The sequence below is a fragment of the Delphinus delphis genome, chromosome 5 (genome assembly GCF_949987515.2).
Source record: "Delphinus delphis chromosome 5, mDelDel1.2, whole genome shotgun sequence".
NCBI lineage: Eukaryota > Metazoa > Chordata > Mammalia > Artiodactyla > Delphinidae > Delphinus > Delphinus delphis.
This window is the reverse complement of record NC_082687.1, coordinates 67,682,044-67,798,459: the sequence shown is the minus strand read 5'-3', so window position 1 is coordinate 67,798,459 and position 116,416 is coordinate 67,682,044. Positions and strand designations below refer to the sequence as shown.

Here is a 116,416-nt window from a genome sequence, read left to right as displayed (position 1 = left end):
TCAGGGAACATACCTCTGCACACAGAGGGGTCCCACAGAGAGAATTCTTCCCTAGAACCAAGCAGGTAGGTGATGGGGAGAATTCAGCCCAAAAGCATTATCTCTGCGAGGAATAGTGGCTTGAATGTTGTTCAGGGGGCCACACATTACATCTTCGAGCTAGAAGGGCCCTGAATGTTGTTTGATCTCTTGGGGCAGAGACAAAAATTCTAAGAGAATTTCCAAAGGTTTTATGTCACAATCTAAGGAGGTTCCTGGGATCTATTTAATAAAAACGTGTTGAGCACATCACCATCTGCAAAACACGATGTCATACTGTGGTGGTTTTAAATATGTCCACAAGTGATTTGGCACTTCCTTCAAAAGGTGGGGCCTGGGGCTTCCCTGGTGGCGCAGTGGTTGAGAGTCTGCCTGCCGATGCAGGGGACGCAGGTTCGTGCCCTGGTCCGGGAAGATCCCACATGCCACAGAGTGGCTGGGCCCGTGAACCATGGCCGCTGAGCCTGCGCGTCCGGAGCCTGTGCTCCGCAACGGGAGAGGCCACAACAGTGAGAGGCCCGCGTACCACAAAAAAAAAAAAAGAGGTGGGGCCTGACTGGTCTCTTTCTGAGTGTGGGCTAGACTTAGTGACTCACTTTTGATGAAGAGAATAATGTGAAAGAGAGGGCATGTGACTTCTAAGCTTGGGTTTTGAAAGATTGTGGCTTCTTCTGCCTCAGTCTCATCCTCTTGGATCTGAGAGAAGCCAGGTGCCACATCATGAGCCGCCCTGTGGAAAGGTGGGGAGGGACTGAGGCCTCTTGCCAACAGCCATGGGAGTGAGCTTCCTTAGATGCGGAACCTCCAGCCTCAGCCAAGCTTCAGATTGTACTTCAGCCCTAGCTCACATCTTGACTGCCACTCATGAGAGACCCAAGTCCAACCACCTGGCTTAGCTGCTCCTAAATCCTTAACAGATAATAACTGTTGTTTTAAGCCATCTGTGTTCAAATCTTCCTCAACTTATGATGGAGTTATGTCCTGAAAAACCCATGTAAATTGAAAATATTGTAAGTTGAAAATGCGTTTAATACATCTAACCTACCAAACATCATAGCTTAGCCTAGCCTACCTTAAAGGTTCTCAGAACACTTACATTAGCTACAGTTGTGCAAAATCATCTAACACAAAGCCTATTTTATAAAGAGTGCTGAAAATCTCATGTAATTTACGGAATACTGTACTGAAAGTGAAAAACAGAATGGTCATCTGGGTACAGAGTGGTTGTAAGTGTGGGTTACCCTGTGATCGTGTGGTTGACTGGGAGCTGTGGCTTACTGCCCTGCCCAGCATCACAAGAGAGTATTTGTACAGCATATCACTAGCCTGGGAAAAGATCAAAACCCAAAATTCCAAGTGTGGTTTCTACTGAATGCATATTGCTTTTGAATCATTGTAAAGTCAAAAAATCCTAAGTGGAGACATGGTAAGTCAGGGACCATCTGTATTTGGGTAATTTGCTCTGCATCAGTAGATAAGTAACACAGCCCTTGAAACTATTCACATTTAGGGAACTCTGGGAACCTGGCAACAACAAACATATTTACTTAGCATCTATTATATCCATAGTACGGCACTGGGCACATGATGGTGATAGGAGGTATCACTTAAGTGAAAAAGACACTGCCCTTTTCTCTGGTTCCTCATCACCAAGTTTGGGAAACAAAAAGATACAGAGACATCTTGAATGGTAACTATTGACTGTTGACTCTCTATTGAGCCAAGTGCTTTACCAACATTATCTCCTAACAACAATACTGCAAGGTCATGTAATCCAGATGACAGCTGGGGTCACTTTACCTTTTAGCTCTGGATAAGATGGACAGAACCCTCATACCACTCCCTCCAGAAGACAGTGTCCTCTCCCAAACTTCTGTCAGTTGTGGGAAGTTAAGGGGCAAGTGACATTTTTGTGATCACCCCTCACACAGATCTCCTACTGTCATAGTTCAGTTCATAGATGGTCTTGCGCTTGCATTTCTAACACTTTGATGATGCTGCAGTACAAGGAGAGGATGCACTTAATGCACCGAGCGGTGCCTGGCCCTCAGCAGGTGCTCAGAATTTCCCAGAGTTCTGGGGAGGCACATACACAGAGGCAAGGGCCGCTTCTGACTGTGCCAAGCCAACGGAGGACTCTGTTCTTTCCTTGAGTTCCTCAAAACAAACCAAGTAAAGCAAAACTACTCTCACCATGTGTTTTAGTGGTAGCATAAGATTTGGAAAGACAGAAGGGTTTAAGTTATAAAAACTCAAAACCTCTTCAAGTAGAATTAGATATTCCCTTGTTTTACAAATCTTTTGTCTCTTCCACATCATGAAGTTTAGGAATCTCCCTCTCATCTTCTCTGGTTTCCCACAGCTCCCCCAAATTTCTGTTCATTTCTAATGAAAAGTAGACACTAGCTCTTTTTCTCAGTCTCTCGCTTGTTCATCAAGCGCTCAGGACCTTACTTTCCATCTCACATGGCTTATCTGAGGTGGAGATTTCGATACACCTCTCTCAGTAAATGACAGAGCAAGCAGAAAGTTTAATGAGTGTCCCAAGTAACTTCAAATTACTCATTCAAGTGTACATGGGACATTTACCAAAACTGACCATATGCTGGAGCAAAAAGCAAGATTTAACAAACGTCAGTTATTGAATTAATACAGAGTATATTCTCTAGTGACAATGAAACTAAGCTTAAATAACAAAAAGATAATGAGAAATCCCTAAATATTGGAATTGGATAATAAATTTCTAAGTAGTCCATGAGTCAAAGAAGAGATCAACATAAAAATTAGAAAATATTTTGAACTAAATATTAATGAAAATATGACATCAAGAGAAATAGAACCAATAGGAGATATGTATCTATATATGGATATATATGCACACACATATATGGATATATATACATCTATATATCTATCGGCTGTATATATAGAACCAATAGGAGATGGATATATATGTACATATATATCTCTGTATCCATATATATCCACATGTATGTATGTGTGTATATATATATATATATATATATACACACATACATACATGTGGATATATATGGATACAGAGGATATATATGGATACAGGCTTTATATGATATCAAAACTGAAAAGAATGTTAAATGGAAAATCATAGGCCAATCTTGATCATGTACATAGATAGAAAATTCCTAAGCAAAATATTGGTAAATCAAATCCAGCATTGTATAGAAAGATAATATATTACGACAAGTTAGGTTTATTCCAGGAATTCAAGGTTAGTTTAACATGTGAAAATAAACCAATATAATTCAGAATATAAAACCAGAAGTACCACAACAATGTATAAATGTAAGACATATACAAAAAAGCATTTGATAAAACTTAAATACCCATTTATTATTTAAAAAAAATAACCTCTTAGCGAAGTAGAAGAAAAGTTTCTTGATCCAATGAAGTGTATGTACAAAATCTTACAGTGACCAGAACAACAGTGAATTATTGAATGCTGTCTTCTTGAGATGGGGCATGAGGCATGAATGCCTGCTATGATCACTGTTTTTGATACCAGAGGTCCTAGCCAGTGCAATAAGGCTAGAAAGACAAATAAAGGGTATAAGAATTTAAAAAGAAAAATAAAATTGTCATTATTTCAGACTACATGATTGTTTTTGTGAGAAAAACCCATCAGAATCTACAGGTAAACTTTTAGAATTACTGGAAGCATAGATCAAGTGGAAAACACACACATTAGGATGAACTGGAAAAAACTAGCATTGAGAAGAACTGCAAGCCTGCTTCAGATCATCTAAGTCCTGTTTCTTCAAGTGTGGCCCATGGACCATCGGCACTGGATTAGTCCGGCTTCCCCAGAGAAACAGAACCAGTAGGATATATGTATATAGGAAGAGATGTATTATATGAAATTGGCTCATGCAATTATGGAGGCTGAGAAGTCCTGCAATCTGCTGTCTGTAAGCTTGAGACCCAGCAAAGTTGGTGGTGTAATTCAGTCCAAGTCCCAAGGCCTGAACCAGGGAAACCAATGTTGTAGATTCCAGACTGGGTCTGAAGGCGCTAGAACCAGGAGTGCTGAGTGCAGGAAAAGGTCAATGTCCCAGCTCAAGCAATCAGGCAGGAAAAAAACGGTGAATTCCTCCTTCCTCCACATTTTGTTCTATTTAGGCCCTCAACGGATTGTATGATGACCACCCATACTGGGGAGGGCCATCTACTTTACTGAGTCCACGGATTCAAATGCTAATCTCATCCAGAAAACCCACATAGGCACATCCAGAAATTATGTAATCTGGGTACCTTGTGGCCAGTCAACACTTAAAATTAACCATCACGCTGACATCACCTGGGTTTTCTTTTTCTTTTTTTTTATTTAAAAAAATTTTTTTTTGTGGTATGAAGGCCTCTCACTGCCGTGGCCCCTCCTGCCGTGGAACACAGGCTCCAGACGTGCAGGCCCAGCGGCCATGGCTCACGGGCCCAGCCGCTCCGCGGCATGCGGGATCCTCCCGGATCGGGGCACGAACCCGCGTCCCCTGCATCAGCAGGTGGACTCCCAACCACTGTGCCACCAGGGAAGCCCTGGGTTTTCTTTTTAAATTGTGGAGTCTCAAGGCTTGCCCAAATTCTACTAAATCAGAATCTTCACTTTAACAAGATCCACAGGTGGTATGTGTGGACATTAAAGTTTGAGAAGCCCTGATTTTAGTTGTCCCTAAAATCTCAAGCCCTGAACTGAAATGAAGGTGATTCTGGATGGCTCGTGTCCCTAGACACCTGGCAAAATAAGTAAATAACATAAAATAAAATACAATTAACAATCCTCTTATGAGGAAGATAACAGATCTCAAATCATTTTTGTAAATAATTCTTTCATATACAATGTCCAGTCCACAATCAAAGATGACAGAGCACACAAGGAGATAAGACACCCATAAACCACAATCAACAGAAACAACAGACAAGGGAAACAGACTTACTGAGGCTTTAGGTATGGGAGTTATCAGATATAGACTATAAAACAGCTATGCTTGCTGTGTTCAAGGGCCTAAAAGCCAAACTGGAACGTTCCAGCAGGAAAATTACACTTTTGTAAAACTATACAAAGTGACACAGCAGATTTGAAAAAAAAAAAGAAAAATTCTAGAACTCTCAAAAATACTATAATTGAAATTAAGAATTCAGTGAACTGCTTTAACATCAGAATAGACAAATAACTGACGAACTGGAGGATAGGTCAGAAGACACTCTGGTCCACAGGTGGAACAGGGCTAGGGAATAGGTCCCAAGGAATAGGGGTAAGGGGAAAATTCAAATGCATCTGTTTAATATTTGCAAAGACACTATCCTTGTTCTCCATATAAATAAACACATATTTAATAATCCCTTTATACCTTCATACAGTAGTGTGCTTTGTTCAAGTCAAAGTATACACCTTTCACTAGTTTTAACAGAAAGTTCACAGAGCCCTGGTATTATGTAATCCCCTTTAACTGGATGATGATTATTCCAATTCAAGTCCAGGAACTCAGAGCACCTCTAACCAGCCCAGCCTTGCAGATGCTTGCTGTTGCCGAATCCTGGAGTAAAATAAAGGCCCTGATGTTTTGGGTGGGGTGAGGGTGTGGCTGACCACAGTTTCTCTGATTGCTGGGCCCTTCTGAGAAGACTTGCCTTGGAGTAGGAGGCTGATATCAGCCTGCTGTAAATTGCTAGGAGGGAAGGTTGCCATCCTGGGAATCAACGAGACTGCTTTGGAGACTGATAATGTGGCTGCACTTGAAATGATTGGTAAACTGGTATAATCTGTCAACCCAGCAAAATACAGTATGTTCTTAGCTCTCCTTTTAAGGTTTCTGAGGAAATCTATAGACCTAATTCCTCTCCAATTCCAGCTTACTTTGTAGAGAAGTAATGTATGCAGATTCCTTATGTTTGCACTGCTGCCTAGCAGAGTAAAACACTATATAAAAGTTTCTTTTTTTTTTAATTTGTTTTTTTGCAATAACAGAAACTCTCAAAGAGTATCTTTTTAAACATTTTCTAACATTTCTGGCAGTTTTCCACTTAGATTTTTTTTTTCTTTTAAAAACTGAGCTAGCAAGCAAGATATCAAATATGCTTTTCTTTCCCCCCAGATTCCTTTTAAATTTAAGATGAGAATACACTTATTTCTTGAATACACCCTTAGTGGGACAGGTATTATGGATTGAATGTTTTTGTCTCCCCCAAATTCATATGTTGAAATCCTAACCCCTGATGTAATGGTATTAGGAGGTGGAGTCTTTAAGAGGTAATTAGGTCCTGCAGGTGGAGCCCCCATGAATGGGATTAGTGCCCGTATAAGAAGAGACAAAAGAGCTTTCTCTCTCTCTGGCATCCACCATGTGAGGATACAAGGAGAAAAAGGCCATCTGCAAATCAGGAAGAGGGCTTTCACCAGACACTGGATCTGCTGGCACCTTCATCTTGTACTTCCCAGTCTCCAGAACTGTGAGAAACGTTTGTTGTTTAAGCCACCCAGTCCATAGTAATTTGTTATAGCATCATGAACTGACCAAGAGAACAGATCTGATCATCCACTGAGTCTCAACCTGGGGTGGGGGTGGTCTGTAGATTGAAGAAGGCAGAGTCCCATGGGGGAAATGGAAACATCCAAATCTCTCCCCCTACTTTATAGTGGACATATTCTTTTTTTTTTTTTTGAGTTTTATTTTATTTATTTATTTATTTTTACATCTTTATTGGAGTATAATTGCTTTACAATGGTGTGTTAGTTTCTGCTTTATAACAAAGTGAATCAGTTATACATATACATATGTACCCATATCTCTTCCCTCTTGCGTCTCCCCCTCCATCCCACCCCTCCAGGCGGTCACAAAGCACTGAGCTGATCTCCCTGTGCTATGCAGCTGCTTCCCACTAGCTATCTACCTTATGTTTGGTAGTGTATATTTGTCCATGCCTCTCTCTCGCTTTGTCACAGCTTACTGTTCCCCCTCCCCATATCCTCAAGTCCATTCTCTAGTAGGTCTGTGTCTTTATTCCTGTCTTACCCCTAGGTTCTTCATGACATTTTTTTTCCTTAAATTCCATATATATGTGTTAGCATACGGTATTTGTCTTTCTGTTTCTGACTTACTTCACTCTGTATGACAGACTCTAGGTCTATCCACCTCATTACAAATAGCTCAATTTCGTTTCTTTTTATGGCTGAGTAATATTCCATTGTATATATGTGCCACATCTTCTTTATCCATTCATTTGATGATGGACACTTAGGTTGTTTCCATCTCCAGGCTATTGTAAATAGAGCTGCAATGAACATTTTGGTGCATGACTCTTTTTGAATTATGGTTTTCTTAGGGTATATGCCCAGTAGTGGGATTGCTGGGTTATATGGTAGTTCTATTTGTAGTTTTTTAAGGAACCTCCATACTGTTCTCCACAGTGGCTGTATCAATTTACATTCCCACCAACAGTGCAAGAGGGTTCCCTTTTCTTATAGTGGACATATTCTTAACAGCCAATGTCTCCTCCATTCTGGAGACCAGGCTCTCCTTTCTTCCCTGCTTGCTCTCCAACCAATTTTCTACTTAGTGGAATCTGACAATTCAGAGATGTGTCCTCTTGATTTCCATTCATTTCTCATTTGTTGTTTGAATACTAGTACACTTTAAAAATGATTATATGGATTCTGGGGACAATGGAAGAGACAAGAAAAAAGGAGAGTGCTGATCTGCTGTATTGTGGAGTGGTGAATTTATCTTATTTTATACAGTTGGGTTAGTAGTTATTTTTCTTTTTTTTTTTTTTGGTCAGTAGTTATTTTGATTTCAGTGTATTTGGGAAGCATCTGATTATTTTAGCCATAGCTTCTTATGAGCTAATAATACAATCTCTCTCCCACTTTCTCTCTTAGTTAGATCACTTTAATCCGTACCAAGAAGCTCTGAGTTAATGCCATGAGCTGCCTTCATTACGTGAGCAGCTAGTAGGAGCAGAAACATAGTCAAGTAATTTCAGAGTAAAGACATTAAAGAAGACTCTAGAATGGGAACCACCTAGTCAAGCATTGATTGATAATGCAAATAACCAGACACCCTTAATAAACTATAGCTTTTCTCTGCACTCAATGTGTAGGCATAAGAGGCAATTCCTCAGAGAATATGCCCCTTTCAGAATCCTGAAATTCATAATCACAGGGCTGGAAGGGAATCTAGAGATCATGTAAATTAGCTCTCTTGTTCTGCAGATGACAAAATGAATTCAGAAGCTAGGTGCCTACACAAGGACGTAGCTGAATAACAGAAAAGCTGAAACAAGAACACAGTTTTCTTGACTCCCTGGTCCAGAATTCTACATTCCCTACAGTATTGCCTCATAAAATTTGGCAGGGTGGGTGGGTGGGAAACATTTCCAGGGTATATCATGAGGATCTGATGCAGTCATGCTTCTACACCATAAAAACTGATGCTCCAAATTGAGTTATGTCTGTCTGTCTTACACACGTCTCTAATCACAGATGGTGCCCCAGCCCTGGACTCACTCACCACCCTATAGGGGCAGACGCTGAACCTCTACTTCTGCGTCTCCTTCCTTTCCCGCTTCCCCACGGCACCAGTAGAGGGCCCTTATCTCCGGTGGAGGAGATTGCTTTCCGAACCACCTTTTTGACCTCATTTCTTCCCTTTACTTTGTTCACCCTGCTGTCAGCAGCTCCGTGGAAACTCTGCTTCCTCCCATTTTGTGAGATGCTTGGACCAAAGGGACCCCAAGCCCACTCGCTGGCTAACTTTGTCACTGATGCTTTGCCTGGCTGACTGGTTGGCTGTTAGAGTTCTTCCCTTCCTCTCCTCTCCCTCCCTCTCCTACTCCTCCAAGGTCATTCCCTTCATAAGGAGGCAGGCCCTTTGTCTTCGCTGGAGGCTGGAAGATAGAGACTCAAGATCCTTCTTGTCATCAAGGACATTCAGCTCCCTCTGCTCACGGCTGGGCTCCTTCTTTGAGGCAAATGTCCACCTCTGCCCGGCTTCAGGTCCAGTGACTTATCTGCCCCGCTTCAGATCCAGTGACTTATCTGCCCCGCTTCAGATCCAATGACTTATTTGCCCCGCTTCAGATCCAATGACTTATTTGCCCCGCTTCAGATCCAGTGACTTATCTGCCCCGCTTCAGATCCAGTGACTTATTTGAAGAATTAGGTCAATGCTCTCCGAATGTTTTGATGTACGCAGCCCTAACAGTAAAAAAATAAATAAATAAAAAAAAATGAGCATGCACTGTCAACATAGTTACTTATAACTGACATACATGTACTACTATTAACCCATATGTTAAATGTAAGTAAAGCTTAATTTATCTCCAATATCTTGGGGGTAAGAAGAAATATAAATTGTCACAAATTCTCTTTGTACATCCTCCTCCCTGCCCCCGCACACCCCAGAACTGCCGAATTGGGCAGTAGATGCTCTGGGAGCCACACATGGAATAAGTCTGGGTTCAGTAACAGTAATAATGATTGCTGCCACGTTTTGAGCCCTAACTGTGTATCAGGCATGATACCATGTCTTTACATAAAATGTTCCACTGAAGTTTTGTAGGAGCTCCATGTGGTAGGCACTCTTGATTCTTATTTTATTGTTGAAGAACTGAGGCTCAGAGATGCTAAGCTTTGCCCACAGTTGCCACTAGCAAGAAGCAGGGCAGAATCAAAGCCAGGTCTCTTCTGACTTGAAGCACGTCTTAGTCACTGTGCTGTGCTGCTTCGGGGATGACAGCAAGCAATTGAGGACTAAGCACTGTGCTGAGACCTGGACACACACAGAGAACAGGGACGCAGCCTCTGCCCTTGTAAGACTGCCATCCTACTGGGCTCTGATGTCCTGGGGAGCTCCCTAGATCTGACTGAAAAGGGTTTGATCAGGTTGAGTATATCTTCTGAGGCTTTAAAAAAAAAAGTTCACAGCATGGAATTGTTGTAGGAATTGTTTTAAACCTTAAAATGTATAATTATGCAGTATTGTAACACATTTGGAATTCTGTTAGCTCTGAGTCTTGGAATCTTATCATTTATAGCATTATTTCAATGGGAAAATGCATTCTAAGTTTCAAACACTCAACTTATAAACTAACTTTTTAATAAATTAACTTTTCACAATTTCTTCAAGAGTTTGGATTTCCCGAACAACATACTTAAACAAAGTTATTATAGCATTTTAGAAAGATCAACAAGAAGCACTGATGAAATTTTCAGGTAATTAGAGTACCATGTTCTTTGAATATTCTGGTTAACTGAGATTACTGCTTCAAAATACTCTCAGGTGAATAGAGTCATAGGAAAAGAAATCATTTCCCCAAATTCCTTAATGAAATAAATAACTTCAAACCTGATGACATACTCTTTCCCAGCTGGAGATAACATTAATATCCCTTACTCACAAAGCCCTGGAGCCCATCACAGTAAAGAACTAGAAGTTAAATGTATTTCTGTTCATTTCTATCACAGATTCCTGATGGCAAGTGACTTTGCATCCCTAAACAGTAATGGCAAATGTCACAAAAATTAATCATTGTAAACGCCTGTGTTCAGAGACTATCTGTTCTTTAATATTGACAAAACATGTTGCTTTGTAGTCTGCAAGTCCTTTTGCATTTACAATTTCTTTTTGATCATCATAGTCATCTTTTTTAGCTGATGTCCTGATTATCTATTATTGTATAATAAACATGTCTCATGATTTTGTGGTGTTGACCTAAAACAAATAGACTGCCAGATATTTCTCCAGCAAAGATGGGTTTATTCTGGATTAGCAGAGGATTGCAGTTTGGTGTCTGTGACCACGACAAGCCACGTGCAAGTCCCAATAAGGCACGGGAAGGAGACCACTTGTATAGCAGAGAAAAGGAACTTGGGAGGGCTACAGTAAACAAAGAGTCCAAGGCTGAGTCCTTGCCAGGAAAGAAGAGGAGTCCTTCTTCTTCCTGTTGGGCTCTGCTATCATCACGGGGTGTGACAGTTCTCCCTTCTGGTCTCCTGACTTTATTTAATTGAGGTTTGTTTATTAATTTTTTACAGTGGGCTAGAAATTTGGGCAGCACTCGGCGGGGCAATCCTTCTGTTCCATGTGGCATTGCCTGGGTCACTTGCTGGCATGTGGATGGTGGCTGGGTGGACCAGAGGGTCCTAGCTGGCTTTACCCATGTGACTGTGTCTTGATAAGGAAGGCTGGAGAGGAGGACTCATCTGAGTCCCTTAGCTGTCTTCTCTATGCTGTTGGGTAGCTAGACTTTGTATATGGTGGCTCAGGGCTCCCAAGTGAGTATTCCAGGAGTTAGAATTCCAGGAGTTAGAATATGGAAACTTCCAGAAGACTAAGACATAGGCTCAGATGGAACAGTCAGAATATGGAAGCTTCCAGAAGACTAAGACATAGGCTTAGATGGAACAGTCACTTCTGCCATATCCTATCCATCAAAGTAGTTGCTCAATTCAAGGACAGGGGACCAGGTCCCCACCTCTCAATAGGACAGGTATCGAAACGTATGTGACCATCTTTAGTCTGCCACAGCTAGATTTCAGGAGGTGTTCTTTGCATTTTCTAGATGAGGAAACTAATACTCAGGCTAATTGAGTTGACTTGCCCAGAAGGGCATAAGGTGGGAAAGGTGGGACACTGCCCAGAACTGCTGATTCCGAGGCCAGTATACCTATATTGCTGGAGACCTTGCTGGGCTCAAATAAATATCTTCTGAAGAACATAATATGCAACAGTGCTTCTTCTCATCCTCCTCCCCTCCCCTCCCCTCCCCTCCCCTCCCCTCCCCTCCCCCTCCCCTCCCCTCCCCTCCTCCTCCCCTCCCCTCCCCTCCCTCCCTCCCCCTCCCTCCCCCTCCCCTCCCCTCCTCCTCCCCTCCCCTCCCCTCCCTCCCTCCCCCTCCCTCCCCCTCCCCTCCCCTCCCCTCCCCCTCCCCTCCCCTCCCCCTCCCCCTCCCCTCCCCTCCCCCTCCCCCTCCCCTCCCCTCCCCCTCCCCCTCCCCTCCCCCCTCCCCTCCCCTCCCCTCTCCTCCTGTCCCCCTCCCCCTCCCCCTCCCCTCCCCTCTCCCCCTCCCCCTCCCCTCCCCTCTCCCCCTCCCCCTCCCCTCCCCTCTCCCCCTCCCCCTCCCCTCCCCTCTCCCCCCCTCCCTCTTCTTCTGGCTTCTTAGCTTTTAAAATTTATTGTGGGAATTCAGGGCATTTGAGGGCTCAGACAAGCCCTTAAGTGTCTGTGTTTCTGATGGTACCTGTGCCCAGTGGCTCTTTTTTCCCATTTGACCTGTTTTCTTCCCGAGGCAGGAATGAGGCAAAGGCCAAGAGGGAAAAGGTGGAAGTTTTTCTGTAAGAAATGGGGGTCGGGATAATTCTATTTTGTAGCGCCAGATGCTGCCCTTAGCATTGGCTGCTGGTTCCATTACCTTGAGTTCTCAGCAAGCAAGGGGCTTCACTCATGCAAGAAGCACCATTTATCTGAGATTAATGTGGGTGGGAAATTAGGAAACAAATAGCTGGGGGACAAGGAAATAAGTATGAGCTATTTCATTGACCATTAAGAATCAGTCCCCTGGGGCTTCCCTGGTGGTGCAGTGGTTGAGAGTCCGCCTGCCAATGCAGGGGACACGGGTTCGTGCCCCGGTTCGGGAAGATCCCACATGCCGCAGAGCGGCTGGGCCCGTGGGCCATGGCCGCTGAGCCTGCGCGTCCGGAGCCTGTGCTCCGCAATGGGAGAGGCCACAACAGTGAGAGGCCCGCGTACCGCAAAAAAAAAAAAATGAGTCCTCTGGAATCTGGCTTTAAATCGAGACATTGCTTAACAAAAGCCAGAGCATGCTTCACAGCAGTTTTCCTGTACAGTATAAATGGCTTTTTTGAAAAGCACCGCCCAGTACATGACATTTGCTCTATTGCTCAGATTTGGTCACAGGAAATCCTGGGGTTCTCTCTGGTAGAAAGCACTTTGTCTTTACTAATAAGCTATGCTTTCACTTTGCTTTATCTTAAAATGTCAAAAGATGCTTCTTTTCCTCTCTCAGTGAAGCAAGGGCTATACTAACCCTCTCCTTTTTTATTATAGCAGAGCCTATTGTTATATTATCCAATATTATTTTATATTATTAATTATGTAATATTTTATTGATAATTATAGCCTATTGCTATGGCTACTATAGCCTACTGCTATAGGATCCTTTAGATTTAAATTTGTGCACCAAGTCTTTGCAAATACCTCCTCTTTCCTCTTCCAAAGTGCTGGAATTCGTTTTATTTACTGAAAAGAAACCTGCCCTATTTTTTACCAGACAGCAAAAGCACTAAAGAAATCTACAAAAGCACTTTGGAAATCTACATCAGATGTAAGCAGGGAAAAATTCCCTTCCAAGTACACCTGAATGTAACCCTGCTGAACAGCGTATTGCATACCCGTAGCCCAGGACTTCAAAGTAACAGCAAAATTAAAGTTCAATCAAAGCATCCTTCACTCAGAACATTTTTGCTTTGTGGATATCAAGTACCACATGTACTTGCAGTGGCTAGAATTTCCATAAAAGGAACAACAGGAGAGCTAGATTGCATTACCTAAAAGCAATGGTGGCTGTTATCACAAAGGAAAAAAAAATTAAAGCAGAGGAAAGATGATAGGAGTAGAGTTAGCTGAAAATGAAAGGCAGAGTGCTTGAGCACTACCTGGGAATATTAGTGGGACCATGAGCTGTGCCCATCTGATGTGTGCCTTTATTATATCCTTTATCCACAATGTCTGAGGCTTGGGAAATTTCTGTGATTTATGAAGTACCACCAAGCTTGCCTCTCTGGCAAGGAAAGCCACTGTGGCTCAGATGAGTGCCGTGGTTTGCAAAATGGGATCTTTCGCTCCTGGGGTGCAGGAAAAATATTAATTAGAATTACTATTTTATTCCATAGTATTCTAGTGTTTTAAACCTTGATTTGGAGGATATGTTTATAGCAATGCTATTGAAAGTGAGGTCCAGCACAGGCAGCATCGCTGTCACCTGGAAGCCTGTCAGAAATACAAATCCTTGGGTCCCATCTCAAACCTACTGAATCTCTGCTGCTCTGGGGTTGGGACCCCGTGGGCTGTGCTTGAAAAAGCTCTCTAGGTGGTTCTGATAACCAGGAGACTTTGAAGAGCAAACTGGTTTTTAGTGTATATGTTTATAAATAAATACACATGGGAGATGCACTCAGGCATTTTTACTGATGGGATGCTCAAATAAAAATGCTGGAAGATGATGCAGTGATGGAAACCTGCTGACTCAAGAACATACTCTTCCCTTTTTTTTCTATTTTGCTAATTAACCCTGGGATCGGGGGGAGGTATCATTTAGCCTCTTATTGTACTTTCTAGGTGAATTTAAACAGGTTACTTAATCACTCTGGAAAATGAGATGTTTTATCTCACAGGACTGTTGAAGAGGGTTAAGTAAGCTCGTGTATACCAGAAGCATGTAGTGAACCTTGAGCACAAAATAGATGCTTGGTTCCTCTTTTCCCATATAGCTGTGGATGCCACAGCATCAGCAGTGTAAGTCTTCTTCCTGCTCTGGTAGATCTATTAGTCCCCAAACACATCAGCATATGTATGGAAGCTAAAAAAAAAATCTCTTACGGTCTACAGACTATAAGCTTGTATATTACACTTTGTGACACCGTGCCAATACAGACAGATGGAGAGGGCAGTAAATGAGTTTATTCAACAGAGTTACCCTTTCCGAGAGCTGTATGTAATTTTCCATTGACATTCCAAGCTGCAAAGAATAGCAGTGTCAGTGATGCTACAGACCGTAGCAGTTCAACATCGTGCTGTTGTGAGGAACAGCTAGTAAAACCCATTACTGATTATCCTCTAGAGCGAGTAGCCTCTGACTCAAGCTGTGCATGCTTCAGCCTGGCAGCCAGACACACCTGGGTTAGTTTGTGGGAGATGATGAAAAGTATTAGCCAAAGGTTTTCTCTGCAAGACCCGGGAAATGTGCCGAACCTTTTGTGTTCGTAAGAATCACCTGGAGAGCTTGTGCAATTGGCCCATTTCTGGGCCTCATCCCCAGAGATTTTTATTCTATCGGTTTGAGGCAGGCCTAAGAATCTGTATTGTTAACAAGCTTCCCACGTGATTCTATTGCAAGGGGTCCACGCACAGTAGATTTTATATGCCCTGAATCGCAGAGGTTTTAGAGCTGATTAGCACTTCAGAGCTCATTTGGTGTAATATGTCTTAACCTTTTTCCCTTCATGAAAGCCAAGATGATTGCCATTAAGATAAATGCATGACACTTGCTCATTAATATAGTCACATTTGACAAAACCACAAAGGTTGGGAAAGACTAAAACATGCCACAACTATTAGCAGCCGTAATTCACAGCAGACCGAGGCATTGATAAGACTGTGTTTTACTCAATTCCCTACTGTGGAATTTAACAGTACCTCTCAAGAAAACTTATCAAAATATGAGGGAGAGAGAAAAAGTGTTAATACAGAGATGATCTTGAATCTACTCCCGTTTTAGAAATAAGTCATTAGTAATTTTGAGTACTTTATCAGTGACAGATTTCCTGGTGATACAGATCACAGTTGAGACACGCCCTTGTGGCAGGGTCTGCTAGTTGTCTCCTGATACTTCTTTTCCTCTGTGCTCTGTAAGAACCTCCACATTTTAGCCGGGCACATGGACATTGAGGAAAAAAATGGCTACATTTCCCAACCTCTCTTGCAGCTATGAATAATCATGGGCCTAAGTTTCTGGCAATAGGATATAAGAGGAATTAGTGTGTGAGACTTCCAGGCAGTGTCCTTAAAGGGAGGGCATGCCTCTTCTCCTTTCTGTGGCTGGAATGGGAGGTGAAAGTTAAAGCAGCCGTCTTGGACGGTGATGACGAAAGTATGTGTTGAAGGTGGCAGAGGAAAGAACCAACTAGAGGGGAAGAAATAATCAAAGAAATAATAGAAAGAAAAATGTCCAAGGCTGAGAAAAGGTGGAATCTTCTGCCTGAACATATCCTCCAAATCCTGAACAGGATGAAGGAGGCGAAATCAATATCAAGAGACACACGGGCACCATTTCAGAAACCACAGCCCTTGTGGCCACAGGATCCAGAGAGGTTTCAAATGGCTTAAGACCGTGGGATTGTGAGTTGTTGCTTCAGCACCTTGAATCTTGAAATAACTGCCCCTATACTGTTGCCAAGGTATAGAGCAGCCCTCAGTGGGCCCCAGGAGAAGTCCCTGTCAGCACCAGGCTCTGGCTACAGCCCCACCCACCAAGGTGGTGACCCCCAACATGCCCCAGGAGAAGCCTTGTCCTGTGCCCACTTGAGGTCCAGCCCTCTCATCAAAGCCACTGGCACATTCAATCTGCAAAGGGACGTTCCTACACAAGGACATGCCTTTAAGACTGGGAGAGGTAACTGTTTTGCTTAATTCATAGAGACAAACACAGAAAGTCAAACCAAATGAGAAGACAGAGGAATACGTTCCAAATGAAAGAACAAGATGAAACCACAGGAAAAAACCCTAATGAAATGGAAAATGAGTAATTTACCTGATAAAGAGTTCAAAGCAACAGTCATAAAAATGCTCAACAAACTCCAGAGACGAATAGAGGAACACAGTGATAACGTCAACAAAGAATTACAAAATAGAAAAAAGAACCAATCAGAGCTGAAGAATACAATAACCGAAATGAAAAACGCACTAGAGGGAATCAACAGCAGACTAGGTGATATAGAAGAATGCATAACACAGAATAGTGGAAATCACCCAATCAGAAGAGAAAAAAGAATTTAAAAAAACAAGGATAGTTTAAGGGACCTCTAGGACAACATCAAGCACACTAACATTCACATTATAGGGGTCCCAGAAGGAGAAGAAAAAAAGAGGGTGGCAGAAAATGTATCTGATTAAATAATGGCTAAAAAATTCCCAAACCTGTGGAAAGAAGCAGATATTCAGGTCCAGAAAGCACAGAGAGTCCCAAACAAATTGAGGACAAAGAGGTCCACATCAGGACATATCATAATTAAAATGGCACAAGTTAAAGAGAAAATTTTAAGAAAGCAAGAGAAAAGCAAAGAGTCACATACAAGGGAACTCCCATAAGATTTTTTCAGCAGAAACTTTTGTAGGCCAGAAGGGAGTAGCATGATATATTTAAAGTACTGAAAGGAAAAAATCTACAACCAAGGATACTCTACCCAACAAGGTTATCATTCAGAACTGAAGGAGAGATAAAGAGTTTCCTAGGCCAGCAAACAAGAAAACAGTCCATCACTGCTAAACTGACCTTATAAGAAATGTTAAAGGGCCATCTTTAAGTGAAAAAGGAAAGGCCATAACAAGAAATAAGAAAATATATGAAGGAAAAAAAAAAATCTCACTGGTAAAGGCAAGTTTATAGTACAGGCAGTGGATCAACAACTTAAAAAGCTACTATCAAGGTTAAAAGTTGTAAAATCAACTATAGTTACGATAAATAGTTAAGAGAGACACAAAAAGATGTAAAATATGACATCAAAAATGTAAAATGGGGTGGGGGGAGATGAAAAATATAGAGCTTTTAGAATGTCTTAAACAACTATCATCTTAAAACAAATTTATCTATCTACCTACCTATCCATCTATCTATCTCATGGTAACAATAAACCAAAAACCTACAATAGATACACAAAAAGCAAAAGAGGAACCTAAACATAACACTAAAGAAAATCATCAAACTACAAGGGAAGAGACCAAAAGAAGAAAAGAACAGAAAAGAACCACAAAAACAAACAGAAAGCAAGTAACAAAATGGCATTAAGTATGTACCTATCAGTAATCACTTTAAATGAAAATGTACTGAACGCCCCAATCAAAAGACAGAGTGGCTGAATGGATTAAAAAAACAAGACTCATCTATACATGGCCTACAAGAGACTCACTTCAGAGTGAAAGACACAGAGAGATTGAAAGTGAAGGGATGGAAAGATATTCCACGCAAACAGAAACTAAAAGAAAGCCGAGCTAGCAATACTCACATCAGATAAAATTGATTTTAAAACAAAGTCTATAACAAAAGACAAAGAAGGGCACTGCAATAATGATAAAGGGGTCAATCCAAGAAGAGGGCGTAACACTCATAAACATATACACACCTAACACAGAAGCACCTAAATATCTAAAGAAAATATTAACAGGCATGAAGGGAGAAACTGACAGTAATACAATAATAGTAGGGGACTTTAATACCCCACTTACATCAATGGATAGATCATCCAGACAGAAAATCAATAAAGAAACACTGGCCTTAAATGACACATTAGATCAGATGGACTTAATACCTACAGAACTTTCCATCCCCAAAGAGTAGAATACACATTCTTTACAAATGCACATGAAATATTCTCCAGGATAGATCACATGCTAGGCCACAAAACAAACCTCAATAAATTAAAAAAAAAGAAAAAGAGGAAAATGTCAGAAACATTATACACTTAGATTCTAGGAATAGCGTCACATACAACAGAATGCAAAATAACAGTAAGGTAGGTAAACAGTCATTCATAGAGCAAAATAACTTTTATATCTGTACCTGCTGTTGAAGTCCCACAGAAAGTGCACCAGGGAAACTTGCTGCTTATACAAGCTGAGTCTACTGCAATTGCAGAGCAAGGAAAACAACCTTTTCTGGAGTCTTGGTAGGGTGTCCAAAGGGGGAAGTTAGGGAAGGGTACTTGTAGAGTTTGGAGGGCTGGAATTAGTCATAGGGTGGTTTAGGTCAGGGATTGACAAAATTTGTAAATCTGGAAAGTTGCTAGAACTGTCCGTGGTCTGTGGAACACATAAGTCCATGTGGAGTTATTGTTACTGTGGTCTTATATTGGGATATATGGGTCCGAATAAGCAGGTGTTAAAATAATTTGAAGTTAGATAGTTTATGTTACACACGATATTCTGGCATAGTTAATCTATTTTGCAAATCACAACGCAGGTTGTTTTTTGTTTTTTTGCAAACTGTGGTTTCCATTTCTTTTCTCACTGTAGTATCTCGCATAGTGCCCTCGTGGGCACTCAGTAAATGTTTGTTTGAATGAATTAGTAAATTAATTATTAAAGGTAAATCGAGAACAAAACTAATGGTCCAAGTATCTACACACAAAAGCATCTGGCAGTGGTGCTTAATAAAAATGCAGATTCCTGGGGTCACCCCCCAGATAGTGTGATTAAGTAGGTCTGGATTTGGGGCTAGGTGATTCTGATGCAAATGGTCCACAGATTTCACTTTTGGGAAACACTAACATAGTGGCATGGTGATAAATAAAGTGAGCTTGAGATGTTAACATGTGGAAGGAAATAAGACCGTATAGGTATCTTTGAGACTTGGTTAAACAGGATTGATAATTGAACTAAAGAAATCAAGAGTTATGTCCCCTTCAAAATAAGCCAGCTGATAGAAAAGGAAGCACAATGAACTGTATAAGTACATACCTACCTAAAAATCTATGCATTTTTTTAATGAATAACAATCCTTTGATTTATTTACTACACATTTTTGTTACCAAGAGCTAACCTCTTTCAACTCCTTTTTATTTTTTCTATTTTCTTTTTTAACATCTTTATTGGAGTCTAATTGCTTTACAAAGGTGTGTTAGTTTCTGCTTTATAACAAAGTGAATCAGCTATGCATATACGTATATCGCCATGTCTCTTCCCTCTTGCGTCTCCCTCCTTCCCACCAAAATCTATGGATTTTTATGTGATACACAATGGTGAACACTTGGTTGAGAATTAAAGAAAACAGAAATAGAAGCGATATTGTCATGGTAGAGCATGTCAGATTACAGTGTCTTGACAAAGCTGTGTTACTAGGTTATTTCTTATTGATAATAAAATGCCTAAATTAGAATGCTTTATTATGCTTTTCATTGAGGTGAAATTAACATAACATTAAATTAAACATTTTAGAGTGAACGATTCAGCAGCATTCAGTTCATTCACAGTGTTGTGCAACCACCGCCTCTCTCTAGTTCTGAAACATTTTCATCACCCAACAGTAAAACCATGTATCCGTTAAGCAGTTATTCCCCAATCCCTCCACCCACCCCCGCCCCACCCCTCTCCAGCTCCTGGCAAATGCAGATCTACTCTGTCTCTATAGATTTACCTGTTCTGGGTGTTTTGCATAAATGGAATCATGCAATATGTGGCCTTTTTGTGTCTGGCTTTTTTCACTTAGCATAACGTGTCCAAGATTCATCCATGTGGTAGCAGGTATCAGTACTTCATTCCTTTTAATGGCTAAGAATATTCCACTGTATGCATATACCCCGGTTTGTTTATTCATTCATCTGTCCATGGACATCTGGGTTGTTGTTTCCACCTTTTTGCTACCGTGAATAGTGCTGCTGTTTGTGTACAAGTATACCTGCTTATTTTAGGTATATGCGTAGGAGTGGAATTGTTGGTTCACGTGATAATTCTATGTTTAGACTTTTGAGGAACTGCCAAACTATTTCCTGCCATGGCTGAACCATTTTACACCTCCACCAGAAAAAGGTGAGGGTTCCAATTTCCCCACATCATCACCCACAGTTTTTATTTATTTATTTTTTGCTACAGCCATCCTAGTGGATATAAAGTGATATATCATGGTGGCTTTGATTTGCATTTCCCTAATGACGAATGATGTGGAGCATCTCTTCATGCACTTGTTGGTCATTTGTATATCTTATTTGGAAAAACATCTATTCAAATTCTTTGCCCATTTTAAAATTTGGTTGATTGCTTTTTTGTTGTTGAGTTATAAGAGTTTTTAAAAATATACTCTGGATACCAAGCTCTTATCAGATGTGTGATTCAAAAATCTCTCTCCATTCTGTAGGCTGTATTGTTTTTTAAAAAGATTAGTTGAATTGACTAACAGTTATCTTTATACTAACATAAGTTTCACTCCCTTGTGTTCTGATGTGCTTTCTTGAGTGGAAGACCTAGTTAGGACCATGTGAATACATATAAATCTGTGGTATATATTGCCTCGCTCCTAATCTTAATAAGTTTGTGGGAACAAGTTGCTCATGGGAACATATTTTTCAGGAATATCATGGCAAAAAAAAAAAAAAGATTGAAAATTGCTTTTTTAGACCAAGGGTCCAGATTCGAGAATAGGATGATGTATTCCTGATTCCTGCATACCAAAAACTGGTTCAGAGGTGTGAAACAAAAGCACGAGGGACACCAACTAACGTGACATATATGAAGTCTCCTCAGCCACACCAACCTTGCCGTTCCTCAACCCTTGGATCTTGAGACAGAGTGACGAAAAAGCAAGATAATTCCATGATTCTTATTCCCAACGTTGGCTCATTCAGCAACCTCCATAGAACAGAGTGCAGCTCAAGCCATTAGAATTTGACTTATTAAAAGGGGACATGAGTCTCACAAAGCCTCAAATACCAGCTTTTTATTTAAAAAAAAAAACATAACTAATAGCAGCAGCAGCATGAGATGTAGCATGAAGCTGAAATTGTTCAGATCCTGGAGTTAGAAGGGAAGGATATGCACCAAGGAGTGATTGCCCTTAATTTAGGAATAACACAAAGACCAAGTGGGAAAGCAGACTGTTCCCGGCTGATAAAACCATGGAGGATTTCAAGTTTCCCGACACCTCTAGACAGGGCCCTAGCAAATATTAAGCACAGAGTGAAAACCATCTTTAACATTCGGCTATAGACTTTTAGATCTGGACTGTGCTTCATCTTAAAGGTGGCCCACTGGCATGTAGCACGCAGAGACAGAATAAAAGCCGTTGATTCTTCCTTGTGAAATCAATCCCGCTGGCTACCTACAGCCAAATTCTAGACAAATCAGAGCCATCTAGTAACATAAGTATAAACTGGAGACTGTGTATGCTCAGGGCCAGCAGAAACCATGGAGGAACTTGGTGGGTGATGCGAAAAGTACAGAAATCTACTCTGCCCTCTAATACTTCGCCGCTTCTTCCAGTCCCAGTGGACACAACAATCACCAGCAGATGAAATGTTTACTGAGGTTTTGTTACATGCTGGAGACAGCGCTAGATCATCAAAGACAAAGCTCCTGTTCTGAAGGTAAGGCGGCCATACAGAGCAGAGGTTTCTCACACAGGAGGGTGGGGCCTGGCAGAGTGGGGAGGCCCACTGGACTTGGGAGGAAAGAGAGCTGGATCAGCTTAGCTCTGAGCCAGGACTCTCCTGGTTGCAAGTGATAGAAACCTGATTTGAATTACAAAGAGGGAATGTATTGTCATGAAACCAATCCCCTGGAAGGGAGGGGATCTGCCAGGCTTCAGAAGCAATTGGGACTAGATAGCCATCAAGACAAGGTCACTGCACTGGCTATGTCTGGAGAGCTCTTCCCTCCCACTTAGTTTATCAGCTACTCATTATTCTTGTGTCCAGTCACTTCCTCAGGAAAACGTCCCCTCCCCTGACTCAGCTCCCTGACTGAATCTCACCCAGAGACCTGGCTGGTCTCTTCAAGCCTTTGGGGCAAATTAGAAAAAGGTGACCCTTTTGCATGGACAGCATCAGGGTGTGAAGAATAGGGTCCCCCTTCCTCTGGGCACATACAGCTTCACACCAGGCCTCATGGCTTGGTGAGAAGACTCTAGATGGGATTTCAGCCCACTTGTCCCCTTGGCTGTGCTGCTTTGCGCAGTGTACGCACTGGCTTATCAGCTGTGGACCCTGCAGTTCCCAGCTAGCCTGAATGGCTCTTGGAGACCCTAGTCTTTCTGTTGAGCCTCTCCTCAGAGCCTGTGCCCGTCTCAGTGAGGGACCACACAGTGGCAGGCGAGAGACTGAATTTGCATTGTCGAAGAGAGAAGTTGGAAAACCAAAGAAATAAAGTGATGTGGTGCTCACAAAAAAACCCTGTAGTCTATTGTATATTCTCAGAAGACTACCTTTTCTCACTACTTGTCAAAATAGGAGTTTTACTTTGCTTGCATGTTTATTTAAGGAATGTCTCCCCTGCAAACTTGTAAGCCCCACAAGGACAGCAGTTGTGCCTGTTTTTGCCCAACATGTTATTCCTAGGGCCCAGAAGTGTCTTGCACATGGAAAGCCCTTACTAAGTAGTGTGTTTCGTGAATAAATGAATGAGCAAACAAATGAGTGTGTGTTTATTCCTCTGAGACTGGCTTTTTTAATGAGGGGGGAGCCATGGCTGAGGGCAGCTTATAAACCCACAGACAGAGAAGGCTGCTTCTTCTTAATTCTGATTTTTAAAATTCCAGGGAAGGATGCTAAGTGGCCCATTTGAGATCATATGTCCACTGGGAGTGGTAGGCACCCTGACTGGCAATTCCTATCAAAGCTCTTTTTGGTGAATGGTAGGGTGAGCAGTACCCCCAAAGAAGAGGAGACTCTTCCTGGCGAAAGAGGGGAAGGCTGGGCAGAAACAACTCTGATGGCCCCCATACTGCCATTGGCTTGCCGTGGGCTGGTCACTTCTGTCTTTGTTTCCTCACCTGTGAAACGAGGGAATGAGCTGGGCTCATCTCTGAGATCATCTAGCCCAATGTTCTCTTCCTTTTGTTCTGCTTCTGGTTTTGGTTCTGTTTCCTCCTGCCAGATTCTGTTCTAGTGCTGCGTGTGTCAAGTGGAAAAAAACATGACTGTGGGCAGCCTCGGTCAAGGAAGGCTTAATGGAGGTGAGCTTTACGCTGAGTGGGAAGGGCAGGGGAGTTGTATATGGAGAGACAGGGAGGAGGGGAGGTTTTTCAGGGTGAGAGGCTGGCTGGGAGAAGCCTGTTAGGGACTGGTGTTGAGCCATTTGTTTGCTAGAAGTCTTTTTTTTTTTTAAGAGTAAATATCTTTGTAAGGGGTACCATGTTATCTCAACTATATTTTCTCCTGAATTAGCTTATCCAAGAACAGCAAGCCGGTCATCCCCAAGGATCTGAGGGAATGAGACATTGAACAGGTAAGTTTTTTTTTTTTTTGCAGTACGCGGGCCTCTCCCTGTTGTGGCCTCCTGCTATTGTGGCCTCTCGTGTTGCGGAGCACAGGCCCCGGACGCGCAGGCTCAGCGGCCATGGCCCACGGGCCCACGGGCCCAGCCGCTCCGCGGCATGTGGGATCTTCCCAGACCGGGGCACGAACCCGTGTCCCCTGCATCAGCAGGCGGACTCTCAATCACTGCGCCACCAGGGAAGCCCCGAACAGGTAAGTTTTGATCATCAAAATAGGTCCTGAGTACAAGCATTTCTCATGTGTATGAATTAGGCTGATCACTGTGGGGTCGATGTATACAGTTGACCCTTGAACAACATGGTTTGAACTACACGGGTCCATTTTTATGTGGTTTTCAATAGATATACAAAAATATACGTGTAGAATATTGTGTGCAAGACTTGTATTGAAGTGGACAGCCTATCCTTACACAGGCACGAGGTGAGTGATAGTATAAAATTCATAATGTGTGGGGCTTCCCTGGTGGCGCAGTGGCTGAGAGTCCGCCTGCCGATGCAGGGGACACGGGTTCGTGCCCCGGTCCGGGAGGATCCCACATGCCGCGGAGCGGCTGGGCCCGTGAGCCATGGCCGCTGAGCCTGCGCGTCCGGAGCCTGTGCTCCGCAATGGGAGAGGCCACAACAGTGAGAGGCCCACATACCGCACAAAAAAAAAAAAAAAAAAATTCATAATGTGTTAGTTTTCTTACTGTTTTATAACTCTGCTCTCAAAGAATTACATTACTGTACAGTATGCTTCTCTCTCTCATAATTGGAGACACTAGGTATCAGCCTATCATCACAGGTAAGTGGTTTTTAAAAAACATGTAACAATGTTTCCAGCACTGTGTTATGAATATGACACCATATGCCATAAAAATTTTACAATGATTCATTCATTAGTGCATAGGCTAGGCTACTGGGAAGCCATCGTATCAATTACACTAGGCTACCATAAAGCAATCATAATGCTGCTTCTTCATTATCAATGCATGAATCATTATACCTGTAAATATATACAAACTTCTTTTTCACATTATCTCTTCATTTTTGATGCCTAGTGTTAGTAATACACATAACATCTACAGTGTTTTGTATTATATGACAATATTGACATAGGTGCTGACAGACGACTCATAAACAGATGGTGTAAACTTATAGTATAGATAAATACAGTACTGTAAATGTATTTTCTCGTCCTTATGATTTTCTAAATAACATTTTCCTTTCTCTAGCTTACTTTATTGTAAGAATACAGTATATGTTACATATAATATGCAATATATGTTAGCCAACTGTTTATCAGTAAGGCTTCCAGTCAACAGTAGGCTATTAGCAACTAAGTTTTGGGGGAGTCAAAAGTTATATGCAAATTTTTGGTGCCCCCAACCGACCCCACCCCCAGTAGTTCAAAGGATAACTGTGCTTTGTACGTGTGCTGGTTGGGGGTGGAGGATAGCTTTGCTCCAATAGTGGGAGAGGGGACTCAGGGGGGCAGGAAGGAAAGAAGTGTCCCCCTTTCATGAAGCTTAAAATGCATGAGGCTCTTACATACACAACTAGCCCTAAACGCTTCCCATGATCATTAAGTACAATAACCTCTCGGTGCCTGTCTGTTCCCCTTCTAGTTTTTCAAGCAACCCCTCTGGTTTTCCTTAAGGATACTGTTTAAGCTCACTTCAATCTTTGTCAATCTTGTTCCTATTGGGGAACAGCGAGGTTTGCCTTCACTCCCTAAGAATGGGCCTTGTCCTGAAAGTGGGAGCAGTCTGTCCAAGAGGACCATCCACCAGGCACCACAATGGAAGCTCTGGGAACCTGGGAGCGGGGCTGCAAGAGGGAGAGAAGGCTTCCAAGGGGATATGGCAAGAGGGGGGACAAGTGGCACAGTTTGGAGCTGGGTTCAGTGACAGTCCTATAACAACACTCTGCTACTTTGGGCCCTGCTCTCACACACCCCGACACATAGTCCTGTTGCCGTACCCTTGGATCTGTTTCACAAGAGAATAAAATTCCATACCCTGGAACTGGGGAAACTGTGTTTCATGTTACCACTTAATGATGGACAGAGAGAACACAGGACATTGCCTGGACCCCTAGAACTATGCAAGATGTGACTGCCTACTGGTACTAGAAAAATCGGTCCAGCTTCCACATTAGAGGCCCTGGAGTGTGTGTCAGGGGAGGGGAATGGGTGGGTAAGCAGCCCTCTGTAAAATGCTCTACAAAGATGCAATACAGCAGTGACTGAAAATACAGATCCGAAGCCAGTCTGCGAGGGTTTAAGTCTCCTGGTCCTGCCTCTCACTAGCCGTAAGACTTTGGGCAAGTTACTTTCCCTACTTGTGCCTCTGTGCCCTCATCTGTAAAATGAGTTTAACACAAGTTTCTACCTTGTGGCATTATTGGGAGGGTTAAATGAGTTCATACAGGTGCTAGAACAGTACCTGGTGCCAAGTGAGTGGTACGTGTTTGCCAGTATTTATAGTCCCCCCAAAATTGTCTGTGGGTTTGAAATGTTTGCCAAAGCTGAAGTTATAAACTTTGAATGGAGGTTTAGAACAGACTAAGGTTGTGGTGATGGAGCTTGGAAGCCAGAAAAAGTGATTGTGAGGATGGAGGGATGGAGAATAAAATGGAAGCCGTTGCAAGGGCCCGAGGCTGGACCTTCAGGGTAAACCCACCAGACCGTGCGGGGCGGGGGCGGGGGGAGGCAGGGTGGCTGGGAGGCCTAGAGCTCAGCAGGGGCTGATGAGGGCCTGGGGTCCGGGAGGAGGGGAAGAAACAGTTAAAGGAGAGACAAGGCACTGGACGATTGTGGGCAGGGTAGGGCCCAGGGTCTGGGTGTGGCTGGCTGCAGAAAGAGCAGTTTTGACTGCAACCAGTTTGGAACTGGAGGTGAGCAAAATCTGGAAAGAAAGGAAGTTTATTTTTGGCATCTCCTCTCCAGAGAACACTGCTCGTCTTTTGCTCTATGTCTGATACCTCCACATTGCCTTGAAAATGCTGCCCTCCAGAGCCAAGCCTCCCCCGTCCCCACCTGAAACTGCTCCCCTCCCCCTCCACTGCCCTCACAAACCTCCCATTATTTGAGCGCAGGCTCCCAAGTCAGCCTGCCTCGAGGAAAGCTAAGAGTGGAACTAGTCTCTCACTAACAAAATTACTGATAGCCACGGACTAGTCCCTAAGGTGCCTTGATTTTAAAAAGTTTAAACTCGTAAACTAAAACGAATTTCTAATCTAGGAATTCGTAATTTAGGGGGTGATAGGGTGGGCGTTGGTAGGTTTCTGGCCTTTGACAGACAAGTCATCATTTTCAATGATTCTTAAAGGGAGTCTGTGATTCCCCAAATGTTAAAGGCATTTGCTTTGACCTATTTTGGCTGAGGCAGAGGAATAAAGTAAAACGTAAGCATTCAGCTTAGTGGGAAGAAAACAGTTTTCAATTCTGTAAGTTAGTGGTGTGTGTGTGTGTTGTGTGTGCGTGCACGTGTGTCTCCAAATGCTTTTCTGTTTCTGTTTTGGAACCATAGATGTTTTCCTTAAATGCTTGGATTCACTGCTTTCCTCCCACCAACGTGGCTCCGGGGGTAGCTTCAACTGGGGTTCAGGCGCGACTGTTGGGAGGTATGGGGTAGCTGAGGCAGGTGTAACTAGGTTGTAGGGCCTGGAATCGGCTTAGTCACGGGTTTTCGACATCCTACATCATCTTCCTTTCTAAAACAGGAAGTTCATACTTCCACAGCATGCTGTCATCACCAAGGAAGTGGGCATATATTTCCGCAGCGCGCGTGCCCCTCTTCCCTCCCCCATTTCCTATTGCTGTCTGCCGCTCCACCCACTCTCCCAGAATGCTTCCCTTTGCCATAATGAGATGCTCGGCAGCCAAGACGTCTGGAGATGGATGGGGCCTCCTGTACTGCCCTGAGAGGAATGTTAAAGATACTGTATTCATGGAAGCAGGCTAGAAAAGGCGAGGAGAAATGAAGAGCCTCATTTCAACAGGAGCCGATGCTGGAGTAAAATGGTTTTTCCTTCTGTCTGTGCCCTGCTAGCTGGGGTAACTGAAGCAATGCTGTACTTATGAAAGTCACTCTAAAGGTCATGGATTGTTTAGATTCTATTGGAAAATTATACCTTCTGAGATTGAATTTAATGTGACATCATTAGGACTTGATTAGCTCAGTGCGGTTAAGGTGGAAACACCCAATTCAGAGAAGAACATGTGGTAATGAATGAATACATTTTAATTCAAATATTCTGTTAAATCCCTAGACAGGTGTGATTTCCATAAAATAAAAGGCCCTGGATAAAAAAGAGAGGTGTCGGTTTAGGCATCTTATAGTTGTGCTGGAGAAAAGATTAGTTAAAAAAAAAAAAAGGCTTATTAATGCTACCCTAATAGTCATGTGTCAAGAAATCTTGAAGGTTAGAAATAGTTTCAAAAATAAATGAAATTTTCTCTACATCTAGGAGAGGCAAAAAAAAAAATCATTGCTAAATGAAATTGAAATTTAAACACTGATGTCAAATCTCAGTGTAACTGAAAAATTCTTAGCTTTTCTGAGAGATCCCTAAGATGGCTGCTTCATAAAGGAAGAAACTAGGATCTTCTAGGTATTTAAACATACAGACTCATTTTTACCCGAAATAGTCCCAGGCATAAAAATTAGCCTACTGCATCTCACAAGATTGCATTAGGTTCACACAGAAATATGTGATGCCATCACATAATTGGTGCTCAAGCAGTCATTCCTGCTCCCCTCCTACTTTTATAAATGCTTTTATATATTTTATCTTATTTATCCCTTGAAGGTATTACTCCCATTTTTTTATAGATGAAGGAACTGAGGCCCAGACAAGTTTAATGCCGGTTCTAGGGTTTAAGTGTAGGTGAGGCTTGAGTCTTAATTCAGGCTGGCCCAGTATAGCAGATTTAAAATCTTTTATACCAGTAACTGTGGCTTTCAGGGTATTACATCAAAGTACAAGGAAGAGAAATTATTCATTATGGGAACACAATATGCGTCTATTCAGGTAGAATCCCCTGTACTTTATTACGACCTGTTTACTCGTCTGGGATACCATCTTTCTATAGTCGCAAGAATTTCCTATATCCATTTGAACTTCCAGTATCAATTTTCATTAAGCAAGTTTTTAAAGAGGTTGAATGGTGGGCATTGATATTGGGTACTCATTTTTTTTTTTAATGTATAAAGTCTCACATGTCGGTTCCAAACTAGACTAATTTCACACTGGTGGCATGTCCTAGTGAAGGACGCTCTTGTATGCTAATTCAGTGTTCACCGTAAACTCTAGAAGGGAGGAAAGAAGCCCAGCTAACAGAACATAGTGACTGCGGAGTCAGGGACTAGCTCAGAGGAAAAGACAGATTTGGGATGACAAGCTGACTGCGAGGGGGAAGAGTATATTCCAGAATGTGCTGAGTCCCAGAGAGTGTCACACAGACCACAGCAGCTATCATTTATTTTATTTTTTATTTTTTTTATTTTTTATTTTTTTGCGGTGTATGGGCCTCTCACTGTTGGGGCCTCTCCCGTTGTGGAGCACAGGCTCCGGACGCACAGGCTCAGCGGCCATGGCTCACGGGCCTAGCCGCTCTGCGGCATGTGGGATCCTTCCGGACTGGGGCACGAACCCGCGTCCCCTGCATCGGCAGGCGGACTCTCAACCACTGCGCCACCAGGGAAGCCCAGCTATCATTTATTGAGCATTACTATGTGCCAGGCACTTTTAAGAGCTTTACTTGTATTTACTCATTCATTTAATCCTCACAACATTCCTATGAAGTAGGTCCTACTATTTTCACTATTTTGTTGATGAGGAACCAATACGATTTTAATCCAGGCCATCTAGCTCCAGAAAGCCTAAATTCTGCTTCAGAAAAAAATGGCAAAAGTGCTCCAAGGCTAAAAAATGTCCGGTGTAGAGGTGGTTCCAGAAAGTTCCATCTGTTAAGGCTTTTTTATACTGGGACACACGTTAGAGCCCCAGTGGAGGCAGATGAAAAAAATGGAAGTCTCTTGAATGTGCATTATAAGCCCACATGACAGAAGCATATCAATTTTATGAAGTAACCAGTAGTGACTGTTACTTGTTTAATAGTCAGTGTTCTGACCTCTAGTGTAAGAGCAGAGATTGTCCTTTTTGGTAACAATGAGGAAAATGTCTACTTCTATGCTTTTTCCTTTAACCTGATAATTGGAACCTGACTATATGCAGGTGTTGAGAAATGAAACCAACATTTTTATTACCCTAGTAGCATCTGGCAAGTGGCTATTTGCAAAACTGTTCTATGTATATATGTGAAAAGCAACATATGTTATAGTGACATATGTAATTAAATTAAGAGCTGAAACTGGTTCCCAATAACACAGGCCTCAGTGGTTAAAAGGTTAATTCCAGTAGGCTGAAGAGGCTGCCCCCTCTCACTGATATATATTTATTACATTTAGTAGGACCTCATTAGATACTCTGGATAAATAACCTCAATAATAATATACCATGAAGTAGACAGCTGCTTCTGAAATAAGATCAAAAGGATAAAATAGATAAGAAAGGTGAAGTAACCTGGAAATAATCTTTCTGACTCATATTTTTCATAATATATATCTACAAAGACAGCTTGAGTGGCTAGATATTCAACTCCAGAAAAAGGCCAGGTTTCACACACTATCTTTTAAAAGCACATTCATATCCATATTATTATATCCTTATAAATAAATCTCTCACGTATGTAGGGCATATATTAACCTGATTACGAAGAGTGAGAACTGAAGCCCAGCATGAGGACACTATATAACACAGGGAGTTTGGCTACTTAGGGGGCACTATTACTTACTAGGTGAGTGGCAAGTTATTGAAGTTCTCTAAGCCTCAGTTAACTTATCTGTAATTTGAGGATAATATTAGTACTCCATTGGGGGTGTTGTGAAGTTAGGTGGAATAATTAACAAGCAAAGCACTGTAAGAGTAGAGCTTATCACACTGGAAACATTAAAAAAAGCCGTCATCCTTTGGGTCAGCAAATTGTCAGTTGGTTATGAGTTTGGAGAAATAAAGCATCCTGATCTCTATGGATATATTTACTCCTCCCCCCACCCCCCATATCCTGGAAACCCACTTAGCTGGACTTTTTGTAACTAGTGGAGTTCTACACACTCTCTCACTGTAATCTGAGGCTGAATTAATTCCTTCCTGCAGTTTGTTTTCTCATTCTCTTCACATCTCCACGGGGCACATTTATCTATTTGTCTGAGCAGGCCCAACTTTATTTCAGTCTTAAGGACTGTGCCATTCTCCATTCTGTAACCCCAACCCTAATACATGCAGGAAAAGCAAGCTATAATGGAATTTGTGGAATTTGGGGAAAAGTTCTAAAATTTTATTAAAGAGCACTGCTATTCTTTCTCACTAGACTCTTCCATATCAAATTTCAATCTAGGCTTAAGGTATTTAAAAATACATGATTAAAATTAATGTTGGGCAACACATAATATGGAAAGATTCCAATTAAATTAGGTATCGGTTGACACAAAGTAACTTGCTTTAATATTACCTTAAAGCAGCAACTGGGTGAAGCAAAATGGCATAGAGACTGCATTCCCAAATATCTCTACCCACCACAGTCCCAAGACAATTATTAACTTTTTTCTCCAAGGATATGAATATAAGTGCACAGAAGCGTAACATTATTATCTCAGTAGACATCCCCACAGGGATCGAGTGATTTGGGAATGCTACCAATGAGAAAAAATAGAAATGTATTATATATTAAAAAAATTCCGTACTGAACTTCATAATAAAGAAGGCAATATTCCAGCTCTGAAGTACAGAATTTGAAGTAGATTGATATAATAACTTTCAAATGGAAAGGGAGAGTTGTTTCCCCACCTTTGGAATTTGAAGCCTTGCTAATTGGACAGTGCGGTGCAGGGGAAAGACCTGGTCTAGGAGTTGGGATACTTGAGTTTAATTAATGCTTTGCTATTAACTAGCTGAGTGACTTCGACTACATGTTTAACTCTTTTGGACCTCAAGTTTCATATTCCTAAAATGAGGAAGTTGGATTTGATAATCTCCAAAGTTCCTTCGAGATTTAAAATTACACCTTACAGTCAACATTCAGTTCACTTTGAGGAAGAGTTAACTAGTGCCTACTATTTGAAAGCACTGTACTAGGTGCTAGGGACATAAAGATAAATACAACAAGCTTCCTACTCTCAAAGGTTTATAATCTTATAGATTATTAAAATGACAGGGTAATATTTGCAGAATATTATGCAGTCATTTAATTATACCTGTTTTATTACTCATAACACATGTGGGGCAGGGAGGCTTAGCAGACTATGAACTTTGCCTCTCAATCCTCAGGCTATAGCCAACTCACTAGAAAGATCTGAGTAAATTACTTTCTACATCGGTTTTTCTCTTTGAAAATAATCATACTGACCCTGAAAGTGATGCTGGAAAATAACAAAAGTTGTATATTCTATACATTTTTATGGACCACATGGGCCAGAGGAGTGTTGGGTGCTGGGGCAAAACATCTGGCAGGTACCTCATGTAGATTAACCATTATATACATTATTATACAGTTTGCTGCAAATAAATCAATATAGCAAATGACTACCTAAAATTAATTGTGGTCTTATTTTAATTTAGAGGTCTCAAGAAACAAGTCCATTTCTGTGCAAAATAATGTGTCTCAGCCCTTGAAGTACCATGATAAGCTGTAAAAAGCCATACAAATATTACATATGCAAAATATTATAAACTTGTATAAACTATAAATGTTTCCTAGATGTAGAATAGGTTGAAAACACAAATGGGGTAAAGAATGCAGGAGCAGTTTTTCTGCTCAGACTAAGGACAGACATGCTGACAATTAGATCTGCCCCAAAAGATCTAATTTGTTTTTTTCAAAAGAAAGGGGTGGAGGGGGGAATCAATGGGCCTCTCTTTTATTTGGCGACAAGCAAGTGCAAGAAAGTTCATCTGTAATTTGTTCAGTTGTCTATCTTTTGCGTATCTGTGTTCTGGCCGGAAGGGGCTTTGAGGTTTTTCTGCAGCACATGAGCATCAGCGAGCTCTATCCTCTTATAGTAGTTCTTCTTTGTCTCAGTAATCTCAAAGCCAAACTTTCTGTAGAAGTCAATTGCAGACTCATTGCTGATCTGGACATGCAGATAGATGTTGTCAAAAGTGCCATCTTTTTCACAGATGTTTAAGACATGATTTAACATTTTAGTTCCTATTCCTAGCCTTCGGTAAGGTGCCGGACATCCTAGTGTCATGATGTAAAGTATCTTCTGATTCTGTGAATGATCCACCCTTCAGCATACTGCACCTACTGCAATATCATTGAAACAGGCAAGTATTTCAGAGTCCAGAGGCACCTACCCACCTCTGCAGGGCCCAGCTGACGCTCTGTCAGGTTAAAGGTCACCAATGATGAGATGAGATTTTTGTCTTGTCTGAACTAAACCTGAAGTGGATAAATCAGGTTCAATTCTGAGAATCTATGATTTGATGAAGTGATCCATAAGTGTTTGAATGACAGAAACATGATAGATATAAAATTATAAGGATGTAACTTATTAATGAGACATTAGGGATTAAGAGGGATGGAGTATATTACAAGGGGAGTGGTGTGGGACAGAGGAACTGGTTTCATCTTGTTCTTTCAAATATGTTGCTTTTAGCCGTAATATTTATGCCCTGATTTGAAACTTAAATTTCAGAACCCTGCAAGTCAAAAGCCTTGGCTGTATAAGTCTAAAACAAAAACGACTGTTTTGTTACTGGTCGTTCTTAGTGTCATCCATCCTCTGAGGCAGGAGGGTGGATTGGCCCCGCTGCAGGATGGCGCAGGGCTTCTGCATATAGAGAAGCGGTGTTTGTGTGTTGTGGCTGGGATAGGAGGGGGACAGTCCTCCGTTAATATCTCAAAATATCATTCCGCTACAATAATATGGTTGAGTGTGATGAGTTGGTTTGAAAGCCTTAAGAAAAACTGGTCGGAACTCATGAAAATGGTGCGAATTCTTGACTTAGGAAACTCAAATGGTCAGAAGTCACCTAAATTAACGCCTTCCTCTGCCAAATAACAGCCAGTTTTGTTTTCTGGACAGTTTCTTGGCGTTACTGACTTATGCGCTTACGCTAATTGTCCTTTGAGGGCTGGTTACTTGGCCCCTGGACTCGCCGACGTGCCAGACTGAGCCCGAAGCTCAGAGGGTGGCCCTGGGTTTCCTGCACGCTGTCTGGGGGAGCGCACATTGTGTATCACCGACAACGCAGCATTTGAAGCCTTTAGAACAGCTCATTTGTGATGAAGGAGGAAAAAATGTGCTGTCTCCGGAAAAGTGCATTTCGAAAACGAGGAGAGGATGGGCTGTTGTACAAGAAAGAATTTGTTCCTCACCAGAGAGTTTGCTGGAAATGAAGACGCGGCGATGCTTTATCCAGTTTCTAGCTGTACGAAACGGCTAGCAAGAGAAGTCCCAGTCCAAGTTCGGCGCGGACTGGGCTCCTTCAGAGAGCCGCTCGGAGGCGTGGAGACAAGCAGGAGACTCCGACGCGTCGCGCCAGGCGCGAGGGAAGAGCTGATTCCCCTACTCTGTGCAGCGGGATGCAAGCCGCCCCAACTGCTCTTCCCCTCTTCGGTTCTTCGGGAAACACTTCGCGTGCTTTGTTTCAGACGCCAACCCATCTTTCTCGGTTGGTCTACAGCTCCACCAATCCCGCCCGCCCAGGGCGGGGCCTCAGGGTCAAGGTGGACCAATTCCCCAGCCTCGCCCGTACACGCGCTTTCGGATCCCCGGGGCTGAGTGACAGTGGTCGGGTCCAACCTGCTCTCCCAGAACGTGGCCTCCGCCAGGGGCGTTAGGGAACGAGGCGCCGGAACCAATCGCATTGGACCTAGGGGGGCGGGGCCTCTTTGCCAGCTCCAGACCGGCGCTCTCCGCACTCCCTTTGCCAAATGAGAGATGAGGAGGGGCGGTCGTTCAGTCAAGGTTCAGCCACTGGAGGAGGAGAGGTGGGCGGGTCGGGAGTGCCTGGCGGCGGGTCCTCAGCTCCCAGCCGAGGTGCGGCGAGCCGGTGGGGGGACCGCGAGGCGAGCGCGGGAGCCTGGGCGGCGAGCGCGGTGTGAGCTACCCGAAAATGCACTCGGATGCCGCCGCTGTCAGTGAGTAACAGAGAGCTAGCCGGCCGGGAGCGGGCGGCTGCCAACACTCTCTGCTCATCTCCCACAGTCCCCGCTCTGCGCCTCCAGTCCCAAAACGCACCGGGAGACCCTGCCCGGGAGCCACCCCTTCCCCTCCCGGGGCCAGGGCGGGCGGTGACGCTGCGGGCGGCGCGGGGCGGGGGCGGGCGTGGGGGGAAGGGGCCGGCCTGCCGGGGGAGGGCGGAGGTGAGGGGGGTGGGGACTGGCTCCATTTCAGTGTTGGGGGAAGGGGGGGCGGGACGTGCGATGAAGGGCCGGGACCAGAGTGTCCCGGGTGAATGGAGGTGGAGGCGGCGGCGGGCGCTAGCGAGCAGGGCTGGGGGTTGGCACCGGCGGCGGAGGAGAGAAAGGGAGCGAGCGAGCGGGGCGCAGGGGTGAGGATTTCCTAGGGGCCGAGCGGTGCGGGCGGCTCCGTGAGAAAGGCGGGTGAGTGCTAGGGGAGCGCGGGGGCGGGGACAATGGGAAGAAGGGCTGGATGGCGGGGGTGGGGGGGGAACAATGGGGTGGGGGATTGGGGGCAGCGGCCGTGCGGGGCAGGAGGGAGGGCGAGGAGATGAGGGCTGATGTAATGGGAAAGCGAATGGTGGGAGGGATTGGGGTGTGATGGGATAGTTGGGGAGTCCGGCGGGCGGTAGGGCCTTAGGAAGCGTGGAGGGGTAACTGGGAGTGGTGAGAGGAGGCAGACGTCGGGGTAATAGGATGGAGCAGGTGTTGGGAAGGTAGGGTAATTGGGAGTGGAGAGGAAGAAGGTGGGGAGGGTTTGGGGTGACGGGTTGGAGGTAGGGGTAGAGGAGGTGCAGTGGGGGTGAAGAGCTGGTTGGGAGGGAAGGGAGGTTGGGAGGGGCCGGGGCAGGGGTAAAACTGTCTTGTCCAGATTCGGTCCGCGTGGGGCTGGGGGGAAGGTGTCAGACTACGCGTTTGGGGGAGGTGTATCTTCCCCCGGATTAGGGCCGGGTTCCTTGAGGGGGAGCTCTGAGGTTTGGGGTGGTTGGAAAGGAGGGGGCGGGGCTGAGGTGGAGGGGGCGGGGGAGGTGCCCAGAGGTTGGCGCTGGCCGCGGTTTCCCCCGAGCGGCGGGAAGCGAGGTCAGCGCTGGCGCGGGATCTGGCTGCGGGAGTGGGAGGCGGGGCAGGGGAGCGGGCTGCGGGTTTTCCGTGGCGGGAGACGGAGGGGTCGGCCCTGGAGGCCCGGAGCGTGGGGCGGAGGGTGGTCCCTGGCGGTCCGTGGATTTGGCAGTCTGTGACGCAGTTGTCTAATTTCTGGTCGTCAGGTGTGGAGGCTGGTGCCTCGGGACCCGCTTCCCTGTCGGGAGGGTCGGACTACAGGCCCCGCGCAGCGCCCGCGGGGCGCGACCTCTCCCAGCCTTGCGGAGAAGGCGCTTTAGGGGTTTCCCTTAGGGTCTGGCTCCAGTCGCCGGGTGTGAGGCGAAAGGCAGTCCCGCGGAAAGGGGAAAAGCAGTCCTGCAGCATTCTGGGACTTGTAGTCCGGGCCGCGGTTGGGTTGGGTGCACGTGGGTAACTGTGGAAACGAGTCCCAGAATGCAGCGCGCCCCTCAGAGCTTCCCAGCTCTGCTAACTCGTGCTTTATTCCCCGCGGACTCGAGCGTGTTGTAGGGCGGTGCTCCTGTCCCTTGGGACCTTCTCCCTGTGTCAGCGGCTGGGGGAGAGAACCAAGCCAGACGCAGTCCTTTCGCACTTAGGTTCTTGATCCCCGAGTTGACTATTTCCCTCTGCGTTTGGTGACCTTACTTATAGAATAAATGCTTGGTTTTGAACCATCTAGTCCATAGGTTGTGGGAAAACGTTCAAGATGCAACACAATCTAAAGCAGCGTTTAGGATGGTGTATATTTGTGGCATCCAGTGTATATAAACACTAGGTTAAAATGTTCCATCTTAGACAAATCTGGGAATGCAGTGGAGACACATGTAAACCTTGTGAAGATAGTATAAATTATGTGTTTGTAGTTCTTGGGCTGTTTGGATTGCCAAAGGAGAAGGGGACTTTTGGAAAAAGGATGGGCTTGAAATGAATGACTGTTGGAGACGGCTTAATGGAATTGAGGGTGGACATGGTCCCATTCATTTAAGCCAGCGTGAAAATGTGAAGATGAGGGAAGGGTATATTTGATGTCTTCAGTTTTCAAAGAAGCATGGGAAGCAAATGAGACTAGAGGAAGGTAAACTCAGTGCAGGACCTTAAGAGGTTTCCATGTTTTTTCGTTTCTGTTCTTTAATATTAGAAACCATCCATTTAGACTGTAGAATCTCCAAACATCACATCCTTTGCCAAGTTTTCTTTACCATTTATATGCGATGACTCCAAAACCTGTAATGATTAACTCAGAGATGACAGAGTATTTTTATGTGTTGTATAGGGTATTTTGAAACTGTTGGTAGCATGGTCACTAGAAGAGTATTATGATGACCCTAATGATAAAAATTTTACCAAGAAGTCCAAAGATTTGGAAACTGGTATGGTTACAAATGAACTGAACTTGAGTACTTGTGTGATTTTATCAGGAAAAGATGTATATCTATTTTATATTTTACTTAAGCTTATGGTGAAATACCCAGGAAATCCTTTGTGATATGTAACATGGTCATGTTTGTTTGTTTGTTTTAATGTGCATGTATCACTGGAATTTGCTCTTGTAAAGGGTGAAGTGTATGAGGTTGAAAACAAGAGCTGTACAAGATGGTGTTTTTAAAGAAAATATTAGGCTAGTCATTTTTTTCCCTTTTCTTTTTTTTCAATTTCATCCCAAAGGGCAGGTGCCCTATACACACACAACACTTCCTCTCCCCCAGCCCCCAAACCCTGGGTTCCTGTACATAATCACCTTATACTTTCTGCTCTGGTTTTTAGGTTCCTCTTTGATTTTTGGCCTTTGGGGAGGTTCTGTGTTTTCTTATGAACAAAATTTTTTGACTGTTTTAAACAGATGGTTCCAACTTAATGATGGTTCGACTTTACACTGGTGCTAAAGCAATATGCATTTGATAAAAGCTGTACCTCGAATTTTGGATTTTGATCTTTTCCCAGACTGGTGATGTATGATAACTCTCTTGATGCTGGGCAGCAGGCGGCATCCCGTCAGACACAGCAGCTCCCAGTCAGACACAATACGCTTATTACCATTTTGTACCCAGACAGCCCTCCTGTTTTTCACTTTCAATACAGTTTTCAATAAATTACCTGAGATATTCAACATTTTATTATAAAATAGGCTTTGAGTGAGATGATTTTACCCAAGTATATGCTAAGGTAATAAGAGTTCTGGTCATGTTTAAGATAGGGTAGGCTAAGCGGTTATCTGTAGGTTAGGCATATTAAATGCATTTTCGACCTAGGATATTTTCAGTTTGCAGTGGTCTTACTCAGGGTAAGTGGAGGAGGATCTGTACTGGTAAGAATTTTCAGGTTATCTTGTCAATAACGTTGCCAGGAAAGAAAGCCCCTCATTTTCTCCACTTCAGAGGATTTCTGTACTTGTACTCTTTTCTTCCTCAGTTCTTGCCTCCAAGAATTACCCCTATTAACACTTGATCACATTTTTTTCAAATATTATTTATCATTATATCCTTTTCTCTTTTCATCTTTAACTGCTCTCAGAAGCTCTTATTAGCTTATTGCTTGCTTCCTGACAATAATATATGCTTTCATTTTTCTCATCTTGATAATAACAGTCTTGCTTAGCAGTGTAAAAATCATGGTTTCAGAAACTGACCTCATGATGACTTTTGTTGTATCAGTTAGGATGCCTCTGGCAAATAACAATATTCAATCAAACATGGCTTAAGTAGTAGAACTTATTATTGTTAGCAAGAAGTTTAGTGATAGATGGTTCTAAGGCTGGTGCAGAGTCCTAATGATGTCTTAAGAATCTAGGCTCTTTGTATACTTTTTTCCTCTCTTAGTATTTGGTTTATCAAGAGCCTCAGGCTCATTGCCTCATGTGTGCAATATGGTTGCTGCAGCACCAGACATCATGCCTATGTAAGAAAAGGAGGGAAGGAACATACTTCCTTACAGTTCCCTCTTAACAGAGTGGAGTCTTTTTCTCACCTTGGTGACTTCCTCTTTAGTCTCACTGGGTAGAATTGACCTCATGCCACTGCTAGTTGTGAGGGTGGTGGAGAAAGTGAAAGTCTGGCATTTTCAGCTTCTGTTGTGGGATGTGGACTTTGCTAGGGTGGAAGAAGGGTGAGGAGAATGCTCTGGGTTAGTAGCCTGCAGTTATTTCCCTGAATCAGCTACTTTGTCCAGTTGTCTCTGGCTTAGACTCAGTTTTTTTAATCTGTTTCATTCTAAAATAGAGATGACTTACTAAATATAGATAAAATTCTGTCAAGAGAAAAATACAGATTTACAGGCTACACATAAATGCTTGCCGTTATTAGAAATGGGCCATATATTTGGTTCTGAGCTTCCTAGTAGCCAAAATAAAGAGGAAAACAAGACCAATTAATTTTATTCATTTGGTTAATGAAACTGCAGTTCATTTAATAACCCAAGCTGGAAGCTTAGACATTTCTCATCCTCTTTCCCTGGTCAGTAGCGAGAGAGAGGCTGTATCTCTTCCCATGCCTGTCCTTTCTTTTCCATACCTATTGCCATTGCCCTAGGTCTGATCCATTCTTTCTTATGTTGTAATAACCAGTAATCCTTTTGCCAGGCTCAGCCTCCTTTTTATCCTCTCCATCACCAGTTGAATATCTTTGTCCTTACGATCCCCCTACTCCAAAACCTCAGAGACTCCTAGTTGCTTACTGAAATAAGACTCCTCAGAAGCTGGGGTTGAACCTGTTCTGTAGTTTAAGCTCAGTTTTGAATTCCCCCAGCACTGCTCCCTCCCCACTGCCTTCAGTGCTACTTCAGTGGGAGTTTTGTGTTCCTTGTTCCCTCTCTTGAAGGCTCTCTCCTTCCATTGAATCTCCAAAGACTGTTTACTTCTGTTCTCAGTTTTATCTTATTTAACAGTAGCTGCTTGTTCACTTATTTGTCCCCTCCCCAATTAGATGATAAGCCCCCTGAGATCTGGGACTGTGTCTTACTTAGTAACCACTTTATGGTCCAGCAGAATGCCTCGCTTAGGACCTCAGATATGTAATGAATTGAACTTAAATGGTCAACTCTTGAGCAGTTGGTGAACTATCTGGAAAATTTTAATGTTTCCTCCTGCTATCCTGCATGCCTCCGAGGTGTCTTTCATTGTCTTTAGATTTATCTTCCAGGCATACAAACTTATGCTTATTCATTCTATGCCCTTTTTTGACAAAGTTGTCCTGTGCAAACCAATTTAAGTAATATATATGTTTAAATACATGCAGATATCAGTTTTGAAGAATGTCTGTGGCATGGAGCAGTTCTCAGAGAGGGAGCGGAGTGCTGGTGATATGCTGAGGGGCCGAGAGCGTGCGTGTGAGAGTACGCGCGTCTGCTTCTGACCTGGTGTGTAACAGGCCGCCGAGGTGGGGAAGGCTTGGGCAGGGCTTGGACGGCCTGGGTGTGTCTGTTTTTCCCCTCTTCTTGTTTTATGACCAGATTCTGGTCCAAAGGGCTTATTTCTTAATGTTAACAATACATTGAGGCTCACTAAAGGCTTGCTTTCTTTAGAAAGTGAACTATGTTAGTTGGAGGTGAAGTTTCTGAGCCTCTGATGTTAATGCTAACATCTCTTCGTAAGTGGTCAGCTTAAATTAGAGTTAATAGCTTTCCACAGCTTATTCTTTTTTCTTATTCTGAGATTCAAGTTAGGAGAAGTACCTCTTGAGGGTTATTCTGTTAAGCAGAATGTACATTTAAAAATATTTGTGGCTATAAAAGAGGCTATAATTTGTGGCTTATGTTTTAAATAGAAAAAGTATTGAAATTTTAAATAGAATCATATATTTTAGCAATTGTTGCATGACTGTTTCAGATCTAAGGATCTTTTTTCTATCATGTTCAGTATTCTAGTAGACAAAGTAACTGCTGCTTTAGATTTTAATTGTTTTTCTTTTAATCAGAAGATGCCGTTAATGAGTTATTTTCCATCTAGGAAGGTAGGCTTGTAGTTTTTGAAACTACTAATTAATATATTGAGTAAAACACTAAATGATGCAGAAGAAGATCCCCACCCTCCCCAAATAACATTACCTCTGGGTATGATTTTTTTTAGTTCCATCTTTAAAGATATTTTCCTTGTGAATATTTTTTGAAAACCTTTCATTACTTGCTGGCTGTATCAGTAGTACTTGCAGAGATGGTGTGTCATCCATCTGTGTCCATGATGGCCTTTGCCAGTCTTCGGGGCCCAGGCTCTTCCTCTGATTGGGGAATTCTTACCATCAAAGGCAGAGCTGCCCAGATACACCCACACCAGGGTGTGAATCTGAAGCTGAAGGCAAGACATGGGAAGAAATTGGAAGTGCCTGGGGGCCATTTAAAGAGGATGGACAGTGGTGACCGCTGTTTCTAGAGGCCGTGGGAGCTGCAGTCCAGGCAGGTCCAGGCTGTGTCAATGGTGCACTCTGCAGTATGCCCTTAGGCATTATTTTGGTTGTACAGCTGATGTGCTTGGTCCTCTGGTTTTCCTAGAGATTCTGTGAACTACCCAATAACCTTTAAAAAAAAAAAACCACTGTTCATATAGCTAGTTGGTTTCCGATGCGCACAACTAAGAACTCGGACAAATCCAACATCCAGACCCGTCTTGGGTTGGTACTTGGCCGAGGCCCTTGTGGAGAAGAGCAGTGGTCTGCCTTTCCACCCTGGTTGGTCTCTGTTCAGAGTCCAAGAGTACTGGCTCGAGGTGACCCAAAAGGCTAAAGGGGGACACAGGCAGTGTCAGTCGGAGCTGCCTTTGCCAGTGGTCAGGCAGGACTCTGAGGCACGCATCAGTCACCCCACCGATCGCACTCTATGGAGCTCTTACTGCTGTCTTTGCCTGATTCCATCTTTGTCCCCCCACCCCCTCCCCAAAATTCTTGAGAATATTAGGTATGGAAATAATATTGGTAGAATATTTATTTTGTTTATCCAAAATTATATCTGACAGTCTTAATTGCTTTTTAATTGACTTTATTGAGTATAATTTACATTCTATAAAATTGTACCCATTTGATAAATACGTGTGTGTGTAACCACTACTGTAATTAAGATATAGAATGGTTTCCTATCTCCTTAAAGTTCCCTTGTATCCCCTTGCAGTCTGTACTTCTCTACCTCCCACCACAGTTTTTTTAAAGATTTTTTTGATGTGGACCATTTTTTTTTTTAAAGTCTTTATGGAATTTGTTACCGTATTGCTTCTGTTTTATGTTTTGGTTTTTTGGCCACAGAGGCATGTGGGATCTTAGCTCCCCAACCAGGGATCGAACCCGCACCCCCTGCATTGGAAGGTGAAGTCTCAACCCCTGGACCGCCAGGGAAGTCCCCCACCACAATATTTGGCTTTTAATATATATCATCTTAGGCCTCCTCTGTGTTAGTTGATGATTTGTCATTTTGCTGTTCATGGGGATAGTACAGTATAAAAAGGTGTAATAATCTCTCTCTGTCTTTTTACTGAACTGTTAAATCCAAAGAAAAACTATCAGTGCTATATAAATTATAAATCTGGTAATTAATACTTCACCACATAGAATGGGCTTGAATTAGATGACTTGTTCCCTTGAAAGATTTTCTGGTGGATGGCTTTTCTTGCTTCTCTGTGGGCCAAAGGCATACAATGCTAGGATTTGCTCCTTGGATACCACGATTTCTTTTAGTTGTTATCTGGGTCAGGCTGAGAAGCAGGAAAGCATAGTCGTTAAGCGTGGGCCCTGGTTCTAGGTTCTGCCTCTGTTAGTTGTGTGACCGTGGGTAAATTACTCAACTACTCTGTATAAGCTTCAGATTCCTCATGCATAAAGAATACCTCCTGTATGGTATGGAGTTGTTCAGTCAACAGTGTTTATTGAACACCTACTACGTACCAGGCCGTCTTCTTCATCTGTCATGAAGTTCCCCTTCCAGTGTGGGGGAAGATGCAGATAACAAGCAGGTAAATCATGTAGTATGTCAGATGGTGAGCGGTTCATTTGAGAAAACTCAAGCAGGGAAGGGCAGTGCACAGGTGCCCCTGTGTGTGCAGGGGGCAGAGGAGCAAGAGCAGGGACCTTGTAGTTGTACGAGGCTCAGTCAGGGAAGGCCTCACTAAGAGGGTTGTCGGGCAAGCGCTGGTGGAGGTGAGGGGGCATTCCAGGGAGAGGGGACACAAATTCAGAGACTGAGGAGGGGAGCAAGGCTGTAAATGAGGAACAGCAAAGAGGCTGGTGTGCTAGGAGTAGAGTTGGGGACTGGGCAGAGAGAAAGAAGTAGGAGGCAAGATCAGAAGTGATCCTGAGCATTAAATTAGATAGAACATAAAGTATTTAGAGAAATGCTTGGCCCTTTTCTAATGATTACTGTGTAATGACAATTCCTTCATTAGGCTTTAAAAGGAGACCCTTGAGAGGAAAACAGGTTATAAGAAAGAAAAGAAGCAAGTGAAGCGTTCCCTCACTTAGTCACTCACCAAACCTTTTTTCTTGCTGCTGGGTGCTGCTGTAACAGCATGACTGAGCCTGGTCCTCGTGTTTAAGGAGCTTCCTTCCAGCAGGCTTAGTGGTGGATGCAGAGAGGTCCTGCACAGTTGAAGTATGGGGCAGGGCAAGGTTATTTGGATGCCCAGGGTGCTTTGGGAACAAATAGGGAGTCATTAAAATTATACTTCAGGGAAGGGTTAGCTATTGTCATGTGGGTTTAGCTTTTGAAGTTTTATTATGTGAAGAAAAAGATGGGTGTGTGCCTGAGGGGTGAGGTGGGAGGGTGCTTTCCAAGCAGAGGGAACAGCCTGGCAATAGCATGGGTTTTGGATAGGCCAGAGCGAAGGGAGGCGAGGTGGAGGGATGGTCAGGAGCCATGGGGGAAGGGCTGAAAAGAGGCACCAGGGAGGGCTTATGAGTGGAAAGGAAGTGAGGGGAGAGAGAGAAGTTAGAGGAGGTGGGGCGTGGGGAGAGAAGAGGAACAAAGTGGGATGGGGAGGGGAGGGAGTGACACGTGTTTATATGCAGTGATTATTCTTGGGCTGCTCCAGCTGCCGTGCCTGCCTTAACTCATGTGATCCTCACCACAGCGCTCTGAAGTACGTTACGTAGGTACTGTTATCATCCCCACTTTCCAGATGAGGAAGCTGAGGTACAGAAAGGTTAACTAGCCTTCTCAAGGTCACACAGCTGATAGGTGGTGAACTGAGATTCTAACTCAGGCATTCTGACTCCGGGGTTTAGGTTCCCTCCACTGCCTATGAAATAATACTCACTGTTTTATCTGTGCTTTTCATTTAATCCTGTGGTAACCTGGCAGGTATATTGGAATTCCATATTTTGTCACTGTTATCTTTGTTTTGCAGTTGGTTCTTTTCTTCTTGGAATGGGTCCCAACAGAATAAGGTGTAGGATGAATTCCTCCCTTCCCACTGCTCTTCTTCCCCTCATTTCTGCCATCTCACAGTGACAGTGGGCGTTTAAAAATGGATTCTCGCTGGGCAACTGATTGTGGCAAAGAAGAGTATTTCCATACTTTTTCTTTACTCACTAATGAAATAGTCATTTTTAGTCTTAGATTTTATTTTAAACAGACGTTTGTATTAAGCACTTTTTAAACACATAATTTTTATATATAGGAGATACCTAACAAGATTGCAGAAAAGCCAGAAAGCTTCTTTCAGTAGAGCTACTAATGTAGTTTTTGTGTAACATCTTTGAAATGATTCTCTTTCCTTTTCCTGTAGTTGAGGGTGAGTTTAAGTCTTTTTCCCCTTTAAGATCTCTTTGTACAGATTCCATTCCCAAAATTATTAGACCGCAGATTACTTGTTCTTAATTAAACAGGAAACTGAGAAGGAGTGTTGTACATTCAAGTCCAGGCAACTGGCTATTGAAGTGAGAGTTTTAAAGACCTGTCCTCTTGTCATCCCTTCTGCCCTGTCTTTACTCTTTGATCTTCTGGGTTCAGTCTGTCTTAGTCTCTTCTATGTTGAATAATAATAGGGATTAAAATAATAAACCTTCATTAGTGCACAGTATGGGCCAGCACTGTGCTGAGGGCTTGGCATGCACCGTCTCAGGAGTCCTCACAAGCCCTTGTGAGGAGGGGCCTGCTGTTCTGGTCTAGTGAGGTTGGGTTATAGGCAGGGCCCTCAGCTAGGACGCCGCAGAGCAGGGACTCTAACCCAGGGCTTTCCGAGGCCAGAGCTGCACTCTTTACCGTAAATCTGGCCTCTTCTGACATTAGTGAGGTGAGAGGGTGATTTTTACTCTGAGCGATGGAGTGGACGGATCTCTGTTCTTCCGTGGGTAGGGTAGGGTGAAGAGAGTGAATCTAGGGCCCTGTGTACCTTGTTACGGTGGGAGAGCAGCCAGACCGGCTGTCCTGGAGTGGCCGACTCCGTTGAGATGACACCACCAGCAGGCACAGGCTGTGCAGTGGATGACGGGTGCTAGGTGGCACGCCGCCTGTCTTGGGCGGGTGGCTTCTCTCCCAGCCGCTTCTACAGGTCCTGTGAGAGTTAGGAGGAAAAAGCCAGCAGCAGTGGTGTGCTTGGTTGGTTTTAACTTCAGATCTTGTGTTCCGTGAAAGCGCCGAGTCACCTGTGATGACCTGCTCCCTTTCCTTGTCAGTTTTCCCCTTTCCATGCTCACCTTTTTGGCTTTGTGCCTTATAAATAGCAAATATTTATTGATGAGGAGAATGATATTAACACCTTCCTCACTGCTACTTTGCTTCATTTGGTTTTCACCTAGCTTTTCGACCGTGAAAAGCCTGGATCTTGATCTTTTTTTCTCACTGCAGGGCTTGCGGTGAATGAGTTGAACTCCCCTCTGGCCCGTGCTGAGATTGTGATGTGGGTATGGATTGGCTGCGGCAGGCTGGGGGTCGAGGCGAGGGTGGGGACGGAACTCTCCTCTCTGGTTGCACGGTAGAGGCACCTGGACTGCTTGAGAAGCCTTTGACAACCCCACTCCTGTTTTTATTTAGTTGGTCTGGATTGGGGCCCGGGCCCTGGCAGGTATTCGCACTGCCCAGGTGACTCTGATGTGCAGCGACTGGATTAATGCTCAGGAGCTTCCTGGGTGCTTGGGGTTTGGTTTGGGCTGGGGGTCAGAGGACTCCAAAGCTGCGGCTGCCCCCCTCGGGCCCTGCCCTGGGCGGAGAGCACAGGCCACCCCGCTTGCTGTGCAAGTGAAGCAGAGTGCCGCGGAGCTGCCGCTCAGGTGGCGCCTGCCGTGTGCCAGGCACCGTGCTGGGCACCTTGCGGCACGGGTTAGTTTGATCCTCACAGCGTCCTTAGGAGGCAAGCACTATTACCATCCATTTTATAGACCAAGAAATTCCTACTTCTGACAAGTTAGACAGGCGTGTGGTATGAAGCTGACCCACAGCCTGGCTTTTGGTTTTTTCCTAGCTGTGGAAAACTCGTTTCGGATCTTTGTGTTTTAATAATTTGGCCTCACATGTGAATATGTTTGTTTTAACGAGTGAGATGTGTACTTGTGCCATCTCACATGGCTAAATGACGATCAGTTGGTATGCAGAAGTGTAAAGTGGTGTCTGTAATCCCAGTTGAAAATACTACTTTTTACAGCGTCAGAAGTAGACTTCATTTTATGGTAGATTTTGTCTGTCAAGTTATTTTGAGATAAAACTCATTTCTAATGACCTTTTTTACTTAAAATTGCATTTTGTACTTGTCTTGTAAAATGACTTATACTCTGTATGCTTGAGCTCGTGTATAGATCCTCCCTGACTTGTAAGCTGACCCCCTCTTTACACTGGCTTCTGTAACCTTCCAGGGTACTAAGCAAATCGAATCTCAGCATTTTAAACGTGCTCCAGTCTCGCCATCATAAAGCCCAAACTCAGCAGTCCCTCAGTCCCCCACCCGCACCCCAAAAGCCATCACTGATTTAGTTCTTCATTTTCATTGTCATCAGAATGTATTTATTAGTACATATCTGTGCATAGTGCTTATTAAAAATTTTTATACCCGAGAGCATTGCTCACTGATTGGCCACCTGGAGTTTAGCTAATAATAAACTACTTTTGTGAATCTTTAGGGACAAGAGGAAAGAGGTGTACTTAATAGAAATAATATAGGCGTTGTGTATCTTTTCTGCACCATCTTTTCTCCAAAAAGGAAAAAAAGAAGTTGGTAGGTTGTTTTAGATTTTACCAGCTTTAGTATCTTTTTATTTAATATTAAAGTTCTCTAACTTTGTGTGCTTGCTTATTAACAACCTTGGGTGGGAAATGCTTTTTACCCCAGATGGAGTGTGAAGATACATGGACACTTGCTCCCATCAGAAATAAGCTAGAATGGAGGAAGGGGCTTTGGATTGGGAATTAGAAGATGTGAATTATCCCCAGCTTGGCCACAACTAGTTACCTGACCCTGCTTGGGCTAATTTTCGTAGCTCAAGGAGAATTTTTGAGACTTGGACAAAAGGACATGAAATGTTGAGCTTCCCTCTCAGCACCTAAAAGCAATCTTGTTGGTTTTCCTCCCAGTACCATCACATTTTGTGTAGAGGTTAGTTCTAAAGTCCACATGTAAGGTGAAAATCACCTGTATTAAAAATATCACTGGAAATACTTTCAGAAGGTGCCCCTCCTCAGAGGTTGTCTCCAACACAGCAGTTCTTTCCTCTAGCGTTAGGACAGGTCGCAGGCTCTTCAGCTGAGCACAGTTGCAGCAGCTGGCTTATGTTTAGGGACTGTGTTTTATGAAGAATACATTTCTTTAAATACTTGACTCATACAAGGTTGTGAGATCCACGTGGAAACTGAGCCGACCCAGTGACCTTCAGATTCCTGTTGCCCAGCTCCCACTCATTAAGTAGAGGCCTTGAGGGCAGTTACTGGGACAATTGACTTTTCTTCTCTCTCCCTCTTCATTTTGCCAAGCAATTGAGTTGAATTTGTGTGAGTTGAATGTGGATGTCCTGCAATCCCGTTGTACTCGGGATGTCTTCCCTCCACTTTTGCTGCCACAGTCTACCTTAAGACCCTAATCATTTCCCACCTCAGCCACTTCCAGTAGTCTTCATGAAAGGCCGCTCTAAATCCAGGCCACACACCCGCCGTAGGGAAATTTATCTAAAAAACTGATTAAAACACTTTCACGGCACCCAGGCTCACAGCAGTGCTTCTCAGACTTCTCCGCCAGCGTTCTGCTATGGCAGAATTAAGGACTCTCTGGATTCTGGGAGCGTAACTTGGTCTGGTGAAATTTCTTTCAAATTTTGTGCCATAGTCATTTTTTTGTTTTCATGTGAAACACTTGTACATGTGAAACACTTGTACATGTGAAACACTTGTACTTGGATTACCTTTGAGTAGGACTGATGCTGCTTGAATGTGCCATGTTTATCTGTTACATTTGCATACCCTCTGATGGTCCAATTGGAAATACAAGTCCTTAGGAGATTAAACTCTCAAGCAGGATTCAGAGCTGCCTTTTTCTGACCTTGCCTGCCTTTTGAGTCTCCTGATACCATGCTGCTTCTCACATATGAAGATCTAATGGTGTGAATGCACTGAAATACCCTGAACATATTGAATTTAAGTCTTGATGCCTCTGTACCTGCATTCATTTATTCCTTGAGTATTTATTGAGCACCTGATGTTTCCCAGGTATTGCTTTAGGTACGAGGGATACAGCAGTGGACAAGAGCAAGCACGTTCTGGCCTTTGTGAAGCTTACATTCTAATGCAAGAGGAAGATGACACACAAATATGACATATATGACGAGGTACTAATGCCATAAAGAGAAGTAAAGCATGGTAAAGTGATAGTGAAGAAGGGGTCCTGTTTGTTGGGTCTGGCAAGGTTCTGTAAGAAGGTGATATTTTAGTGGCAACCTGATTAAGTGTGAGAGCAAGCCATGTTATTATTAGAGGAAAGAGTGTTCAATGCAACGAGAATAGCACGTGCAAAGGCCCTGAGGTAGGAGCATGTTTGGAGTGTTCACAGAATAGCAGGAAGCTCACTGCAACTGAGAAGAGTGAGCAAGGGGAAGATGAGTAAGAGACGAGATTGGGTACATGGGTAGAGGCGGAATGTGCAGAGAGAGCCCTGAGTCCATGATACGGAGGACTTTTCTTTTGCTTTGGATGCCTTCCCCTTCCATGCTTTGGGTGAGGTTGAAATTAATTTTAATTTGTTCCACATGTTAGTTGGTTGCCCCTCAGTTTGCTAAATAATTATCTCTTGCCATTGGTTTGAAAAAAAAAGGCAAAAGATTTATTCGATCTGAAGAGAAACCAGAGTATTACATTGATTTGAAATGCCAGTTAATCATATTAATTATATGTGTTTATACATACTTACAAACATACAGACATATGTTTATTAGCTCTCTTCTGTTGATTTGTATTATAATTATAATTACCTCTATACCAGGCATTGGCAAACTACAGCCCATGGCCCCAGTCAGGCCCACCACCAAGTTTTTATAAATAAAGTTTTATAAATAAAGTTTTATTGGAACACAGCCACACTCATTTGCTTGTGTATTGTTTATGGCTGCTTTTGAGCTACAATGGCAGGGTAGTTATAACAGAGGTCAGATGGCCCACAAAACCTAAAATATTTAAGATTTGGCCCTCTGCAGAGAATTTACCAACCTCTGCTTTATATTATGTATTGTCTGATAGGGCAAGTTCTTCCTCATTCTTCTTTTTCAACAATTTCTTGGCAAGTCAAGCACGTTTGTTCTTTTCAGATGAACTTTAGAATCAATCTGCCAAGCTTGCCTGACTCCCTTCCTTTTTCCCCACCTCTTTTTTGGGGTAGGGAAGTGGGAGGCAGGGAGAATAGGAATTTGACTGCATTTAATTAATACTTTAGAAAAGGGTGAAGTGATCGCCTTACAATACTGGGTCTTTCCATTCCAGGAATATAATATCTCTGCATTTTTGTCTTTCAGGAAACTTTCATTGTTTCTTCATTCGGTTGTTGCATGTTTAAGTTTATTCTTATGTGTATTATTGCTTTTCATTGCTGTTGTAATTAAGATCACCTCCCAGCTATATTTAACAAGTGACTATTTATGTCATAAAAGAAAGGTTTGGATTTTTATGTATTTAAATTGTTTCTGACCCTCTTATGGAAGTAAACTCCTCTTAGGACTGTTAATTCTGAAATTTGATTCTTTTGGTTGATGGTCATTGTCTGAACTTACCAATAATTGTTTTATTCCTAATATTTATGTCTCTGCCTATGTTGTGGAATTATATACCAAGAGTAGTTTGGGGGAAGTGAATTTTGACTCTCATTGACGTTCACTTCCATTATGTAGGTCACAGCAAATGGTAATTATGTAAAAACCCAAACAAACCAACCAAAAAAAAAACCCCCCGGAAAACTTTATGCCCAGTCAGCATTTGTTGATCATTTTTAAGAATGCCCAGAAGATAATTTAGGCAGACCATTTATCAAGCAGGCTATGCCTTTCTGCAGAGCCATTTGTCGCTTTTAATACAGAATGTAGGGTTCGCATGTCACACAGGAGAGTCAAACCCAGTGACTACTGTGGAGGGCCTTTTGATCATGGACTAAAGTTGACTTAACCAAGCATTTATACTTTGGAATTAAAATATGAGCAGAAGGAGATTTTATGAATGAGTTAGTACTTTCCTAAATACGTTCTCTGTAAAGCATTTGATCTTTATCCTTAACAGCTATTCCTAAAGGATGTGAAATCTATTTTAGATTTCAAGGCCTCTTACTTGCCCTGAGCACTGAACAGATGAACCGTAAATTCAATATGTGTTAACCTTCGTGGGTTTATCTTTTAATGCCATTTTGGTCTTTTTTTCCTGAATTTGTGTCTACTCCCCAGCTTCTTCCCTTGGTGAAACTAAGAACTATTCTGTTCATGCTGCTGTTCCTTTTCTTTTTCCCTTTCTTTTTGGTGAAGCGATGATAAGGTGGTTATGGTAGTAGACGCCGGATATGGAAATAGAGAATTGCTGACATATATTATGTGACTTGTGAAATGAACCTTGTTGCTTGTGTTATCTGTAAAGTGAAGCTCATGTATAGAACCTGATCTTAAATGCTTTTGTATATTTTTTTCCACCATCATTATGAACGTCAGTTGGTGGTATATGAATATAGATAGAAATGCCATCATACACAGTAGAGATGTATCAGGCCACATGCCTCAGTCACAGAGGGAGCTCCAACTTTGAGATCTTTGATGTGGGGCTTGACTTGGACCTGCAGAAAGTAGAAACCATTGTAGATAGCTGTGTGGTGTGGAAAATGGTATAATCGAATAGTGTGATAATTGATGTCTTTTATTCGGCACTCACTGTGATCCAGGCATTACATTGGCTGTCTGCCACATCTAGGCATTGTAATCTCACTTCACAACTGAGGACGTTGAAATTTAGGTTAAATAACTGGTAGGCCTGAGATTCAAATTGACTGTTAGACTCCAGAGTCAGGTTGTAAAACTCAGTGAGTGGTGTTTTGGCAGAAACCGTGTATGTGTGTGTGTGTGTGTGCGTGCGTGTGCGCACGCGCGCGCATGTATATAGAAGGATTTAGCAGCTTTGTTTAGATTCTCCTGTGTGAATCTTGACAGTTGAATTAACATCAGGGTGGTATGGCATGAGTTCTGGAGACCTCATTGCTGCAATGATCTTTGGCAAACCCCTCCTGTGTGGCCTCAGTGAGAGAGAATCTAGACCCTTAAGTTTTCTGGTTTTGTTTTTTTGGGGGGCCCAGGAGCTTAATTAATATTTCAGGATGTTAATGTAATATATCATTTGTCTTCCAAATTTTAAATTGGGAGAGTACAAAAAGGGGGTTTATGGCTTGGTCGTAGGTGCCAGGGGAGGGGGGCAGTGTAAGATTAAGCTCCCCAAAGCCTTTGCAGGTCAGGAGGAGGCTGTTGCTTCTAGTTTTAGAGCCCCCTACGCAGCTTTATGAAATAGAAGCATAAGTAAATAAATACACACACATATAGACACTCGGATAACCCAAATGGTTTTTAATCCTTTTCTGTGCAGTCGCACTAATTAAGATGGAAAATCAAGGTCTGTGCACATTATGTCATCATTTACCTTAAATATGGCTAAACCATTCAGATGCCAAATAATTAATAATGCAAAAGAGTTAACACATGTCTATATTTGAGGCCCTGCTCTGGTTGCCTCTCAGCCAAGAACTCTGATTCTTTGGACCATTCTCGGTGGCTGTGCCTGCGGCGTGCATGTGCCAGAGCCGTGCATGTGCGCATGTACACGTGCAGCCCGCTGCTCCCGGCAGCGGTGTGTGCATGTTAGGGTCTCTACTGCCTGCTGGCCCCTCTGCCCTCCAGGCCAGCCTAGACCTGGATTCCTGGCACAATTTAGAAAAGAAAGTGAAGCTTTCTAAATGCTGACAAGTCTGCTTGCTTTCCAGATTCGGAGCAGCAGCCCAGAGAGTCCAGCCCCAGCAGAGACAATTCGTGCTGTAGTGTCCGCGCTTTGCATCTGATATGTGTCCCACATAAAATTCCAGTGAAGGGAGATTATTTTCTTTTTTATCTGAACGGCATAACTTGGAAAGTTACAGTATGTTTTCAAGGTTATTTTCAGACTAACCTTTACTAGTCTTTATGATAGTAAAGAAAAGGAACTACTGTAAATCTTGATATTTTATGAAAATACTTCTATTGCTTGTTCAAATATGAAATTATTCAGAGACTTTTAACCCATATTCGCATAGTATGCTTGCCTAATATGTAGGCAAGCATACTTAACTTTATAAAAAACATTTGAAATTGGAGATTCAAAAGCCTAACAGTTTAACTTAAAGTTTTATGTTGTGCAGGATTGTATGATGGAGCAACTTAATTCGTCTTGTGTGTGTGATTCATTGTGCAGTTATTAGAGATGGCATGTGGAGACAGTCTTTGATTTGGCCATGTTTCTCTGTGAGTGTGAGTTCTGCCTCTGTGTTCCTGGTTCTGTGGCACATTTTACTGTTGCCATGCAGCTAACTATAGACTATACATCCCAGAGCCCTGGCCTTTCGAACTGGGAGCTTGCAGGATAGTCCTTTGATCTGTCTGTGTTTGTTAAATTAGGAAGGGGAGGGGCTTAGATTCCATTTCTGCTCTATGTTATATAAGAGCCAACAAAATAAGTATATTGTAAGAAATGCCGAATGGTTGAGATGCTTTCCTATTATTTTCTTGCCAGGAGCTTGATATTGTGCTAGTAATTCTGGGGAAGAGAAAGAGAAAGTGAACAAGTTTCATTTGAGATCTGTCTTCTATTTTTGTGACTTGTTTAATTTGCTAGCATTATTGATATTTTTCTTTTAAGCTCAAGTTTATTGCTGATAGGCTATTATAACTACTGAAGTATTTTTGTTTTACCTTACAATTCACATGAAAATGTCATGAACTTTATTTTAACATGTGGTTGGGAATTTAATTGTCAGACTTTATTTCTAGCGGATAGGTTGGTAGTTGCATGTTGTATCTTATTTAATAAGTATCAAATTAATGGAGATAGAATTCAGTTGTATCAAAGCATTTGTTTATCTTCACTTCTGAGCTTTCTTTTTTAATAGTCTTTTTGCAATATGAGAAGTAAATGACACTGAATTTTCCCCTTTTCTTTTAAAGACTTTCAGCTGAACTCTCATCTCTCAACACTGGCAAATATTCATAAGATCTACCACACCCTTAATAAGCTAGTAAGTCAATCTTTTAAAGACAAAACTACCAGCCGTTTAAAGTAGTAGTTTTAAGTGGATTTGATAAAATTTAGATTATGGATATTAAGATATCAGCTGTTTATGAAAATATTGAATTTTAAAGCTTGCTGTATGGTATGTGATTTCTTGGTAATGATGAACATATTTCTTGCAGAATCTAACAGAAGACGTTGGCCAAGACGATCACCAAACAGGTATCTAAATGCTAACACTACTTAATTTTAAATAAACTTCCTAATATAAAGTTATAATGCATTCCATTAGCAAGTTGTTACTTGGTTGAGGATTGTTCTTCAGGGTGTATGGAGGTAGCCATCTCACAGCTCCTTCCCTGGAGGACATCTGTTCTAGGGCTCTGGTTTACAGAGTACTTCAGTTCCTTTAAAGGGGCTGGGGAGTCTCCCCAGTGATTTCAAAATAATCATTTCTCTACTGAAGTGTTTAGTTTATACTAAAAAGTTGCTACAGTTGTGCAGTTTGGAAGGTATTGCATAAATATTTGTTGACTTGAGATGTAAAATGAGTTGATAGGTCGGTAGGGGCTTGTGTGTGTATGTGTTGTATAGGTCTTGAGGATTTATGAATGGGAAAACTGAAAGTTGATAATTGTAAACAGTTCTCTAGCCCTGTGGTTCTCAAACTGTAGCTGGCATTATAATCACGGAGGTGGGGGGTAGTTCCAATGGATTGCTGGGCTCCACCCCCAGAGTTTTTGATTCTGTAGGTTCGGGGTGGGGCCCTAGAGTTTGCATTTCTAACCAGCTCCCAGATGATGCTGATGCAGCTGGTCTGGAGACCACACCTTGAGAACCACTTCTCTAAACTGTAATGATCATAAAGTTCAGAAACTTGCACTTGATCTGTAGTTATGAAAACTTCCAGCAAAAATGATTAAAATATATTTTAAAGTTTTTGAAAATTATCACAGTAATACATGACTGTTAGAGAATTATGAATAGCACAGAAGCAAAGGAAGTAAAAAGCCACAATCCTCCTTCACGTCTCCCAGTCCAGCCTTCCCCCAGTTTGCCGCTTAATGTTTGTTCTTTCAGACATTTTTGTACCTGCATATATTTTTATAGTAGTGTTTTTTTTAATTTATCATTGATGAGCTCATACTCTACATACTATATAGCATCGTTCTTTTTTCATTTAATTTTTTAACTCAATGCTGTATCTTAGAGGTTGTTGGGATTTAGAACTCTCCCCACCCTTCCCCTCCAGATTGGTTCAGGATCAATTGAAAATTAGGCACAAGATGGAGATTGAAGTAACAGTTGTGTTGGAAAGCACAGCTTAGAAGAGCAACAAAAATGCAGAGGCTTTTCAGTATTTCAACTTAATTAGATAGCCTTACACGCAGTCACTGCCACAGCTAGTTAAGCACAGCCCACCTCCCGGCCCCTCTCTAACCCACCATTATGGTGGAAGGGTATCAGCTTCTGCTGGCAGGTTGATCTGAAAGGGAGTTTAGAAGGGCCTGGGCCCCTCTGCTCAGTTCCTCCCTGCCCCAATCACCAGTTAGATCAGACATTCCTTCTTCCAGAGGAAGGAATGAGAGAAGGGGGAATGTATTCTAGAAGGCCAGGCCACGGAGGGTCCCTTCACCTGATCTTTCTGTTTTAGTAAATATAGGTCAACTCAAGGCAGTCAAAAACAGTTTGCTTAATAATTTTATTTATTGATTGATTATAGCTCCTTAATTTTAGAAGCAGTGTATGCACATGGTTTTAAAAGAAATGTCAGAAAGGTGTAAAGAAGCGAAGGTTGCTGGCCCATTTTATGAGCCCTAGCTCCCATCCCCACTAGTACTACACCCTCGACTCTCCAGAGATAACTCTTATATTCTTGTATTTGTTTCCCAAATGACAATGATATATGTTTTTCCCCAAATGCAAGTATACCTTTGTATGTGCCTCTTGTTTTTGTCACTCAGTATATCTTGGAGATCTTTTCATTGCAGCACATTTATAAAGCTTTATTTTTCAATGACTGCATGATTTTCTGTTTCATGGATATATCATAATATGTTTCTATTGATACACATTTAAGTGTGTTTAACTTTTAGCTAATTTTCAGGGCCAGTTTTAAAAGTTAAAAAAAAAAACACATTTCTCTCTACTGTTCTGGAACAATATATTGGTAGACATCAGAGATTTTTTAAACTTAAGAGTTAGTGTAGTTTTGATTTTTTAAAACTGAATTTTGTGTTTGTAAAGCCTTTAAGTTGTCTTTCCCTTGGCTAAGGTAATAAAACATCTAAGTGCTGAGTCTTGTACATTCTGTAGTTAAAGTTGAACTTTGGATTTGAATGAGTATTGTTACCGTGGTAATTTCACATTTAAATATTTAACCTGAATGTGGCAATTTAATAACTATAAGCTATAATTAAGGAAAACGAAAGTGGAGAGTGTGTTTGGCCTCATGCCTCCTCTTTCGCCCTTGGGGACAGTGGATGTGCCTGATATTTGGTATATGACTTGCTGGTGCAGTTCCTCGTACCTCATACGTGCCAGTCAATGTCAATTAACATTAGTAATTTCTCAGAGTGGTCCATTTCCCCATCTGGTTATAGCATCACTTGTGATTACCACACCTGACAGAGTATACTTTAAAAATTAAGTAACATAAAATCCGTAGTGTTTGGAAACCTGAGAAAGTTAATCACTATAGTGCCTCTTTGTAGTGCCTCCTTGAATTTCTTGGCCCATCAGTAGTCTGAGCCATTTCTATAACAACTGTATATGGAAGAGCCAAACTAAGGGCAAAAGAGGCCTGTATCTTCCTGCTCTGTTTCCTTTAACACTTTCCTTTGGTGCTTTCAGTCTTCCACCAGAAAAAGAAGAAAGAAAAAAAAAAAGGAGAGAGAGTGTGTATTGGAGAAGCAGCACAAAATACTGGGAGTGAATTTAAAAAACCAGAGAGGGGGGCTTCCCTGGTGGCGCAGTGGTTGGGAGTCCGCCTGCCGATGCAGGGGACGCGGGTTCGTGTCCCGGTCCGGGAAGATCCCACATGCCGCGGAGCGGCTGGGCCCGTGAGCCATGGCCATTGGGCCTGCGCGTCCGAAGCCTGTGCTCCGCCACGGGAGAGGCCACAGCAGTGAGAGGCCTGTGTACAGCAAAAAAAAAAAAAAAAAAACCAGAGAGGACCCAAAAAAATGATGGAGGATGGAGGATGGTAGATGTCAAAAGTCAGTATTGTTTAGAGAGAAAGGAAAGGAAATTTTTTGGTCTTAAATAGTAGGATAAAAATTGCGCATTTGGACACTACTAGTTTTACTGAAGCAAGCAAGTAGTTCAATGCTCTGTTCAAGAAAATGAAATAAAATATTTAGGTACTGGTAAGATGTCTTAAAATGCATTCTATTTACCAACTTAAATTACTATACTTTTGTGACATTATTCAGTGAAAAGTGAGGTGAAATGGCTATATGAAAAGTATTGAAATGGCAGAATGAACATGTAAAATGTTATTAAGTGAGTCAAGGCTATATGATACAACAAACTCATTATAATGAAAATTAGTGAGATTTTTGTATTGGAACATGCATTTATACTAAGTTTGGAAAAGTCAGAAAAATTCTCTAATTGTATAAACCTCTTTGAGGATGACTAGAAACTGGGCACACAATGTAATATGTCTTACAAAAAATGAATCCTGAACAGGACCTTTTTTCACTTGAGGCCCACAGCAGGAAGATTAAATTAAAAAAAAAAACAAAACAGAACAGTGGAGCAGTGATTTAGATACCATTTATTAAGAATAACATGGTTAGTTAAATTATTATCAAAACAGCCAGCTGCATAGGCATTAAAAGGCCTTTGGTTTGATCCAGGTGAACTTAAATTGCTCTTTAAAATTGATTTTTATGGGACCAAATATTGGAATAGATATGTTAAAAATGTTGGCGGTATTTCTAGTTGTTTAATGTAAGAAGAATAGCTATATTCATTGACCTCCTGATTTATTTGAAAATATGGTCAGTTAATAGAATAATTTATTTGTTCCTCTTAAAAACTGAACCAAAAAGAAATGACCCTGAGCTCAAATCATAACCTTTGGTTAAAAAATAGAAACAATTTTTATTGCCTTCCTAAGGATCATTTAAACGCTTCAGCTTCAAGAAAGAGCTTCTAACGATGGGAGAGGCAATTTCAGAGTCGCTGTCACAATGTAGAAATATTATAGACAGGACACCAGAATATCTATCACGATAATGTGAAGGAGCCTGAACCATAGTTTGGGATTACTAGTTGAGATTACTCATCTCTTCCTCTTCCTAATTCTTTATTATTATAATAAAAAGGCTTTTTCTCTTTCATAAGTACCTGCCAGATGTTTCTAATGAGATTTAAGATGGATCCTTAAAATCTTTTTCATCACTGTTTTTTCTTGGGTGATTGGCAAATATTGAAAACTTGCAGCTCTGATCATTTCAAATCAGTTTATGGGTTAAGTCGCTTTAATTTGTTAACTATTTATTGAATAGGAACTTTCAGGTGCTCCACTTATTGGCCCGTTGTCTTATCTGTAGAATTGGGGTGGTAATAATACCTCTCAGATTTGTGAAGATAAATTTGAAAGTGATTTGTAGTTACTAATTTAAAACTTCAGCCTTAATATTTTGCCTCTACCTGTAATGTCAGATCGTTTATACCTAAGTAGATACTTGTAGCAGGTTAAAATAGCTAAAGCTTCTTTGAAACATAAACATTCCATAACATTGTTGTTTACAGTATTTGCTTACTGAATTTTCTTTTTACTCTAAAAATAAAGTTTAATTAGGGTAGATAAAGTGATATAAGTTCTAAAGCAGTAAAGTCTAAATTTAATGATACGAGTAAATACAAATTTGTAAAACATTCATTTAGGTTTAAGTGTTTTTATTATAAAAAAACATCACAGTGTTATTTTAAGAAGCAGACATTCTAGAATATTTGTGTTTAAAAAAAATCCGACCTGCCAGGAAACTTAGAATCAAGTGCTTTTCTTAACTGACAAATGGGAAAGAAAATCTGAAATGGTGGTATATTATCTATTCATAGATGTTTCAAATTTCTGGAAACATACTGATCTCTAAGCAGAATTTGATTTACGCTTGCTTTAGGAACACATTTATTCAACAAATATTTGCGAGTCTACTGTGGGACTCTCAGTACTGTATATACTGTAGTACTACTGTACTAAGATGATATATTAGCTGCTGTGTCTGCACTGGTGAACAAATCAGAACCCTGCAAACCAAGGTGTACTTTTGTGCATGAACCTAAAAACCTGAGTTGTTGCTCTTGCTCAGGTAGGATCCCTGGAGCCATGCGGGGTTGGGGGAGCAGCTTCGGGGCCACCGAGCTGTGAGTTGTGTGCTCTTCGTGTATTTTTGTTGACTTGGTTCATGTTGGCAAATTATTTTAGGTAAACTTGTTTTCCTCAGCGTTAAAAAATTGTTTTTGGGCTTCCCTGGTGGCGCAGTGGTTGAGAGTCCTCCTGCCGATGCAGGGGACACGGGTTCGTGCCCCGGTCCGGGAAGATCCCACATGCCGCGGAGCGGCTGCGCCCGTGAGCCATGGCCGCTGAGCCTGCGCGTCCGGAGCCTGTGCTCCGCAACGGGAGAGGCCACAACAGTGAGAGGCCCGCGTACGGCAAAAAAAAAAAAAAAAAAAAAATTGCTTTTGAGATAGCCTGGAACTTTTCACTGTCATCATGGGTTCCAGGGTTCTACCTGTGGAGCTGTGCTGCGTCGTGTGAGTTGGACTCGTCCTTCCTGTGAGGTGGGGGTGGGTGGCGAGAGGCTCAGTGAGCCAGTGGGTGCCTGGGCTGTAATGGGCACCGGGGACGAACAGATGCCGTTTCATTGTGAAGGGTGGCCCCTAACAGTCACTCGCTTATGCCGATGATTGGAGCAGAGAGGTCTGAACGAACGCCATGGGAATAAGCGAAAGAACAAAACGCCAAATTTGGGATGCTTTGGGGCTAAAATATGAGTAAGTTTTACACCAGGAGAAGCGATTTGTGGAACTTCAACAGTAAGAAGAAAAATTAAGTTGAAAAAGTTACTTTATGATGTTTGTATGTTTACCAGAAACATGATACTCTTGTCAAGTAGGAATCCGTGAAAGCAAGACATTATGCCAGTGTTTCTATGAAGAGGCAAAATAGTAGAGGAGCTGGTGGATTTATCTTTATTGGTGAATATTGGTGAAGACATTATTTTAAATGGTGTTCATCTTCCCACGTGCTGAGGAGATGAGTGCATTTCCTCTGTGTTCTGCAAACGCTGGTGGGAGGGAGAGGTTCCTCCCGGAACAGATGCTCAGAACCCGCCCATGACCAGTACCAGGAGACAGTGTCTTTCCTTCAGACGTGCACGTCCAAGGTGGGAGAAGCAAGCCTCGAAGTTGAAGGCAGACTCGTTTCTGAGCAGCGTGGCAGGCTTTCCGGCAAGGCGGGACCCACTTTTTCATTCTGCAGGCTCCACCCCGAGGCATTAACGGACAAGAATAAATCTTGACCGTTGGCAGTCTGCAAAAGCTTGGGTCTCCGTGCACCTCTTCAGACCTTTCTGCATGCTTCAGTGTAAAACAGGACTGCCGTTTCACCAGGAGGACGAGCGGGGCGTGTGTGGTGGGCAGCACGTTCTCTGGCTCTTTCTCTTCCTGATTTTGCTGCTGTTGTGGGGAGAGAGATATGGGCGTGCTTTGTGTCTCTGAAGAACCTCCTACTCCCTCCGTTGTTGGGCTCTGGGAAGGGTGGTTGAGGATCGTTGTCTTTTCAGCCTGGTGGGCGCTGCCTCTGGCTGAAGGAGCAGGCAGGGTCCAGTACCCGGCGCTGGGCCCACGCCTCGTTCGTGCTGTTGTCCTGTTTTGTGGCAGAAGAGGTGGTTTCGGCTGTTCTGTTCCTGAAGCGCATCGCCCGGGAACTTAGCGTGGTGGTGGAAGCCTGAGTATGTCCTGAGATTGAGGTTCCAGTCCCGACCATTGCGCTTACCAGGTTGGGACTGTTAGCTACTGACAGCTCTCTCCCTGCCTTCTGAACAGCTTTCTAGAGAGAACTGTCCACATTCACTGAGATCACACCCTCCGCTCACGTCATTCCCCAGCCTGTTGCAGCCCTGTCCCCAGCCTCTTGCTTCTGCATCTGACTGCTGCCACTGCCCTGTGCACTCCTCCTGCTTTGGCTTCCTGGAGTGTACACTCGCCCAGGTTTTCTCCCCACCCAGGTCTTCACCCTCTTTTCCCAGCCCCCGAATATCCACACTCCCTGGGCTCTGGCCTTAGTCCCCAGCTTCTCAGTCTCTGCTGCTGAGGCTGCGTGGAGGCGGCAGTGAGTGGTGGTGGGGAGCTTGGCCTCGTCGCCGAGCTGCTTGGGTTCCATCCTCGACTTCACCTGCTGCCTTCCAACTGCTGCTTCATCTCTCTGCCTGTTTCCTCATTCGTAAGAATGGGGTGGTTGTGAGGATTGGGTCAACGTGGAGGTCCAGCCTGAGCACGCACCTCCCTGGTGGCACTCAGATCCCAACATCTGTCTACTCGCAACACTTGGCCACGTGAGCACGTGTTGAATGGATATTTTTCCCTCATAAAACTCTGGAGAGGTAAATCTCACAGTTCTCATTCTTCAGATGATGAACCAGAGACCCAGAATAGGTCACTGACTGACTGAGCCACATGACTAGGTGAGGAGCTGGAGCTCATCCACTGAATGCAGAGCACTCAGACCCTATCACCCGGTGCTGCCTTGTCCCAGAGGCTCACTGAGGGCCCTGGGCCCTCCCACCACGGCACCAGTGCAAGGAGGAGGACATGCAGTCCAGATTTCACCACTTAGCACTTCTGAGACCTTGGAAAATCTCTTGAATGCCTAAGCCTTACTTTTTACCATCAGTCAGTAGAGATAATTAACTCTGCCCTGCCTGTCGTTCAGGGTTATTGTGGGAACCAAATGACATAATATCTCTGATAGTACTTGTGCCAAGATGGGTATCTTAATTATGTTATAATTGTCTAGAAATTTATAATGGTTTAAAACAGTCTGAAGTGAGACTTGTCTGGGTTTGAATTCCAATTTTGCCCCTTACCTGACCCTCTCTGCCTCCGTTTTCTTATCTGCATAAGCAGTAATGATTATTCTTTTTTCGTAAGCTTGTTGTGAGGTTAAGTGAGGTGTCGTACATGTAAGCATAAGGTTTCCATAGGTGTTCCATGTTGTTGTTACATTTTAATATCTTTTACCAAATGAAAGTTAATGCTTCCAAAAACCCTGACTGAAAGTGGCAGAAACAAATTAAAAATATTTATGGAAGTTTTGCTCAAGATCATGTCAGGCTTTTGCCCCAAAAATCCAAATTCTGTTTTGTTTTGTTTTTTTTAATCAGATATTCCTTGAAGCTTAAGAGTGTTTGGACTGATGTACTTGTATGTATTTTAGACCCAAGGTCACCAGTCTAGCTGGCCTTGCCTAATGAAGTACAGAAATGAGATAGCAGTGCAGTTCCTTCTGAAGGAACATTGACGTGTAAAGGAAGCTGGAAGCTTAGATGATTTATATTAGTATTTTTGGAGAGTAAACTGAAGTTATGATAACTTCATTTCTGGTGTGTGTTTTGGGGGGACTATTAACTAATTTGTGTCATTGCTAGGTTTATTTCTTGACTCTAACATTTTCTCAAAGAAGAACTGAAAACCAGTTTTTCACTTTTCATTTTTTCATGTTTACAGAGAACATCTAAACCCTTTGCGGTGTAAGTTGTGAAAGCTCTTCATTTAGCGCTGATATTCTTTGGAATGGTTTCAATGTGGCATTCCTTACTTTTGTGCTCTTCACTCTGTTTTGTAGGAAGTCTGCGGTCTTGCAGTTCTTCGGACTGCTTTAGTAAAGTGATGCCGCCGAGGAAAAAGAGAAGACCTGCCTCTGGAGATGATTTATCTGCCAAGAAAAGTAGACACGATAGGTACGTCGCAGAGACAGTGGAACCACATTGATGGCATATGTGTTGAAGAGGCACCTTTCTACCCAAGCCCAGTGTGGGTCTTCTAAGCGTACAAATGCCAACCAGAATATTGTTTTGGTTCTGCCAGGAAAACTTCAAAGTGTAATTTTTTGTGATACTTACTTAACGTGTGGGCTCATGAAACAAAAACAAGTTAGGTAACCTGAGTTCATAGAAATTCAAATTTTATCTCAGTCCATTGATCCACCAGAACTGGTGTAGTGTTTCTTTCTTTGCTTTTAGGAGCTTGCCCTCTGTGCCTGTTGAGGACCTCAGGATTGGTACTTATCTCTTCTTTAAGGGGGTCTCACTCACTACCTACAACCACAGGAATCCTGTAGCTGCCTTTGCCAGGACCTGGGTTGCGTGGCTGGAGAGAGCTGCCTGCACCAAGTGCTCTAAGCCTGCCTGGAATATTAGCTGAGCTGACATTTCTACTCAAAAGAGTGAGCATTTGTTAGAAACCATGAAAAACAAGACTGTTGAAACCACTTCTCTTTCAGACAAGTGAACTGTTAATTTTGGTAACTCCCAAGGTCCATTAGACTTGCTTATTTTAGGCATCTTTACTATTTCAACCAGATTTTATTAGACATCTTTTGGTTCTTTCTCTTTCTCTTTTTTTTTTAAAAAAAGACAATGAATAAACATCATAGTTTTAATCTTTTCTGCCTTTTCCCATCTGCCTCCATTCTGGCTCTGTAGGTCACTTCACTTCACTTATGTGGCCTGAATTGCCACATCGATAAATCAAGGGAATTAGATGAGATTTTTCTGCTTCTTTCTTTTTTGTAAAAATAAATTTATTTATTTTTGGCTGCGTTGGGTCTTTGTTGCTGCGCGGGCTTTTCTCTAGTTGCTGCGAGTGGGGGCTACTCTTCGTTGTGGTGCGTGGGCTTCTCATTGCGGTGGCTTCTCTTGTTGTGGAGCACGGGCTCTAGGCGGGCGGGCTTCAGTAGCTGTGGCACGCGGGCTCAGTAGTTGTGGCCCGCGGGCTCTAGATCGCAGGCTCAGAAGCTGTGGTGCACGGGCTTAGTTGCTCCGCGGCATGTGGGATCTTCCTGGACCAGGGCTCGAACCCGTGGCGGATTCTTAACCACTGCGCCACCAGGGAAGCCCTGAAGCCAGTTTAAAAACTGGTAATTGAGTTGCAGAAGGGTGTGAGTTACTCTCATGAATAGCATTTCATCGGTGACCTAGGGGATGGGGAGCTGTAACGTTATCCGAGTTTCATTCTTGGTCTTTTTTGAAAAACAACTTCATTTACATATCACAATGTATGCGATTTTAAGTGTACAGTTCAGTGATCATTACGGAGTTGTTGGAGCTGTGCAGCCATCACTGCAAACCAATGTTAGAAGATTCCCATCACCCCAGTTGGAGCCTTGACGCCCATTCACAGTCCATCCCTGTGCTTATTCCCAGCCCCAGGAAACCACAGATTCACTTTCTGTCCCTACGATTTGCCTTTTCTGAACAGTTCACGTCAATGGTCTTTTTGTGCCTTGCTTCTTTCACTTAGCATAATTTTTTTGAGGTTCATCCAAGTAATAGCATGTATTGGTATCTTTTTTTTTTGGTAATGTTATTCCATTGTCCTTTTTTAGGTAGAGTATTTTTAAGTGATTCAGTCATTACAGTGTCATATAGAGGTCTCCAGGATATTGACTAGTTACAGACTTTGAGCTGAGATAGGATGTCCAGGCCCAGGGTTGGAGTAAATCTGTTTGAACCCCTGGACAGTATCCACCTTTGTTTCCAGGTGGGATGGCTACTTTTTATAGAAGAAATACAAAAGTGGTGGTTTGCGGTTTCAGTATCTTAATACTTTATAACCATGTTTTGGGGGTTTTCTGGGTATTGAAACCCAGAATCTCTGATCAGCGGTATATATTCTTTCACCAGATATTCTGGTGAAAGTCTTGATCATGAATAAATGCTCTTTTAAAAAGAATTATACATGATTTTATATTATATGCTATGTAAATAAAAACTGTATTCATAAATGTTTATATAACTATTTAGACAATTTATATATAAATACTCATAATTTTTCTATCAAAATCACTATTTTAAAAGTACTGCTGCTTCTCCCCTCCCCAAGTAGGGCCTGTCTTGGTTCTCAGCCCCGTGTCATCATGAAATAAGGAATCCCTGCCAAGGGTCACAGTGTTGGCAGGAGGAGGCTGCTGTGCTTGCGGACTCAGTTCTCCAGCTTATGTGTCTGTCTCCACAATGCTAGGGCATGATAGGAGAAGGGCAGAAGCCAAGGATTCTCTGTACTTCGTTTTCCTGAGGTTCTTTTCCTGGAGGCTTGGACATAATTTGATGTTTCTTTTTATTTGCTTGACAAATTCCTTGGAGGTGTCTAATACTGCCAGGTTCTTCCTTAGACCATGTGTCGCCCAACCTGACTCGTACGGCACGGGAGTCAGGAGAACTTGATGCAGAGACATGAGCGAGTCCTAGGGTCACCAGTTGAAGAAACACCATCCACATTTCTTGCTGTATCACTAGTGTTCTGTAGTTAGTTCTGGCTAGAGAGGTAGAAAGGAGTATATTAAATACTTGTTCTCTTCAGTTTTTACTGATTATTTGTTCATCAGAGAAAAACCTGTATTAAGTGCTTACCATTTAATTTTATACTGGGTGTGACTGTGTTTAAAACTGTAGTTATAACAGCTGAAGCTTCCAAATGCAAGAAGTGAAATATTTTAAATATACATGAAATACTGACTGAATAGATGTTTGGTTGGGTAAAAGAATAAAAACTATTTGCTACTTAAAAAAACTCAGTATCTTTACTTTAAATAACTTAAAACCCCTTTCTTGATTTCTAGCATGTATAGAAAATATGATACAACTAGAATAAAGACTGAAGAAGAAGCCTTTTCAAGTAAGAGGTGCTTAGAATGGTTCTATGAATATGCAGGTAGGTAATCATTTATATCATCTAAGACTGAGCCTCATAAAAATAAGGAGTGCCTTAGAGGAGATTAAAGAATTAAAGAGGAGTACTTTTCGAATTTGTGTGTGTGTGTGTGTGTGTGTGTGTGTGTGTCCGTCTCCCTGTTTTCGGGAGGGAACACTGTTGAAACAAATCACCAAATGTCCTATTTATAGCCAGCAGCTAAGCCAAAGAATTCAGAACACTAGAAGGGAACTGAAAAGATGAAATGTACTTGGGAGAAATACTTTGGATTGCTAGGAAACCTCTTGAGAATGCTGGTAATGGGTGACTTTTTGGTTTATGCATCCAAGTTAAAATAAGCTTTGCTGCTTTGAACCTTTATGTAGCGCAATGGAATTTCTTATATTGTGTCTCTAGTTTGAAAGATCATTTGGCAGACAGTGTTTGTTTTGTCATTTAAAATGTCTTAAATCCAATCCCATTTTTGCAACTTATTATAATTGGTTGGATAATGTAATACTGAAATAAAGGGTTTGTTTGTGTTTGTGGCTGTGTGTGTGTAAAAAAGGGGGAAAGAAAAATTTTCAGACAAGTTTGAACTGAAGGCTCTTTTACCTTTCCTCTTCCCCACCATATTTCTGGCCCTATCATAACTTATCAACTTGACATTTCCAGTGACCTTCAAACTAATTTTCTTGACATCAGTCTCTACTCCCAGTCAGGTTCTATGTGTTTCCTGTTGTATTATTTGAAAAAAAAATAAAATAAACGGAACAGATCATACATGTCATTCCCTAACAATCCGCTGCACCCTTGCCCCCCACTTAAAAATCCCTGCTACCTACAGGATAAAAGACAACTAACTCAGTGCCATCCCTTTGCCTGGAGTGTTTTTCTCCACTTTTCCATATGACAAGCTGCTATGCATCTCTTAGCTTACTTAGCTTAATAGCCTTCGTTGTACTCTTAAAGGAAGGACATCGTTCATAACTGTTTTTCTTTTTTGCGGCACGCGGGCCTCTCATTGTTGTGGCCTCTCCCGCCGCGGAGCAACAGGCTCCGGACACGCAGGCTCAGCGGCCATGGCTCACGGGCGCAGCCGCTCCGCGGCATGTGGGATCCTCCTGGACCTGGGCACGAACCCGCGTCCCCTGCATCGGCAGGCGGACTCCCAACCACTGCGCCACCAGGGAAGCCCCATAGCTGGTTTTGATACCCTTTTATTGGGTATCAAAATGAGGATTCCTCCTGGGGCCAGTGTTTTCCTCCTACCCCTACCTTACGCTTTTTCTGATAAAAATCTTGCCCCTTTGGCCACAGAGATTGTTCCAGGGGCTGCCAGGTAACCCAGGTCAGGACAATCAGATAAAATTTCCTAGGGTTTTCAGACTGAAGCTGGGAGAAGAGCATCTTTCTTTTCCGGTGGTAGACTTGAAAGGATGTGATCCTGATTCCTGTAGTTTTTTGGATTTTTGTGAGCTACCCCAATATCCTTCTAGTGAATTCTCTTTCATTATTTGAACTAGTTTGAGCTGGATTTTGTTTGCATGGCACAGACACATGGTACAGACACTTCTGTAGTATTAGAATTTATCTGTTTTTAGGTCTTGAGAACATGAATCTCTTGAAGACGTTTTATGAAAGTGGTTAGCACGTTTCCAGGTGTTCAGTACTTGGGTCTGAATGATGGAACGTTTTCTCATGTTCATATCACTTTGATTATGAAGATCTCTTGCTTTCTCATATTGGTTCACATTTATTGTTATGAAATATATTATAAAAAGGAAAGTTTAAACAGAAAAAGTATACTTAATCCCACGACCATAGCACAGCTATTTTGATATTCTTTGTGTCTTCCTTTATAAGCAAATATGAATTTTTCCATAGTAAAAGCCACACTTCTGTTTTCTTTTAAAAGGAAGCAAGGTACAGTTTTCCTACTTGTTTGCTTTTCTCTGGCTCAGAAAGGTGACATTTGGGATAAAGATTAAGCCACATTCTTTAGGTTCCTTGAGGCCCCTGCCAGGTGGTTCCTTGGGATTTCATCACTGCGAGAAGTTTATGTGGGTGTGGCTACACCTATTTTTATTAATGCCCCCCCTTTTAGTTTTTGCTTTTTTTGTATTTTATCAGGGAAAATAGCTTGAAATTGAGAACAACTGGCACCTGCTTTCTTTTTTGTTAAATTAATTAATTAATTTTTGACTGCATTGGGTCTTCGTTGCTGGGCGTGGGCTTTTCTCTAGCTGCGGTGAGCGGGGGGCTACTCTTTGCGGTGCGCAGGCTTCTCATTGTGGTGGCTTCTCTTTGTTGTGGAGCACTGGCTCTAGGTGTGCAGGCTTCAGTAGCTGTGGCATGCGGGCTGTAGAGCGCAGGCTCAGTAGTTGTGATGCACGGGCTTAGTTGCTCCGCGACATGTGGGATCTTCCCGGACCAGGACTCGAACCTGTGTCTCCTGCATTGACAGGCGGATTCTTAACCACTGCGCCACCAGGGAAGTCCTCATTTTTTAATATCCCAACTACATGAATAAAAACTGAAGATAAGTATTATTCAAGAAAAATGCATGGCGAGAAGTCCCTGGAAGGTTGTGCTCTGGCAAGTCTGTGGGAGCAGACAGTGAGGCCGTGGGCCCCCTGTGCTAGAGTGAGGGCCTGTCCCCCCTCACCGTGCTCCTGTTCCCTCGGAGAGAGCCATCTGCTTTTGGTTGACTCCCTGCACTGAATCCGGAGTGCAGTGGAGGGTGGTAGGGGCCTTGGTGCTGCAGTTGTGCTACACAGATGGACCTTAGTTCTTCCCAGAGTCCTCAGTTCCACGCTTGCCCTGTCCTCTGCACTCCTTTAGCCTGAGCCCAGCTCCTCCCAGATCCTGCCTGGCCAGTTAGTCCCAGCCCTCTTTTGCACATCCTGTGCTGCAGCCTCTCACCTTTTTAAATCCCTGTCAACTCAGTTTCTGATTCTCAGAGATTTAATAAATGAAATGCTCTCCACTGGGGCTCTTGTCCTGTTCTCTGTGGTTATAGGCTTACTCCCTTTTGTACTTTGGTACTTGAGTCCTCTGTGACTTTAGAAAGGATTGCTGGGGGTAAGATTGGGGGAGTGTCTTATTTAGACCTCCGTCTGAAACTGGAATCCCATTTCTTTTCATTAAAATAACCAGTTTTACATAAATGATTTGTCTGATAACTTCCACTTTCTGAGATATATCTAAGAGTAAGAGATGAGACCAGATACACAAGTGCCAGCATTTCAGAGTCACACTGAAGCTCACACACGTAGGTCATAAAAGTTCTACAAATCCTGACTGTAGGCCCTTCATCTCTACTTTCGATTAGGTTCTATAGCAGAATTGTTTCTTGGTTTACCAAAGTGAGATTTGGGACCAGGAGTAGGTGCTAAGTGACAAAGGAGACAAAAGTTTTGCTGACAAGGTTTCTTGGCAAAGGAGACAGCGTGGCCCCGTTTGCCCCAGAGATGCAGCATGGTGTGATTATGGAAACTCTGCCATGAGCATCTTGGGCTCTCATGAAAGGGTTTAGTTAGTATAAAGTATATTTAGTTAGGGACCCCTGCTTAAAATGGCAGTGAAAGTGGGAGGACCACTTTTTTCTAGATTATTGTCAGTACATCCGCCTTGTAAATGTATCTCTAGTATCTTTCACCAGGGCGTTCTATAGCTTTTAAACCATCTCCCTCAAACCCACTTTTAATCCACTTTGTGTTAACCAGTGGCCTACTTATTAGATTAAGATTGTTCAGTTCTACAGGTAAAATGACACATCTAGTGTAAATATACCCATAATCCTAATGAACAATGTGATTACAAATAGATCTAAATGTGTACAAGGGAATGATAATGAGAAGAAAGGGAAAGTTGTTGTAGATATCAGGATTATGGGTAGCCTTTAAGTAATGTTGACTGATAAGCTATATTTAATATTTTTAGGATAAAATATTAAGGTAACATGAGTCATGCCGTTGCAGATCATATTGTTAAAACCTTGCTCTTTTCAAATACACAGGTGCATGTGTATATAAGTAACCTGACAATGGCATTGCATAAAATGTGGAAAAAAGAAAAAAGCATGGCTAACTTAATGTTTACCACTGCCCAGTGTACCTCAGCCAACCTTTGCGGGCCTGCTACATGCCAGGCTCTGGTGTGTGGATGACAGAAGCACTGTACTCAGAGCTTATTTTCTGGTGTGACAAACAGACAAACAAATGAGAAGCATCGTCATTGTAATGAGCACTGACAGGGAGAGGAGGCCAGGTTGGAGGGGGTGTGAGTGGGACAGCCAGCTGGGAGACCCCAGGGCCCTGTGCACAGGCAGGGGAAGGGCAGGTGACTTGCCAGGCTCAAGAATAGGTTGCAGTAAAAGAGCTTTTTTAAATCACGAAGAATAGAAGCCAAAGACAAAAATTTTTTTAAGATTATAAGTACCTTTTTTTTTTTCTCAGCTCTGTGCAACCAACTGCCAATGAGTTCCATCAGTAGATACCAAAGAGTCATCTGTTCCTACAACCAAACCTCTTAGCAAAATAGTAATAGATGGATACTTCCATATGAGAATAATTACTTTTTAATGTCACAGCCTAAATACTTTACAGTAGTGGAATGAGGAAAAGAACGATGAAACATGGTATACACACACACACAGTCACCTACAGGGGGGTAATGTAAAGTATGTCAGCTAGGTGCTCTCACAGGAAAATTATCAGACACAGTTGGTGAAAAAAGCAAGGTGTAGAATTTATAGGTACAGTATGAACCCAAGTGTATAGATAAACAAATTCAGGGGTACATTTCACCGTATATTTGCACATACATAAAAACACAGCAAAAAGGTCTGGGAGGATACATGCCTGTCTTGTAAGGAAAGGAAGAAGGCAGGCTTTCTCTTTTTACTCTATTTTCTTGGGCTTCTTTATTTGAACATTTCATCGGGTGAATGTCTTCATATATCGTTTGTGTGTAATATATGCATGAGTGCCCACATGCGGGACTGTGCACACTCAAACCCAAGTGATAAAATGCTAACTGTATTTTCATTTGAGTCAGGAATGAGATAAAGATGCCCACTCTCACTCTTCTTATTTGCCATTGTTTTGGGAGTTATTAACTAATGCTGTTAGGTAAGAGAAAGAAAGAAGGGGCATGAATACAGGAAAGGAGGAGGCAAAAATGATCATTCGTTGAAGGTGAAATGATTGAATTGTTGTGTACCTGGAAAGCCAAAGAGAATTGCCTGAAAAACTAAATAAATATGTATATATATTCTGCAGGTAGAATTTATAAAATGGCTTATTTGGGGAAGGGTTCTTAAAGAAATTCTTTTATTTATTTATGGGCTCTGTAGTTTGCGGCATGTGGGCTATCTGGTTGAGGCGCGTGGGCTCGGTAGTTGTGGCGCGCTGGCTTAGTTGCTCCACAGCATGTGGGATTTCAGTTCCCTGACCAGGGATCGAACCCGTGTCCCCTGCGTTGGAAAGCGGATTCTTTACCACTGGACCACCAGGGAAGTCCCAGAAATTCTTTAATAAGTGGTCGTCTCTGGGGAGTAGAGAGAAGTTAGGAGGAAACTTCTGCTTTTTTAACATTTTTATTTTCAGTTTTACTTTTAAATGAAATTTTATATCATGTTCATGTATTAATGTTGCCCAAAAAACTAAGTAAACTTTCATTTTCCCTCCATAATCAAGATAAAAAAATTAAGAATTCGTAGAAAAACATGTAAAATAAAAGGAGAAAAAAGAAAGTCCCAGAAAAAGGTAACAGATTTGAATATGTGAAATAAAACTCTTTGTAACAAAGTAGCACATTTCTGATTAAAAGGAAAACAACACATGGAGAAAAAGTATTTGCTCTGGCTAGATTATGTGGAAGAGCCTGAGTTTGGACTTCAGGGGGAGCCAAGGATTAGAAGCAGAAAAGTGACACAAGACTGTCCAAGGTGATTTTAATGGTCATCCTTTGTTGAGAACAACCACCTTACACTTTTATTGTGATCTAGTTATTACTGTATTGAAATTACTCTTATGCTTTGTCTCCCTTCCTGGAGGGCAAGGACCATGGATTACTCCTGTTTAGCCACTTCTACAGTGCATCGCTCCAGGGTGTGCCCAGTAGATAATATTTGAATGAAACTGAGACATTTTCAGATGGTGGATCCTGCTGGTCTTGGCAGCTTGCTAGATCTGAAGGCTATGGAAGATTGTAGAGTGATTCTTGTGTGGTCCAGTGGCTAAGACTCTGTGCTCCCAGTGCAGGGGGGCCCAGGTTCGATCCCTGGTCAGGGAACTAGATCCCACATGCCGCAACTAAAGATCCCGCATGCCGCAAGTAAAAGATCCCGTGTGCCACAACTCAGACCCAACGCAGCCAAATAAATAATTTTTTTTTTAAAAGAATAAATAGTTCTTACACTTGAGGAATTTAGAAGGAAAGGTAGATGAGTTAGGACTTAATGCAAATGTGAGAAAAGCATTCCTAGCATTGCACGGGGTCACACAAGACTGCCTGACCCAGCCTGTGCTGCTGGGGGTGGGGAGATTGGGAGGACTGCCTGTATGGTTCCTGTCTTAAAGATTGAAGAAGCTGGTATGGGAAGATGGGGGGAGGGGAGAGGGAGATGGGCTGAGGCCACAAAGAGTTAGTACTGCGTTGGGTATGTGTCAGGATGTGTGTGCATAGCAAACAATGGGTAGGTGTTTCTGGATCTTAATTTTTGTTCATTCAGCAATATCTATTTGATTCTTTTATTTCCAAGAAACTTGATATGAAGGTGGAAAGCTATGAGGCTGAAGAGGAAGGGACGCAGTAGATCATAGAGAACCTTATTTGATATGCCAGAGACTTTGGACTTTATCCGTAGGTAGTAGGGAACTTAAAATCGAAGGAGTTTGTGTTTGAGGTGTGGACCCTCCAGGTGGCTTTGTAAGGGATGGGTCCGAGGGGGATGAGGCTCTGGAATTAGGGAGATCCTGAGGGGACTGCTGTAGTCATCTAAGTGAGAGAATGACATCTGAACAGGTCAGTGCAGTTAAGAAATATTTGGAAAGTAAAATTGGCAGTGCACTTGGTAACTGATTGGCTCTGGAGAATGTAGGAGAAGGGGGGACTCCAGGATGATGCCTCAGTTTCTGTTTCTGGTGGTGCCCCCGTTGAGATGCTACAGGAGGATAATCTCAGCTACCACAGAGAGGCCACATAAAATAAAGATTGCCTGTGTCTACTGGATGTGGCGATTAGGAGTTTATTGGTGACCTTGGCAAGAAGAGTTGCAGTGGAGGGAGATGAGCAAAAACCAGATTGCAGTGGTTGAAGAATGAATGGGGGCTACAGTAGAGCTGGGACATGTGGACAGTTCTTTCAGGAAGAAACAGAGATAACGTGGAATGTGAAGGAAGGGGTTGCCTTGTCTAGAACAAAAAGACTGCTTGCTTTTTTTTTCTGTGTAAAAGAAACAATTATGTTATCTCCCAGTTAATTTTAAAAAGAATATTAGGTGGTTCTTTGCTGTGTTTCCAAAAATTATTGTATGTGTTGAAATTATTACCAAAATAAGAATAGAGATTTAAGCTACTTTAAAGAACAGGAATTGAATGCCTGTAGCCTTATCTTTAGACATAAATTATGTGTCCCTCTAGCCACAGGTTGAAGGACTTGGCCGTAAACTGACTTAAATGTGCAGAACAGAATCCTTTAAAGATAGAACTGAAATTCTAGAACATTTTTCAATATATTCTTGGTGATTTCTTCCTTCAGAAAGGATTTATGGTCTTTAAGTGTTATTTGATCTAAGTTTACTTTAATAATAAGTATTTTAACAGTATACTACTACTATAGTAGTAATAGTGTATGTACATGGTTAGATTTAATTTCTATAAATTGCATTTCATCACAGGTACTGATGATGTTGTAGGTCCCGAAGGCATGGAGAAATTTTGTGAAGACATTGGTGTCGAACCAGAAAATGTAAGTCTAACTTACTAATTTGGGTAGATCAGTTGATCTGATTTTGTCTCTTGGCAAATAAAGCAACAGTGAAGAAGTAAGGGTGCATTAGTTTTTATGAGGCAATCCAAGAAATAAGTTCCAATTCTAAATTGGTTTGTAAGCAAAAGTTTTTTTGCAATTGGTATGGTGTAACTACAGTCAGTCATTTTATTCTCTCATTTAATTTCTTGTTTCTAAAAGGTATAGTAATAAAGTAATTAAACTAGATGTTTAAAAAGTGGTGTGGGCATGTGTGCCTACCATGACGGATAACAGGGGACTGGGGGACTGAGGGCTTTGTGTATCTTTGTCCCCCTCCGTAGTTGTTCCAGCCTAATGTAGAATTTGTCCAGGACTTTGAATAATTAATTATTCATAAGGGTTTTGAATAGGTTATAATTAAAAAGGTTTTTTCACAGCTCCTTCACTTCCAGTTGAATTTAGCTCAGAAGGTGATTGCTTTTTATTGTAAAGCCCCTAAGTATTTCCTTTAAAACATTTAATTAGAAGTTTTTTTATATGCTTCATTATTTTTGCATAATTCTTATCATCATGTTATTTTTGAATATTTTTTCCTATTCTCACATTTGTCTTACTGCAAAATGAAACATACAAATGCTCTGACTCATTAACTATGCAGCTTAATATTACATCAGCCTCCAATTTAACAAATACCTCTTATATCCTAAATGAATTTATGCTCTGGAAGAGCTCTCTAGGGATCATCCCTTTCATTCAGACTGTTGGTGAGATATCTGGTACCCATGCATATCATGCTCTTCGAGACTTCACACTTTTTTCTTTAAAAAAATTTTGTTGGGCTTCCCTGGTGACGCAGTGGCTAAGAATCCACCTGCCAATGCAGGGGACACGGGTTCGACCCCTGGCCCGGGAAGATCCCACATGCCACGGAGCAACTAAGCCCACACGCCACAACTACTGAGCCTGCGCTCTAGAGCCCGCGAGCCACAACTACTGAGCCTGCAAGCCACAACTACTGAAGCCCGTGTGCCTAGAGCCCGTGCTCCGCAGCAAGAGGAGCCCGCGCACCGCAACAAAGAGTAGCCCCCGCTCACCACAACTAGAGAAAGCCCATGCGCAGCAATGAAGACCCAACGCAGCCAAAAATAAAAACAAACAAACAAATTAATTAATTAAAAAAAATTTTTTTTTGTCTCCCCACTCCCCCACCCCCAGTAACACTGTAAATTCTCTAAAGAGCCTTTGGACTGTCTTTAACTTACTACATGTATTTTAGTCTTGTATTTTTATTTTAATGTAATCTAGTTCAAGTGTCTTGATAAATTATTGAGTTTGGTACAGAGGTTTGGGGACAGGTGGGTCAGTAGTATTTTGCCTCATCTAGTCCATAGCCTGGTCATAGACAGAGAAAAACATTTCATGGACTTTAAGAAGGAAGTTTTCTGACAGGGGCTGGGCCAAGGTTGGCAGTGTTTTCTGGACAGTAGTATAAAAGCGGCGAGAGTGAGCTGGGCCTGAGAGGAGATCCAGAGGTTCCACCCAGGGGGCAGTAATCAGCATGTGATCAGAGGGGTGGGTAGCAGGGCCCAGTGGTGGGGAGGCTGGGAGGCATCGGGCCGCCAGTGTGAGAGGGATCAGGTGGGCATCTACTCTCAGGGCCAGAAAGGCCTGTCGGGTGGGAGGAGTGCTGACACTGATTGTAACCGAGAAAACAGGGAGGCCCAGCTCTTTAAAGTTCCTCAGCCCCAAATACCAGTACTCAGTAAAAAATAGCTACTGTTATTATCGTTTTTTGGCAATTATGAGTCTTTAGTTTTCTATTTCTGTAGCAGTAGAAACAGTCTTGAAATGTTGAATCACATAGAAGATTGAACGACCGAGTTCAGACTATTATTCCAAAGTATTGATTCCTGTACTTCAAGCCTAAGATGCCACTAATAGAATTTTTATTATTTTATTCATCATTAAAAAGGAAAAATGTTGTTAAGTAAATTCTGATAAGCCATCAATTGTGGATACTTCCCAATTTCAGAAATTGTTTGAACAACCAGCACAAAAATAGTTTTTTAGAGGCTTGTCTGCATTGATGAGTGAGCACTTTAAAGTATTTAAAACCCTCACCTTGCCTGATATTTATAGCTTATGAAATTTAAGCAGGCTTGTAAAATTCAGTTCAACTTCCATTTACTAAGGTAACAGAAAAATCCTTTAAGTAGCTAGCTTCCTGATTCGCTGTGCTAGGGAAAGGTCTGTTTGTGTAAAGAAGTGCCCATCGTGAATATCTGCTGTGGCTGTTTGGCCACATTACATGCATACTTGTATGTGTGTTCCTTTACCGTAACCGTTTTTTTTTTTTTTTTAACTTAACAAGTGTTTATGTGGAATTTTTAATCCTTCTAATAGAGGATTGAGTATAGGTAATGTTTGAGAACATACAAAGTTTGAATTAGAAAATATGTAAATAGATACATAGGAGTCAGAATTCCAAGAAACGCTGAGGGATGAGGAGAAAATCCACTAATGTGTGAATAGTTTGAAGAACATGTAACGCCTTCTTTTTGGAAAATCCTTCCTAGTAGGCCCTTGGTCTCTCAAGTCACCATTTTCTGACCAATTTAACAATCATGTTTTATGGTGATGTGCATAATATGTAGAAAAATTGGTTCACTTATCGGTTCTAGTTATCTACCTAGTAATCTAGATTTTTAAAATCTAAAAAACCTAGTGACTTAAAAAAAATGGGTAAGTACTGATTGAATTGATATTTGATTGATAGGTCCTAGAGATTTACTGGGTTCTCACTGATACTAATCTCCAAAGTAGAAAACCATAAAGTCAGCACCAAGAGAAAGCTTTGCATTAATCTTCCAGGTATAAATTAAACAAAGCTGGAGATTTTTAGTCTACAAACGAGCTCATTGGCAGTTGGAAGGACAGACCTTCTGAACCTCCTGAATGCAGTTGTTCTGGAGTCCTTCATGTGCCCTTTGGCTCTCAGGGCCTAATTAAATCATCTAAAGTGATGTCTGAGTGGCTGCTTGCCTCATGGTGGGGAGTGTTATGCTTTTATTTTGCCTTTTGTTGTTGTTTGGGATTTTAAAAACTTTGGTTCTATTACAAAAAGTAATATAAGGCAGATGTGAAATCGTATTTTTTGATTCATTTTCAGGGACAACAGCCTAAAAATATGTTGATGCTCTTTTTTTTTTTTAATTTTTATTTTATATTGGAGTATAGTTGATTTACAACATTGTGTTAGTTTCAGGTGTACAGCAGAGTGATTCAGTTGTACACATACATGTATCTATTCTTTTTCAGATTCTTTTCCCATGTAGGTTATTACAGAATATTGAGTAGAGTTCCCTGTGCTATACAGTAGGTCCTTGTTGATGATCTATTTTATATATAGTAGTGTGTATATGTTAATCCCAAACTCCTAATTTATCCCTCCCTGCCCCCGCCTTTCCCCTTTGGTAGCCGTAAGTCTGCTCTCTGTGTCTGTGAATCTGTTTCTGCTTCATAGATAGGTTCATTGATGTCATACTTTAGATTCCATATATAAGTGATATCATATAGTATTTGTCTTTCTCTGTCTGACTTACTTCACTTAGTATGATGATCTCCAGGTCCATCCATGTTGCTGCAAAGGGCATTATTTCATTCTTTTTTATGACGGAGTAGTATTCCATTATCTATATGTACCACATCTTCTTTATCCATTCATCTGTCGATGGACATTTAGGTTGCTTCCATGTCTTGGCTTGCCTCAATTTTTCATGTTATGTCACCCGGATTCCTTTCACTGTCACCACCCTCTGACCCATTTGGGCACATGGATTGTAGTTTAATGGTTTGGGGCAGTTCTTCTGTTAGATGAAATGAAGCATTTAGGTCCTGGGTAAAGAAATCAGATTAACTGCCAAATGCAGAGTATGCTAGTCCCCGGCCAACTGTATGCAGGAACATTTATTTCCTTCCCATTGCCTTCTTCTTTTTATTACAACAAATGGACGTATAAGCCATTCAGCAGTGTATGTGTGAGCTCCTCTTTTGTACTCGGGTTCCCTTTTGTGTGAATGACTCTCCAGAGATAGCCAGCCTTGCAGAGTGGCAAAGCTTCCTAGGACGGTCCTAGGAAGGCCCTGTCCCTCTTCTTTACCTCTTTAGGAGTGGCATACTTTCTTTTTTAGTTACCCCTCACCTTGTCTTGGATCTTTGAGGTAGACAGGATGGGAGAGCTTCCTCCTCATCCCCCAGTCCAGGTGACCTCAGCTCTGTCCCTGTGTAAGAGCCCTGGAGAGTTTGCAGTTGGAGGCATCTTGGAAATGTAATTTTGTCTTTTATACCTTTAGGTATTTATTAAACTCACCATCACTGCCTCGGTGCCACCTTTTCTCTAAAGCAGCTGAGTGAAAAAGTGACGAGCGGTGTCAAAAACCCGAGTTGTCACAGTTCCTCATGTCTGCCCAGTTTCAGAAGGTGCACTGAAAGCAAGGATGACGCCCCACTGAGAAGTGATTGAGTGATTGTCCGCTCATCCTGCGCTCATTGCAGGCACAGTGCTATCGAAGTGGAGTGTTGGACTACTTTAAAATCATTTCCCCAGTGTATGTAGTTGAACTCACAAACGTCGAATCCACTGTCCGTGTCCCACCACCTACTGTTTGGGTTTTTAACACTCTGTTCTGCACCTCACTCTTTTCATTTTCACTTAATAAATCTTGGGAACTGTTCCGTGTTTGTACCGATGGCTCCACTTCATTTGTCTCAGTGGTGACATAGTATTCTTTCGTACGGAATGTGTTTAGCAAAGAAGTATTTAAGTAGTCCCTTATTAGTAGATGTTTGGTTGTTTTCAGTCTTCTGCTACTACAACTAGTACTGTAGTCAGTCTTGTTGACTATACAGCTTTGTGTATATGTGCAGGTGTATCTATGAGATAACTTTCCATAGGTGGAACTGCTGGTTTCAGTTTTGATACATACTGCAGAACTGCCCTTGGGAGAGGTTAATGGCTTTACACTTCCACCATCAGGCATAAGAAGTCATGTTTCTCCAAACCCTTGTCAGCAGACTGAATTATCAAACTTTTAGATGTTTGCCAAACTAGAACTCATTTTTGAAGTTACCTTGTTCATATTTCAGTGACTAAACTACTGTGAACCGAAGCATTTGGCTGATGTTAATGTATTTAATTACTGAGGTCTGTCCTCCTTATTTGATTGGTCTTTCTGCTTTGTTTTGTTTTTGTTTTAAACAGGTAGTTATGCTCGTCCTAGCTTGGAAATTGGATGCACAAAACATGGGTTATTTTACTCTACAGGAATGGTTAAAAGGAATGACGTCTCTACAGTAAGTCCTGAGGCTACCCTGGGGCAAGGGTGGGGGGTGGGTGTCCTTGCCCTCCCCTGGCTGCCTGCCTCCCCCCTGGGGTCTCGTGGAGCCTGGCTTGGGTGACTGGAGGACCGCCAGGGGATCTGGGCAGGCTTCACCTGTGCATAGGTATGAAGACCAAGCCCCATTTTCCTATGATGAGGAGGGCTATAATGGATGAATTTTAGAAATTAAAGTTTTTATATAATAGCTCAATAGAAATAGGCCATCCTTTTCTCATATATGTGAGCCACGTATATAATTAAAAATTTTCTAATACCCACGTTTAAAAAAGTAAAAAGAAACAGGTAAAATTTATTTTAATATATTGTACTTAAAAATCCAGAATATCCAAAATATTGTCATTCCAACATGTAACCAATAGTTTTAAAAGCTGTTTTACCTTCTTTTTCATATTGAATCTTGAAAATCTGGTGTATATTTTACATTTATGGTACATCTCAATCTTCATTAGCTGCATTTCAGGTGCCCAGTAGCCACATGTGTCTAGTGGCTACCGTATTGGACAGCGCAGGTTTAAAATCAAAGTATTATCATCTGGTTTATAATTAGTGAGAAAAGTTGAGTGAAGTATAACTTGTCAAGTAAAGATATTCAATATCTTTTATTTGATATATTCTGATATTAGCTTTGGGCAAAGTTAGAACTTCATTACTCTAGTGATTAAAAAAATAATAATAATAAAGATTCTGTTTATGTTACCTGGGCCAGAATTGAGGGGAAAAAATCACTGGTTTTATGTGTTCACTTCGTGCTTACATGCATGTGTGTATGTGCGTGTGTGTTTACGTGTGTGTGCTTGCTAAGAGTTTCACTCAAGAAAACAAATTGTCATTCTCTGTTACTCATTAAAAGATACACTTGAGGTGGATGATGAAACATTTCAAATGATATTTGAAGAGGAAGTGCTAATTCTTAATATAGTAACTGATCTAAAGTACTTGAATGGCTTCTCTTTTTCTTTTTCCTTTAACTAGGAATGATAGGCTTAAGTTTTTACTGGATTAAAATTGGAATTGAAATGGTTTTATGGTTTTATTTAAATAATTTCATAATTTGTCAACTTTCAATATCATTGTCCCTTTGTCATTGGTAACAGTCTTCATTTTCGTTGTGCTTTAGTAGTTTTATGAGGCCTGTTCACTGTTCTTTCATTCGCGCCTCACGGCTACCTAGGCAGATCAGGCTTTATTTACCCTGCACGTTTTACAGATGGGGAAACTGAGGCTTAGAAGGGGTATGTGATTTGTGAAAGAAAGTGGTAGGATGGGAGGAAAACCTAAGACTTCTGATTCTTCAGTCACATTCTGTCTCTGACAACTATTGTCTGATGACAAGTGCGTTTTAGGTAAAAGCCAGATCACCCTTTTACAGCATGCTCCTCTCAGCATGCTCTAGAGTTTTAGGTTTAAGTCTCTGGAATCTCCTAAAATTGTGTATGTCATGTAGGGAAACACCTCCTTACAGTTTTCAGCCTACTAACTCCTGCATTGTTCTCCGTGCTGCCTCCCTTTGTTGCTTTCCGGATAGAGCACGTGATGGCGGCTCCTTTTGAAGTACCCTTGTAATGATGAATGCACAGCCAAAGCAAGATGTTATTCATGGCTTTAGAGGAGGCACCATCAGCACTTCTTCAGGCAGTTTCCTGTGTCTTAAGAGGGTGTAGTATCCAGTTTTGGACAGTTCTAGATTCGTTTTTACATTTCCCTTTACAAAAGAATATTACCCCGTGCCAGGCCTTGCCCGTGTTTTGAGGATTGCGTTGCCTGGGAATTGAAATACACAGTTTCCTGGAAGAGGCCTACGCGTATGTTCATGGGCTGGGGGGCGCTCCACAAGCTCTTTGTGGGGAACTCTGCTCGCCACTTTGTGTGACCCGGGTAGTGGCAGGTGGATTCCCATAGAATGCTGCCACTTGGCCCTTGCAATTTACGGTATAGTAACAGACCTGATCCACTGTAAAGGAATTGAGGAATCTGCTTTCTTCTGTGAGATGAAACTCTGAGGTTAGTTTCCTCATCAGTGAGGTGAAGATGATTACTCACAATAACCTTTAAGGTGCTTTGTAGTTCAAAAATAGTACAATTTCAAGTTTTAAGAACTTCCTCCCCCTTTCCCTCCTGCCTCCCTAGATTCGTCATTTGTTCAGCAAATATTTGAGTGGCAGTGGTGTGCCAAGCACAGAATTCTAGGTCCTGGGGAAACAAAAGCCATGAACAAGACAAAGTCCATTTGGGGCAGGAGCTTGGAAGCAGTGTTCAGGCAAAATATCCAAAAGTAATAAGGTCACTTCTCTTTATGCTACTTGTATTTATAAGGTATTTGCACCCAATAAATAAGAAAACTCAGAGGCTAATCCTTTATATGCTCTAAAGATGGAAAGTAGTCCATCTTTTGAATGATCTATTTTGTCTTCTATTTGGATTTTTTTCTTTTTTTCTCATTTTTGGCTTTATTAAACCTGTCCAGTGAAGTTTTACGGACTCAAGCTGGAATTAAAGTGTATATAACAAAACCTCTTCTAAAAAAATTACAGCTGTACAGTGAGCGCATGCTAGCAATAGGAAACCCATGGGATTTGGAACCAGAGAGTTTTGAATCGGTTCTGCCACTTTCTGGGTGTCCCTGGTAATGTCCCTAAAACCAGGAACGTTGAAGTGATGAAATGTGGCTTTCCCCAGGGCACCCAGAAACCAGTCTTCTGTATGCCATCTGGAGTTGTGTGCTTGGCCTCTCCAGGGCCATGTTTTGTGACTCTTGGAAGCAGTGACAGCAGCTGGTAGGGAACATCTATCCCCAAGTTCCCGCAGTCGTTCTCAGAGAAGGCACAGCTCTTGATTGATTGATTTATGTATTTATTTATTGGCCACACGGCTTGTGGGATCTTAGTTCTCCGGCCAGGGATTGAGCCCGTGCACTTGTCAGTGAGAGCACCGAGTCCTAACCACTGGACTGCCAGGGAATTCCCAACTCTTGTTTTAATTGACTGTTTTTTTTATTGCCTTGTTCCAACATGTGGTTTAAGGTTACCTCTGATGAATTAAGCTTATAGAGTGTTTAAGCTAAACAAAACAAAACCCCAAAAAAGTGTGTTAGAGTTGTAGCTAACTTTGTAGAGAACTGATGATGGGCTGGAAAAATACCTTTGGGCTGACCAAGTGAAGGGGCAAAGGCTGTCCCAGGGTAATGGGAGAGAGCTACCTTTGATTTTATAACCTTTGAGGATTATTATCCTGATTCCTGTTGCTTTGGACTGTGTTACAGCAGCAAAGTTCAAATAAGCAATGATTTCATTCCACAGTATATGCATATTTTCTCATGGGAAAAGATGCCCCTTAGTGGTGTGGCACTGTCACTGTATGACTACCACAAGTTTTCTTGTACGTGGTACACAGAAAAGCAGGGGGAAATGTGTTGAATGATGTGGCTGCTTTCTGAAAAGTCTCAGGCCAAGCCTGTTTCTTCACAGGCCCTCTGTTTGAACTGAGCCCCTCTGCAGATGGCCTTGTTGAGTGGCCACTAGATGGCAACCTGCGGTTCAGACAGGGTGACTCAACGGCCTGTCTCCCTGATGGGGGTTAGTCCACAGTCTCCGCAGGACAGGACCCCTTTTAAAGCAGATTAAACCCTTTATTGACAGTATCGTCTCTAACCCATCCTTAATAGATACATGAAGTGAAAATTTTACTTTGGGCATTTTATGCTTGACACTCCAGGTGAGCTCTCTGAGCGTCTTGCAGACATAGGGACGTCTTTGCCAGTGTGGCTGGACTTGCTTCCAGGCACGCTGCAGAACGTCATATTGACCTGTAGCGACTTTATTTTCTTTTAGCTATGCAGTGGTCATCTAAATGAGTGGTTCCTGCTCTAGAATCTGTTGAAACAAACAACTGCTCTTCTTCCTTTCATTGGGCAGGACTAACTAAACTAAACCACTGGCCCAAATCTGGCCAGTTTCCTGTGGTTTTCATCCTTAACCTTCTTTCCAACTGAAGAGGGGAACCTTGGCCTTAGATGTTTTGGGGTTAGCTGGTTTCCCTCCTCTTTGATCCTCCCCCATATTATTACTAATAAAATATTATTCATTATTTATATACCTGGTAAGAAAATCGAGCCATACAGTAGAGTGCCCAGTGCACGGTAAGCCCTGTTCCCACTCCTGCCTCACAGGCTCTGCTTACTGCTTTCTTGTGCATCCTTTTAGCCTCCAGCAACCTTCATTTGGGTTCTGGCAGTAAATCTCTATAACTAGGCTATCAATCAGTGTCTCTTTTTTTCCTTCCTTAACCTTTCTCCACAGAGATCCAGAGTGGGCTTTTCAAGATGGAAGCCTGATCACGGTCTCTCCCATGATAGGAGGTGGCTTCCATTGTTTCTAGGATTCGAAAAAAACCTCCCAAAACAAACAAACAAAAAACCCCACTGTGGACCACAAAAACCCTTTGTGGTCTGGCCCTACCTCCCTTTCAGCTTCATCTTGGACCACTTTCCCTCTTACTCTACCCAGTCTAGTCACAGTGGTTTTCTTTTAGTCTTTGGACTTAGCATGCTCCCTTCTGCTACTGGGCCTTTGCACATACCGTTCCTTTAATGTGGAAGGCCCTCGCCTCCAAAAACATCTAGTTTCCACCTGTCTTTCAGCTCTCAGCTTACATGTCAGTCCCTTAAAGGAGGGTTTTCTGACTTCTAAAATAGTCTAATTTTAATCTTTTCTAGTTTTCAAAAACATCAGGAAGAAATAAAGCACATTCTAAATTGTTGTAGACTTATAGAAATGAAATATTTACTGTAGCTTTTGACTTTTAGTTATTTTATCATCTCAGTAGATCCTGGGCAGTTTTTTGTAGATAGCTACAAAAAAAAAAAAAAAGCTTTCACAAATTTATTGCTAAAAATACATTGGTATGCTCTATTACGAACCATATTTTAGTTTATAAAGTACGTAAAATATTTACATTGATAATACTTGTAATATGTATTGTCTATACTTAGTAGGAGGTAAAAGCTCTACAGAGAAACGCAAGGGTACACATGCAGCATTGAAAAGCTTTAATATTGTCAGTGAAAATGATGACTCTTTGTTCTCATTTTTAAGGGCTAGATGTTATGAACAAAAAATTAGTTTGTAAAAATAACCAATCAGTCTACTTAAGAAAACTAAACAGTGTGTCTCGTACCTGTGAAAATAGATGGTTATCACTAGGGGCTCCCTGGAGAAATAGCTGATTTCACGTTTAGGGTAGAGAGAGTACAAGGTGAACTAGAATATCTTGTGCCAGAAAGTGAGGACGTACGTGCTCAGAGACTGACGGGGACATGTCAGAAGGACACTGGAGCCAGCTTGAAGGGGCCAGTGCCCAAACACGGACAATTTATGCATTAAAAAGAATGAAGACAGTAGCAGATTATAACACTGAGTAAAAGGCAAAAATCCTTAAGTCTAGAAAGTAAGAAAGATGGTGAGTAGAACTCTTTATAGAACAATTCCAGCCTGTAAGTGTAAAAGCATGATAGAATTAGAAAAATCACCATTTTGTACCTTCAGATGTTAAAACTGATTCAGGCAGGGCTCATCAACAGATGCTAAAATGTTACACCTGGTGAAATGTTGTTGAGGAACAGGATTGTCAGTCTCAAGGTATCATCCCCCAGATTACACACCATTTCAGAAGGGCGAAGAGTACCGTTTAAGTGGAGAATCTGGTGGACGCTACCTTCACCAAATGAATCAACTTAATATCACCAGTAATGGGACAGACTGACGTTATGAGCCTCCTCACAGGGTATACTGAGAAGGACATCACGTGGAGAGTTCTTATCATGAGTACTTAATCTAAATATAATCATAGGGAAATTATCTGACAGACTGAGATTCTGCAAAACAACTAGTCTGGTCTTTGAAAAAATGACATTGTCAAGAAAGACAGAAAAAAGGCAGGACACCTTCTAGATGCTAAGGAGATAGATACCTGAAAGCAGTGCACGAGCCTTGATTGGATCCCGGATGAAAAGGAACAGCTGGGGGAAAATTGGGAAATTTGCGCATGGGTCATATATTAGCTCAGAAAGTTAACATTTCTAGGATATTAAGAGTGATGATGGCATTGAAGTGTTTAGGAGTAAAGTGGCATTATGTTGGCAACTTACTTTCAAATGGTACAGAAAAAAGTGCATGTATGTGAGAGAGTGAGCACAAATGTGACAGTGCTCATGGTGAGCCCAGGGGATGGGTATGTGGGTGTGTATTTACTAGGCCTTCAGTTTTTCTGTACATTTGAAATTTCTTAAAATAAAAAGTGTAGGAAGAAAATAGCTCATCGTGGACATGTTCCAACTCCAGGGTTTTTATTGTCTTTTGGTATTGTGTTTTATATTACTGCCCCACGTTAAAAAAAAAAAACTCGGGTTATAATTTGCCTTTATTCTGTTTTTCTAGATGTGATACAACAGAAAAACTCAGAAATACTTTGGATTACTTAAGATCATTATTAAATGATTCTACAAACTTTAAACTTATTTACAGATATGCGTTTGACTTTGCACGGGTGAGTTCTCTGGAGCCTATCCAGATGTTTCCCTCTCTCTCCCTCCCCTTTTGAGGTTTGTTTTACGTACTACAGCAAGGAAGTTGAATAAGCTACTCCCAGGATGCTAGTTAGAATTTCTCTCTATGTGTACCCTTTCTATACTAACTGATTCTGGGCAAGAATGTAGTATGTCAGCAAAAAGCTCTAGTGACAGACTATTAATAGCTCTTGAGATTGGCTTAGGAAGTAACTTGTAAATGGGCATGTAATAGACACTGTTCTAAATGTCTCTTAGGTAAGCTTGACAAATCTTTTCCTTCTCACGAAACAGCAAAGCTTCACCCATTGAGTTTACTGGAATAAGTTAGTCAGATCAAAGCCAGTTTCATTTTGGGTGCTATATTGTATCTGAAAATCGTTTGAATTTCAAACGTAAGCTAATTTCAGTGGACGTTATTCAAACATAGTTTCTAGTCATCATTTTGAAAAGTGATCATCTTGTTTGTCACGCAGTGAGCCAGTCCAAGTAGGTGAATAGGTGGTTCTACTGGAGTGACATAAAGCTGTATTTTTCAGCCTGGTCACCGTAAGGTAACGAATCCTGAGGTATAAGTTGGCGTTGTGTTCATTCACTGTCCACGGCCCATATGTACGATTACACTTTATTGCAGAATGGTGGTTTCTGTTATGTTTGTGTGTCTGGTGGGTTCAGGTGACTAGGCTTTCTTGATTGATGATTTCTTTTTAATCTTTTTTTTTTTTTTTAAGCAGAGAACTCAGTGACAAATAATTCTTTTTTCTTACCTCCGTGTTGATCTTTTCACTTTTTCTTCGCTTTGGCTCTGTTAGCTCAGCCAAAGGTTTATTTGCTGATGAGCATCTGTAATAACACATTATTACATCTGTGCATCTGTACATCCGGTGCATCTATAATAACACATTAGTAGTACACTGTGATGTCCTCACTTGTGAATTTTTGCAGCCTTCAAGTAAAATCAGGACATGCATGAAAATGTATAGATGTTAGAAGTAACATGGTGAAATTCAGTTGCAGTGTTTTACTAAACAGCGTTTGTGTAGTTGTATATAGAATTTGTTTGCCAGATGCTTTTTAGAATAGATGCATAGTTTTTAGGATTAAATGTTTTGTTTCATGAGATTTTTTTCCTTCCAAAGTCAGCAGTGTCCTATTGTATGGGCAAAAGTTTGTTTAGAAGCATCACGCCTTCTCACGAAAATATTTTCTAACTTCCTTGTTTGAGGGTCCAATTTTCCCACATATCCACTGCTTTAGAACCGGGTTCCATTTTCCTCCTCCCTGGCTTTCCATCCCCTTCTCTGCTGGTCACCGAGGCCCCTCTGTTGCCTCTTTCTCGGTGCTTCCACCACAGCCTTGGGGTTGAGGCCGTGCTCCTCGCCTGTACTGCTGCCGTGGCCTTGCGTCCACATTCTCTCCCTTCTCACCCACACTCACCCCGGTAGGGTGTCCTCCATCTTCCTTCATCTGGGACCACTCGGGCACCTTCAGCTCACCAAGCCACTACACCCGTCGCCTCCGCGTGAATGTAGTGCTTCACCCACCGTGTGGGTGGTACGGTTGCGCCCCCTGCAGCGGAGGGACAGACGGGCTGGTTTTGTCCTCCTTCACAGGGGAGCAGGGAACTTGGAGCAGGGCTGCCTCGTTGCTCAGCAGTAGGTTCAGGACTCAGACTCAGGTTCTGGCTCCAGGTCGCGTCTGTGGCTCCCTCCAGGCCCTCGTAGTCCAGTCCCAGGCTTCCTCTCCCACAAGACGCCTGTGTTGTGCTGACATCGAACGAGCAGTTCGCTGAACCTGCCGCCTGCCCCCACCTCTCTGCTCCCTGCCTTTTGTGCCGCCAAGGCTCTCCCCTGACTGCTCTCTGCAGCATCGGGCTTCTGGGCCCAAGCCACGTGCCTCCACTGTCACACAGAATCATCCTGCCCCGGAGAGAACATGTGCCCTCACTTACATGGCCCTCGTATCCCTCTAGGTTGGCCTTGGAGTTTGGGTACAGGCCCACATTTTTTCTGACAGGTTAAGGGAGTGCGTGTTTTCTTTCGTCATATCCCTGGGAGCAGCCCACAGAGATCTTTGCCGTTTAAGGAGAGTATCAGTAAATATCAGCAAATTAAACCCCTTTATGTAATGATGAATAACAACCACCCATATTTAATCATTACCAAATAGATTTCAGTTTAGCTAAAATATGCTCTAAGATGAGTTTGTTATTGAATCCTTTGTTTTGTTTGGTTTAGCTGTATCCCACAAGTGTCGAGGTGTTGTGTATTCATTTGCATTCAGTTCAGAATATTTTCCAGTTTCCCTTGTGGTTGTTTTGGACTCACTGGTTATTTAGAAGTGTGTTGCTTGTGTTATTTGCCAACTATTAGGACTTTCCAAGTAATCTTTCTATCGTTAATTCTGCTGTGGTCAGAGAACATACTCTGGACAGTTTCAGTCCACTTAAAATGCAGGGAGGCTTGATCTGTGGTCCAGAATATGGTCTGCTGTGATGAATGTTTTATGTGTACCTGAAAAGAATGAATAGTTTGCTGCTGTTCGGTGAAATGTTTTATAAACGTCAGTTAGGTCAAGTTGGTTGATAGTGTTGTTGAGGTCTTCTGTATCCTTATTGATTTCTGCCTACTGTTCTATCATTTACTGAGGGAGGAATGTTGGACTCTCCGACTATAATTACTTCTGTCATTTGTATCATTTCTTGTTTCATGTATTTTGAAGCTCAGGCATTAGGTTTAGATAGACTTAGTATTATTATGTCCTCTTGAAGAATTGACCCTGTAGCATTATGAAATGTTTTTTATCTTGATAAAGATAATATTCCTTGTTAATATTCCTTGTTCTGAAGTCTACTTTGATACAAATATAGCCATTTCTGCTTTTTTTTATTAAAGTCTGTATGATATATCTTCTTCCATCCTCTTTAAAAACCTATTTGTGCCTTTATATTTAAAGTGGGTTTCTTATATATAGCATATGCATAGTTGGGTCTGACAGTATATGTCTTGAGATGCTTAAACCATTTACATTTAATGTATTTATTGATATGGTAAAGTTTACATCTCCTAAACTGCTATTCATTTCTCTTTTTGTCCCTTTTTTTTTTTTGCGGTACACGGGCCTCTCAGTGTTGTGGCCTCTCCCGTTGTGGAGCACAGGCTCTGGACATGCAGGCTCAGCGGCCATGGCTCACAGGCCTAGCCGCTCCACGGCATGTGGGATCTTCCCGGACCGGGGCACAAACCCGTGTCCCCTGCATCGGCAGGCGGACTCTCAACCACTGTGCCACCAGGGAAGCCCTGTCCCATTTGTTTTTGTTCCTTTTTTCCTCTTTTCATGACTTCTTTTGAATTGAGGGGTTTTTTTTAGATTCCATTTTAATCATTCTTTTCCACTATTGTCTTATTAGCTGTGTCTCTGTTTCATTTTTTTTTTGTGATTGCTCTAGGCTTTACAGTATACATCTTTAAATTTTCACAGTCCATCTTCCGATAATATTATACCACTTCATGTATAATGCAGGAGCCTTTACAATAGTGCACTTTCATCTTGCCCTTCCGTACTTTTTGCTGCTGTCATACATTTTACTTATACATGTATTATACATCTCACAATCTATTGTTTTAGTCTGTTCAGGCTGCTGTAACAAAATACGAGAGACTCAGTAGCTTATAAATAATGGAAATTTATTTCTCATAATTCAGGAGGCTGGAAAGTCCACGATCACAGTGCCAGCAGGATAGGTGTCTTTCTGCCGTAAGCTCACATGGTGGAAGGGAGGAGGGAGCTCTCTGCAGCTGAGGACCCCACCTCCTATTACCATCATCTTGGCGATCAGGGTTTCAACATAGGAATTAGTGGGGGGGGCAGACACATTCAGATCATAGTATATATTAATATCATTTTTGCTTTAAATAGGCAAAAATATCTTTTATATTTACCCACATATACACCACTTGTGTGCTCTTTCTTCCTTTTGTGTGGATCCAGATTTCTATCTGGTATCATTTACCTTCTGCCTAAAAAAATTCCTACAGCATTTCTCATAGTACAGATTTTCTGGTGATGAATCTCTAAGCTTTTATTTTGCCTTCAATTTGGAAGCTACTTCTCTGGATAAAAGATTCTAGATGGACCATTTATTTTTGTAGTACTTTAGTGATAGTTCTCCATTGTCTTCTGTCTTGTGGAGTTTCTGATGATAAGTCTGGTGTCATTCATTATTCCTTTGAGCATACTGTCTTGTTTTGTTTTCTGACTGCTTTTATTCTCTTTTCACTGCTTTTCAGCAAGTTGACTGTGGTGTGCCTTGGCATAATTTTACTTATGTTTATTCTGGTTAAGGTTTGTTGAGTTTTTTAGGTCTTTGGACTTATAGTTTGTATTAAATCAGGAAATTTCTCCGCTGTTATTTCTTCAAATATTTCTTCTGTTCTCCCCCTCTCTTCCTTCTGGGACTAGAGTTGTACCTATGTTAGATGCTTGATATTGTCCCCCAGGCTACTGATACTGTGTTCAATTTTTTTGTTTTTGTTTTCCCTTTGGATAATATTTATTACTATATCTTCTAATACTAATCTTTTCTTCTGCTAATCCTAGTAGCCCCAGTATATTTTTCATTTCAGATACTATATTTTTCATCTCTAGAAATTCCATTTGTGTCTTTTTATATCCATTTCTCTAATCATGGTAATATTTTCTTCTACCTTCTTGAACATCTAGAATGTGTTTATAACAGGTGTTTTAACAGCATTGTTTTCTGATTCCATCATATCTGTCATTTCTATATCTCTTTCTCTTGGTTAAAATTTTTATCTTGGTTGTGGGCGATATGTTACCGCTTCTTTGCATTCCTAGTAGTTGTTTTTTCTTTTTTTGTTGGATGCTGGGTATTGTGAGTTTTATGTTGTTGGTTGCTGGGGTTTGTTGTATTCCTTTAAATAATGTTGGATTTAAATTTTTTTCTGGTATATAGTTAAGTTGCTTAGAATCAGATCGATCCTTTGAAAGGACTGGACCAGAGCAGCCTCAGTCTAGGGATGACTTAGCCCCACTAGTAAGACAGTAATACCCTTCTGAGGATCCTCTCCCAGGCACTATGTATTAGGAGATTTCTTCCACTGTGGCTGGTGGAAATAGAAACTATTCCCAGCCCCATGTGAGCTCTGGCAACTTCTGCGTACTCTTCTGCAGTGATTCTTTCCCAGACTCAGGTGGTTTCCTCTCACATGTGCACAGACAAGTCCTCATCCAGTGGCTGGGGAGACATTCTGCGGGTCTCCAGGTCTCTCTGTGCAGCTCCCCCCATGCTGGTATTTTGCCCCACCAATTATATGCCTCCTTGAACTCCACCAACTCTGTCCTTTCCAGCTCAGTCGGTTGGGGTTCCACTGGGCTGGGGCTGGGTCCCCCTCCTGTGCTGGGGCCTGGAAGCCACCCCTGCACAGTATGCTGCTGTCACTGGGGACTTATCCTTTTTCTCAGGGGTCAACACTCCTGTTCTTCACACTGACCAGTGTGTGAGAGCCATTGTCTCATGTATTTTGTTCCGTTTTCTGGTTGTTTGACGTGCACGGGGGGTGAGAATCTGGTTTCTCTAACTCTGTCTTGGTTGGAAGCAGAATTCAACCCCCCACCCCCTTCTTCCCTCCAATCCTTTTCTTTTCCTACTAGAAAAATGACTCGTAGAGGTAATAACGCATAATTACACAGCAGACCTTTTAAAATTAAACTTTCAGTAAGAACTGAACTTTGTTATAGTTTTTTTGTTGTTGTTTGTTTGTTTGTTTTGCGGTACGCGGGCCTCTCACTGCTGCAGCCCCTCCCGCTGCGGAGCACAGACTCCGGACGCGCAGGCTCAGCGGCCATGGCTCACGGGCCCAGCTGCTCCGCGGCACGCGGGATCCTCCCGGACCGGGGCACGAACCCGCGTCCCCTGCACTGGCAGGCGGACTCCCAACTGCTGCGCCACCAGAGAATCCCTGTTACAGTCTTAATATCCTAAGTATTCTCTATTGGAAATAACAATGACATGTGTTAAATATTCTGAATTACCCTTTAACATTACCAGGAAAGAAACTGTAGTACCAGAAAGTGATAAAATGCCCCTTTTAACATCTCTCCACCAAAATTATAATCCTAAGAGTGTGATTGTTTTCCTCTCACCTTAGAACCTTGTAGGCAATTAAAAATAATACTTGGTTGTAAAGTTATATTATTTTTCTCCTGATTTTACTTTGACTTGAACTTATGTGTAGTCTTAGGGATGGCAGAGAATCTTGAAACTTGAGAGTTGAAAGAAACCACAAGAGGACACTTGGTCCAGTCTTGTCACAATGCAGATGACAAGGCTGAGGGCCAGAGAGGAGGGGACAACACGAGGGCCTGGGCTCTGCCCCTGAGTGCAAACCGTGTCCTCTCCGTGGAGCCACACCACCTTCCTGACTCAAACTGTCCACCGTCCTGTGGTGTCCTGTTCCAGGAAGATGGTGGGGTAGAGACTCAAGAGCTGAAATGGCCAGTTCCTTCTGCAAGTGGAATTTTGTCTGAACCCTTTTATGCTTAGCATTTTCCCCCTAATGTAGATTTTATTTATTGTATAAACAAATATGGTTGTATGGATTCCTTAAGTAAAACAGCCGTTTTTGCCTTGACTCCTTTAAAAGGACCTAGTGAGAATAAGATTGGACAAATAGAATGAGGTAAAAAGACTAAATATAGTGAATTTTTTGGTTGATCTGGGACTAGTTATTAAATATGAGTTAAATTTGTTTTTTCTGCATTCTCTGGGGCAGAGACAGGGTACTGTGCTGAAAGCCACAGAGGGTTGCCTCTTGGGGTTCTGAGAAGGATGAATGTTGGGCTGAGTGAAGTGCTGATAGCAGCAGCATCTTGGCATCTGGCTGAGAGTGGACACCATGAATTGACGGTGATGCCGTTATTGGAGATCTTCCAGCAGTGCTGCATCCGACAGCCTTGGTGTAGGAAGGCGAGAATGATGGGGAGGACTGAGGCAAGGCCTCAGTGGGCTCGGAGGTGGGGTTGGGGAGATGGGAGCTGAGTGGAGCCCTCCCACGTGACTGAGGTGGAGAATTGCTGGATGGAGAGAAGGGAGGCCTTCAGGGTGAAGGAGAGGAAGGGCAGTGAGCAAGAGAAGAATGGGAGATTCCTCTAGGGGCAAGTCCTTGTTTTTCATTCCTTGCAGTAAAGCTTGAAGAAGTTGTAACGGAGGGTTTTGTGGAGGCCGAAGGTACCAGTGGGAATCCCCCTTCCTGAGAGGTGATCCTGTGACAGTTAATCTCTTGTTACAAGTCAGTCCTCACAGCCTGTCCCTTGATGCACCCACTTTTCCAGGTACCAGTGCTTTTGTTTAGTTTCTGAGGAGGTGTTTCAAGAAAGTGTAAGAGGTCACAGGTGAAAGCCAACGTCTACGTTGCTTCCATTTAATGGAATGGTTGTGGATGTTACTCATAGAATTTGCGAAGGAAAATTTTGCTGGGTCTTGTGTTCAACACCCCCTGTTATCAGAGAACTCTGCCTAGCTCTAATCTGACATCTGCTCTGACCATTTGATTCATTTTCTCTTCTAACCTGAGTCAGTTTCTTACTTCTTAACCGATGTGTTTGTCTAATTTCCCTTTCCACACACCCCCCAACGCACCAGACACACACACGTACGTACTTCTCTCTGCTTCTACCTTGTACTTTCATTGTAAATTATGAGGAAAACAGAAGGTGGGCCTGGGCGAGGACAGAAGTAGGAGGAATATGTGGTCATCTAATCTGAGGTCTGTTACCCTGGACATCTTGTCAGCTTTACCTTTAAGATTACTGTTCGGTTATTGCCCAGATTTGCTCAGCAGTTGTTTGTGAAGCGAATTGGACTGTGTGTCTCTTAACATTGAGAGCTGTCTTCCCCCCTTCCTTCTCGGGGAGGTGGATTGGTAGTACACGATGAAATGCTCAGGCTTGGAATCAGACTCCTGGTTCAAGCCCCAGCTCTTATCGATTGTCATTTCATTCCTCTGCCTCAGTTTCCTTATTTATAAATTGGGGATTATAACGATGCCTATCCTAATACGGTTGTTGTATTAAATGAGTTTGAAGTATGAGGCACTTAAAACAGTTTCTGGCTCAGTTTAAGTTCTCAGTAAAAGTTAACCACAGAATTAGAAATAGTTGTTGAATTATTCTTCGCTGACATTACTTAGGTTTCAAATAATAATTTACCTTCCAAGAGTAGTGCATACAGTAATAGAATCTATGCCATACAAAACACTGTGGAGAGGCTATGCCTGTTGGCAGATCTTTCTTTTTCTTTTGTTTTAAAGGAATTGTCAGTAGTTGAGCTTAATTAAGTAATTGCCTTGCAAACATTGTTACTTGAAAACTATGCTGGGGTAAGTTCTGAGAGCATCATGGTTTAGTTTCACTTTTCCCAGTGGGAGGGCACTCATGGGTTTTATGACCTTTTTGCTTGTTTTTAATGTGTATTAAAAAAAAAACTCTCATTCAAAAAACTGATTTGCTGTATTTTCAGCTTTGTAAACAACCACTTTAAGATTTGAGTTCTTTAGCGCTATTTTTGCCTTATGTTTGTTGAACTGTGGTAAGGAAGACTGCATTTTCTCTTTCTATTTTGTAATCCTGTGGTCTCAAATGAGAGTTCCGTGACCTATATTACAGGTCTTCAGTGAAGACCTTTTGATTTCATGTACTGATTTATGACTTGGTTGTCGCCATTTAAAATGTTTGTGATCATGGGCATTTATACACTGTTTCTCAAGTTCATCTAGTCTCTCTCGAAAATCTTAAGGATTTCTTTTTTAATGTTGAAGATTTTTTCTTTATAATTTTAGTAATTCAACATTCCCCTTTTCAAGTGCAAGTCTTTAAGCTATTAAAACTGTGAAAATTGGAAGTAGATCATTTGACACAAGGGTCGATGATACAGCATATCTGGATACCTAGATGTTTGAAGATTAATTTTTGTAATATATTTATATTTGCATATTGACAATTAACTGTTTAATTACTTTGATTCAGTTTGTGTCATTGGTGCCATTTAAGAAAAAAAATGCTTAGTTTTCACATCTTGCAGGAAGACCTGTGTTGGAGACACAGTCTAACATAAACAAAGGCAATATTTGTTTTCATTTTTGAACGTCAAATCAGAACTTGGTAAAACTTCATTATTCTCTACTCTACATTAGGTGTTAGTAGTCTTTAGCTTGAGTAGTGCATTCCATATACGAAACATAACTTCATAGAATATTCAGAGAAGGATCCTTTGGTCTTGCAGCTGCAAATAAGAGGACTGATCTCATCTGTAACTGAATTTTAAAATCTGTGTTTAAGGAAGACCACAAGGCAGAATCTAGTTGTGTATTGTATGGGGTTAGTACATCTTTGGTGTGTGCATAGAACCTGTTCAGTTCCTATTATTATTTGAAAAATAAAATTGCTTTTTATTTTGTTATCTTAGAAAATGAAAGTTGAGTTAAGAGGCAGGCAGGGAGAAAAGTTTCACTTCTTCTCCTTTAACCTCAGTGGGCCTTCTGGGGATGCTTATTGACTCTGGACAGCCTGTCTCAAGGTACTTTCTGCTTAAATTCTGACCTGGAGATGCAGAAATCTGCCACTCGCTCCATGGTGCTCCACGAGCAGAGTCCACAGCGTTGGTGTTGACAGTGTACTATTTGAATTTCCTGCGAGGGGTTTCTAGATGTCTTTGCTGTATTCCTTGAATTTGTTAAGGTGATTTTTTTTTTTTTAAAATACTTGTAATGTTGATGGCTGCTTCATAGAATTCTGGGAGATTCATTTCACTTTTAATTGGGAAGCCCTTTGAGAATGCCATTAGGATCATTGTCAGAGAACCCCCTGGGCATGTCTCCATTTCGCTGTTCAGTAGCTGTTTGCTCTGGGGTCTCTCAGCTGTGCTGTCCCCAGGAATTCGGAATGCCCCCAGTCATGGTCATTTGCAGGTAGCCTCACGTCCACCCACAGGCAATGTTGGTTATCAGCGAGATGCCACTGTTGAGATCGAGAGTGCATCCATAATATCTCTCTCTTATTTGCTAGGCAGAAGATGGTGTTAGTGATTGCGAGCTGCTGGCTGGCACCCTTGCAGAGCAGGAGTAAGTGAGTGCTGTTCAGCTTTCCAGTCCTGTGAGTCTGATGCCTTTCATCCATGTTTTGGCATTGCTGCCAAACACATGCATTGAAATCCTTCATGATCATCAGTTTGTCAGATGATTGCACTGTTTCAAAGAGTCTGTCCAGGTCCTTTGTATCTTTTTTTTTTGTCACCTTAGTGTATGTCCATTGTGACGGGGACATGGATGATGTTGGAAGAAGGCACAGTATGTTATCAGGGCGAGACTAGCGACTTTAGGTTGAGTGAAGGATTACGAACTCCTCCAAGGGAGAGCATTTCCAGAGCGCCCGTGCCCTCAGCCCAGTGCTGCCGGAGCTGTTGTTCAGCAGGTGACCTGGGGGCCCGGTCCTGAGGTGCCGTGTGTGTTTTCAACAGTCCCCTCGTTTTCCTTGTGGATGCTCCATAGTGGGGTGTGCTGTTGCTGCCACACCCGCGTGACACGGTGAGAGGAAGCTTTCCGTTTCCTTGCACAGTGCACCGCAGAAGCAAGAGCCCGTGCAGTGCCACAGACCTGTGAGGCTTGGTGGCAGAAGGTGGGCCCCCTCGAGGGCACCTTTCCTGCCTGCCGTCGTCCTCTCCACGGAGTGAGTACTGCAGCCCTGAGCAGGATGATACGCGTGGCCGGGGACCGCAGAGCAGGCTGTAGAGAGGAGGCCCCTATTGGCACTGCACTGTGGAATGGGGGTCCCCCGCCATCCTCAGACTTCAGTTGTGTGGCCAGAACAGGGAAGGCTGACTCGGAGCCATCTGACCTGGTCTCGGTGGGTGAACGGTCGTTGTGCTGTACCACCAGGACCAAAAGACAGACCCATCACACATCTTCCCGAATCTTCATCTACTTTGTTGGCTGTTGAGCTAGGCCCTTACATTTGCTGTATTGTTTAAGTCCGTCACTTTAAAATTCAGTGTCACGGCCAGAAATTCTCTGTATACTAAAGAGCACTTCACTGTTAGAATCCTTGCGGTAACAATTTTTTGAGGAGGTGTGTGTAGCTGCATATGTGGCTGACAGTGGTGGTCACGGCATCACCCCGTAATTTGGTGAACATCTAGATTCCACCCCATGTGGGATAGCCAGGCACTTTTCCTTTTCCCTTTGTAGAAAACTACTTTTGCAAACTTTCTTTGAAGTTGAGATACCACGAGGAGGCTAGCTCTGGATACATAAAGTTACCACCTAGGGTCCCACGTCCTCTGTCCTTTTGCATAGAAACTGCCCACCTGTAGTTCCCGAATGGAACTTTGTAAGAAAGCTCAGTGAGAAATTAGGATTCTTAATTGCGAGTATAAGTAAAATGAGCTTAATCTGCCCATATTCAGGTTTATGTAAATGTGTTTTCTGGATTCCTTATGCAATGTTGTCTTTCACTTGACTGTTAGTCAGGGGTGTTCTGCTAGGAGATTTCACATCCAGCGACTCCAAGGTAAGGACTGTAACAGATAGACAGACTGCTTTCTCCCAGAGTGGGGGAGTGAATGCATCCTCTGATTTGGGAAGACCCTCCAGAGCCCCAGCATTCATTATGAGCTCAATTTAACAACATTTTTAGGTTACAAGAAAAACATTTACCAAAGAAATAAAAATTGGTGGAAAAATGATTTTTATCAAGGAAACCTGATTCCTAAGCATGGAATTAGAAACCTTTAAACTCCATTTAGTCAAGTTACGGGCTTTGGGATCAGTAATTATGATGTTGATAATAATCATAAATGTCAAACAGCAAGTTACAGATTTTTATTTATCGCATGAAATAATCATATAGAGATTGTTACCATGTAACTAATGTATTTTGCATTAGGGTGATCAATCAGTTGACATGACTCTTTCTCACAGTAAAATTATATAGTACAAAACCATTTACTCTTCCCACTGTGTCCTGACTACCTCCCCTCCCCCACCTTAGTCTGAATTCAGGGTTTTTATAGTGTATGATAAATGAGCTGTTTACTAATTTTTTTGTTGAAGTAAAACAGAAATTTGGATTATTGGGATTTATTATTTGGGGGCACCTGGCTCATCCTTGTTTTTGTTTGTTAAACAGGAAAAGGACCAGCGCAGCCTAGACATAAACACTGCCAAGTGCATGTTGGGACTGTTATTAGGAAAAATCTGGCCCCTTTTTCCAGTTTTTCACCAATTCTTAGAGGTACTAAATTGTTATTTTATGGAATGTATGTTTGCTTGCTTAGAACAACCAAGTATACTTTATTTAACTCTTTTATGTAATTTTCTGTTTGTTGTACTTTTCTGCCTGTAGGAACTGTGGTGATGTAATTGCTGTCAGTGAGCACTTCCCTGCGTTCTGAGTGTGCCCGTGTGTGCATTGCATGTGCCGCATCGCTCCCCAGTACAAACACATCAGAGACAGCGCGGCTCTGTCCTTTCCTCTCTTGTCCCCATTTTAAAAGCTAGTTTTTGTTTAGATTTCCTGCTCTTCATAAAAAGAGTAAAACAAGATTTACTTTCTTTTGTGGCTTTAGGTGAAGTTCTACTTTTCTGAAGCAAAGGTTAGAGAACAGCCACCTGCCTTCTCACTAAATTAAGTTTGTAATGTATTCTTATCTACGCTTATCTCCAAGTAACTTGGGGACCTAGATCAATCTAAGTGGCAAACTCCTTCAGACAGCATCTCCTGCAGTTTAAATTTTCTTCACATTTGTGTAAGAAGTAATCCAGCACTTTCCTCTCTCATTGTCGTTCGTTTGCTTTAAGTATTAGTGATAGAAATTTTGAGCTGTTGGTTATTAAGAACTGGCTTTGTTGCAGTGTAATAACTCTGCAGGACCTGAAAGAATCTGAGATGTAAGTTTGAGTTACATGGGTTGTCATGTCATATAGAGCATCCTTCTTGCCCTCCAGTCCCAGGCCCCTTTAAAAAATGCTTTCTGCTTGAAAGGATGAGGGTGTTGCATCTTTGAGAAGATCCTGGGCCTTCCCCTGACTCCAGCTTCACTCTTGAAATGATCTTCCTTACAACTTACTTGGTGTAATGGTCCAGAAAAACTTCCAACTGAAAGGATTCTTTGAGAACTATTACTAAAAATTGCTTTTCGCATTACTAACTGGGACTCCCAAAGAAAGGTATAAAAACTAGTTTTTAATATAAGAAGTACTTGTTTACTTGTACTTGTGACAACCCATATTTACCGGTGATCTGTTCCAGTTTCTCTGACAGCCTTAAGAAGTGTTAGCTTTGTTTGGAAAATGAGTAGAAACAGGTTCCTGTTCTCAGAGAGTTGGGCAGAATTTGAGCCCGGGTGTGAAGGGTTCTGTAGCTGAAGACCTTGCCGCCAGCAAATTTGACTTCGCACAGTTCCAGGGGCACCATCAACTGTTTCGGTGACTGGGTTTTGCTTTTAGTTGCTTAGAAAGTTAAACTTGTGGTCTGTGTTTTGTTCTCTCTCTTATATTAGTTTGCATTTTTCTTTGAAAAGGGCACAATAATCCTTTCATTTGAGCTTTTCTTGTGTTTGCATCCTCCAAACCGTTGGTGCAGCTCTCTTTGCTTTTAAGTACTTGTTTTGTTTTCCAGTGTTCCTGATTTTAGTGGCGAGGATTTTTAAACATTGTTGGACTGGGTTTTATTTTTAAATCTTTATACAGGAATACTGTATTTTAAAATATGCACGTGGCATATTTCTTGTCTGGGAGGAAGAGAAAAACTAGTTCATCGCTATTCTGAGTTCTTTTATGATCAGAGTCAAGTTCTGAATTATTAGAGGAGTAACCCTTCAGTGGCTAGACCGCCTGGTCTGAGACCGCTTGCAGCACTTAGCGAGGTCTCGCTGAGTCAGCCCACCACTGCGTGCGCTGTAAGCTAACAGTTGACAGTGAGCATGCCGTTCATGTCAGGGGCTATTAATGGGAGCAACTCTTTATTTAGCACTTACTGTGTGCCAAGCACTAAATAAAGTACTTTACGTGAATTAGAGAAGTTATCTCTTTAAATCCTTGCCACATCTCTGTGGGATAGGAATTATCGCTCTTTTACGTAAAAGGGTTTCTGCCAGTTTAGAAATTTCACTTCTGGGGGATGTAAAATTGTGTTTTTTGATGTATTTGTTGTTTTGTGTTGAGCCCCCATAATATTTTTGTAATGAAAATTGTCATCTGAAGCTCCCCTCTTGCTCTCTCTCACCCTTCTCCTAGATGAGGGCTGACTTCCCTGGTGGTCCAGTGGTTAGATTGGTGCTTAGCGTACCTCAGATGGAAAGAGTTAACCTTCGTGAACTTTATTAAGTTGATTGTTACAGCAGGTGAAACCATCTCATTTGTTAATTGTGTGTGTCAGTAATTCATACTACTTTTCCCTCCACCAGCAATCAAAATATAAAGTTATTAACAAAGACCAGTGGTGCAATGTGCTAGAGTTTAGCAGAACGATTAACCTTGACCTCAGCAACTACGATGAAGATGGAGCATGTAAGTACGGGGCAGGTGTTCCCCCGCCCTCCCCCCGCCCCTGCACAGTTGCTCATCTGCCTCATTGTGAGAAGCCTCATAGCCGTGTTGTTCTCTCTCTCTTCAGGGCCAGTCTTGTTGGACGAGTTTGTGGAATGGTATAAAGACAAACAGATGTCCTAGGACTTTATGCATAGCAGCGAGAGAGTCACTGTTACCACAGTTATGTCAACCATTAGCCATAAATTGCTGTTTGTATCCAAGCGCATGCTGCTTTTCTTGCACTGTCTCCCTTTGGCAGGGACGTGTTGGTGTTTGCTATTGAATGGGCCAGCTCTGCTTGCTGTGTAGCATTGTTCTCTTGGAAGGCTGCTTTGCAGTTTGTATTTACACTACAGATTGGTGAATTTGCCAACGTCCTCACTGTGATTATGTGTATATTGCTGTTTAAATTTTGTATATGTGTATAAAAAGAAGAAGCTTCACCTAGAGATTATTTCTGCAAAAATGTATTGTAAAATAATTTTTGTGGCATATTTCTAGTCCCTTTTTTCAGATGAACCAATTATACATTTATTTGGTCTCAAATGTAGCATTTCAGAAAACAAGACAGAACAACTGTTACCATATGCAAATGTTGCCAGAATTAACCTTACTGTTAAAGAGGCCAACTTTGGAAGGAGGTGGGAGTCATAACTTTTCAGAGGCATATGCCAAATATAATTTGGTGTACTTAAATATTAGCATTTTTAAATGATGGAAGTTAGAATAATTGAACACACAGATACATACTATGCCACAAGTCATTTCCACCATGCAGGGTATAGGTTTTGATTTTCTAATGTGAAAGCTAGCGTGGTTTGCCTATAGGTACAGATGAACAAATTAAAATTGCATCTTTTTTTTTTCATTGGTTTTAAACTTTTGTAAACAACTTTAGCGTGTTTTTTTTTTTTTTCTTGTGCATTCTTCTAGTCAGTGTTTGGTCTGCTGATGCTTTCTATGCCGTTCTAAGTAAAATTTATTTTGCCGCCTCCACGATAACCTAGTGGTTTGCTGGCAGTTTATAACTGCAGAGCACCTTTAGTTGTGGCTTGAATTTTTAGTTAAGCTTTCATGGTGTTTAGTTCTCTAGTTTTGAGGGGGAAAGAACTATACTATAAGTGAGAGGTGTTTTGTTTTCCATTTTTGTTTCTTTCACGCTAGGCTTTTACTGGCAGAATGTCCATTGCAGGCAGTGGACACGACACCACCAGCATTGGGCTAAAATCTCTATTACACGGTAGGACCTTTCCTGGAGGGGCCGCTCATCATTACCTGAGTAATGTGTACAGAGAGGTGATAGCCATTATTTATGTGGATGAGGAAACAAGAGTAAACAGGACGGTAGTTTTAGGTTTGTACTTTATGTCTTCTTTTTTTTTCCCCCTTGTCTTACCCTTCTCAAGGAAATGTATAAATAACATGTTTCTCCCTCAACTATCTGGTGCTATTGAATGACTAATTTAGTCCCTAAAGTTTTGTGAAAACACAAAAGTCTAACGACTTAAACCAAGTGAAAGCTAATGGTGCATTTAAACAAGTGAATGCCTAGTTGTGAGCAAAATCCATGATTGAACGTGCAGCGGTTGGAAGAGGTTCCGATTATTTCAAAATCTGGCCCCCAAACCTTTTGGGTCAAATGTGAACCTCTAAATGGCATTAAATGAGTAAAGCACACGGACAGTGCTACTCTTGACCATGATTTCACAGTTTCTTTGCCAACAGTGTTCAGATTTTCATATATTATTTTTTTCCCTAACTGAACCACCAAAGACAGGAATTTTGTATGTATATACAGTGTGTGTGCATATACAAAATCATGATATGGTAGAATGAAATTACTTCCTTTTTCTACCGAATAGAAAGGTTTGGTTTGCTGTGAAATAAACCAGAAGTTGGAAAAACTCTGTAGTGATTAAGCATACTTAACCATTCCTTGTTGAGAAGTTGTAGACTCCCTTCTACCTTACACATTCACACCAGTTTGCACCAGTTTGCACAAATTCCTATCTGCAAAGCATAGAAGATGTTGAGCAAGCACTGCTCCTGAGACCAACGCGTTGAAAGGGCTTCCGTTCTGACGGGCACCTGCTACTCCAGTGGCGATTGGCCATAGGCAGGTTCCAATCTGTTGAAAACTTGAGTCATTTTCAAAAGGATCCAATAAAGTTAAAAAATTACACTTTAAAGGCAGCAGTTCTTAAATTTGATCAACTCTAGTTTTGTTTAAAGCAAATATAAATCATAGATGAAATTGGTTTAAAAGGTATTGTTAGAAACTGGAGACTTTTTTAAACACTAAAGCACAGTTAATCCTAAAATAAAAGGATTGTTACAGGGAAGATGTTACATTTTAACCACAATGGACATTTTGATGATAGGGGTTTTGGAAAAGCCAAGTAAAAACTATTTCATGATGTACCTAATATGGAAATAAGTATTCCAAAGGGATAATCTTGCGTATTTAGAGAAGTCCAAGTAATCTTTGAACTCCCTTGAAAAATAAATCTTTGTGACTGCAGAGTGCTTGCCCTTGGTTTTCTTGATTCTGTGCAGTTATTTTTAAGGAGAAGAAGAGGGGCCAGGGTAATAAGACACTTTTTCTTAAAAATGTCCCTCAGTTACATAAGCACTTGTTTATGGGTGAATGCCAAGTGAATGAGGGTGCCTTTTTCTGGTTTTTCTTTCTCACCTACGTTTCCCCCCTTTCTCTTTCCATCATGTTTTGAACTCCACGTTGCAATACTCTGTCATAATAGAATGCAACTTTTAGATGTTTACTGCTGCGGTAGGTTGGAAATTTCCTTATTTGATTTGCCATAAACACCTTCTATAACATTACATGCAGCTTATTCGAAGCATGACCTCTGAATTAAGTTTTTATAAATCTGACTAGACAGACCTCTAGATTCGGGATTAACAGCAAACTTCTGTTGCCTCTCAGTCTCCATCTTAACAGTGCTTTTGAAGTTTATACAGAAAGCTTTAAAAGTTAGTTTGTGCCCTTGGTTTTTATTCTTACAACTGCTAAAATACCTCTGTACGCCTTATCTTTTATTCTTTCATACATTGTATAATAAATGTATAGAATTCATTGACCAACTGAAAGGTTGGGTGTCTGTAAATGAGACCAAAACGTGGGTTGCTTTTTTTCATGAAGTCATTTCTCTTGGGGGTTACTGTTAGTGAACAGCAGCTAACCTGTAACTGTGAATGCTTCGTGTCGTCAGTATTTGCATTACCTTCATAAACGTGTGCAAGTCCTGTGACTCCCAGCTTAACTGAAATACTGTTATGCCATCTAACTTGAGTACAGCAAACTGGTTTTAGGTTTTAATGGAATTGATGTAAAACGATACCCCATAAATAAAAAGTATTTGTGTTTGGTTTCAGAACTGATTTGTCAATTCTTTCTTCTCTTTGACTTTTTCTTTAAAAATCACTTATGGTAGTTTCAGAGTATTTCGTTTTTTAATCTTTTTTGCTTTTCCCCAACTTTTTACATGGAAAAATTTCAAAGCTACGGATAAAACGCAAGAATAACATAATGAACACTCATATACCTATCACCTACGTTTTCCGTTGTTCACATTTTGCCACATTCTCTGTGCCACTCTGAGAGTGTGTGTGTGTGTATGTGTGTACTTCTCCCTATAGATACAGAGATGGAATTTTTTCTGAACTATCCTAAAGTAAGTTACATTATGACACTCCATATTTTGAAACAAGGGCATTCTTATAACCACAATACACTGCTCACACTCAAGAAATATAACACTGATACAATACTATTACCTAATATACAGTCCAGATGAAAACCTCCCCCTTGGTACCAGGAATGGCCTTGAGAATTATTTTATTTTTAATCCAGGGATAAGCAATGCATTTAGTCGTCATGCATCTTCAGTTTCCTTTAACTTAGAATAGTTCCAGATACAGTATTTTAATAAGACAGTACAAACAGTCCTCAGCCAAAGAGGAAAAAAAACTAAAATTCTTTTAATAAAATTAAAAATTTACTACTGTGGAGTATTTCTAAACATCGAGCTAATAACCTAGTGCTTACCATGTGCCAGGAGCCAGGTAGAAATGACCATTTTTACTATCTCCAAGGCTACCACCCACTTAGTTTGTAAGTGTGTGTCAGCATTGGTCACCACTTTCTAAAGCTGTCCTACAGTAGAATCTTACTTCCCTGTGGCGGGGCCTCCAGCTCAGAGTGGATGCCCAGAAAATGGATGAGGAAGGAAGCAAGTCACATGGCCAGGAATTGTCAGGACCTAAGAAACCTCGTGTAGAGATCAGAGAATACAGGAAGGACTGATACAGATGTTAAGATTTTTAGAAGCTTGAAAGCAAGAGAGAAGGTAGAGAACAAGATTCCTAAAAAACAGGATCCAGGTACACACTTTTATTTATTTTTTCCTTGCGGGCCATTTTATTTTTTTAACATCTTTATTGGAGTATAGTTGCTTTATAATGTGTTAGTTTCTGCTGTATAACAAGGTGAATCAGCTATACATACACATGTATCCCCATATCTCCTCCCTCTTGCATCTCCCTCCCACCCTCCCTATCCCACCCCTCTAGGTGGTCACAGAGCACCGAGCTGATCTCCCTGTGCTGTGTGGCTGCCTTCCACTAGCTATCTATTTTACATTTGGTAGTATATATATGTCCATGCCTCTCTCTCACTTCGTCTCAGCTTACCCTTCCCCCTTCCCGTGTCCTCAAGTCGATTCTCTACGTCATCTTTATTCCTGTCCTGCCCCTAGGTTCTGCAGAACCATTTTTCTTTTAGAATCCATATGTATGTGTCAGCATACAGTATTTGTTTTTCTCTTTCTGACTTACTTCACTCTGTATGACAGTTTCTAGGTCCATCCACCTCACTACAAGTAACTCAATTTCGTTTCTTTTGATGGCTGAGTAATATTCCATTGTATATATGTGCCACATCTTCTTTATCCATGCATCTGTCAGTGGACTCTTAGGTTGCTTCCATGTCCTGGCTATTGTAAATAGTGCTGCAGTGAACATTGTGGTACATGACTCTTTTTGAATTATGGTTTTCTCAGGGTATATGCCCAGTAGTGGGATTGCTGGGTCGTATGGTAGTTCTACTTTTAGTTTTTTAAGGAATCTCCATACTGTTCTCCATAGTGACTGTATCAATTGACATTCCCACCAACAGTGCAAGAGGGTTCCCTTTTCTCCACACCCTCTCCAGCATTTATTGTTTGTAGATTTTTTGATTATGGCCATTCTGACCGGTGTGAGGTGATACCTCATGGTAGTTTTGATTTGCATTTCTCTAATGATTAGTGATGTTGAGCATCCTTTCATGTGTTTGTTGGCAATCTGTGTATCTTCTTTGGAGAAATGTCCATTTAGGTCTTCTGCCCATTTTTGGATTGGGTTGTATTTTTTTTGATATTGAGCTGCATGAGCTGCTTGTATATTTTGGAGATTAATCCTTTGTCAGTTGCTTCGTTTGCAAATATTTTCTCCCATTCTGAGGGTTGTCTTTTCGTCTTGTTTATGGTTTCCTTTGATGTGCAAAAGCTTTTAAGTTTCATTATCTTCCATTTGCTTATTTTTGTTTTAATTTCCCTTTCTCTAGGAGGTGGGTCAAAAAGGATCTTGCTGTGATTTATGTCCTAGAGTGTTATGCCTATGTTTTCCTCTAAGAGTTTGATAGTGTCTGGCTTTACATGTAGGTCTTCAATCCATTTTGAGTTTATTTCTGTGTATGGTGTTAAGAAGTGTTCTAATTTCATTCTTTTACATGTAGCTGTCAGTTTTCCCAGCACCACTTATTGAAGAGGCTGTCTTTTCTCTATTGTATACTTTTGCCTCCTTTATCAAAGATAAGGTGACCATATGTACATGGGTTTATCTCTGGGCTTTCTGTCCTGGTCCATTGATCTGTATTTCTGTTTTTGTGCCAATACCATACTATCTTGATTACTGTAGCTCTGTAGTATAGTCTGAAGTCAGGGAGCCTGATTCCTCCAGCTCTTTTTTTTTTTTCTCAACATTGCTTTGGCTATTCGGGGTCTTTTGTGTTTGCATACAAATTGTGAAATTTTTTGTTCTAGTTCTGTGAAAAGTGCCATTGGTAGTTTGATAGGGATTGCATTGACTCTGTAGATTGCTTTGGGTGGTATAGTCATTTTCACAATGTTGATTCTTCCAATTCAAGAACATGGTATATCTCTCTATCTGTTTGTATCATCTTTAATTTCTTTCATCAGTGTCTTATAGTTTTCTGCATACAGATCTTTTGTCTCCTTAGGTAGGTTTATTCCTAGGTATTTGATCTTTTTGTTGCAGTGGTAAATGGGAGTGTTTCCTTAATTTGTCTTTCAGATTTTTCATCATTAGTGTATAGGAATGCAAGAGAATTCTGTGCATTAATTTTGTATCCTGCTACTTCACCAAATTCATTGATTAGCTCTAGTAGTTTTCTGGTAGCATCTTTAGGATTCTCTATGTACAGTATCATGTCATCTGCAAATAGTGACAGCTTTACTTCTTCTTTTCCGATTTGGATTCCTTTTATTTCTTCTTCTTCTCTGATTGCTGTGGCTAAAACTTCCAAAACTATGTTGAATAATAGTGGTGAGAGTGGGTAACCTTGTCTTGTTCCTGATCTTAGTGGAAATGGTTTCAGTTTTTCACCATTGAGAACGATGTTGGCTGTGGGTTTGTCATATATGGCTTTATTATGTTGAGGTAAGTTCCCTCTATGCCTACTTTCTGGAGAATTTTTATCATAAATGGGTGTTGAATTTTGTTGAAAGCTTTTTCTGCATCTATTGAGATTACCATATGGTTTTTATCCTTCAGTTTGTTAATATGGTGTATCACATTGATTGATTTGTGTATAATGAAGAATCCTTGCTTTCCTGGGATAAACCCCACTTGATCATGGTGTGTGATCCTTTTGATGTGCTGCTGGATTCTGTTTGCTAGTATTTTTTTGAGGATTTTTGCATCTATGTTCATCAGTGATACTGGCTTGTAGTTTTCTTTTTTTGTGACGTCTTTGTGTGGTTTTGGTATCAGGGTGATGGTGGCCTCGTAGAATGTGTTTGGGAGTGTTCCTCCCTCTGCTGTATTTTGGAAGAATTGGAGAAGGATAGGTGTTAGCTCTTCCCTAAATGTTTGATAGAATTCGCCTGTGAATCCATCTGGTCCTGGACTTTTGTTTGTTGGGAGATTTTTAATCACAGTTTCAATCACAGTGCTTGTGATTGGTCTGTTTATATTTTCTATTTCTTCCTGGTTCAGTCTCAGAAGGTTGTGCTTTTCTGAGAATGTGTCCATTTCTTCCAGGTTGTCCATTTTATTGCCATATAGTTGCTTGTAGTAATCTCTCATGATCCTTTGTATTTCTGCAGTGTCAGTTATTACTTTTCCTTTTTCATTTCTAATTCTGTTGATTTGAGTCTTCTTCCTTTTTTTCTTTGATGAGTCTGGCTAATGGTTTATCAATTTTGTTTATCTTCTCAAATAACCAGCTTGTAGTTTTATTGATCTTTGCTCTTGTTTCCTTCATTTCTTTTTCATTTATTTCTGATCTGATCTTTATGATTTCTTTCCTTCTGCTAACTTTGCGGTTTTTTTGTTCTTGTTTCTTTAATTGTTTTAGGTGTAAGGTTAGGCTGTTTATTTGAGATGTTTCTTGTTCCTTGAGGTAGGATTGTATTGCTATAAACTTCCCTCTTAGAGCTGCTTTTGCTGCATCCCATAGGTTTTCGGTCATCGTGTTTTCATTGTCATTTGTTTCTAGGTATTTTTTGTTTTCCTCTTTGATTTCTTCAGTGATCTCTTGGTTATTAAGTAGTGTATTGTTTAGCCTCCATGTGTTTGTATTTTTTACAGTTTTTTTTCCTGTAATTGATACCTAGTCTCATAGCGTTGTGGCTGGAAAAGATACTTGATATGATTTCAGTTTTCTTAAATATACCAAGGCTTGATTTGTGACCCAAGACATGATCTATCCTGGAGAATGTTCCATGAGCACTTGAAAAGAAAGTGTATTCTGTTGTTTTTGGATGGAATGTCCTATAAATATCAATTAAGTCCATCTTGTTTAATGTATCATTTAAAGCTTGTGTTTCCTTATTTATTTTCATTTTGGATGATCTGTGCATTGGTGAAAGTGGGGTGTTAAAGTCCCCCACTATGATTGTGTTACTCTCAATTTCCCCTTTTATGGCTGTTAGCATCTGCCTTATGTATTGAGGTGCTCCTATGTTGGGTGCATAAATATTTACAATTGTTGTATCTTCTTCTTGGATTGATCCCTTGATCATTATGTAGTGTCCTTCTTTGTCTCTTTTAATAGTCTTTATTTTAAAGTCTATTTTGTCTGATATGAGAATGCTACTCCAGCTTTCTTTTGACTTCCATTTGCATGGAATATCTTTTTCCATCCCCTCACTTTCAGTCTGTATGTGTCCCTAGGTCTGAAGTGGGTGTTGTAGACAGCATATATGTGGGTCTTGTTTTTGTATCCATTCAGCCAGTCTATGTCTTTTGGTTGGAGCATTTAACCCATTTACATTTAAGGTAATTATGTATGTTCCTTTTACCATTTTCTTAATTGTTTTGGGTTTTTTATTGTAGGTCTTTTCCTTCTGTTGTGTTTCCTGCCTAGAGAAGTTCCTTTAGCATGTGTTGTAAAGCTGGTTTGGTGGTGCTGAATTCTCTTAGCTTTTGCTTTTCTGTAAAGGTTTTAATTTCTCTGTCAAATCTGAATGAGATCCTTGCTGGGTAGAGTAATCTTGGTTGTAGCTTTTTCCCTTTCATCACTTTAAATATGTCCTGCCAGTCCCTTCTGGCTTGCAGAGTTTCTGCTGAAAGATCAGCTGTTAACCTTATGGGAATTCCCTTGTATGATATTTGTTGCTTTTCCAACTTGCTGTTTTTAATATTTTTTCTTTGTGTTTAATTTTTGATCACTTGATTAATATGTGTCTTGGCATGTTTCTTCTGGATTTTCCTGTATGGGACTTGCTGCGTTTCCTTTCCCATATTAGGGAAGTTTTCAACTATAATCTCTTCAAACATTTTCTCAGTCCTTTCTTTTTCTCTTCTTCTTCTGGGACCCATATAATTTGAATGTTGGTGTGTTTAATGTTGTCCCAGAAGTCTCTGAGACTGTCCTCAATTCTTTTCATTCTTTTTTCTTTATTCTGCTCTGTGGTATGGTAATTATTTCCACTATTTTATCTTCCAGGTCACTTATCCTTTCTTCTGCCTCAGTTATTCTGCTATTGATGCCTTCTAGAGAATTTTTAATTTCATTTATTGTGTTGTTCATCATTGTTTGTTTGCTCTTTAGTTCTTCTAGGTGGTTGTTAAACGTTTCTTGTATTTTCTCCATTCTATTTCCATGATTTTGGATCATCTTTACTGTCATTACTCTGAATTCTTTTTCAGGTAGACTGCCTATTTCCTCTTCGTTTGTTTGGTCTGGTGGGTTTTCATCTTGCTCCTTCATCTGCCACATATTTCTATGTCTTCCCATTTTGTTTAACTTACTGCATTTGAGGTCTCCTTTTCTCAGGCTGCAGGTTTGTAATTCCTGTTGTTTTGGTGTCTGCCCCCAGTGGGTAAGCTTGGCTCAGTGGGTTGTGTAGGCTTCCTGGTGGAGGGGACTGGTGCCTGTGGTCTGGTGGATGAGGCTGGATCTTGGCTTTCTGGTGGACAGGACCGTGTCCGGTGGTGTGTTTTGGGGTGTCTGTGAACTTATGATTTTAGGCAGCCTCTCTGCTAATGGGTGGGGTTGTGTTACTGTCTTGCTAGTTGTTTGGCATAGGGTGTCCAGCACTGGAGCTCTCTGGTCGTTGAGTGGAGCTGGGTCTTAGCGTTGAGATGGAGATCTCTGGGAGAGCTGTTGCCGATTGATATTATGTGGGGCCAGGAGGTCTCTGGTGGTCCAGTGTCCTGAACTCGGCTCTCCCACCTCAGAGCCTTAGGCCTGACACCCGGCCAGAGCACCAAGTCACTGTCAGCCACACGGCTTGATGAAGAAACGCCGCGACACAGTGATGGCGTGACCGGAAGTCCTCACTCTTTTAATTGGTGATGTAGCTGGTTCGTTCAACTATAGCTTGGGCCAAAAGCTATGGGTCAGACCAGGAAAATCTCTGGTCTTCCAGACATCCACAAAGATTGGGGATGGGTGGTAGATGTAGATAAAGGAAAATTCTGACCCTAAATTGATGGAAAGTAGTGGGAGGTAACAAATCTTAAGACGGAATTCTTAACCTGGGCTACAGCAAACAGTAGGAAGTCATGAGGCAATTATCCACTAATAGAAAATAAGAACACGAGGTGTATTCTCCAGGCAATACTAGTGGTCCACCTAAAAATTAACAGGAATTGAAATAAAGTTCTCCAGCAAGGTGTTTGGAACAAGGTAGACTGTAGAGAGATTAAGTCACTAATGCCTGCTCCAGATGAAAAACCCAGCTGAAGTGCATTGCAGACAGACCTATAAGGGAAAAATTTACAAGGAGGTCATTCTAAAGGAAGGGTGTTTTTAAAGATAGCTTTTTGAAATGATGGAACAAAGAGGAAAGAGAACCAAAAGATGAACCACATAACCCCCTGCCCCCCCCCCCCCAAAAAAAGGGAAGATCATTGAGTTGGCTCCAGGGCTATAAAAGTGAGGAGGAAAATAGCTACTTCTGGACTTTCTTCATATGTCTGAACGTACAGGAAGGCAGGACCTGTTTTCCATGATGCTGTAAGGTGGGTTACATCATACTGAAATGACTCATTTGAATGTTATCCCCAAATTCTGATGTGAAAAATAGCTTTTAGGCAGAAGCTTAGAGAAAAGCTTTTGTGATTCCTTTAGAAAAGAATTGCCTGTGGAACTTTGCTATAGCTAGAAGGGAAAAAAAAAACTATCACGTGAGGCAATAATACATCAAGCTTTCTGGCCCTGTCTACTTAGCTAAGCTTGCAGGGCAGAAGATTATCCAAAGTAAGGCACGCTCGCCACTTTTGGCACATTCAGCAGAAAGTAGTTTGGTTTTTTTCCCCCTGAATTTGTTCCTAACATTTATCTTCGATTGCCTTAAGGAAAAATCATCCCAAGTATAGAAGTACTTGCTTAGAAATTATGGTGAGTGAGTAAGTAGGATGTGCTGAGAATAATAATGGGAAACTGAAAAAAAGTGACTCTAGTAATTAAATGGAAATTTTTTTAAAACACCGTTTAAAATGTAAATCTCTTTTCCCAAAGAAATGTATTCAGTCCATTGAAGGAAATTCTTTTGTAATCACTCTGAAGAATGTGGATTGTGAAGAACCCTGGCCATGAGAAGGTAAGCTGAGGAAGTTTGGTTTTTCCTCTGACACTTTCCAGCAGAGACATCTCAGAATTGCCTAAATTTGAATATCTGAAATTCCAACTACTGTTCTCTAGAAGTCTTAGGATAAATGTATGGTGATTAAAGAGAGCTGCAGCTGTACTCGTTACCAATGAACTAACTCACCAAAGAGTTTTGGACCAACTTTTAATAGTATATTGAAAGCCGCTGCATTTTGTCTCTAATTGCTTATTATTTATTTTGGCTTCATTACCTGTCATGGCTCCTACATGTTCCGTCTCAAGAGTAGGACTTGGACAAGGGTTATCCTTCGCATGTACTCCCAGAGTCACCGCGTAAAATAATAGGTACCTTTTAACAACCTATTCTGCATGTCTTAAAGTGCTCGTAAATCCTTCCAAACCTTATTCCTCCTCCATCAAGGTTGATTTTCAGATTCTCAATATAATCATCTTTATTAACTTTAATTGTATGTTTAGGCAGAATTCCTCTGTGAAATTGGGACCATAAGCATTAAAATGTATAAGCGTGCAGAGAGAGGACCAGGGTAAATAGAAAATCAACAGACTGAAGAATTAGGAAGGACCTCTGGATGGGTGGTCTTCTGCTAATTGGGCATAAGTGGCATCAACCACTTATAAATGGTAGACCAGAAAGACACTGACTCAGTTGGAGCTGAGAGTTCCTTTTGGAGAGTTGAGCATTATAGGGACAGATGGGGACTCATCCAAGGACTGTCCCTAGGGAGGTGCAGCAGTGCACACAAAGATAGCGATGGAGGTGGCAGAGAGGTTGACTGAAGAGTTTGTGGTTGTCACCAAGAGGTAGCAATATAATTGATGAAAAGATGCCAACAGAAGAAATCTCCTTTAATGGTAAAGCATATGGAATGTACTGAGGCAGCCGCCTAAAGCAAGAGACGATAAAGCATGTTCCCTGGTGGTCCCTGGTGGAGGAACTGCTTCCCAGATCCCCAGAGTTCACCGTGGGGATGTCCAGCTCTAGTTGAGTGCAAGGATTCCAGCAGGCACGAGATGCTCTCTTTGCCCTCTCACGGGAGGCAGGGGGTGCATAACCGTCTGCTGTCCTCTGGAGCCTTTGGCCATAAGCCTGCCCACCCACCTGATGGGAGGAGTTGATACAGGACACCCCAGCACGGTCCCTGCAGGAGGGGGTGGAAGGCCAGTTCTCCAGGAGCACCCTCCCCAGGCCCAGCTGCTAGGCATTTCATAGAGGGGAAGACACACATGAGAGGAAGACCCCAGAGATTCTGGAAGGGGAGTGGGGAGCCGAGGTGCTGGGAGGTGAGAAGGGTCAGACAGCACAGCTTAGTGGAGGGCACCTCCGTGGGGAGAGGTGGGGAGCAATGGGAGGCCAGTGCTGGGCGAGCAGCAAGTTCACCTGAGACCCGGAGCTTGTATTGTGTTTGGGTCAAACCTCCCACAGAGGCATTGACTGCCCGCATTCAGTTACAGAGGGGGCATGCAGGCTAGCGGAGATCCTGGGCTCTTCCCTCTTCATCAGAAAGGGCATAATTTTCATACAGCATATGTTTCTCTGTGCAATGAGTGTCAAAATCTTTGCAGCTAGGCAGCTGCATTGCTGAGAACTCCCCCTGCCCCCCAGCCCCACCCTCCCTGCTATTATAAAAGAATAGGTTGCTGAAGGCACCTGTAACCATCTCATGCTCCAGAGGTGGAGATTCAGAGATAAGGGAGCAGACTTCCATGGGTCTTTTTAGGCAGAGTATTTTTAAAATTCTGACCACATGAGATGACATTGCAGGATCCTGAACAAGAGAAAATGAGACTTTTCGTCTTTCTGGTTCATCGCGGTCATCGTCGTGACTTTAGCACACTGATACCACGTGCAGACACGTGGATTTTGTCTTGAGAGTTGGTTGCCAGCAGGCTGTAATGGATTCAAGGGGTGCAGTAAAGAAGGCCAGTTGTTGGCTTAATAACATCGTGGAGCTCTTTTCAGAAGATAAGGCAGCCAGCCAGGCAATGTGCTCTACACTGATCTACACTGGAGATCTACTGACTGATCTTCCAGGAGATCAGTTAGTCTCTGAGTAACTTGTCCTAAGTGACATAGCTGGAAGGTGGGGGAGCTGAGGTTTGAGCCCAGGTGGATGTCTCCACCCAGCAATTTGCTGGGGTGCCCATGTGGTGTGGAGAAAGTTGGCCAGGAGGCGGATGGAAGCGTGTAAGCCCTACGTGTGCTGCTTGTTTCTCTGATGGACTTGCTGTTGCCCCTCTCCTGCTAACTTTATAGAGAGTTTTGGCCAGTTTTTCAGAGGTGGGGTTGTTTAGGGATTGGGTGAGCGTCAGCCACGGAATTGAAGTCACTGGAGCGAGGCTGTTGCTGACTGACCGATTTCAGAAGTCTGGGGCTGCCTTCCAGAGGCATGGTGTGATGTGTGGCTGTTGGCCCACAGCACCAAGCAATTAATTCTGACATTGTCTACCCAGAGACAGCATCCGATCCCACAGGTTAAGGGCTCAGTCCCACAGGACTGCACCCGCACTTCAGATGCTAATCCCAAATCCAGGTTATCACCTGGGCTTCTAGTTAACTGGCTATAAATTTGCTAAATTTCCCACACCGCTTCCTTAGGTTCTATTAATTTGCTAGAGTGGCTCATAGAACTTAGAGAAACACTTACTTACATTACCAGTTTAGTGTAAAAGAATATAACTCAGGAACAGCCAATGGAAGAGATGCTTAGGACAAGGTATGTGGGGCACGGGCAGCTTCCATGCTTCCTGAGCACCACCGTCCCCAAATCTTCACGTGTCCATCAACCTGAAAGCTCTCTGAACTCTGTCCTTTTGGGTTTTTAAGGAGGCTTCATAATAATAGGCCTGATTAGTTAAATCGTTGGCTATTGGTGATTGAACTCCATCTCCAGACCCTCTCTGAAGATGAGGGGGTAAATCTGAAAGTTCCAACCCTCTAATCACAGGGCTGGTTCCCTTGGCAACCAGCCCCTCCTTAAGTTACCTAGGGGCTTTCTAAAACCCATCTCATTAACATAGCAAAAGACACCATAGTTTCTAGTCACCTAGAGAAATTCGAAGGATGTTAGGAGCTCTGTGTCAGGAACTGGGATGAAGACCAAATATATGTTTCTTATAAATCCCAATATCTTATGTGGATCCTGATACAAGGCTGTCACTGATCAATAGAGACAAATTTAAAATGAGTTCTAGCAGTTACACATTCTATGGCCAATGAACAATCCGCTTTTCCCTCCTGTTTCGAATTCGGAGTATTTTCAAGATAAAGAGGAGAAAAGAGATGGTGATGGAGTGAAGGACTGAAGGAAGAAGGAGGAAGGACCCCAAAGCACAGGTGGAGGTTTAGGAGAGGGACCAGTTTTCCCCGAGACAGCAGATGTTTGTAAATGGGTAGGACGTAGTAAAGAGTTCTCGCCTTACGGCCTTGATTTTCTCAGAGACTGAGTCAAAGATTTCTGCTGAGAGGGAGAAAGAAGAGGTAGGAGTTTCAAGGAAAGAGATGAAAGTTTGGAAGAGCCTCTGGGGAGAATGAGAACAGATGATTAAGGAAGAGGCCTCATTGCCCTGAGAGAAATAAAAAGTAAAAATAAGACTAGGCTCTGTAACTGTGGCACAGGAAGAAGTGAAGGGTCCAGGACATTAGGTCCAGGTGGCATGGCCAGCAGGCTCCAGCCCCCAGCTGGAATTGATATAAAAGGCGGCAGGATTTGGACGTTGGGCTCCTCTGACCTGGGAAGCTCCTGTCTCTTTGCAGACTGCTGAGACTACCCACCTCTGGACATGCCTTTTGAGAAATAAGGGAGACCCAGTGAAGCCATGGCCCCTGACATCCTTGAAGGCTTGCATATACTTTGCATTGTTTTCTAGGTGAAGGGACGGCGAAACAAAGTAGAAGTTTCCATAGCTGGGTTGCCATTCCTACCAGTCTTCAAATCCAGACCAGCCCTGTGGTCATCCCTGTTCCTGTGGAATGGCCAAAAGACTGGGGCAGAATGACCTCAAGTGTAAGAAGTTAGCAGGGAAAGACTGAGGCAGGCATGAGAAACTTCCTAAGTTCCTGGAGTGCTGTAATCCAGCCAGGGCTTTCTGTGGCTTTTGAGCTGCAGGCATGATGGAAGATGGCATCTGTGTGATTATTTGGGGGCACTGGAGGGGATCACCTGGTGGATTAAAAAGGAAAAGTGGGACAAGGGGCATGCTGCGCCTCAGAATTACAATTCCAGGAATACCAGACTACTCCTTACTAATTTGGAACGAACATCAGAGGAGGTCAAATCTTTCCAAGGCACAGAGTGAGATACTAAGGTAGAAGGACAATTAAGGACTGCTTAGGTAAAGAGGACTCATCCAGTGGTGCTCCAGTGGGCCATCTCCAGGGCTAGATTCCTGCCTGACATCTAGGAGATCTTGAAGGATGTTCTGGAGGAAGGAAGTGTAGGAGACCAAGACTCTAACTAGGTAGGAGACAGTCAGTCTGGTGGGGAGCAATCTAGAAATGGAACTGACGGTCAGTGGGAG

General features: G+C 42.0%; 1 protein-coding gene across 7 annotated transcripts; it reads left to right on the top strand.

Annotated features, from left to right (window-relative positions):
- The first annotated feature begins 35,154 nt into the window (after window positions 1-35,154).
- DCUN1D4 (defective in cullin neddylation 1 domain containing 4) lies at window positions 35,155-103,907 on the top strand. 7 transcript variants are annotated; one of them, XM_060012569.1, is made up of 12 exons: window positions 35,172-35,257; window positions 48,995-49,113; window positions 53,989-54,059; window positions 54,235-54,274; window positions 62,913-63,027; window positions 65,907-65,998; window positions 73,884-73,954; window positions 79,218-79,309; window positions 85,788-85,896; window positions 98,117-98,221; window positions 100,395-100,497; window positions 100,604-103,907. In XM_060012569.1, the coding sequence occupies exons 5-12, from the start codon at window positions 62,957-62,959 to the stop codon at window positions 100,657-100,659; spliced, it is 699 nt and encodes a 232-aa protein (XP_059868552.1). In that variant the 5' UTR covers window positions 35,172-35,257; window positions 48,995-49,113; window positions 53,989-54,059; window positions 54,235-54,274; window positions 62,913-62,956; the 3' UTR covers window positions 100,660-103,907. The 7 variants fall into 7 exon arrangements, with proteins under 7 accessions (XP_059868547.1, XP_059868549.1, XP_059868552.1 ...); XM_060012564.1 differs by lacking the exon at window positions 48,995-49,113 and having other exon boundaries at window positions 35,155-35,257; XM_060012570.1 differs by lacking the exons at window positions 35,172-35,257; window positions 48,995-49,113 and adding an exon at window positions 35,640-35,722.
- Window positions 103,908-116,416: the final 12,509 nt, after the last annotated feature.

Excerpts from the sequence above, each read along its gene's own strand:
- DCUN1D4 (XM_060012564.1), top strand. The coding sequence starts at position 35,233 with ATGCACTCGGATGCCGCCGCTGTCA. Across the intron at positions 85,897-98,116 it reads ATGCGTTTGACTTTGCACGG|GAAAAGGACCAGCGCAGCCT; the intron begins GTGAGTTCTCTG and ends TTTGTTAAACAG. Across the intron at positions 98,222-100,394 it reads TTTTTCACCAATTCTTAGAG|CAATCAAAATATAAAGTTAT; the intron begins GTACTAAATTGT and ends TCCCTCCACCAG.